General features: G+C 40.8%; 3 protein-coding genes and 1 long non-coding RNA gene across 5 annotated transcripts; 1 reads left to right on the top strand and 3 right to left on the bottom strand.

The window, feature by feature from the left end:
• Positions 1-4,770: 4,770 nt before the first annotated feature.
• Positions 4,771-8,725, bottom strand: LOC109140965 (CD209 antigen-like protein E). Its single transcript, XM_019269710.2, has 5 exons — positions 8,614-8,725; positions 8,373-8,480; positions 6,997-7,151; positions 6,794-6,897; positions 4,771-6,196 (listed from the first exon to the last, which is right to left on the bottom strand). The coding sequence occupies exons 1-5, from the start codon at positions 8,723-8,725 to the stop codon at positions 6,052-6,054; spliced, it is 624 nt and encodes a 207-aa protein (XP_019125255.1). The 3' UTR covers positions 4,771-6,051.
• Positions 8,726-9,443: 718 nt separating this feature from the next.
• On the bottom strand, positions 9,444-15,727 carry naf1 (nuclear assembly factor 1 homolog (S. cerevisiae)). Its single transcript, XM_019269711.2, has 9 exons — positions 15,604-15,727; positions 14,883-15,139; positions 14,650-14,785; positions 13,966-14,059; positions 13,746-13,828; positions 12,691-12,851; positions 12,476-12,527; positions 11,736-11,820; positions 9,444-11,596 (listed from the first exon to the last, which is right to left on the bottom strand). Exons 2-9 carry the CDS (start codon positions 15,137-15,139, stop codon positions 11,205-11,207), a joined length of 1,260 nt encoding a protein of 419 aa, XP_019125256.2. The 5' UTR covers positions 15,604-15,727; the 3' UTR covers positions 9,444-11,204.
• A 26,390-nt stretch (positions 15,728-42,117) lies between these two features.
• Positions 42,118-104,529, top strand: vegfc (vascular endothelial growth factor c). 2 transcript variants are annotated; one of them, XM_010752811.3, is made up of 7 exons: positions 42,122-42,520; positions 71,575-71,818; positions 75,689-75,879; positions 85,339-85,478; positions 91,563-91,705; positions 99,125-99,443; positions 102,825-104,529. In XM_010752811.3, exons 1-7 carry the CDS (start codon positions 42,302-42,304, stop codon positions 102,931-102,933), a joined length of 1,365 nt encoding a protein of 454 aa, XP_010751113.2. In that variant the 5' UTR covers positions 42,122-42,301; the 3' UTR covers positions 102,934-104,529. The 2 variants fall into 2 exon arrangements, with proteins under 2 accessions (XP_027138125.1, XP_010751113.2); XM_027282324.1 differs by lacking the exons at positions 99,125-99,443; positions 102,825-104,529 and adding an exon at positions 92,249-92,386 and having other exon boundaries at positions 42,118-42,520.
• Positions 104,530-121,825: 17,296 nt separating this feature from the next.
• On the bottom strand, positions 121,826-123,121 carry LOC113746591 (uncharacterized). Its single transcript, XR_003462971.1, has 3 exons — positions 122,793-123,121; positions 122,500-122,706; positions 121,826-121,973 (listed from the first exon to the last, which is right to left on the bottom strand). It is a non-coding gene; the product is annotated as an uncharacterized LOC113746591 (long non-coding RNA).
• Between the last annotated feature and the right edge of the window lie 21,058 nt (positions 123,122-144,179).

Raw genomic sequence — 144,179 nt, 5'->3', positions numbered from 1 at the left:
TTCACTTAACTGAGTGTAAAAGATTAACACCAGTAATTGTAAAGGCTATTAATCAGGCTATTGATTCTACTGTCATGGTTAATTGGGGGACACAATCTTTATATGTAAGTTTGTTGCTGACCTGCTGCTTTTTGATATGACCTCTGAGAGATGGTTGTACCATAGTTCATAATGGAAACTGTCAATAATACCTCTGTTTTCTTTTCTGTCTGAACTAAAAGTACTATACAAAGGTCACGAAACAAGACTAAGCAAAAGAAGTAGTGCTCACATATTTCACCACTGGGCCTTACTGTAACTGTTAGTTACAGACCGAGCTGTTGAGGTTAGCTATAATGAATATGCAAACAATCATGTACAATAAGATGTCTGAAGAACAGCACATTAAACCTAGAGAGGTATTTCTGTATCCAACTTGCTAATATAAATATAGAAACAAGTGTAAGTATATAGAAAAACCTCAGAGTGCATTATCATGATTATACCACAACTCCTGACCAATAAAACAAAACAAAAACAAACATTTTTAGTTTCATCATTGAGAGGTTACCAGAAACACACAAAGAAGCGGCATCATATCTCTTTATCTCTTGATACATCACTTTGGATCAAATTCATAAATCCAACTTAAAGTTTTTAAATTCTGACTTTCAGAACATCATTAATATTTCAGAAATATTAGCTGGGTGAGTAGAATGCATAAAGTGCATAAAGAAATTTCATGCATGGAGAAGTGATAGTGGGTTAGAAGGTGAACAGAATGAGCATTAGTATAACTTATAACATGTATTTTTGTTTTATATTTTTTCATTTCGTTCATTTAATTTTTTATTTATAGGGAAAATAACCATTTTAAATAACATCTCATTTAACTTCTCAGTCATTTGTTAACTTCCAAATTCTAAATACTATTCCTACATTCCTTTCCTTTTCATCATATAGTAAGATTACAGATTAGACATTACACAAGGTTATTCTATTTCATATTTTACTTTATTTTCCTAAACTGAACTGTACCGACCCTCTTACCAAACCCTCTTACTCACTGATGAGCTGCTTTTGTGAGGTTAGTGCTGATCCTCTGAGCTCGCTTCTTCTTGTTGATCTTCTGCATCTCCAGACCACTCTGAGAACCCTGGATAACCTCTCAAAGATCCAGTAATTATAATTTAAAATGAAGGATGACACGAGGAAAGACTCAAGACGAAGGAGTGAAAGAAAGGAGTAGTCCAGAATCTCTGCCTCCACCATCTACAAAATTACAAGAAAAGCTAAACTGAATCTTTGTGCATTGAACTCAGCTCCACGTGCAGCCAGCACAGCACATGCTCAAAGTGACTGACTTAGCTCCGTCTCTTTTCGCCTGCTCCCTCTCTGGCATTCACCCACACAACATTAACCCCTCCTCCCTGGATCATAGACACGCTGAAATTCCTTATGGAATTTTTGATTATGCCCCAAAACAGAAAAACACACCTAAAGAAATATTTCACCCTCATGTGACAACCATCTAGATTAAAAGCACTTTAATGTCTTGTTGCAGTATATAAAACAAACCGGCTAAAGCTGCATCATATGGATTTGCTTTTGAAGGACAGTATAACATGTACAACACACTGACTACACTCTATTTGAATTTATATATAGTAACCTGTATTTAACCTATTTATAAGATTTAATTTCTGTCAGTCAGTCGAGGGAAGCATCCAGGGTTAGTCCTCTTTTACGGGATGGTAGGAATTACTGGGTCACAAGTCACAGCTTCAGAGTCTCCAGTTACAGCAGACCGCTGATTCAGAGGTGGAATGGTCAAGTGTAAGGACACAGTGAGATGGAAGAGGGTCTGGAATGATGTAAGAAGATAGAGCATCACGTAACAAGAAAGAGAAAAGTCACAGAGGAGTAATGTGAGAGGGGATGGAGGGAACATTGCAAATTAGTCAGAATGAGCAATGGTAACAATATAATACAGTCAGCTGCATTTTACCTCAGCTGAGCCAGCCATTACTGTGAGCTCTTCAACCTAAAATCATAGATTTCAAATTTTATTCTGGATCTTACGGCTAATCTTGGTTCCTATCAATACACATGGAGCAGCTTTCTGGATCAACTTCAGAGGTTGAAGAGATGTATTGTAGCAGCCTGATAACAAGAGTTACAATAATCCAGCCTAGAAGTAACAAATGCGTGGATTAATTTTCCTGCATCCACTTGAGACTGGATGCTCATGATTTTTGCAATCTTACGTAGGTGAAAAAAGTTTTTAAAAGTCCTCAAAATTTGTTTTATGTAGATGTTAAAGGACAAATCCTGATCAAAAACAACTCCAAGATTCTTTACAGTGGAGCTCGAGGCCAGGGTGATCCCATCTAAAGTAACTAAGTCTCTAGAAAGATTTTGTCTGAACTTAACATCAGAAAATCATCCAATTTTTTATGTCCTGATGGCATGTTTGAAGTTTAGTTAACTGATTGGTTTCATCAAACTTGATTGATAAATTTGGGTATTATCAATAAAAGTCAGCATATATAGGGAGAAAAGAATCGGTCCAAGCACAGAACCTTGTGGAACGATCCAGAAAGATCCAGTAATCCAGGTAAAACTTCTCTGAGTAGACTGGTTAGGCTAGAATCTAAAAGTCAGGTTGACAACTCCTGTCCTGTGTCTGAAGATAAATTGGTGCCTGGTCAGGACAAGAGGTGATGAATTTTGTCTCTTATAGTTAGAATTTTATGATTAAAGAAGCTCATGAAGTCATTCCTACTGGGATTTAAAGGAATACATGGCTCAATGCAGATGTGGCTCTCAGAGAAACCTGGGGTTGTTCTTATTTTCCTCTATTAAGGCTGCTCTGTCACACAAGATGGATAAGAATGAATAATTGAATAATCGATCAATGATGGGCTGTCAGCCTTACCTCTGAACAACACAGCTGATGGTCTCAAACTATGATAACCCCATGAAGCTGAATGATAGAATTCCAAGAGAGTGTCTTTAAAGCAAAATAATCTAGGATGTAAAACCTATTTTTCTTTGGTTGCACTTGGTTTATATATATATATTTGTAAATGATATGTGATGTAAATCATATTATGTAAATGTAACTGTAAGCTGGCCTGTGTGTCTAGAGGGAATCACAGTGTGACAGGTGCTGACTGATGTGAGTGATGATGCTTCCATTTCTGTCCAGGCAAAAAATGCAAAACCGTGAGCACTATGAAATTCCATCTGTGTCCAGAAGTGTGTGTCAGTGTGTGTCCAATTAGGCGTCCACAGACACAAAATGTCATTTGTCTGTGTAAAAATTAAAAAGCTTAGTGGTTGTTTTAAAAATGGTAATCTTTCATATACAAACACTTGGTTGCACATGGGTCCGGCTCCCTGTGATGTATTGGAAGTAGGTGGTGTTAAGACAGAGGTCCAACAAACTACAAATCTGGCGCAGCATGAGGTTGGTCCTGGTGTGTAGAGTGTTGTCATGTAGTAATCTACGCAAACAGTGAGTGACACCATGATTTCATCTGTGTTCAGTTTCAGTCCTCAAACCTTGTTCACAAAGTCCATGGAGTTGTGGATGTGTGAGGAGTCTTGCCAACCAGTGTTGCCAGGATGGTGGCTACATCCACTAATATCATTTACAGTTTTTGGCTACATCAAGTCTAGCTTTTGGAGACACTCTATGGCCTTCTTGTATCTGCTGGTGGGGTCGCATCTCAGTGATTCATATGTAATGGGGTAATTCAGGAGGGTGGTAACCCTCGTGTGGTAATCAGCCATCATGGACTGTACTGTACTTATATAGCACATACAGTAACAATACATTTTGAGACTGCACATACTTACATTACTTACATACTCACACATACACGCACTCACCTCTTGCACCAATGTAAGGTAGAATACAAATGAAATAAATATTTCCTAATATCATTTACAATTTTCTTTCATGTAAAGCCCACATTTCCATCCTTAATGATATTCATGTATGGTTTCCAGAGACTGACAAAGTCTGCTTGCCCTCAGCAATGTAAGTTAGAGACAGACCGATACAATGCAAGAGTTCCTTAATCCATATCCATATGATTAGAGAGAGAGAGAGAGAGAGAGAGAGAGAGAGAGAGAGAGAGAAGAAGAGATAATACTCAATAGTAACTGAATCATTATGTGTAATGATACTCTATTTAAAGACTGCCCCCCCCCCCCCCTCTCCTCACCATCTGTAAACATCATGCTCATTAATGCATGTTACTAACCAAACTTCCCCGGAGTTTCTGTGCTCTGTCGTCCAGCAGGTTCTCATGGATCGTGGCTGCTGCTGTGGTCCTGCATGACGTCCACTACACATTTATTACTGTCATTATTACTACCATATCTGCTACTGTGGTCATTTTGTCATTCATTGTAATTGTACAGTATGTTTGTGTAGATCTTTCTACTACGTGACATCCATTGCACGTCTGTCCGTCCTGGGAGAGGGATCCCTCCTCTGTGGCTCTCCCTGAGGTTTCTTCCACATTTTTTTTCCCTGTTAAAGGTTTTTTGTGGGCAAGTTTTTCCTCACTCGAACCGAGGGTCTAAGGACAGAGGGTGTCACTCCCTGTACAGATTGTAAAGCCCTCTGAGGCAAATGTACTTTGTGACTTTGGGCTATACAAAAAAATTTTGATTTGATTTGATTTGAGTTTCAAAAACATTCAAATTCCTATACAAATACACATTTTCATCATACATGTTGAAGTCAAGGCAGGGAGTTTTTATTCTTACCTCCCATTTATCATATCACAGTCCCTCAGATTTACATCATGACATATATTGGAAACTCCAGAGAAGAAGTTTAGATAGTAACATGCATTAATGAGACATGTATGTTTACACATGGTGGTGGTGATGGAGAGAGAGAGGGAGAGAGAGAGAGAGAGAAAGAGAGAGAGATAATACTTAATAGTATACTGATTTTTCATTATTGTATTCATACTTTAATTTAAACCCAAACTTTATTTATTTATACCACTTTTATGCAGACATGCAGCCCAAAGTGCTTCACAGAGCAGAATAAAGACAGAGATAGAACATAAAATTACCAAAATAACAAACATAAAAACTGCAATCATAAAACAAATAAATGTTAATTCAATAAAAGTAAATTGAAACCTATAAGGTGAATAAGCACAAATAAAGGTTACAATGACACCACTGACCACAGACCTAAAACTACTGAAGACATCAAGACCATTAACTGTTCACACTGTCATGTATGCATAAAGATGATGAAAATGATAAATGTGTCATTTCCTCTTGTTTCCTCTCCTCTCATAAAGGCATCAGTCATTTCTGTATAATTTTACAATGACCACATCAGGAAGTCCCACTCAGAAAAAACTCACTATCACAATGAAAGAGTGAATTAAATAAAACCTTCTCTTATATGTGATTATTGCGCCACTCTGTGGAACATTTGCGTGGTGGCGCTCAAACAAAATAATTAATAATAATAATAATAATTAATAATAATAAGCCTAATATTTCCTCTGACAGTTTGACAGTTCCTCCTCGTTTGAACAAGCTCATTTTATCTTGACATAAGTCGTGCATGATATCACTTAGTGTGTCAAGGCCCAATAAAATGTTTATTTTAGACCTTGTTACAGAAACCGCTATAAAAAGCATTTTTGTGTGTGTGTGAAATTATTTATTTAAAGTTGAAAAATTAGTTAATTGATTACTGTCTGGCATCAGTAAAAATCCCTCTCTTGTCTCCAGCTCATTCAAAACTCTCACAAACCAACTTTGGCTAAAAGGCCCTTTGGTTCCATTTATGTTTTTCTTTTTTCTTTGTGAAACTTTATAAATGTTAGCTCAGCCATTGGAGGCTATAACATGATGTTAATTATGTATGCAGATTTTGTGAAGCAGACAGTCCCATCATAATGTTGCAGATTTGGATCTGGAGGTCCGTGTCAGGAGTGTCTGCTCAGTGTGGTTCTGACATTCTGTTTTATAGTTACAGCACAACAGGGTAAAGGAGCAGCAAGCAGATCCACACAGGTCAGGCTACAGTAATGCTTTCTCACAGATCCACTGGTTTCTGCTGCTACAATTGAAGTCGTTCAAGCCAATGAAATTTTTCATAGTACGAAGGTCAGCGCAGTCTTCTCCTCCATACGCCCCATCGGGCTGCCCATTGGCCCACTGCAGCCTGCAGACAGAACAAACCACCGGCTGTCAGTGAGAGGGAAACATGAGGGCGAGTGTCATATATTGGTTGTTGTTGACACACTGTGTCATTTCAAGCTGGTGCCCTAGCAGATTTTTTCTCCTTTTTATTTTTATCAGTATTATTTTTTTAAATATAATGTTGTTATGATTATATTTATTAAGCTTGGTTCTACAAGGAGGCAAAATTATGCATTGCAGCTTGACATTTGCATCTTTTGATGCCAAGGTGAAAGCTTTACTGCAAACTTTAAAGGAAACATCTGGATGTTTCAGAGCATCTCAACGTGATCACACAAATCTGGAATATGATTTTCCAACAGGGAGTTACTATCATAACATTCAAATAAAATATGCTGGAAGGCGAAGCTGTCGATTTTCCAGTCTATCTACGTTCCAACCCTCACCTATGGTCATGAGCTTTGGGTAGTGACTGAAAGAATGAGATCAAGGATACAAGCGGCCAAGTGGCTGAAAGTGTGTTACAGCTGCAGAATCCACCAATGAAAACGGACATTAGAAATAAACAACACATTTATTTCTCCAGTATAAAATGTCCATGTCTTTATGAATATCTCACATGTCCTCGTCCAGTGGTGTTCCATCCACCCAGACCCAGGTTCCTTCCTGCTCCCTGTCAGTCATACCAACCCACGCTGCTGCTGTGAATCCAGTGAGGAAGGCCTGTCATAAAGCAACATCCATCACACGTCTGTTTAAATATCCTGTCTGCTGGTATCTTTAAATGTAGGAATGACAGATTTCTTTAAGGATACACAGAACCTGTTCCTGTCTGCTGGTGATGATGACCAGGTCAGCCTCTCTCTGCATGCAGTCCCGCCGGCTGTTGTCCCAGCTCCTCCTCTGTGAGGAAATGTAGTAACAGCTGGAGCCGAACATGATCCAGCCCTCAGGACACACACTTATCTCTGTCTCACCTCGACACAGCAACACAGATTGCATGTCACAATACAGAACATGTAGACAGAATGGTTTCATGATGCAACAAAAAACAGGAAGCTGCATGTGAACACAGAGTACACAGAGCTTTAGAGACTCGTCAGATTCCTGTAGGTAACATATGGGGCTGAGCGCAATCAGACCTGCTGATATTGACCACTTTTTAAAGGGTGTATTTATGTAAGTTAGGAATATATACATACTTTAATAAAACTATAAAAAACATTTTTACGCAATTTCTGGAAAAACCTGACCCAGATAGCATGGCAGCATTGATTCAATGGTGGTCTGCTATCTGGGGACTGGTTTAATTAATATTATTTCAATGTTGGTTCAATGATAACACAGAGATTGATTTAAGTTGAACTAACATTGATTTTATGTCTGTCTAATCTATTTTTCATTATTGAATTAAAATGATTTCAGGGTGCAAACCTGATGAATAATCAATGTTATATTTCAATGTTGTGCATCAATAGTGTTGATTCAGTGTTGACTCGGTTGTTTTATTTTGGCATTTTTGTCCGTTAAATGTCACCATGACACTGTGTCACAGAAGTACACTGTACCAATCTTCACTGGAAGCCTCATTAATTCTTTTAAATTTGGTTATGTACAATGTTAATACTTACTACTCCTGTTCACACTGCTACTGTAGACTGATTTCATTTGTACAAGGCAGCAACAAGTGATTTAGAGATTTACCCCTGTAATACTGTAATATGTTAATATCCCTGGATTACATACCTCTAAATACAGTTAGAATACACTTACAAATACTGCATATTGCCAGTAATAATAAATGACCCTGTTATGCAGATTTTTATGTTTGTTTGTTTTTTAAATTCAGTTTAATCACAACTTTGTGTTTTATTTATAGAGCTCCAAATGGCACTTTCCATACAGAGCAGGAATAGACCGTACTTGTTGTAATATCATTTATAGAGACCCAACAATGTCCACCATGAGCACTTGGCGACAAAGAAAAACTTTTAACTTTTAAGAGGCAGCCTCGAAACCTCGAACAAAATCCGACCGGCTCATGGTGGGTGGCTATCTGCCACAACTGGATACGTCTTTTCAGCTGCTAAATGTTCCAATATGTTCACCAGCTGGTCGCTAACTTTGTGTTTGTGTGCAGTGGGCTGAAAGACGCTAAAGAGCTGCACATGGCTGAAGGTGCTGCAGAGTTAGTCTACCTTTATCAGTGGGCTCAGTCAGAGCAAGTCTCAGAGAGATGTTGAGGATCCCTTGAAGGACACACAGCAGGCCAAAGCTCAGCAGAACCACACTGATGTGTTTTAACTCTGTACACACACACACACACACACATTTCTATTTCAGTTCAGACAATTAGAATGTTGATATCCTAATGTTATCATATACAGCTAAAACACAGCAGCACTTACATAATATCATATGTCCCTGATGATGACTTACTTGGTTTTGGAGTCTCTGTCGGAGCATCCTCGGGTTCAGGTCTGGGGAATTCCTGATACTCAGCAACTTCAAAGTTGATACCAGAGTCACTTGCACGAAAGAACACAGCCATTTTGAAGCCTCCGAAGTGAGAAGGTGTGTTTTATGTCTGATGTTGTGCAGTGCCTCAACGCTGACATGTTTTCCTGTCTGTCTCTGCCCTCCTGTCTTGTGTAGAGGAAGTTCCATACGTCAAACGCTTTATCCTAAACAGACAATATAGATTGATGATGACGAGACAGTTTCACAGTGACCCTCTCCTGTTTTTTAATGCTGTTACCACAACATCTAATATGTGACACATATCGACTGTCTGCATTTTAAATCTGGTTTCACTCTTTTTAACAAAATATTTGTTCAGTGTTTGGTTTGGTTAGGCATCTTTTAAGGTTTTTACAGAATGGTTTCATTCAGGAATACATGCCTTCTGGAAATTCGACCTTCTGGCTTCTGTTTATGGACGTCCATTGATGACTGTATTAAACTAAAATCATTTAGAACGTTTCCCATTTTCAGTTTATTTCTGCAAAATTAAAATGACATTTTTATTTCAGTCCTGAAACACATCTACCTGAAACAATTCAATGAATGTCAACTGAAGAAATGAGGTTAAATCTTCACTGATTTATTTGTTGCTTTGTCTTATGTCAGACTCTGGCGTCACTCGGTGTGATGTTGAGGAAATCTTTTGAAATGAAGTGAGCACAGCAGCAGCTTTACACAACAGTGTGACAAACATGTTGCACAAGAGAAATGTGGCTAAAATACTGTCTATATATAATAAAATAAAATACTGTCTATATAATATTTATTTGAGACACTGGAGAATATGTTGACATTTACAACACATTGTGATACAAAGAAATACAGTAGATGTACAATATCACACGTGTGACAGTGTGCTGGTTTCAGAGCTCAGCCATATTGCTTCTCTATTCTTTACAGACATGACTGTATGAAGGCAACAAGAAGGACCAGAGCATGCTGGGATATATTTAAAAAATGAAGCTTGAGTGTATGCAGTAAGTAGAACTGTAGATAAAGCAGTGTACAGATCATCACAGACAGGTGTGTGTATTATTCAGACATTAAATATTTGTTCTGCTTCGAATGACTTTGTATTCAGTCAGATTAAAGCCACTTGATATTCAACACAACAGGTAAAGAGTTCATTCAATTTAGTACAAAAGTTATATGTTATCTCATGACTCTACAACAGGTAAATCTACATGTAAAATTCATTTGCAGGCAACCATAATGACAGTACATTTTGACATGATCAATATTAGAGAGTAACTTGGACCCAATTCTGCCATCTTTGTGTGTCTGTGACTAATGGGGACGACTGAATTTGGTCCAGTGTTAAATGACATACCATTGTCTTCAGTGGTTAGTTTATGTGACTTTGGTGCTTTTAATTGGTTACATATAACAATAACACAAACAACTAACCAACTTTGTGTTGAGCCCAGTTTTTGTCAATGGAGTTTGGTGGCTTTGAACAGAGCGATCCAGCAGCTGTTCTGGATTAAACAACAGGTCTATCTCTGTAGGCTCCTTTCCAGAATGTCGTCAGGCACTTAGAGCAATCCGAGCCTGTCAGTGGCCAAAACAAACACTATAAAAGGACCTACTGTGTACTTTCTGTTGCAGCCTGGCTTCATTTCTGGTGTCTGCTGCACTCCCACTAAATACTGACACACTTTCAAATGGTTGTGGCACAAAAACATGTCCAGGTTGAAACGACCTAAGTTTACTCTTTAACCCAAAACCAAAAGAACACAAGGAGCACTGAGAGTACGTCCACTGTGTGCGTACTGAGCACCACACTTATACTTGGGGCAGGTTTGCAGGAGACTGAATGATATGTTGCTCTCTGTGTCCAATTAACTCATTTTATTGGACACACTAATGCTAACAGTTGTTATGTTGTCATGTGCTTTGAATACACAGAATTCTGCCTTCAAGTTTTAATCAAAAACACAAGAGGAATTCATCTAGTTTTCTCAAAATATCTTCAACTCGAAGACTTCCTCGTCTCACACACACATCATTTACACAATACCGGTGTGTAGGAAGTACGCTGTTTCCTCGAAATGTTTCTATACATTGGTTTTCTCACACACGTCCAGCTAGCTCATCAAAAAGATGATCAGTCGATTAATAAATAGCAGCCTTCCTTCTCTTGTGTGTCAGTCCATGTGTTTGAACGAGGTGTGGGTCATCTTACAAAGAAGTCTAGGAAGTCTAAGAAAACGGTCACCTTTACTTGGAATATGACAAATAAAAAAGTAGTTCTAGTTAAAAAGTTAAATAGACTACTTTCCTACAGGAGATGTTGAATAGATGTATAACTGTTTGAAAAATAAGAAACTAATATATTTAAAAATAAAAACATCACAGTTGCAGAGTATGTGTTTGGTCCCAGCACATTGCTCCATCAGCTATACTGACTAAATACCTTATTTAATAAATCAATGATCAACAACCTAACACGCAGAGCCAGTGGTTCATACACATGATGATCTGTCTACATACATTAATGCAATGTATCACTGAGGAGGAGGAGGGGGAGGAGGAGGGGGAGGAGGAGGAGGGAAGTCAGAGAAGGGGAGAGAGTTTGGTGGCCAGAGAGGAGAAGAGAAAGACGGATTGAAGAAAGAGGAAGGAGGAGGAGGGTATAGAGGGAAGTTTGGTGGGGGGAAAGGGTGAGGAGGGTAAGGGCAGGGAGGGGGGAGGTACATGGGAGGAAGATGTGTGTGTCTAGGTGGAGGGTGTGTGTGTCTGGGTGGAGTGTGTGCATGTTTGAAAGGAACATGTTTGTTCCTCGGGTTCTGGTGCTTGAATGAAGGCCCTGCATGTCTTGGTGGGAAAGCCCGGACGTCACGCTGCTGCTGCTGCTGCTGCTGTTGCAAGGTGTTCTGGGTAATGTTGGCAGGATTATCTGGAGGGAAAAAAAGAAACAGATTAAACAGAGCAAGAAAAAAATGTAAAGATAGGTGAAAGTGTGTCATATTATAGTGGAATTGTTCAGATGGTAAAACCTTCAAAGCATCCAGACATGTCTCCTGTGATGTGAGTACCTGAAGTGTTGTTGTCTCTCTTCTTCTTGTTTTTCACTTTCCTCTTAGCTTCCTGCTCTTTTTCATCATCACTGTAATCTAAGGCCTTCAGAGAGAAGAGACAAACAAACTGCATTAATTTGGAAACTCTCCATGACAAGTTTAGAAAATGAAATAACCATAATTTCTTCAGATTTACTCATTTTAATCATCAGCCAACTGCAGTTTCCATGAACATTGAATGGTCATAAAATGAAGGCATGTCACCAATTAGCACTAAATCCCACCGTGCACGGCTGCACCACACTGCATTCTGCACAGTGTTTGTGACTCCACCAGAACTGCTGTGGTGCATTTCAGAAGCATCACATATTACACATTCTATTTTGGAGAGACGCTGCAACGAGTTGTGTCAAGCAGCACAGGGCAGATCAAGCTGACAGGAAGTCAGACAAAGAGCCAGCAGAGAATCCTGTTCATTTTCAAAATAAAACACCCCATGCAAACTCCAGACTATAAAAACAGACATGGTAGGGTAAGAGTATTTAACTACGTTGTCTACTTACTCATGATAGAAGATCATAGGCCAAGAAGAAATGACCAAATCTGAGCAAGTTAATAAAGTCTGGGGACAAACCCATTCTGCAGTGCTTCTGGTGAGATATGAAGATGTGTGGAGACGGCTGTGACGTCACGGAGACGTGCCGTTTATTTTATGATACAGTGCTGTTTTAACATGCTACAGCTGTCTGTGTGCTCACCTCCACTGGTGGTTCTTGGTCATTTTTCCAGGATGCATCAGAACCTTTTAAACTGAAGGAAAAGTATTTTCAGTATATTAGTTCAGTTTGGTCAGAAATAAACTTTCATCGTACAAAGGAACTATTCTCAAGCAAATAACATGTGTAGATTTGATAGATTTAGTCTATAATTAATGTGCACTGTGCAGTGTGTGTGTGTGTGTGTGAGTGCTTACAGTTTGAGCTGTTGTGTGAGGATGTATCCTGTGTACTCCTTGATGGCTGGTGCGTAGTAAACTGTCAGTCCCTCCGTCAGCCCCTTGCTGTTTATGTGGTCTGCGGAGTTAAAACGCAAAATATAGAGAGGACTGGTGACCGGGCCGAACACCTCAAACACCTGAAACACATGAAGCACGTGAAACACACAGCATTAACACAGTGGTGGACTACAGAGGGAAATCAAAGAGTTAGAGACACATGATGAGCGTAAAGCTTTTATCATGAGTTCCAGAGTGAAAATGAGTGATGATATTATTACTATTTTTTACTGAAGCAGCAGATGATCTAGGTTCTGTTCGAAGGTTTTCCTCGCTACTGTCACCAAGTGCTTGCTCATGGTGGAATTGTTGGGTCTCTGTAAATAATATTATAAAGAGTACAGACTAGATGGAGAGTCATGAGATAACATATAACTTTTGTACTAAATTGAATGAACTCTTTTCCTGATGAGTGATGTTGATTCTCAGCTGAGGTAAGACATTATTTATAGAAACTTGTTGAGCTGTAGCAGAGTGATGTCACCATAAACAGCTGTGAAATGACAGTAGCACAACACAGTGGTTTTCTCAGTGATGCAGAAAATCACTTGTTCATCTACACACTAAAAGAATGATGAAGGCACAGTGGCAACAGTTCATGTCTGGTTCTGATACACTGCCACATCTATTTCACACACAGATTAGAACATTGATTTGGCTATTGGTATTCATCACAGATCCTTTTCAGTAAATGAAATGAACTCCTCTCGTCACCCTTTCTTCTTATTTGCAGGAACAACATTGATTTTTGCTGTAATATTTTTTTCACTGTACTTCAGAGCTCTCTGTTAAAACAAGCTGTTCCTCTAGACTGAAGCAGGTCACACATGATTGGTCCATTTGAGTGAAATGACGGAGCAAACACCTGCAGTGGTGATACTTGTCATCTCTGTCTGTGGTTTGAGGATTTGTGGAGTTGGCTAACATAGAACACTCGTAGACAGAGGTGAAGACAGACACAGGCCAGCCCCTACCTTGCCCAAAGCCAGCCTATCAGCTCTAAAGATGATGCTCTCATCATTCAGGGGGGGCGTGTCTTTCAGGGACTGGATGACCACTGCAGACACAGAGAGGGGTTAAAGACAGAGCTGACAAAATATTCATTCAAAGACTCGACTGAGATCATTCAGTGATATGCGGTCCTGTAAAAAACACTTAAGTGTGACCTTAACGTCAGCGTGTGAGTAGGTTTACCCAGTTGCTGTATGACGCTGGAGACCGTTCCTACAGGCTGCAGCTCTGCATCTGCTGGTAGCGACAAACACACTTCCTCCACTGCAGGCAACTCCTACAACAAACAAAACGTGCGCTTAGACCTTCAAAATGAGACGTGACCAGCATGTTCCGATCCTTACACAGCATTCATCTTTTTCAAACATAACCAGCTAGATGGGATTTGCTTTGACTTTTAACTCTGCTATACAGCTCTGGCGGATGATTTTCAGTGTAACACAGCAAACAGTAAGAGAAAGCTGCCCCACCAGACAGTGACAGGGTGATGTTATTATGTATCAATCTGCATTACTTCACTGAATGAGTCTGTAGCACAAAGTGTCAGAAAGTACTGAAATCTGCTGTTAGATTCTTACTTGGTAAATGGACACACACACATATAGACACACATTCACACACTGATGGTGGAAGGTACCTCTCAACCGGAGCGATACAGTATTTCCTATCCAAATAGTTACACTGATGCTTGGACTGGACTGGAGGAGGCTGCAGTTGATTAAGCAACCTCTGATTAATTACTACTGTTTGCTCTGATAGTTCTTGATTGAAGTCATGACTTCAGCTTCCACATGGTTCTTGTACACCGGCTGCTTTGAATCCACGAACGCACTGTAAAAACCTTCACGCAAACGATGGCAGACTGACCTCAAGCAGGACTTCGTCTCTGGTTCTGATGGGGGCCGGCTGGCTGAAACCCTCGTCGTCGTCGTCATCTCCGAACACAAGGGGAGAGGGAGAAGAGGAGGAAGAGGAGGATGAGGAAGAAGAGGAAGAGCTGTCGCTGAGGGAGACAATCAGAGTCATTCTCATTATTTATAAGTGAACTGCAATTCCAGGTGTGCAGGGGACCGGCACTTTGCTGTGTGTTTGTGTAATACCTGTCTGAATCCTCTTCATCGTCATCCTCACAGTCTCCGGTCTTACACACAGAGTCCACAGAAAGCGTCTCTCCTGTACACTCTGTCTTTACATCTGCTTCTTCTGGACGTGTTTGTGGATGTGATGACGTGTCCGCACCGTCAGGGGCCACGATCAGATTTTCTAGCTGCGTCGTCAAGGTAACGTCCATCTCCTCTTCCTCCGCCTTGAGTGCTGGTGGTGTCTGTCCATTGTCCTCTGATAGTTTCTCATCCATCTGAAATGTAGACAGTGTCAGTGCAGGCTGATAACACAGCACACAGCCTCAGTCCACCTTTAATGAGCCATTCAACGGCTCCTGGTTTGAACACACTGTGTGCACAGTGACACAAACACAGGGCTGTTACCGCTCAGCTGATCTGAGAACAGGTGAGGAAACGTTCAGCCTCGTTTCACAGACATGATCAACCTTGTTCACTTCAGTTCACCGGCCATGACACAAACACAGTTACACGAACATGTCTGTTATGTCACCACTGCAGTTCATACTTGTTGTCGTTTGTTCAAAATAAATCTTAATTTGAAAAAACACACTAATGTCAGTCGGCAAGCTAACGAGCTAATCAGAGCTAACCGCCTCGAGCTAAAGTTCCGAACAGCCGCGAGCGGCGTCACGAATAACTCCACAAACATCATGTCTGAACGGAAAGGCTGTTTTCACAGATACAGTTAGATTTTTACCTGTTTGTTTGTTTGTTCGTGTCTGCTGGCTTCGTGCTGCGGGAGAACAACCGCACCAAGCTACTAACCAGTAAAGTTTACCGCCGTGACCTAAACTACATCCGGTATCAACATCAAAATAAAACCGCGGTTAAACGATTAAAAACTAACAAACGTTACTATGAGAAGTACACTGAGGGATTAAGCCCGGGAAAATATATGAAAAATACGCGTACTTTTATTTCTCAGCGTGTTAATAAACTTGGTTTAAGTAGAACATCTTAAGAGTATTATCTTATTATTAAGATTATCATTATTATCTTATTAAAACCTTATAAAAGAATCATATGGCGTTATTACGAAATCATGTAGAAGAAATACATTATGAAGTTAATATCTATTGAGGCTTGCATTATGAACTTTCTTTGTGACTGCTGATGTTTGTACGTGCCGTACCAAATTATTCCAACGCTATTCTTCCATTTTATTTTGAAGGTAAAGTCATTGAGTTCCGGTGGTAATGGTTCCTCTCTGTGAGCTTGACGCCGCTAAACCCCCCATGCCTGTTTACAGCACGTGGGGTTATGTTTTTCCGGGTGCGCGCGAGAGTGTTGCGCAGTCTAAATTCTTCGTAGGATTTAAACGAGTATATTAAAAATCATATTCTCATATACAGATCACGATCTTCCCCAAACGTAGGAGGACTCTGCGTCCCCTTCCCCACAGGCTGGAGTTCAGAGACTCGTACATGAAGCGCGTGCTGCTCGGTAACTTTAAAAAACCTTTATTTAGGCCTACACAATGAAACTTCTAACGGGTTTACCGTTCTAACAATGCGCGAGGTAGTGCACATATCACAAAAAGCGTACATACAAAAACGATAAATAAATAAAAAATAAAAAGCAAACAAACTAAAAAACCTTATTACTGTACATGATCCTCTAGTTTCCACAGCTTTAGAGTTGATGCAGAGCTTTAGTGTGTTCAGGACAGCCAGGTTGGATTTCTGGTTTTAATGACATACATTTCACTGACAAACATTTCATCAGCAAAATGATACATATATATTTTAATTTTGAATTTGAGTTGACGATCTCAGTTTATGTTTCAAGAAAGCGCATGCCTTGTAAGGACTGAGGCTTTCCCTCCTCTTTGTCCCTGTGTTTCCTGTTGTTTCCTCCTTTTCTTACGTGTCATTTTTTGTCTAGTCTTGTGGGAGACAAATTCTGGCAATTCTGTAATGTTGTGTTGTTTAGAGAGGTCAGAAACGGGGAGATGGAGGATTTAGAGCACTCAATCCCCCGGACAGTCGGAGGCTGGTGGAGGTTTTCAGGCCAGTTCTCAAATGGGCTGTTGAGAACAACATGTCAAAACTAAGGAGGTGGGGAAGTTGGTGGTGATGGTTGAGTTTTGTGTCTAGGGAGAGACAGTGACTGAAAGGAGTGATTAATGAGTGTATGGCGATCTGTCTGAGAAGGACATCTTAACAACACTGAGGGTGACCGACTTTCTGAAGTCTTGAGATTCAAGTGTCAGAAGAGAGGCAGTGAGGAAGAGTAGATCTTGGAAGTACTTTGTATGGCATACACAAATGTCTCAAATTTGGACCATGAAGCCTGAACCACAAAGGCCTGATTCACACAGTCTCCTCTGAACAGCTGATGTTGACATGTGCCTTCTACATGAACTCTGTGAAGTGTTCAGGCTCTAATCTGAGGCTGATAACTGTAGAAAGTTGCAGAGAGAGAATTGCAGCAGAGGTAAACCATGGCCTTCTTTTTCTGGAGCTGACCTTCATGTCTTGCTCGGTTAGTGAATAATAATAACATGGATGGAGAAATTCCACAAATGAACAGTAATTTAAAGGTGGCTACTTTGAAGAATCGTGTTATTTCATAGTTTTGATGTCTTCAGTGTTAATATTCAATGTAGAATGAATGAGATGTGTGCAAATTTTTGTCTGGTACTGTATATTCAAAGTTTCACTTAATTTAGTAGGTTTTGTAATATGCCCACCAAAGTATTTGACCATAATTTCAATTATATAGACTGCCACAAGATGGCAGTCATGTATAGCCAATAATTCAACATTTTTTCAAGTTCAGTTGTAAACCAGATGCTTTGGAAAATGAATCAACCTGAATACTCTTTCAGCCCTGCTTAACATTTTTCAAAAACAGCTGTCGCCTGTCAGCTGAACTACACATTTTTTGGTTGATCTGAAATTTTTTATATAGCTGTTGAATTTCCACTACAAAGAAGAGTTCTGGTGAAAAGTGGGCAGCCTTGTTTAATACCTCTGTTAACTGTAAAACAAAGTACCCCTTGATAAAGATATATTTACAAAAATATTTATGAAATTAGCCGTGAGATCAAATTGATTAAACTATCACTGAAGAAGAGAAATTAGAAGACTATAAATGAGAATATAAAAAGAACAAGAAGATTCATTGTCATTGAGTTTCTATCTCCTTTCTTAGTGCTTTGATATATTCAGATTAGATGAGTGCCCCTTTAATTTCCTCAGTAATCATTCAGTTTGTTTTGTAGTGTGAGTAATTTATTTTTGTCAGCATCACTAATTGTTGGTTTATCTTTATTTACAGACTTATTTTTCTCGTTAATTTGGCCTCTTCTAGCTGGATGGATTGTTTCAGTTGGATATGCAAAAGTTCTAAATTTCAGAACCCCCCATTTGGAGACTGCAATAGACTGGGATTGAAGTTCTGATGAGCTTTATTTCACCTGTAAGCAAGTAGTACATTTCAGAGTTCAATTAATAAAGCAGTGTTGTACAAGAGGGCTGCTTTCTTTAGCCCCTCACAAATAGATCATCTTGTTGATAGTATTACAGGCTCATTACGGACAACTCTAGACTCTATTGCACCTCTGAAAAAGAAGATAATTAAACAAAGAAGGCTAGCACCATGGTATAGCCAGCAGACTCGTAAATTAAAGCAAGAGGCACGTAAATCTGAACGCAAATGGCGTGCCACTAAACTGGAAGAATTTCATCTAGCCTGGCAAGATAATCTCAAAACATACAGGAAGGCTCTCCGTAATGCCAGAGCAGCCTATTACTCTTCTTTAATTGAGGAGAATAAGAACAACCACAGGTTTCTCTTCAGCACTGTAGCCAGGCTAACAGAGAATCACAGCTCTACTGAACCATCTATTCCTTTAGGTCTAAGTAGCAATGACTTCATGAGCTTCTTTAATGATAAGATTATAACTATTAGAGACAAAATCCATCACCTCTTGCCCTCAACAGACATTGATCTGCATTCTGATACAGCAAGTTTTGAAACAGCTGTAAAACCTGATATGTATTTAGACTGTTTTTCCCCCATCGACCTTCATCAAATAACTTTAATCATTTCTGCAGCTAAGCCGTCATCCTGTCTCTTAGACTCCATCCCAACCAGGTTGCTCAAGGATGTTTTACCTGTAGTTAGTAATTCGTTATTGGATATGATTAATCTGTCTTTATTATCAGGATATGTACCACAGTCCTTTAAGGTAGCTGTAATTAAACCTCTTCTTAAAAAGCCCACTCTAGACCCAGAGGTCTTAGCCAACTACAGACCGATATCAAACCTTCCCTTTCTGTCTAAGATACTTGAGAAAGCTGTAGCTAATCAGCTGTGTGACTTTCTCCATAACAATAGTCTATTTGAGGATTTTCAGTCAGGATTTAGAGTGCATCATAGCACAGAGACCGCATTAGTCAAAGTTACAAATGACCTCCTAATGGCATCAGACAAAGGACTCATCTCTGTACTTGTCCTGTTAGATCTTAGTGCTGCATTTGACACCATTGACCATCAAATTCTTTTACAGAGACTGGAACATCAAATTGGCATCAAAGGAACCGCCCTAAGCTGGTTTAAGTCGTATTTCTTAGATCGATCTCAGTTTGTTCATATTTTTACATTATTTTTACTGTGAATTTATTTCATTAAACTTTGCTGGTAGTAACTGTTTTATAAAAGCAATAAACCACGCTGTACCGTGATTCACAGTTATTTTAGAACACCACCCTTTAGCTGTTTCAAAATCAGAAAAAAGTTATATATGTTGTTATATATACATATATGAGTTATGCATACTGTATTATATTTCTGCCATATTCTGTAAATAGAGCCCCCTAAATCGGACACACTGGGCCTTTATTTATATTAATCATAACCCCAAATTCTTGTTGGTTTTATTGGCATTGTGTTGTTTTTTTAATTTTTTTTATTTTATTCTATTTTTAAAAAAAATATGAAATAGGATTTGTATTATATGCTGTGCCATATACTGTACTTTAAATTAGGAAGGTAGAATTTCACTTCATCAAATATGACCAGTAGGTGGCAGCACAATCCTGTATAATTAATCAATTAATCAGGTTACGTGGAGTGATAAAGGTTTGTATATTTTCATAAAATCCAATTATTTGATGTGAAGCAGTGGGTTTATAGCTGCTTTGGCTCAGATGCCTGAAAAAGGCCAATTTTGTTATTTAGGTGGTTTTGTGTTAAAATGATTGATGTTATTAAATTTGAATGTGTTATTATTCTTCATCACTGAATTTAAATGACCAATAGTTGAACCCTTTTCAAAACACTGTAAAAATCATAAATCATTCCACAAGTCAATGGTGATCAGCTCAGCGGTGAAGACAGGAGTTGAAGGGAAATCAACACTTTATTGATGGATTTGGGATGTGGAGTGTGCGTGTGCATTTCTGTGTGGTTCAGTAAATGTCACAACCCAAGAAATGTGTTCAAATCTTTGTTTTTGTGTGGTTTGACTTTAGAACAGCCAAACTGCGGTTGACTGCTGTTTAAATATCTCAGTTTTCAAAATGTCCTTTCATGACCTGCCCTTGGCTAAATCTCTATCCTCTGTTGTAAAATGTTCAGCATGTGCAAAGAAATGACATTTCTAATCATACTCATTTCTTTTTCTCAACAGCTTAACCTCTAAATCCATTTTCCTGGCTAGTGTCAAAAATGGCAACGAAAACAACCAAACCTTTTTTTCCAGTTTTTCACCTTGCTGCAGGATCAAATCAATATTACAGCATATTAAATCAGCTGATGCTGGCTCCTGAATGGCCATATTGTTACTGAGCTAATCAACTGGCACCAGTTCAGTGCCACTGCTTTGGTTCAAAGCAGGTTTACACATCAAACAACACTTCTCAAGAGCCTCAAAAGAAGGGCCGCTTTGCACCTATCAATGTTGTTTTTGAAAACAATATAACATAAATGGTACAAGTGGCCGATCTTACGTCAGCACTGAGAATAATTGTAAGTGAACTCCAGTAGGATTCATATTTTCATGCTCCACAGGAGCTAAGAAATATGCTACCGTTGTTGGTGTGTGTGACTCACCTTATCAGAATGCTTCAGGAGAATTTTTTTGGTGTGTGCATTCACGTTGATGGGAAGTAGAACCCAAATATGGCTACCCTCTGTATCCTATGATATTTCCTATGATAACATTGTATAAACCAAGCCCTTAACACCGATTCCCATTGTTTCATGAGGCAAAATAGAACGCAGACATCATAGCTGAAAAATTCCTAACGTGCACACACAAAGAAAACCTTGAAAGCTGACTCAAGGGGCAAAAACGACAATGACAAATGACAAGGTTCTATTCTTCTTCTGTGGGGAGCAGGAGATTCAGCCGTGTGGTGCATGACAGGTACACAGCAGCAAGTTGACAGACCTTATCTGTATTTGTGGATATGACTTGACACAAATGAATCAAGCTTAAGAGACCAGGCTCACCAAACTCAGATCTCCTTTAAATGAGGCATGAATGATTCAAGTTACCGTGACTCTCACCTCAAATGTTTTTTTGTCATTCTTGAACTTTTTGTTTAAAGTTATCAACATTTCCTTTTGTCCCATAATTTGGTAATACCTGCAGGCTCAGCTGTCTGTCGTGTTTGCTGCTAATAAGAATATGTTATGCTATGCTATAAGATGGTGATGATGCTAAACATTAAGCACTAACTAAGCATGTTAACATTGTTAGTAATTCAATCTCCATCAATATGCAGGGAAACGTTTCACTGAATTTCTAGAAAAATGTTGATGTTAATTCTCTGGTTTGGCAGGAGAGGAGGACGTGATGGGACAACATAAACAAAACAGAACCACAAACACCAAACTGTTTTGGGATATTTTACTTTCTTTTAAAGATTGTACAGAAATATTGTAATTTAACTATTTATTTTTTGGCCATGTAGAGGACACACATATGACATCAGCAACCCAAAAGTCATGAAGGAGATTTATGGTGTGGGCTGGTGTCAAAACTGCTGTAAAAAAAAGGAAGGACAGATTAAAAGACATTATCATCTTACATAGATCAAACAACTTCAAGTATTTATTGCCTGATGTGATTGATCCCTTATTGTGATGTATATAGTGTCTGTTATTGGCCTATAGTATTCAGTGTTTTTGAACATAGGGGTCTGTCTGTCACTTGGTGTGGACTATCCTTACCACAATGAAAATAAGCACAATAAGAATATGCTGTTTGACCTCTGACAAGCCGTCCTGATGAAGCATCCTGCAGCTGCACAGCTCACAGAGCTGCCCGCATGGCTTTTCACTCCTTTTAATGTCGTGGTGAGGAAATAAAACTATTTTCATCCGGCTTACACAGAGTGGAAACAGCTTTACGTCGGTTTAGTTTGCAGCACGTGGCTCAGCGGTTTGCACTGTCGACTCACAGCAAGAAGGTTCTAGGTTAATTCTCCTGTCAGTACCAAGCAGCAGCCTCTATGGCTGTGAAGTGAAGCCAGCACAGAAGTGCCAAACACTGCAGTTCTTTCAACATCCACTTGAGGCTGAATTAAAATGTCCAACTTCACAGCAGAAATAAACATGTTTACAGCCTGGTACAAAAAACAGTTTTGGTCTCTATAGCTAATTTCCCCGTTTATGACAACTGTACTGAGGGTGGATTTATTTAATTTTTATGGCTGCTTGATTGATAGGTGGGTGCTGTCAAAAGTGACTTGTTTGAGTCATGTCTTTGACCATCTCTGACCATTAGCTGGGAGGTGGTGGAGGCAGCACTGACAAGATGGCAGTGTTGGAGCCACCACATTGACGTCATAGATATGATGTCCATGTTTTCTACACTCCGTGGTCTGTACCTTTGACCACTGGCTTAGAACTGGAGTTGGTCAACAGGTGCTGTACACTGGCTGCACACAGAGTATGGATGATGGTGAAGGAGAGGCTGAGAGGCTGAGAGGCTGAGAGACGGTTTACCGATCAGTGTTCTAACTTTCTAACTATGGTCATGAAATTTGGAATGAAATGTTTGATTCAGGCAGAAATTTCAGCTTAAAAGGAGCCAGCTGGGTTGATTTAAATATAGCACACACCTAAAGTGATTTAGATTTATTTCACATGACTGAAAACATGTCTTGATTTGACATAGAATGCTTTGAACCTGAGCCTGTTTGTGTTTTGACAGTACACAGGAGGAATTGAACTTGCGCCTCTGAGGGGCCACAGCATGTGTTTGCTGGTCATAAAGGCAGCAGGTGTTTTTCTGGCATTTTCCCTCTCTCACACACACATGCACACACACACTCTCTCTCTACCTCTCTCTCTCACACACACACGCACACACAGCAGGTATTGTTTGTCAGAGACTATTCTTCTTTTTAATGGTCCCAATGTCACTCATTGTGTCACACATGACAAACAGAATACATTTACTGCATCTCCACTGTGACACATCCATATGTCAGAGAGAATTCCTCAGATTCTTGGATTCTTTGCCCTGTTGTTGGTGTGTCACTTCCACGTTTCCCCCTGTGAGTGACAAGTTACAGCTGTTTACGAGCTTTAAAGGAAAAAACACTCACTAAAACACCATAAAAGGACGAGAGCAGCACTGCTACAGTTTCACAGTTTCAATACACACTACATCTTTTTTATACTTTAATGTTACAAACAGTCTGCCTCTCTGATTGCTGTTTTAGATTATTCATTTGCACAGTAAAGCTAATAATAGCTATCTCTCTAATTCTCTGCATGTACATGAGAACAGGCAGTCTGTTAAATAAGCTCCATTTAACACAAACAGGCAAAAACACACACATTACATTTTAAATATTTTTTTGCATAAAACATATAAACGGGGCAATAACCACTGAAGTCTTGTTTCCTGTCCATAATATACAGCATGCACAAGCATTACTAGCACAATACATTCATTGTTGGTTTTGGTGTTTTTATGAGATTTGTTGATAAAATCATAAGAATAAGAAATAAATAACTAATTTATATAATAACTCATACTGTCATATTTTGCACTGCATAATGCACCACCTATTTTTAATGGGAGGCAGGTCTGGACTGCAGGCAGGCCAGTCTAGAACCTGCTCCCTTTGACTACAGAGCCATGCTGTTGGAATATGTGCACCATGTGGTCTGACATTGTCTTGATGAAATAAACAAGGCCGTCCCTGGAAAGGACGTTGACTTGGCAGCAGGTGTTATGTCGTTCAGATTAATGGAGCCTTCTCAGGTGTGCAGGTTACCCATCATGCCATGTGCACTAACACACCCCCAGCCTCTTGGACTTTGGATTGTCCATTTCCTCTTTAGCCAAGAGGACATGAAGGCCATGGTTTTAAAATCACTTTGAAATGTAGACTCTGCAGAACAGAACGCTGTTCTGCTTCCCGCCAGTCCAGCTCAGAAGAGCTTGTTCCAGAGTTTCTGGATGTTGTTGATATCTTTGCATGGCAAGTCTGAACTTCTTTTGTAGACAACAGTTTTCTGAAGTGTCAGTAATATCCTCAGTAATATTGTTTATACAGTCATGTGTGTTTTTATTGCAGCATTGCCTGAGGGGTCAAAGGTCACAACATTTAATGTTTTAGACCTTACATGCAGAGATTTCCCTGAATCTTTTCATATTATTCTGGATCATAGATGATGACATTTATACATTTGGGTTGAGAAACATATTTGCAGTTTTCCTTACTTGCGAAAGATTTTTCGAAGACGCCCCTTTCATACTCAGTCATGACATATCACATTACCAATGAACCTCTTAATCTGTGAAAGGTGCCGGTTGGTTTTTGATCATTCCACAGCTTTGAGTCTTTTGTTGTCCTGATGCAAACTTTATTGGAACATGTTAGATCAAATTCATAAAAAAACAAGAGTCTGTCAATAAGAAGAACATTAAACAGCTTGTCTTGTGCTGGATTCAAATTAATATAGGTTGAAAATGATTTACAAACATTCTGTTTTACACAGCACCCCGACTTTCTTAGACACACACACACACACGCACACGCACACACACACACACACACACACAGGCTAACATGCTACATGTCCTGAGTCCCTTTGAGTGCAGGCAGGTAGGTAGGGATGGGAAACGAGAACCGGTTCTTGTTGAGAACCGGTTCCGTGTGTTTCAATTCCATGGAATCGTTTAGCTGTTTATCTAATGATTCTCTTATCGATTCCAGATAGCACGAATTACGTCGCCAGATACTCGATTCCAGCAAGCACGACAAATTACACCACATAACTTACGCAAATTTCACACGTGCAGTGCAATCAGTAGTAAACAATGTCATCTACTCGGTTCAAACACTCCAAAGTTTGGCTGCATTTTAACAAAAAAAATGGCAACAGCTCGACTTGCAATCATTGCAAAGTGGAGATAACAGCGTTGGGAGGGAACATGACGAACATGCAGAAACATTTGCGCACACAACATCCAATATTTTTAAATGAATGTTGTGTTTTTGACACGCTTCGGACTGGAGATGAATCTCAACCTAGCAGCAGCGGCAGCAGCCAGGCTATGACCACCTCTGCCGTTACTACAGAAAGTACGGAAGGTAAATAACACACTGCCTACCATGTTAGCACCATGTGCTTCTTTGTAAAACATGCTATAACAGTTAACATGAAAGGAATGCCTTCTGCATTACATTTAGAAGATGACCATGAAGAGAGAGGCTGGCAGCTGTACTAGTACTCGCTCCAGTTCACTACCTCCTCTAGATGATGCTAATCAAACTGTTTGTTCTCCTTTTTTTCCCAAATGAAGAACTGTGGACTTTGCCGTTTTTCCACCCTGTGCCTGCATGAACACCGGCCATGCGGCGGTGTGCGCCTCTGGGACTCCGGGGCCGTGGCCGACCAAAGCTTGGATCAAGGGCTGACTTTCAATAGATCGCAGCGAGGAAGCTGCTCTGCTAGGTACGACACCCAGAATCAGGTCGTCTGTCTGCAAGTGATTTAGCACCAGGTTCTCCACGAACATGTGGTGCGAGATAGGAGAGGGGAGACCATCTTCCGGCCGCGCCCCAGCCCTGTCACAAACGCTCTACACACCGACCGAGGCCGGTTATCCGGGGCCAAACGCTAGAACTAGTTAGCATGCCGGAGTCTTGTTCGTTATCGGAATTAACCAGACAAATCGCTCCACCAACTAAGAACGGCCATGCACCACCAGCCGAACCTGTGTACACACTCTTACGCACCCTCCCCTGGGTTATACACCATACATATACGCTGGCAGGAGTTATGTGCCCCTGGGGGTTTCGTGCCTCTGGTAGACTAGCTGTGGACTTTGTCGTTTTCCACCCTCTGCTTGCACGCACACCGGCTGTGCGGCGGTGGGCGCCCCTGGGACTCCACCAAGAACGGCCCCACCACCACAACCCATAGAATCATGAAAGAGCTATCAATCTGTCAATCCTTTCCGTGTCCGGGCCGTCTGAGGTTTCCCTATGTTGAGTTAAATTAAGCCGCAGCATGGCTACACTCCTGGTGGTGCCTTCCGTCAATTCCTTTAAGTTTCAGCTCTGAAACCATACAGTACTTTCTTTTTCCGTTCTTGATTAATGAAAACATTCTTGGCAAATGCTTTTGCTTTCGTCCGTCTTGCGTCCAAGAATTTCACCTCTAGCGGCACAATACGAATGCCCCTGGCCATCCCTCATGGGCCCAGTTCAGAGAGAAAACCCACAAAATAGAACCAGAGTCCTATTCCATTATTCCTAGCTGTGGTATTCTCATGTGACCGGGCCTGCTTTAAACCCCTTTGTATTTTTTTCCAAAGTAAACGCTTTGGACCCCGCTGGTCAGCTAAGAGCATCGAGAGGCAGGGGCTGGGACAAACAGTAGCTCGCCTTGTGGCCCGAGATCCAGCTACGAGCTTTTTAACTGCAGCAACTTTAGGATACGCTATTGCTGCTGGAATTACCGCGGCTGCTGGCACCAGACTTGTCCTCCAATTGATCCTCATTAAAGGATTTCCAAGTGTACTCATTCCAATTACAGGGCCTCGAAAGAGTCCTGTATTGTTATTTTTCGTCACTACCTCCCCGAGTCGGGAGTGGGTAATTTGCGCGCCTGCTGCCTTCCTTGGATGTGGTAGCCGTTTCTCAGGCTCCCTCTCCGGAATCGAACCCTGATTCCCCGTTACCCGTGGTCACCATGGTAGGCACAGAAAGTACCATCGAAAGTTGATAGGGCAGACATTCGAATGAGACGTCGCCGCCACGAGGGCCAGCGATCGGCTTGACCTCTCTGCCTGTCTGGGTGTATGGAGGCATGTCTGCACGTCTCTGCATTATTATCATTTCTATTCATTTATTATTGTATTATTTTGCTTTAGGGAAGCAGAAGTTGCGGTCAGCTGCAGAAATGTTTGAAAAATACCTTTAATAACATGATTTTTCATTTTTTGTGCCCCTGGGAGACCGACCTCCCTGTCTGTCTGGATGTCTGTAACAATGATTATTATTACTGCTGCCGGTGCTGCTTCTGCTGCTGTTACTACTGTTACTACTACTACTACTACTACTACTACTTCTACTATTGACTCAACAACTAAGTTAACTTCTTGAAATCAGTCAGTCAGTCAGTCAGTCACTCACTCACTCACTCAAAAAAAAAATTCATTGGATGAACATAATTTTATCTTGCCACCTATATTCCATCTAAAGAAATCATGTTAAGTCAGTCTATCTTGACTGTGTTAGTCTGATTTACGAAAATTAGGCTAAGTTAGTGCAACACAATTCAGTCATGTTTGATGAACTTATATAGCTTTTGTCTGTTATACTAATGTAAATCTTGTTTAGTTGTCTTTTCACTGTTAGTGTAAGCAATATGTTTAATTTAATTACCAAAGATCCACTTACTAACATACATAAAGAACATGCAAAAACATTTACAATTTTTATTTTACATTTGGGTGCAACATAGAACTGACACTGGATCTTTACCATTGTCTTATTGTCTTTGATGCATCTCCACAATATGCCACAGTACAACTTAACTGCTGACTAAAACAGTGTCTTAAATCCTTCCAGGATCAATTAAAGCAATTTTCTTCAAGACTCACGTTGTCCGTATCAAAATCTTTGTAAATAATACTCAACTTTTGGAGCTCAAAGTGCAAGTATGACTGCTCCACTCACAGAAACTGTTTTTTAAAACCTGTATGAATACAACTGCTCCAGCCACAACTGTCCATCTAGTAAAACCAGTCTAGATGTGTTTAAAAACACTGTTCTGTGTCATCTCCATTTTTAACATATGAGACAACAATCTTAATCTCAGTCTATTGTGCAAACTAAATTGTTTGTTGGAATATTTTTCTTCTAATTTTGAACTTTCAAAAACAAAAATCTGCATTGGCAGAGAAGTGGACAAATGTCATGTTTGCATCAGACATCAAGCTTATTCACCCTATAAGCTCGTTTTCAGGAACTGTGCCTTGGATGACAACCTCTGCCCATCCAGCTCAGGTTCAGACAGTATATCAGTCCAAATAACAGAGCACAGGCAATCACAGTGTCCCCCAAACCACTGAGTACCTCCACACCTTCAATCAGGACACCGATGTCCTCTGGATCATCTCCATGGTCTGCCTCCTTCTGTATGATGTACACTCCCATCACAGTTTGCTCCACCGAAGTGTTGGCCTCAGTGTCTGTGTCCTATGGAGTAAAATATGACAATAAATGCATTTGATATGAGTGTCCACACGACAGTGTGGAAATAGACTTAGAATTTAATGAAGAAAATAAGTAAGTACAAATTAAGTCGTACAGTTGGAGATGTGGCCAGATGCGCCGACAGGCAGGTACAGGTGGAGAGCTACAGGTGGAGAGCTACAGGTGGAGAGATGGCCTCCAAGGGTCAGTATGAACCGGGAGCAAGTTCAGTGCTGACTGGCCAAGATTGTCATACTGTTTAGTGTTTTTTTTTTTTTTTTTTTTGTCAACGCAGCTTCTCTCTGTAGTCCAGTAAGTCACACACAAGCAGACATGCTGATCAAATCCATAACGATCTGGCGCACACGTTACTAAGTTGCCAATATAAATATTAAAAACCAAAGAAATTTTTTTTAGTATTTTTGATAGAACAGAGGTTGACTGAAAGATCTGTGCCTTTGTGGTCCTGACAACTGCTGCTGCTGACTGGGCACGAGACTACACAGTTGAGCCCGAGAGGAGGGACCCAGTTTGAAGGTTTTGTTTACAAACTGGAACGAACAAAACTCCACACACACACACACACACACACACACACACACACACACACTCGTTAATTTCCCTCCACCACTCTGTCTAGTGTTCCTGTGTTGATCAGTCAGTGAAGGAAGTTTATGTTAAAGAGCTAATCAGGGATTTGCATGTGTTATGTTAGCAAAATACACAAGCTAATTTCCTGCCATGATAAAGCATTCTCTACATGCTGGCTAACACAAAGTGAGAACTTAGCTGTACATTGTGGTAAAAACATCCTGTGAACAGGTTATAACAAGTTAGAGTGTAAACATTGGAGCATATTGTGTTACATGTCTGACTCTGTGAAAACACACCGCTCCTTACGACGTTTGACCGAGCCAAAGTGAAGCAATTATTTTCATATCAGCTCAAATTCCTCAGACGTCTGTGATTGCACGACCAAAAGCATAGCATTCCAATTAGGGAACACACACAAACACTGACGCACAGAGGGATGAACACACACACACACGCACACACACAGACATACACAGATTAGTTCTCAGTGTACAACCTTGACCCGCTCTTTGTGGGGGGTCCGAGCTATTAGAGTTTGGATGTGCTCTGGATTTGTGTGTGTATGTGCACAATTAATTGCCCAACCAAGAGGTCAACGTTGAGCCAAGGATTTGTTGTTTATGTAACCAAGAGCTGAAGAGATGCAGGCAGAACAAACACGAGCTGAAATTCCTACAGCAACATACTGAAGGCTAGTTCACCGTCATCTGTGATCATCTGACAGATCATTACATTAAATCATAAGAAAGTCAAAGTTTCTTTTATTTTAAAGAACTTCTGTGCTGGCTTCACTTCACAGCCTCAGAGGAAGCTGCTTTGAGTATTGTCTTTTACAAAAGGGAGAAACCAGAATGCACTGAGCTGCACCGGACCACTACACAGTGAAGTACACTAAAATATGTTTCTGAAAAGATATGAGGTAAGACAGAAGTAATGCAGTAACAGAATCTAGATTAATATTTAATCGGCATCAGATTGAGTTTTGTGAGTCATCCCTTTCTTAATCTGACTGTCCTTGGAAGCAAGTGTGTGAAACTGGGACGCCTCTGGGACGCCTCCCTGCGAGGAGAGTTCAAAATGTTGTATTAAAAACAGACTCTGTTACTAATTCCAGCATTTCTATCAGCAAGCTAAAACTCAAAAAATCAAACTAAAAAACAGTTATTCAGAGAGAAACAGATCTGCAGCACTGAAAACACACATACTCTGATCCAAACACACATCAGTCATTAGTCAGGTCATTGACCCGTTTCTGTCTCTCGGTCTAATTAATGGTGTCTAAGTGTCAACCAGCTAACAAAGGAGGCTTATCTTTCCACTTACATGCTTTCCCTCGAGCAGCCACTGTGTGTGTGTGTGTGTGTGTGTGTGTGTGTGTGTGTGTGAGAGAGAGAGAGAGACAGAGAGACAGAGAGAGAGAGAGCATATCATCCTGTCATATCATGTATGTAATAATATAATATCTGCACACTGACTATTCCTATATGTTGTCTTTCAGATGTCAACAGTCTTTACTTCACTAACCTGCTGTACATTTTCCCTCCTCACCACAGATGTATTCTTGTGTTTGTATGGTCACTGGTAGGAAATATCGCCCATACAGGAAATGACTGAGAGAAATGGTCACTGAAATAGCAGCAGGTCAGAGCGCTGCTCACAAACAGTCTGGCTGTGTTCACAGGGTTCAATAGAAGCTTCTGGTGCTTTTATGCACTGGTAAATGCATTTGTAAATGGATTCGATTATGGCAGACTTCGGTGATGGACAGAACTCTTCAGAATTTCATGAAAGGAGAAAGATATTCTTGTGTGGAAGGTGCAGAATCACGTTAAAAGCAACATCCTATCCACCTGTAAATAAACCTACGGGTACTTTACAACAGACAATTATGACCATAAGCAAGCACTTGGTGACAGTAGCAAGGTAAATCGTCCTTATAGACGCAGAAATCAGCTCAGTGGTGGAGCCATCTGCCACAAAGAGTAATTATGCATTTGTATGTCTATGACATCTGCAGAAACTGGACACAATAACATGAACCTCAACAATCTATTATTACTTATATTTCCTTCATAAAGTTCAGAGAAAATAAATAACAAGCAGCTCATGTCACATACAATCCAAACATTATCAGCTGCCATCTCAAAAATGACCAGTGTGAAAATAGCTTGTGAAAATAGCTTTGTAAACATCTCATTGTTAGATGTAATAGTTTGCATTTCATAGGTTTTTGTGATATTGTGTCCTGTATGTTGTACTTTGTGGAATCCTAAAGGACTGTACTATTTGTATTTTTTTTTTTTTTTTTGCAATATTACTCTCTTTACTCTAAGTCATGTGAATACAATTTCACATAACATTTCGTAAAACATAAAAAAATTTTTAAATTTTTTTATATTTGAATGTGTACTGTTATTTTGGACTCAGCACTACACAGGAAAAGCAGGTATGGATGGATGGATGAAAGGATGGATGGATGAATGGATGGATGGATGGATGCATCGATGGATCGATGGATGATGGATGAGTGGATGAATGGATGAATGGATAAATGAATGGATGGATGATGAAAGGATTAATGGATGGATTGATGAAAGGATGAATGGATGGATTGATGAAAGGATGAATGGATGGATGGATGGATGGATAGATGATGGATGGATGAGTGGATGGATGGATGGATGATGAAAGGATGGATGGATGGATTGATGATGGATGGATGGATGGATGGATGGATGGATGGATTGATGATGGATGGATGGATGGATGGATGGATAGATGATGGATGATGAAAGGATGGATGGATGGATTGATGATGGATGAATGGATGAGTGGATGGATGGATGGATTTAGCAATGACTTCTGCACTTGAGCCTTTCAAATCTTTAAACATACAAGTACAACATATATCAGGCTAAGAGTCTTTTCCATTTCCTGCATTTTTCACATAGCTTACACACACACACACACACACACACACACACACACACACACACACACACACAGACCTTTACTAGCATGCCCATTGTTGTTCAGTTCCGGTAGAATAAAAATTCCCACAGTTGGAATGGGTGGCTAAGTACACACAAATATGACAAATATGAATTGTTTTCCTCAGTGCTGTAAAGATCTAATAAACACAGATGGACACCGTCCTCAGCTGTCTCTGTCCTCTGAACCAGCTGTCTGTCAGCAGCACAGCTGACAGCTGCAGAGCTTTAAAAAAATGTCACGAAAATGCAAAGATCCGGAGGTGATGCTCTCATGTCTAATGGATGTGGATTTGATGAAATGAAGACGTATCTGTTCCATGAGTCAGACCAATGACACACAATGAAGTGCTGCTAAAAAGCCTCTCTGTGTGCATTGGCCTTTAGTGTTCTCCTCTGGACACGTGTGTCAGCCCAAATGAAGCATGAGTTGGAATTAGAGAAAACACACGATTGATTCGTTAATTTAGTTCAAATATTCTCAACCGGTGTCCTGCTCCATGTATCCCATGTACAAGTAGACTTTACACGTTACAGGTGCTCACTGTGTCCTCACCTGTGTATTCAGTGCCTGGATGTTTTAGGGGAATAACCCTTCTGAAAAAACAAAAAACAAAAAGAGCTTGACTGAGCTTTGTTATCATTCATGATGTGACTATGTAAATGGTAATTTCTGATTGGATAGCAGGTATTATTTAAAATTGAACAGTAGTTCAATACAATCCAAACAGGGTGCAAAGTATGTTGATCTAAAGGAGACCTGGGGCCTCATGTACAAATACTTGCGTGGATTTCCTACTAAAACTTGGCGTACGCCAGAACCCGGAAACTGTCGTACGCACAAAAATATTCAGATGTATCAAAGTGTGCGTTCGCATGGATCCAAGCACGTTTCTTTTGTACATGCCAATCAACGTGGAATTGAGCGCACGTGCAACTCCTCCCTGTCCACGCCCCATTTACATATGCAAATCTATTTAAATAGGCCCTGGACCTGAGATTCACCTCTTTGTCCGATCAGATAACGCGATGAACAAAGGAAAGAAAATGACTTTCACAGAGTCTGATGCTAAAGATTCTAGTGAATGAAGTGGAGATTTGTTTGGAGGGATAAAATGACAAAAAAAAAAAGCGTGAGTGGGAGTGTGTGTGTGAGGCTGGAAATGCCGTGGGATCTGAGCAGCGCACACACAGGTGTGGACAGTGTGGCGCTGTGGCTGACATTTTACGCCCGCTTTTACTGACAAGATAAGAACACAGGGAGACAATCAGGGGCTTGTTAGAAAGCTCTGCAGCTCTAATTTCACCAGCAGAAATAAAGAAAACCAAAAACATGATATTTGATGCGCACATGCCCAAATATGCACTGGCACACTGGCACGGCTTCTGGTAAGTAAGAGTTTATTCGTTTAATTGTTTCGTATGTAATCCAGCGTTACATACGGGACAATTAAACGAATAGAAGCCACCCATCGCGCACCGTGCCAGTCTCCAGCCTGTCTCAGCAATGCTGTCAGTCATAATGAATGAGTCGTCGGTGACCAGGCCACCTTGCCACGATGTTAGTTAGCGCATTCGCGCATCACATTGATTTGAACATTGATGGAATGAAAATGTTTCCTACTAACATAAAAAAAATCATCCTGTGATGGCGCTTTTATAGCAATGTGTGTGGTCAATAGCTCCGATTACATTAGGGAAACCGGCTCTCGCTGCAAACTGTGCTTTATGTCGGCCTGTTCAACAGCACTGTATGGGAATCTGATGTACCAGGAGACATTCGGATGATTCCGTCCCACACAGCTGGCATGGCTCGGCTCAGGGTTAACTGGCACACTCCTGACCGATCGGCCAGCTCCCGCTGGAATGCCCCTGTTGCCGGGAACCCCAGCGCAGTCAGGCAGCGGCCCGCCGGCCCCCGTTGCGCTCTCGGGCCGGCCGCAGCTCTGCAGTAACTCCAGTAACACTGGCCTTGGTAACCGAAATCGGCTTATGAGCCATTATCATGGTTTGCAAGTAAATCCTTGCGTTCCTAAATCGCTCACGGCGGTCCGTTGCAAGGTCCTCAACAACGCTAACGCTGTCTTTGTCAATATCATTTTCTTAATCACATTGCGCATGCTTTTATATCCACTTATATAATTGCAAACACCTGCGTGTGTTAATAGTTCATAGTGTGCCTCTGATGTGCACATCACTCTAATGACTACTTGTTTTCACTTATTAACGTTTCCCAGCTTCACCTCTAAGTGTCGCCAAAGGAACAATAGCTGTAGAAACGTGCGTACGACAGCTATGAAATTGGCGTGGGGCACGCACATTTCTACGATTGTTTCACGTTTGATACATTTGAACGTGAGCGTGGAAAAGGACGTACGCCCCTTTTTTGTGCGTACGCATGCTTTGTACATGAGGCCCCAGGTCATTCATACAGGGTCCATTAAGTAACTGCTCTGGAACTGTCACAACTTCAGCCCGCCTTTAGTTTTTCATTCACCTGTCTTCTGTTTTTTCCACACTAACTCTCATGTCATTTCCTGTTTCAAAGTCTGAACAGGAACATGTGCAGATGTCCGCCGTGTTCTCCCGAGACTCCTAGAGAACCAGCTGTTCGTGAAGGCGGAGAAATCAAAGTTCCATGCCACTGAGGTGTCATTCCTGGGATACATCATTTCGGTTGGACGTATTCACATGGATCCCACCAAGGTTAAGGCAGTGGTGGATTGGCCGGTTCCCACCACTCGGAAGAAGCTTCAGCAGTTCCTTGGGTTTGCCAATTTCTATTGCAGGTTTATCCGCAACTATAGTTCTGTGGCAGCTCCCCTGACAGCCCTCACCTCCCAGAAGGTAGCCTTCCAATGGTCCCCTACTGCAGAAAGGAGGTTCAATGAGTTAAGTCACGGTTCTCTCACTCCGGTGCTCCCATTCTCATCCTTCCAGATCCAGAACACCAGTTTGTTGTGGAAGTGGATGCATCAGACTCCGGGGTGGGGGCAGTCCTGTCTCAGCGGTCAGCAGAGGACCAAAAGTTACATCCATGTGCCTTTTTCTCCCGCAAGTTGTCCCCAGCAGAAAGAAATTATGACATCGGAAACCGGGAGTTACTGGCCGTCAAGCTGGCTCTCGAGGAGTGGAGGCACTGGTTGGAGGGGGCAAGGCATCCGTTTGTGGTGTGGACAGACCACAAAAACCTGGAGTACATCCGGTCAGCCAAACGGTTGAACTCCCGTCAGGCCAGGTGGGCATTATTCTTTAATCGTTTTGACTTTACCCTGTCCTATCGCCCAGGTACTAGGAACATCAAACCCGATGCCCTGTCCCGTCAGTTCCAGTCCGACACCTGTCCCATACAACCTGAAAGTATCCTCCCCACTAAGGTGGTCATCGGCACTATTACCTGGGATATTGTGGACAAGGTAAAACAGTCCCAGGCCGACCACCCGGCTCCCAGTGCCTGCCCTGATAATTGTCTGTATGTGCCTGTGAATCTCCGCTCTCAGGTCCTCCAGTGGGGACATTCTTCTCGCCTTGCCTGTCACCCGGGGGTTAGGCGCACCCTAGCTCTGCTGAAGCAACGTTTCTGGTGGGCTTCCATGGAAGAGGACACCAAGGAGTTTATCGCTGCTTGCCAGATTTGTGCTCAGCACAAGACTGCTCGCCATGCCCCCCCTGGCCTTCTCCAGCCACTGCCTATTCCTCATCGTCCATGGTCCCACATCTCTCTGGACTTTGTCACTGGACTGCCTCCCTCAGAGGGTAACACCACCATTCTCACTATTGTGGACAGATTTTCGAAGTCTGCTCAGTTTGTTCCATTGCCTAAGTTACCATCTGCCAAAGAAACAGCTGAACTTGTGTTACATCATGTTTTCCGTTTGCACGGCCTCCCCTGTGATATTGTTTCTGACCGGGGGCCACAGTTCACTTCTCGTTTATGGACAGAGTTTTGCCAACTGTTGGGGGCCACGGTCAGCCTATCCTCTGGTTTCCATCCTCAATCCAACGGACAGACTGAACGGATGAACCAGGAAATGGAGACTGCCCTGCGTTGCATTGCGTCCCAGACATCATCCTCCTGGTCCAAACAGCTTCTATGGGTTGAGTATGCTCACAATACGCTTCCAAGCTCAGCCACAGGGCTTTCTCCTTTCCAGTGCTCTCGGGGATATCAACCTCCACTGTTCCCGGAGCAGGAGCGAGAGGCCAGGGTCCCATCGGTCCAGGCATTCATCCAGCGCTGTCGGCGCACCTGGCAGCGGGCCCGTTCTACTCTCCTGCGTTCGTCCAACAGGTACCAGAGAAATGCCAACCGCCACGCGGACTGCTTTCTGGTTTGACCTCTGCTAAGTCATTAAACTCTGTTTCTCCACCCGAACTGTTTCCTGTGTCGTGCTATTGGGTTCTTGCCTGCCGTTTTGTTACTCCTGACAGGAACGTTGGATCATATCAAAGAATTTACATCAGTAGTGACTTGTCATGGAAAAGGAGATGTCAAGGACTTGTCCATGTCGGTTTAAAATGTTCATAGTTCACTCATTGGTTTAAGGCCAGAGACCTTGGATAGATAAAGCTAGGCCAAACTCCTTAGACAGTAGAAAGTTAATTATGTAGAAATTTTAGTTGAAGCAGTAAATCAAAATTTAAAGAAAGTTTCCTTTGAATTATCAAGCTCAGCTTTCATTTCATTTTCACAAATGTTTTCTGCTCGATTGAAAAACGGAATCAAAAGCAAAATTTACAGGAAATACATTTCATTGCCAACTCTTGCTCTGCTGTTGCTTTACTAGTCATTAAAGCTACATTTGTAGCTTTAATGACTAGTAAAGCAACATCAAGGTTACACGCAAAATTATTCATCAGTTACTACAAAGGAAAACAAAGGCTCCTCACACTTTCCAAGTTCTACTTTCACTGATGCTTTTGCCAGAGCGCGTAAGTTCAATGATTTTTCTTTTCAAGTGTTTGTGCATTTCTTGCCAAAAAGGGAGTGGATACAAAAATGAATCCATTCGTTTATATTTCTTTTCCATCTTTAGTAATTTTGGTCTGCCTGTGGGTTATGATGGTATTTGCACCTCCGTAAACAAAGAAGGCATGACTCCTATTATTGAGCCTTTAACATTCAGTTTTGGGAACTAACACCAGACCTTCTGACCCACAAATGGCCAAAGTTATTTTGACAGGTGGTGATCCAGGATCCTTAAGAAATTGCTATGTCGACAAGGAATTAGGAAAAACTCGAGTATGCACAAAAACCATTTCACATTGTTAACCTTACTTTGCTTTAAAATCATATAGATATGACTTTTACTGTAAGGTTTATAAGCAGCCCAGTAACTACATTCTTAATAGAACATGTGTTTTTATTAATGGTCATGAGTCAGTGACAGATGTCTATAATTGTATCGATGGTCTATCCTGTATACTGTGGACCCACTGAGAAACCTAAGACAACCTCTCCCTCTGCAAAGTAAAAGCAGAGCTAATGCAGTAGTGCTGTTTTACTTGACTGGGACATGCCATGATTGTTCACCAGAACACCAGCTGAGGTAATAAGAATGCTTATTAACACCAAGTATGAATGCAAAGACCCATGATCAGATGTTTTCAGACAAAATTTTCAGATACAGTACAGATCTTAACACACAATACAATAACATATATAGTAAGTCATATTGTATCACCAAAAGCAAAATCAAGTCTCAGGTCTTTAAATCTGAGTTCAAGATAATCTAAACTGCATCATTAAGTCTACACTATTAGTCCTATGTGTTTAGTAACATCTATCAGTTGATGGATAATCTCACTATGAGCTGAATATGGAATGGCTGCATGTTAATCACTTAATCACTTGTAGTTATGTCTATATTTCTGATTCCAGTTACTGCTAGCTACACTAATTATTGTTGTCATGGTGATGAGTGATCCCCAAACACTGGGCCTTTTCTGCAATCCTTGGATTGACCCCTGACCTGTGAGGCACAGACCAATCAAAACATTCCAAAACCAATTAGTAATCTCTAGTTGAGGAGCATGGGACACTTAATTAAGGAGCATGGGACACACACATGAGTGTACTTAGATAATTTTTAGGGACATTAAATACATATTACAGCGCCTCCTAGTGGACAAATGACACCAAATTGTATTGGCACACTTTGGGGCGGGTCTCGATGCCTGTGACCGAATTTGGTCTTCGGAGGTCAAAGCGTTGATATGAGCAAACGTCCGGTCTGTCAACAGCGATTGGCTAACATGAAAAGTTGGCATCAACTATCAATGGGGCAACCCACAGTATCTGTGGATATCACAATTTCATTTAAAAAACAAACACTTCAGGAGATATGAGCAAAAACAATAGTTTGCTAAATATAGCGCCCCCTGGATTGGTTAACATGAAAAGTTGGCATCAACTATCAATGGGGCAACCCACAGTATCTGTGGATATCACAATTTCATTTAAAATACAAACACTTCAGGAGGTATGAGCAAAAACAATGTTTAGCTAATTATAGCGCCCCCTAGAGATGAAATGACACCAAATTGTATTGGCACACTTTGGGGCGGGCCTCGATGCCCGTGACCGAATTTGGTCTTCGGAGGACAAATTAACTTAATTTCCTGGAGCTTACCCCAGCCCTAACTATAACCACTACTTACCTAACCCTAACCGCAAATACTGCCTCCAAAATCATCTTTTTCCCAGTTGTGAACACAGCTCAGTTTTTGTCCTCAGTCAACTGGTCTATTGCCCCCCAAATGTAGCACAAACACACATGCACACACTTTTCTGATATTTAGCAGCCATATTGTAATATAAACAAAGACTGCATACAAATGCGCATGTTTTACTTCCCTTAATGCACAAAATATGTACTTTTCTCTGAATGTCTGAATGACCCCAGCTCACTATTGTTTCTGCTAAATTTAATCCAAACTGAAGGGAAAGAGTCCTCCATTCAGGCTGTGCGTGTGTGTGTGTGTGTGTGTGTGTGCCTGTGTCTTGTAATACTTTGGAATGCCGGCCACGCTAAAGCATTTCATATCCCTTAAATATCTTCAGAGTGGCCCCTCACACACACACACACACACACACACACACACACACACACACACACACACACACACACTCATTTCTCAGTATAACAGAGTCTTGGCTAAACTTGGAGATGGAGAATGACCCCCTACATAGTTCAACCTTTCCACTTCACTAGTGTGTGTGTGTGTGTGTGTGTGTGTGTGTGTGTGTGTGTGTGTGTTCGGGCTAATGCCCAAGCTTCAATAACTCTGCCTCTCCATCTCTCTCTGCTCCATGTCTAGTTATTTCAGCTGAACCTGCTCACACTGTGGACTGGGCTCACCTCGACACTTCTACCCATCAAGAAAACGGCACAGAAAAATCTCTGGAAAATCTCTTCTGACCTTGTCTACTGAGAGGAAAATGTAATCAGCTGAAGTAAAGCTCTGAAATAATCACCTCTGACGTTTTCATGAAAACATGTGAGAGATATTTGTGATTTAGGAAAATGTGAAATGGCCTCAAAATGCACATTCAAAAACATCAAGACGTGAACTGATGAAATACAAGCACTGGTATTTATTTAAATTTCACAAAAACAGGACTAAAACATTGTCTGACTTCTTGGAAATAAAGTTTGTGTGTGATGTGTGAGATAAGAACTTTTATTGATTGTTGTAACAGTACTATAAGTACAGGCAGGTATAGATATTAAAGGAAATAAGATCATTTGGGGAATCAGTCTATATAAACAGCAAACAGTGGAGTAATATATGATATGATTAAAGGAACAGTTCAGCTTTTTGAAGAGGAGTTGTATCCACAGTAAGTGTGTTACCTGAACTAGACAGCAGTCAGCATGCTCCCAGATCGGAGAAGAAGACATAAATTCCAGCAAAGCACTGCTGTGGACAGGGTCAGCAGAGACACATGTTCAAACCACATGAAAAAATTCAAACCTAAAAGTGTTGATGTGTATGTTCAGTGCAGCTATCCACAGCCTTCTAAGGCTAATATCAATCATCAATCTTGAGTCTGGGTCTAGAATGAGTCCCCAAGTCACTTTGGATAAAAGCGTATGCTAAATGCAATGTAATGTAATGTTTAAATGTCCAACTTCACAGCAGAAATAAACATGTTTACAGCCTGGTACAAAAAACAGTTTTGGTCTCTGTAGCTAATTTCCCTGTTCATGACAACTGTACTGAGGGTGAATTTATATACAACTCACATGTTCACATTATATTAAGGCTTAAAGCTAGAATGTCAGGTGTCTTGTTTGAGCAACCGGGCTTCATTCAGCTCGCCTCAGCTCCATCCACACCCATGTCTTTGCCCATTTCGGAGGCAAGCTTCACACATTTCTTCAGAAACCTGTGGGTAATGTGACAAGATTACTTTCATGTTTTTATCCAGTCTATGGGTGAACTCACGTCTGTGTTTGAACAATAAGGGCAAACACAGTTATGTACTATCTTAGAAGAGTTAAGTTTGATTCTGCAATTTTCTGACCCAAACAGCCATTCTGCAGCGCGTGCAGCACCCCATGTGAGTGAGTGTCACAAAAAACTTGCAAACGTTTGGTTGTTGATGGTTAGCTTGTTGCTGCAGCAGCACTGAGGGTTTGCCAAAATGCCAAAAGTAACACACTGCAGTGAGTCACCTTTGCATCCTTATACATGTGCTGTATTTAACTCAAATTTGTGTTTGGAGTATTCAGAGGATGATAACCTTTATAATGGCAACTATAAATCGGGTGTGTGAGATGCAGAGGTAGTGAATAAATATCATCTGCAAGTGTTTTTACCACCATGAAACATAGAGGAGGGGGTGTGATGGTGCTTTGCTGGTGACTGTTGGATTAACCAGCATAGCTCCCATAGCATTCTGGGGCATCATGCCATCCCATCCAGTTTGAGCTTGGTGGGACCATGATTTGTTTTTCACCAGGACAACGACCTAAAACACACCTCCAGACTATGTAAGGGATATTTAACCAAGCAGGAGAGTGATGGAGTGCTGCATCACATGACCTGGTCTCCACAATCACCTGATGTAAACCCAGTAGACATGGTTCGGGATGAGTTGGAGTGCAGAGTGAAAGAAAAGCAGCCAACAAGTGCTCAGCATATATCCACTGTTGGAAAATCATTCCAGGTGAAGTCCTCATGAAGGTATAAATACATTGCTATACATAAATGCTATGATAGAACTGAAGTGTCCTGAAAAGACGTGGTTTGTCTGTGGTACTCGTTAAGTTCATAATGGCAGTATCTTATTCATTGACCTTGACTGACCTGCTCGTTTCATCAACTTCATTCCCCTACTCACATGCAGAGCAGCGGATCATTCTAAAGCTAACTACAGTCAAAGAGTATTACTTCCACTGCGGCCTTTCTCAATAAAACTACACAGAGTTTCATCAGGACAAAGCTTTAGCTGATGTCAACATAATGCAGCAGTTCTGCATAAAAGTATATGACATCATTCTGTTACTGAATGAATGCATGCAATGAATGGATGCAAATACTGTGATCTTTGACAAGTCTTGTCTTCCTTATTACTTATTAGAAATATATTTGGAAATAAAAGTAACAAACAGATCAGAGTGAGTGTTTGTCTTAATTAGATTATTACTTGATTATTAGTTTGAACTTCATGACCCCCTGATAATAGCCTATGAAATAATTCATTCATTTGTGATATTTAGATAACAGGACGTGGAATGAAAATGTTGATGTGATGTGATAGGCTCTGGTGCAGTTGTCGTCAGTTGTCGACAGAGGTCAGTAGAAAATATCGATGACGCCACTTTGAAGCTGTTCCTTAAATGTTTTTTTTAAAGAAATGAAGGCCAGTTGAAGCTTTTATTTTGAAGGCAGATCGTCCGTTTTCCTGTCATTTTGCGCCTTTGACGCAACCGGATTTATGTGTTTCCATATGACCAGGCTTTCATTCACACAGCGGGGTCCATACACATGCTGCTGCCGCCGCGGTCCCTCTGCGGAATAAGTACTGGATCCTGACAGAGAGACAAAGGAGAGAGAGAGAGAGAGAGAGAGGAAGAGAGGGAGAGAGAGAGAGAGAGAGAGAGAGAGAGAGAGAGCGCAGATGAAAGAGTGTTATCAGCGGCAGAAGGAGAGGGGAGCGCACACTCAGGAGAGGAGGGGGGTTTCAATCTGTTGGATCATAATCATTGAGAAGTTTCTAAACATGCACCTTCTGGGAATATCTCTGTTATTGGCATATCTGCTCTACACCAACCTCGCCAGCGACTTCAGCCACAGCGACTACTATGATTACTACGAGCAGGAGCAGATGGACGAGCCGGTAAGTTTGAGAAGAAAATAAGCCCAACTTGTGTGACGTGAACCTGGCTGCAGAGGCAGCGAGGCACGCTGTGCGCTGTGATATTTCACCTGATTCTGTCAGCAAGACGCTCCTCGTGCTCACCTGGGTCCGGTATGTGTGTTTAGAGATGGTCGGAACCATGACGTGACCCGCTGAGGACCTGATTATTGTTTCAGTATTGAAGCACTGTGCGACTCTATGTGGGATATTTCATTTCCCCCCAACTCGTGGATGCGTACAGCGTGTGGATCAGTGCACTGCCACAGATCTTGAGATGACCCCACAGTCAAGGTGTCGGTGCAGGAGGTGCAGTGGATTTATCATCCTCTCCTCTCATTACAATGAAGATGAACCATCTGATTTCACCTCCGCTAAACGTGTTTGAGAGATTCTGTGGCTAAATATCGATTACAAACAAACACGGGGTGAATCTAAGGACAGCCAGTAAATGTGTAGTGGAGAGTAAATACACCACCTGCTGAGGGTGGCATACATCCTATGAATTCATATACACATAAATGCATTATACACAGTGAAATGTAGTCATCCAAGTCTGGAGAGAACATTATTGCTGCGATATTTGAAATGAAGCATTTAAAAACATTAACATTACACACATGGACCTGTTCTAAACAGACCATACGCTGTGGATTATTTTAAAATAAAAATATTCAGTGATCATTTATTAAAGGGACACTCAACCTAGTTGTCATGAGAAGTACGACTCATCCTGTTCCATGTTCAGTCAAAAGTGTGCAGTACACACTCAAAGTGTGGGATTGGGGAGAAGTGAGACAAACTCTGTAGTTGCATTATGGGAGTTGTAGGATACAGTATTTTGTGGGCCTTTATTTTCAGAATAAGGCTGACATGGAATATAATATTCATAACTATGTTTTCATGCAGAAATAATCACCTGAAAAAAATAATGTTTTTGTTCTTGTTACTTAAAAATTCACCTCCTAGGGTAGGAGCGGGTCCCCTTTTATGGAGGCCACCATATTGAAACACTGTGTTTGTACAGTAGCCCAGAACAGACAAACTAAATACTGCCTGTAGACACAGCCTTTCAAGTGTTGTTTCTCCTTTACACTAGGAAGTTGAGGGTGATGTGAGGAGATAGCAATGCAGCGATTACGCCACTAGATGCAACTAAATTCTACATACCGGACCGTTAATTCATACAAGAGGCTAATAGCTGGGATTTCTTTTCTGTTTCAGTTTTGACCGTTTTTTTTTTTTTAACATCTCGTGTCCTCAAACGTTATAACAGAGCATTAAGAAGCTGCTGAATTAGCCCTATAATTTGACTAAAGCTACCCAAACAACAGTGTGTAAACGCTATCCTTAGGTTGTTGGGACGTGGGATGAAATTTTAAAATCAGCATGCGGGCCTATATCCATTTGACTTTTGACATATGTCCATATAGCCTGGGAATATAATATAGGAATACAATATGACCAGAAGACTGCCAGAAGTGTACTTTATTTACCCACGTAGCCTGCAAACAAAATGTGCATGTTGTAGCAGATGACTGTCCACAATGAGCTGGGTTCTGCCCGAGGTTTGTGACTCTTGAAGGAAGCTTTTCAATGCTACTGTGGCCAAGTGCTTGCTCATGGTGGGATTGTTGGTCTCTGTAAATAATATTATAAAGAGTACGGTCTAGACATGCTCTGTATGGAAAGTGTCATGAGATAACTTCTGTTATGATTTGGCACTATATATATAAAATTGAAAGGTGAATGTACACTCAGATTATGCAGATAAATTACCCATAATGCCCCGACATAACATAGCATGGCACATGTTTTGGAAAAGTACAGCAACCAAGCCACAAAAGCTGTTCAAACATGGACAGAAAAAAAAGAGTACCACCCACCGCCAAGTGCTTCCACTTTCTGCCTCTTGCTCAGTTTTATCTCATACTACTTTCAAAGTTTTATTCCCCTGGTGTGTGTGTGTGTGTGTGTGTGTGTGTTTGTGTGTGGCTTTGGACGAGCAAAAACAAAAGGCATGTTAGTAACAGTCAGCGCTCCGAATGAGAAGCCAGAGCCAGATCACTTTGATTGTATTTTCCTAACTGATTGCCTAACTGTAATCATCTGTTCTGGTGCACAGGATATCATTAAAGGTTTAGCCTGAGCGTTCTCTGCTGAGCCTCAGGATCTCAGAGGTCATGGACACAGAGAGATACACAAACACTGACTTTGTCTATCTCATTATGAACTAGCCGTTCATTGTTTTTACACACAGAAGGCCGCACTGATATTTAAAGGCTTTTGTTAAACACTTATTATCCAATTGTCAAGTTTTATAATAAGAGTTGGATTGATACACCATTGAAATATACTTTTCTTTAATGTGATGCCAGCACAGCAGATTTGAATTGAGCCGAGCTACCAAAGAAACTGGATGAGAGGAAGGGAAGCATTGAGAGAGAGCAGGGGGGAGGATTAGGAAGGAGTGTTTTCAAATTAGCCAGAGAAAAGAGGCAATGAAGGCAGGTGTCACAGGGGTCAAGTGTGTGTGTGTGTGTGTGAGGGGGGATAAGTGCTAAGCAGTAACATGCAGCCATTTGATCACAGTAGACTCTTAATTGGAATGATGAGTTTTTTCCCTCAGCTCCTGTCCTCCACCTTTAAAGCCCTCGCTGTTATTCTGTGGAATATAACTAACATCTGATACCAAATCATCTCTGCTGTCAGGCGAAAAACCTCATAGCCGTCTAAGCTGTCTAAGGATTAAAAAGAACAGATGTAGGTTTTGACTGATGATGCAGTAGGTAAGAATGATGTTTTGAAATAAGTATTTAATCTGGTTTCCACACTTGAATTTCTTGCTTGTGCTCAAGATGGGTGGGTTTAGTTCAGCTACAGAAAAGGTCTCACACAAAGACAAAGACTGCTTTTTTGATTAACTCTGTAACTAAGCACAGAAACTGACAAATGATATAAGACAGAATATGATTTTTGCATGGCCATTTTATTGCAGCCTAAATATCTTCACTGTGCTATAAATCCAGAGCTTGGGCTGAAGTTTGAAAATGAAAAACAAATGGGGATGTGGAATTAGAAAGAAGTGAGTTTACCGGACCTCAGTAGCCCATTCCTCATCGATGAGTATCTTAAGGCTCCAGTAGATACTACTAGCATAACACACCTGAAACTGCCACAATCCATTACACTCGGAATTCTGAAAAAAAAAACCTCTGACACAGTGCAATGGAACAGTCACTGAAGACAGAAACTGCAGCAAGATCCATGTAGCCCAAGTTTGACGCCTTTAGAGCAATATGATGGCACACTCAGTGAACACTACACAGAAACGTCACATTTTTAATTGATGAAGTGTTTGTTGTGAAACGTGCTAAAACAACTTTGTAGATGCTATTCCATTCAGTTGATTTGTGTTTCCCTTAACAGGGAAATTCTTTTTTTCACTGTTTGTTTTACATGCATTTTAACCCCGAACACACATACTCATAGACATGCAATGTGAGGAGAGATAGTGATGGGCAGCCCCCCTGCAAGCAGTTGGGGGGGTTTGGTGCTTTGCTCAAGGGCACCTCAGCAGTGCCCAGGAGGTGAACTGGCACCTCTCCAGCTACCAGTCCACCTTCCATATTTTTGTCCATGCTGTACTTGAACCGGCCACCCTCCGGTTCCCAAGCCGCTATGGACTGAGCTACTGCCTCCCCGCCCCATATCCATGATCCCCAGAGGATGGTCCCCACTGGGGAAAAATTTCCTATACAAGATTATCTGATGAAGTCCTTATGTTTGGGATGCACTTTAACATAACCATCAAGGCAAATGTAAGCATCAAAAACAGCCTTCCTAACCTTTTGCATTATGAAGGCAATGAATATTACACCCTCTAGGGGCAGCTTGTGGTCATTTACATATGTAAAGTTAAAAGTTTGGAGACAACCTCTCATTCAGGGGTTTTCTTTATTATAATTTTTTTTATTTCTTGCATGGTAAATTAACACTAAAGACATTAAAACTATGAAATTTCAAGAACAGTCTTGAAAACAGGAAAACAAATCATGGTACCACTAAGCTCAAACCAGATGGGATGGCATGTCGTTGCAGAATGCTATGGTAGCGATGCTTATCATAAATTTTGAATAAAGTGTCAACAGTGTCATTACATGCTTCACGGTTGTAGTCACGCACGCAGATGCCACCTGTTCTTCTCTGCATCTCACAGGGTTGGAAACCAAAAATCGCAAATTTGGAGTCATCAGACCAAAAGTACAGAATCCAACTGGTTTAATGTCCATTCAATGTGTTTCTTGCCCCAAGCAGTTCTCCGGAAGAGCAGGTCGTCCACTAATCGGATGATTGGCGGTTTGATCCCCAGCCCCTTCAGTCTGCATGTCAAAGTGTCCTTGGGCAAGATACTGAACTCCAAATTGCCCCCGAAGGCTGTGCCATCAATGTGTGAATTGTTAGCTCCTAAAAACCTTTACTCATTTGACTTACTACATTTGGCTTCTTATGGAGGAAAAATCCCCAGTCACCCTCTCCAATGAACCTTGTTCGGTACCATTTGTCTTCATGACTCTCCTAGTGGGTCTTCTTTATTTTTTCCCTCTCCTCCATGTTTTTATTGGCTTTCCACATCTAACTTTTCTTATGACCTGCAGGGGATCTGCTCCAGAACATGTTTTTACTTCAATGCTTAGGGGTAAGACCTATCAACCTACGGACACCAAATAGTATTTCAACATAACAGGGTTAGGGGGTCACAGTACCACTTTACAGATGCTCCAGCCTTAAGTACCTGATGGAAGGGATTTTACCACACATGGCAATACAGTGAATGCCAAGAAGTTTAGACGAACACAATAAAGTACTTAAATGTTAATTTGGTGGTTGTTATTATTGGCCACTTATGCAGTTCTCAGTGCAGTTTTTTGAGTGTGACGTGGGCCTTTTCCCTCAAGTTTGAATCTCATTCAATTCAGAACAGTATTTTAAAAGTTATAGTAGTTAATAGTTACTTATATTAACACTGTCTTCTAATGACCTTAGCATGCATGATGCCCTTGTCCATGCACCACCTCTGCAACCTATGAGGTGTTCACACTGCTGTACCTTGTACCTGTAGTTGGCAATGTGGACAAAACTACATCTATCCAAACAATAGATTCTAGTTTTAGAATAGACAATATTTATATACAGCATCTGTGTTGTTGTCACCTCTATAAAACATGGTGGCTTCCTCCTTTCTGTCTCTGTTGTATGTTATGGAGAAGGAGGGGGTTGAGGACAGACTTGGTGGTGGAGTGTCTTTAAAATGACTATCAATGTTTTTCATTTATTTTCATGGTCTATTTGCTTTCATTTACGTTCAGGCAACTCAAATCATATGCTAATGGTCTGGAAAAGACTGTGCTTGGTTAAACATTGAAAAACCCAACGGTGACTTGAAGTTGGCAGAACTCAAATCATGACCTTCATGTGTTTTATACACCTTACCATTCACCCCAACCTCTATTTGCCCTGGTAGTAAAAGTTTAATTCACAAACCTGCATTGGATCAAATGTTGCCAGTAAATATAAGCTGCAGCATGTTCCCTCTTTAGCATATTTAGTAAATTCTGATTAATTATACGTGAAGGTAATTCAACAAGCTATACACACGCAGACATACCCTGACACTGACACTTCGACTCATGAAATTGATATGAAATGTGGCAGTAGTGGAAGTGGAAGTATTCACTGGGAGTTGCTTTTCTAGCCACGTGTCGAAATGTGAGTCCATTCATGCTTTAGTTAATGGTTGTTAAAGGAGCTTAGTCTATTATTGAGCCACTGAAGGTTTGACCCAGGATCGACCTAGACTTTCCCTTTTTTCTGGCTGCGTGTTGCATTCTGCATTGAGTCCACAAGTTGTCTTAGTACTACAATGATGCTTTATTTTCCGTGCAAAATAAAACTATATCATGTTGTTGTATTTGTGAAGTCTCTTCTAAACTGAGCTTTTCAACCTTTGCACCATAGCGGTCAAAAAACGTTTGCCCTTTTCGGGTCAAACGACACCTGACATCAACAGTAACTTACTGTCTTTATACCTGTGGCCTGGATAATTACACAGCGCCACGTACTGTACCCACAGGAAAAGACATCATCATTCTGGTCCTTATAACCCTGTATATGGCTCTTACAATGATGGTTTCTGTCTCTTTGACTTAGAAATGCTCAACTATGTTCATGAAGTTAGTCTTTTTCAAGTTTGTCATGGAAATATGATGACAAATGAAAAAGTCTCTGCGCTACTCATTTATTGATCAGTAGTAAGACTTATCTCTATTTCCAAATAGTAGTTTGAGGTGAAAGATAAGATTTACTACTGATCAATAAACCCTCTAGACAGCCATTGGTTTGTCACTTGTGTAATCACTGATGTCTGCAATGAAGGGAAACCAATGGTCTCCAGGATGGTAGAAAAGCATGAATTAATCTATAACACTAAATTGGTTTGTGCTTATGAAACGTGGACATGATTTGCAGTAAATAGGTAAAAACAAACTTTAAAGGAAGTCTTGCAAGTGATGTTATGGAGGGTTACAGATATAGGATGGATTTCCTGCTAAGCTCTTTTTAAAACCATCTCAGTGCTCTTGTATCACTTACAGCCACTTGTTCATGTTTTTGAGATTTTCCATAGAAACAGTGTGAGTCATGTTTCGGGGCTGAATATTTACTTTTGAGTTTTCCCTTGAGGAAATCTTGAAATCTTGAAATCTTGATCTCTGGTCAAGCTAGCATGAAAAACCTTCTTCCAAGGAAAATTCTACTGGTATCTTTGAAATTAAGAGTTGGTTTAAGTGTGATGGTTTCTAGCAGAGCACTGTACCTTGCCAGAAAGTTGCCAAAAGTCATGTGTCTGTAGTTGACCCTGAACTCTGAAATAGATGGATGGATGTGCTGAAATAATCAGTACACAATGACAGCATCTCTCTCTGTCTAAATGTCTCTCTCTCACTGTGACTCCATAACTCTTCCATCATCATGATGAAGATGATTAAGAATAGAACATATCGATGCTCTCATTATCTTTCATCCGGACCTCGTCACCACATAATTGCTCATCTCTCAGTTTCTATTTATTCTCGACTTAACTGCCTCACTCCCTCTCTCCCCATGTCTCTCTCTGTCTGCCCATATTTCACAACCCTCTGGAGTCTGCAGAAGAATGTGGTGTGTAATTAGCAATCATTTTGAAGGAATTTTATGTCATTTCTCTGTGGACAGTCCAGTTAAGTCTCACTGCTTGGCCTGAGTGTTTAAATACGTCATTCTTGTTAACTATAAATATCACTCAAAAAATGTAAAATATTTCTCCAGATTGTAAGATGAGTGTGCTTTAGTTGAGCAGCTGTTTGGTTTCTGTCTGCCTCTCCACTTTGTTCAGTTTTGGTCAGTTGCTCACTGTTTACTGGCTTTAAACACACCTTTTCCAGTAGTAGCAAATAGGGAAAATGATGCACCAATAGTACTGTGATCAAGATAGAATGACAACTAATGCTGTACTTGACAGATTATGACAAATTATGCCTTTAACAAAAAATGTGCTGTGGACATCCAAGGATGCGATGGGGCAGTGACAGGACCTTAATCAGCTGCCCATCAAAGGACCTGAGCACGCGTCCAAGAATGCATCAGTCCAAGCAGCCTTACATGCATACACACATTAATCATGCTTAGTGCAGCACACACACCCGTGAGGGAGAGTGTGAGGGGCTGGTGGTCTGCAGGGAGCACAGCCTTGATGGGATTGTCCCTGTCAAAGTGTGCAAAGAAACTGTTCCTCAGAGCTCATCATAGAAGGAGACATTGTAGTTCAGGGAGGTGTGGGTATTGGTGGGTTTTGTATCCCTGGATGAACTGTAGACCTGAGACTTACCCGATGTCATATGCCTTCAATGGCAATGGTACTTATATAACATCTTTCTAGTCTTCCGACTACTCCGAACACTTTTACACTACATATCTCATTCACCCATTCACATACATTTACACACAGATGGCACAGCCTTCAGGAGCAATTTGGGGTTCAGTATCTTGCCCAAGGACACTTTGAGATGCAGACCGAAGGAGCTGGGGATCGGACCACCGATCATCTGATTAGTGGATGACTCACTCTACCTTTAATGTAATGTTTGGTATAACATCTAACTATATATATATATATATATATATATATATATATTTATATATATTATTATATATGTAGTTATTATCTCACTTATCTCATAAAAGTATGACCAAGAAACCTAGCTGCTGTTTTATGTAGTCTCAATGATATCAAATGTGAGTGAATGACACAAAATCTAATTCAAATTAAAGCTGCAAGCAGCGATGGTCGGGCCCTCGCATATGCGCGCACGTCGAAATGTGCGCCACGTTGAAATGGCCACCGTTTCCCCACAAATTCATCATTTTGATAACTGTTACTCAGAAGTCTATGTGAACACACCTACCAAGTTTGAAGTGATATGGATACAATCCCCTAGGAGTTCGTTCAAACATGACCCCTTCTCAACCAGGCCGAAACACAGAAAATGGAGATTTTCATTCTTAAATATCTTGCTTTATGTTCAATCTTAGCCCATTGCTCCAAGAGAGTTTTTTGTAGGTCCTTGCATGTTCTACAATTGGGCTGAGTTTCGTGACTCTGTGGCCAAAAGTGTGGCGGGGCTGTTCCACTGAAAAATTCAAGGGGGCGCTTAGAGCGCTTTTGCCCCGCCCCCTCATTAATTATGCATCCGAATTGTGCATAATATTGGTGAAATCCAAACACGTCAAGAGAAAACAGCAAAAATGCAATTTTGTTAATTACAGCGCCTCCTGTGGACAAATGACACCAAATTGTATGGCACATTTGGGGCGGGTCTCGATGCCTGTGACCGATTTGGTCTTCGGAGGTCAAAGCGTTGCCGAGATATGAGCAAACGTCGCGTCTGTCAACAGCGATTGGCTAACATGAAAAGTTGGCATCAACTATCAATGGGGCAACCCACGTATCTGTGGATATCACAATTTCATTTAAAAAACAAACACTTCAGGAGATATGAGCAAAAACAATAGTTTGCTAAATAGCGCCCCCTGGATGGGTAACATGAAAAGTTGGCATCAACTATCAATGGGGCAACCCACAGTATCTTGGATATCACAATTTCATTTAAAATACAAACACTTCAGGAGGTATGAGCAAAAAACATGTTTAGCTAATTATAGCGCCCTAGAGATGAATGACACCAAATTGTATTTGGCACACTTTGGGGCGGGCCTCGATGCCCGTGACCGAATTTGGTCTTCGGAGGACAAAGCGTTGCCGAGATATGAGCAAACGTCCTGTCTGGTGGCGTTGCCGCCAACAGCGATTGGCTAAAATGAAAAGTTGGCATCAAATATCATAGGGCAACACACAGTGTCTGTGGATATCACAATTTCATTTCAAATACAAACACTTCAGGAGATATGGCAAAAACAATGTTTTGCTAATTATAGCGCCCCCTAGGACGAAATGACACCATATTTGTTTTCTGGACTGGGGACAGCGCCTCGAAGCATGACATCAAATTTGGTTCCGTTTCGCCGAAGCGTTCCTGAGATATGAGCTCACACAAATCGGCGCCTTCGCCACTGATTTTTTCTTTCAAACAGCCCCGCCCACAGTTTTGGACTATAGACCTTTTTTGTAGGTCCTGCCATGTTGTTCAAAGTGGCTGAGTTTCATAATTCTGTGTCCAAAACTGTGCTGTTTGAACAAAAAAATTCAAGGGGGCGCTATAGAGCGCTATTGCTCCGCCCCCTCATTAATTATGCCGCCGAATTGTGCATAATATTGGTCTTAACAAGCCCAAGAAGTTTCGACAAGCTGTGACAAAGTATTGATAGCCGCACACTTTTGCCCGGAAATCAGCTAAAAAGTCAATGGAGTCTTGTTTTTTTGTGAAAAAAACGGCAGCGTCCACTTTGACGCACCGTCACGGTCACGCCCTCTGATAAAAAGTTGTGATTTTGATAACTTTTCATTGTCGAGGCCTTGAGAACACACACGCCAAGTTTCAAGTACATCGGATGAAATCCCTAGGAGGAGTTCGTTCAAATGCGAACCCTGGAAATGAGGCAAAAACTCAAAGTCCAAAATTGACAAAAATTGGACGCCGTACGGTTCACTGTAGCCCGGGGCACCAAGAGACTTTTTTGTGCGTCTGGGCATGTTACATACTCCCACCAAGTTTCGTACACGTGGGCGAAACCGTGGCGAGGGGCACCACCAAAAACGTACACTTAGGTGGCGCTGTGGAGGCATATGCGTACGTCCATGTGTGAGACCCCCAAAATACGTAATTTTACACCTGACATCGGGGGGATATGGGCTGTGGAAAATGCGATTTACTCTTAAACGTTGTTCAGCGTTCGAAATACAATAGGGCCTCGCTGTGCTCGGGCCCTAATAATTCTGAAATCATATTGAGTCCACCAAACCATATCACTTCCCTTCAGAGTGGTCTTGGTTGCTTGTCTACTCATTTTTCTGCAGACATTATTTACTGCTTACTGTAACTTCCTCCTCCGCCTTAACCAGAAGTCGCTCTTTGCCCCCCTTTGAATCTGCACTGTTCTGCAGTGTGTATCTATAAGGCATGGTGCTACCTAATTTCCTGATGGTACACATACTTTTTCTGTAACAATACACAGATGTCCCATTTAGATGGGATTTTTCTCTTTGTGCAGACTGTGATTATATAATATTGTGTATCTGTTCATTGCTCATACGTGTATGTGTGATTCTTCTCCTAACCCAGTAACAATTAGAGCCAGAATTTCCTACTGTTTTTACTATTATTATTTGTTTATTTGCCTTCCTCCATCTTTTCCATTTCTGTTTCAGAAGCTTTCACACTGCTGTGCTATACACCTCACGTCAGTCATCTTTTGTTTAATCTTTATTTCAAAGCTGACAAAACTTTTCATCTTTTTTTCATCCATATCTGTCTTCCTTCCTTCTAAACCAAAAATAACCAGTGAAACACAGCACCTAATTTGTTATTTATTGGGAAACAGTGATGGTAATAGTTTTGACTGAGATAAAGGAAACGCAGGAGGCTAAAGGAAGATGGTGAAGCCTCAGTAATTATATCTGCCAACAAAAACAGCAAATACTCTAGGATGGATCATATGTTAGTCAGAAAATAAAAACTTCCCCTTCTTCCCACCCTCCCTCCCTCCATCCCTCCCTCAACATACTGTACAAACAGTCATTGCTGACTTGAACCTATAACCCTATAACCCAGCCTTGCTGTCCCACTCAACTAGACTGTACATCATCTTCTATATGTTTATCCATGCTGGACAGCTGGTAATGAAAGATGATTGGTACTGTAGCAGGTCTCCAGATCCCCAGTCTAGTCCTATGGTCCTATGGCAGCATAACTAAGGGATGACCTGAGCCAGCCCTAACTATAAGCTTTATCAAAAAGGAAAGTCTTAAGTCTATTCTTAAAAATGTTGACCATGTCTGCCTCCTGAACCCAGAATGGTAGTTTGTTCCACAGAAGAGGAGCCTGATAGCTGAAAGCTCTGGCTCCCAATCTACTTTTGGAGACTATAGGAACCACAAGGAACCCAGCGTCCTGAGAGCGCAGTGTTCTAGAGGGGTAATAAGGTATTATGAGCTCTTTTAGATATGATGGTGCCTGACCATGAAGAGCTTTGTAAGTAAGGAGAAGAATTTTAAATTCTATTCTAGATTTAATAGGTAGCCAATGCAAGGAAGCCAAAATGGGAGAGATGTGATCTCTGATCTTGGTTCCTGTCAGAACACGTGCAGCAGCGTTCTGAATTAACTGTAAAGTCCTAAGAGACTTATTGGAGCAGCCTGATACCAAAGAGTTACAATAGTCCAGCCTTGAAGTAACAAATGTGTGGACTAGTTTTTCTGCATCCACTTGGGACATGATGCATCTGATTTTAGCGATGTTACTGAAGTGGAAGAATGCAGTCCTCGAAATTTGTTTTATGTGGACGTTAAAGGACAAATCCTGATCAAAAACAACTCCAAGATTCTTTACAGTGGAGCTGGAGGCCAGGGTGATCCCATCTAAAGTAACTAAGTCTCTAGAAAGAGAGTAGTTTATCTATTTTCTTGCTATGTACATCATTGTAAGAGACATGTTGATTTATCAGACGATAAAATAGAGAGAAATAAAAACATCTGGGAGGCTGGGCCTGTACAAGCTCCTTTCCAAATGCCCACACAGTCTGTGTATGAGCATGTTGTGTTTCTGCTGCAGCAGGTTAACAGTATGAGGACAAAAATAGACCAATCAGATCACTGATCAAACAGTCATCTGTCCTACAGGATCCTGACAAAAGTCCTCCTGAGTTTATGTGACCAGTAATATGGACCAGTAGCTGTTTCAATGTTTTTTATGTGCAGCACATTCTCACAACAGTTTTTTCATCAAGTACTCACTTTAATATTAAAGACAGTCCCACTGAGAGACCTGAGAGACAGGCGATAACCTGCTGCATGAGCCAGTTATTATCCAGTGGTAGGGTTAGTTTTAGTGAAGCAGTAACCAAAGACAGACAGAGACCACAGAACAGAAGAGTTTTCAGAGGGGTAAAGTTTCCTGTGTACATTTCTGTAGGCCAGGTTTCTTTTGGTCCAATTTAAGGCACTAAATTTAGCCACTTCCAATTGAACTTAAATTGCATTTTCTTTGGTCTGCTGCAGCATTTATGTTTTCTCCAGGGCTATATTGGTAAATACAGACACAGGTGACACAAGACAAAAGTTTATGTATGGATCCAGTTTGATACAGCCAATCAAATCTTGCATTAGCAGTAATAAGAGCATAGGCAGAGAAGGCAGTCAAAGTTAGCCACAGACACTGAACAACCCACAGATTTCCTGTGTAAGAAGTAGAAATAAAAATTCCTCAAAGATTATATTGAGTCTTCTGTGAATGCACCAAAGAGACAACATTTACATGCGTTGTCTTTATATTTTTTACCCTTAAAATATCTGTATGATTCAGTCCTCTGGAGCTCATTTTGGCTGACTAGTATTAATACAGGGCTCTTTCACTCTTGGTGCTCTTTGAACTCAAACGATGTGAGGGCTCATTCAGTGTGTTTTGACATCTGTTGTTGTTAACCGGTTGGTGTTGGACCCTCAAAAGAGTGACCTGAAGACCTCACCAGTTGACACACTGTGTTTTAGGCAGTGTGGGCCTGAATGGGATGTTGGGGTAGCTGTGAATGGGAGTGAATGAAGGGTGACAGAGTGTCAATGAGGATAGAATGCATAATGAAGGGAGACTGTCACAGCTGAGGGGCCAAGATGCTACTAAAAAATGTAGTTTAGCAATTTGTTCAACTGAAAACAACACTGTCTAGCTCTGTGAACCCCTTCTTCTATTTATATATGTGCCATTTTCAATTCAATTTAATTTTTATAGCGTCAGATCATAGAGAGAGAAAACAGATTAAAAATGATTTCACTAGCAAGGACCACAACATCAACAAGATATGTTTAAATGATTTATCAACAAAACGAAAGCTTGAACTCCTTTAGTCTGTTGTTGTGTTGTGGGGAAGCTTCAGTGGGGATTCTGCCATCTCACCTGGAGGGCCCCCTCTCAGAACCCTTTGGAAAGAAGTAAGTAGAGGGAATAATAGGAAAAAGAAGTGGGTGGGTAGGAGAGAAAGAATATGAAAGGGTTTAGGAGGGTATTTATAGGATTGTCAGAAGCGGCACGGTTGAGGTGTGGTCCTGCTCCTGAAACTCTGCTAAAAAGTTCATTAGTGAGGACCACAGCATCAAGAATATACATACATACATTATCTGTAACTACTTATCCTCACTAGGGTCGCAGGGAGGCTGGAGCCTATCCCAGCTGACATTGGGCGAGAGGCAGGATACACCCTGAACAACTTGCCAGTTCATCACAGGACACATAGAGACAAACAACCATTCACACCTACAGACAATTTAGAGTCACAAATTAATATGTTAAGGTTCATGTCTTTGGACTGTGGAAGGAAGCCAGCGTACGAACCAGTTCAAACCAGGAACCTTCTTGCTGTGAGGCAACAGTGCTAACCACCACTCTCAACAAGATACATTTAAATGATTTTTTAACCAAATGAAAGATAGTGAGTGAAGTATGAACTCTTGTGCCTACCGTATGTACGATCTGTTGCTGCATTGTGGGGAAGCTTTGGTGGACAGCCATTGCACCTGGGCACGATGGACCCCCAAAAGCCTCCAGTTACTTAAGATAAGATGGAGTGGATCTGATAATTTGATGTCTGGACGAATGCAGCTGTGATCCACTTGGGAACAAGCATCCATGATTTATAATACAGTACTTGTTTGGGGAGGCAAAGAGCTGACAGCTAGGAGAAGATATACTGGACAAGGAGAGTACATGTAGAAGAGTAATTTGTCCGGGCTCAGATGGAGCATCCCGAAATGATTCAGTACTGGTTAGAATTTGAAGTAAAGACGAATCTAAGCTGACCAGATTTATGGTTTTAGTATAGTGACATTTTAAGTTCTATGATGTTGGCTGAAAAATAAGACGAGTCAGAAATAAAGGTGTAACAAAGTGGGTCAAAGTAAACTGTGAACCAATGCATTTGGATTGACCGAGGAAACCAAAAGTAAATGGATAAGAATCTGTTCAAGCAACTTGGGAGTTGTATCCAGCACATAATGTGGACATACAGTAAGTCTGCAGCAAAGATTTTGAGCTGGCTCTTGCATGCAGATGTACTCTGGGAAGTGAAGTGAACTGAGGAACGTTCAGTGGATAGATCTGATGTCAGGCCTGGGATACCGGTTAGGAGTATGGAGAAGAAGCTAACGCCGCTAAAGCTAAGTTGACTGTGTATATTTTGAGAGTCACAGTTACAGATCAAGATGATGTACTGGTCGTGGAAACAGCAGTTGTTGATGATAGAGTTCTAGGATCAGGCAATCAGAAGTATTAGGACAGGATTTTATAGGTTGAACGGTAGTTGAGTATGGAGGAACCAGTATTGGATGGATTGGTTTTACAGCCCATAAGAATGTGTGGTTTCAGCAGTTAGAGATAATGGATGGATGATTTATATCAAGATACTATGTCTACAGTTACTGTTACTGTCTACAGGACTGTTGTATAGCATGCTGATCTTTCTTCCCATGTTTCCCGTGTACCTCTTTACTGACAGGCAAGATAACAAAAATAAAATAAAAATATACAAAATAATAAATATATTAAATAAAAAATCTGAAATGCTGAAATATTACCAAGCAGGGCCTCACTGGTCACCATGGTAATAGTGGCACATGCAGATGCAGCGGCCAGTATCTCCATCTAACATAGTCAAAGTTAATGTGGAGTGTTTCCCAGATGTTGAATCTTTAATGGTAAGATTTCATCCAGATCATCTTCTCTGAGAATTTATTTTGCTTTTTGTTTGTCCAGCATCACAGAGAACCTGCCATCATCATCTCATCTCCAAGAAAGCTCAGCTGTGCTCTTAAAAAAACATAAGAAGACAAAATTCTTGAATTTTTACAGAAGAGTAATAGAAAGCATCCTGACTGGAAACATTACAAAGTGGCGTGGGTTGTGCACAGCCCAGGACTGGACTCAGAACATTATAGGTACATGTCTACAAAGCTTCAATGATATCTGTGAGGAGAGGTGTCTATGCAGAGCCTAAAGCATATTAAATACCAGACAATACAGGCCGGGGTCAGCCAGTCCACCCCGCTGCCATCTGGCAAGCAATACAGAAGTATCCACTGCCATAGCACCAGACTACAGAGCAGCTTCTTCCTCAGGCTGACAGACTCCTCAGTCCATCCTCCACGCGAGTATAATCACACAACAAGAGCATAGAGCTTTAGAAAAGTGATCATGTTGGTCAGCGTGAATCACTCCAAAGTTCAAATAAATCTGGTTTGAGGCTTCAGCAGTCTTTCAGTCTCAGTCTTTCAGTCTGTCTTCAGTACACAATTGTGCTTCTTCTTTTCGTTTTGGGGTTAGGACATAATGCTGCATTCATAGTTGGATCTGTAAACTACAAAAAATGAATTTCATACTAAAATGACTCATGACTTCAGTTGAATTTAAAGGTGTCTGCTTCATTTGTCCAAATAATGAACCCTCATTAGCTTTGGCTAAACTTAGGATGCGTTTTTGTACTGAACAGTGAATGTGAAGTTCATCCCTCATCTCCCATCCAGTCAAATAATGCACGCTGTCAGTTTATTGTTAGTTTATTTACTTATGAATCGCTCAGAGCTTCTGGATCTTCTTCTCTTTGCCTGGAAGAGGAAACAAGATGCTAGTTTCTTCTTCATTTCCCTCTGCATGTCTGTTTGTGTTGCCAACTCTTCCAACAAACTCCAATGAAAGTAGCTAGCACTGGTTTCAAAAGTAGCTAAAATGTGCTGTATGATGTCATTTGCAAATCATATGTCATATGCAAATGTACAAATAATACCATAACACTCATTTGTATAAATTCACCTACAAAAAACATGTTCAAATGGAAGGAAAAGATCAAAGAAACTATTTACATATTTAGGAACATTTTAATCTCGGGAAAAGTCTCACCTCACTTATGCCTGATTACCACGCAAGAGAAAGAGAGACCCTCACTGCACTGTCCACAGAAGGTGTAGCGGCAGTAGCTCAGTCCATAGAGACTTGGCCTGGGAATTGGAGGGTGACTGCAAGTCAAGTATTATCCAGTATTAAGTCCAGTATTATCCAAATTATGGAAGGTGGACTGGTGAGTGTAGGGGTGCCAGTTCACCTTCTGGGCATTGCAGAGGTGCCCTTGAGCAAGGCACCGGACCCCCCAACTGCTGTCAGGGTGCCGCTCACTCCACCATCTCTCTCCACATTTGCATGTCTATGAGCCCTTTGTGTATGTGTGTGTGTGTGTGGTTGTATATTGGGTAAAAATGCATGTAAACAACTTTAGTGAAAACAATTATTTCCACTTTAGGGATCAACAAAATATCTATTCTATTTTATTTTTTCCACCTCATCCAGTAGCACAGCGACAGGTGTTTTGCCTGACATGCTTTGCCATCATTTTCAGTAGAATACTTAGAGCCCATGGTGGCGTTTTGTAGCAGTTTGTGTGTTAGCTTTCAGAGTGTAGTAGAATCCCTGCACGCATATGTGAACCTTTATTTACACTCTTCCTTCTTATTCACATAATTAAAAGTCATTATTTGGTGCTACAGAGACTGTAAATTGTTGTGATCTGATCATCTGTCTAATGTCTTTAACTCTCAGTTGTCTCTCTGGTTGTTTTTTAAACTACACCTTGCTCCCTGACATGTCATACATTGGCATTATGTATTGGCATACATTTTTTTTCTATTTCTGTAAGGAGTTGCAGATGTTTCTCTCTCTTTGTGTGTGTGTGTGTGTGTGTGTGTGTGTGTGTGTGTGAACAGCTGGTTTAACACTCACATTCTGCAACGCAAAAATAGTTTGAATCAATAGGCATTTAAAAATGAAACATGATTAAAACTGACAGCGTTACCATGGCACACTGTAAATGTGTGTAAATGTGTGTGTGTGTGTGTGTGTGTGTGTGTGTGTGTATCTACTGTAAGCCTCTATACTTTGGCGGCAGTAGCTCAGTCCATAGTGGCTTGGGAACCGGAGGGTGGCCGGTTCAAGTCCAGCATGGTAAAAATATGGAAGGTGGACTGGTAGCTGGAGAGGTGCCAGTAGACAGTGAATAATAGTCAGTGAGTAAGCGCTGGCCTCGATAAAGCCGGTCAATCAATGGCAGCCCCCCTCACCACTCACTGCTGCACAACCCTGCCTTAGTGTGGGACTGACTTTTAGTGGTTGGTGAGAGCTTGGTGAAATAAAAGGCTGAAAGACAGACACCGAGCTGGGCTGACTGCTGCTGGACTAGTCAGTGATATTAGCTGCTGCTGGGTCTGGTGCTGGGGACCTGGTTGATGTTTGGCTGTTAGCAAAGTAGGATGGTGGTATGGGAATGGTCAGATCAATAATCATCAATGGATCAAATACATTTCTTAGGAATCCAGCCATCAGCTTTCTTGTTATGTGAAGGAGGAGACATTTCCAGCTTCCATAATCACTTCAGACCGATGGCTTGTGTCCATGTGAGTCACCAACTGTTTACTGTTGTCAGACATTTTGGGTCTGAAGCTGTTTCATGCTGTAAACACTTCATGCAGCAGTGAATGACATCAGCGTTTGTTGATGTTCAACATAGCATGCTGTGGTTACACATTTACAGAGTAAACTGTGTGTGTGTGTTTGTGTGTCAGGGCAGACACACGATCAAACACTTGACTGTTAAACAAACACATAGCCGTGATGAGTTTTTAATCTTCACAACATACATACACACACACACACACACACACACACATACACACACACACACACACACACACACACACACACACACACACACACACACACACAGAAAGATAAGGAAAACACAAACTACTGACTCTTGGTGAGACCACCAGGCGAGTGGTTTGTTTGGCAAAGAAAAGCAGTGGTTACAGACTTCATGCTTTTACAGCACAAACACACCCTACACACACACACTGCTGGAGAATGTTAATATTTCTGAAAGTATCAGGGGCCCCATGTACAAAGCTTGGGTACACACAAAAAAGTGTCGTACGTCCTTTTCCACGCTCACATTCAGATGTATCAAACGTGAAATGATCGTAGAAATGTGCGTGCCCCACGCCAACTTCATGGCTGGCATACGCACGTTTCTACAGCTATTGTTCCTTTGGCGACACTTACAGGTAACGCTGGGAAACTGTTAATAATGTGAAAACAAGTAGTCATCAGAGTGATGTGCACATCAGAGACACACTTATGAACATTTAACATACCCACGTGTTTGCAATTATATGGGTGGATATAAAAGCATGAGTAATGTGATGAAGAAAATGGTATTAACAATGTTAGTTAATGTTAGTGTTGTTAGAGGACCTTGCAAATGGTGCCATCCGAAATGAGCGATTTAAGGAACGCAAGGATTTACTTGCAAACAATGATAATTGGCTCATAAGCCGATTTTGGTTACCAAGGCCAGTGTTACTGGAGTTGTGCGCAGAGCTGTGGCTGGCCCTAATGTAATCGGAGCCATCACAGGATAGATTTGTTTATGTAAGTAGGAAACATTTTCATTCCATCAATGTTCAAATCATATGTGATGCGCAAATGCAGCTAACTAACATTGTGGCAAGGTGGCCTGGTTCAACGCATGCCTCATTCATTATGACTAACAGCATGGTTGGGAGCAAGCTGGAGGCTGGCACGGTGCGCGATGGGTGGCTTCTATTCGTTTAATTGTCCCATATGTAACGCTGGTTTACATACGGGACAATTAAACGAATAAACTTTACTTACCCACCAATGCACATTTGGGCATGTGCGCATTCAAATGTCATGTTTTTGGTTTTCTTTATTTTCTGCTGGTGAAATTAGAGCTGCAGAGCTTTCTAACAAGCCCCTGTTTGTCTCCCTGTGTTCAGTATTCTTGTCAGTAAAAGCGGGCGCAAAACGTCAGCCGTGGCGCCACACCTGTCCACACCTGTGTGTGCGCTGCTCGGATCCCACGGCATTTACAGCCTCACACACACGCTCCCACTCACTCAAAGAGGTGAATCTCAGGTCCGGGGCCTATTTAAATAGATTTGCATATGTAAATGGGGGTGTGGACAGGGAGGAGTTGCATCTGCGCTCAATTCCACGTTGATTGGGATGTACAAAAGAAACGTGCTTGGATCCATGCGTACGCACACTTTGATACATATTTTTGCGCGTACAGTAACAGTTTCTGGGTTTTGGCGTACGCCGAGTTTCACGTGAAAATCCACGCAAGTATTCATACATGAGGCCCTTGATGTATGAATGAGTAAAGTAAGCATTAATGTCTGAACTGAGCTGAATATTCAGTAGCAAAATTAAGTTTCTACGTTGTAAAATGTGGAAGTTAAATGAACAAATATCCAGGTGTGGAATTAAAAAAACATTTAAGAATTCCATTTGAGAAAAAAACTAAACTATAAATGCCGCTTATTGGTAGAACTGTGTGAAATATTACATACTTTTTTTTGCACTTGTGGTGCCCCCTAGTGACAGAATATTCTTGATGTGTATGGAGGTTTATGACGGCTTCATTTTGATTGATGAGCGTTTATGTAAAATTGAATTTAACAGCTCAGGTTTAAAAATGATTTCAAGGTAATTCACAGTACTTTTTACAGAACTACGTTTGATTATCACTATTGAATACTGAATGCTTGAATGTTTTTGAACATATTTTTTATAGTCTGTTTGTAATGTCTGTTTGTAGTGCAGCGGTTTATATATTTAACCACCAGTTAAGGGGCCTATTAGCTAACTGTTTGTGAGTTACTGTCTGTGTCTTTAGGACAAGCCAGTGCATAATATAATATGTATTATGCCCCCCCAAATCTTTCACACTGTGCCTTTAAGGAGGACGTTGGACTACCTTTCTGTGCTGTGTTTGTGTGCTGTGACAGCTCTTTTCCACGTGTGCTGAGTGTTTCACCATCTGTTCAGGGTTCTCCTCGAGCAATGTTTCACTGGCTCTGCTTCCTCGTTGGAAAATGGTGTTTGTGGTAGTTGTCAATTTTGTTACAAAGAAATTCTCATTTTTTAAGAAATGTTCTTTATATGCTGCCAGTCCAGGTGGGGTCCACGATCAGAATCTAATTAACAGATGAGTGAGACAATGTCAGCTTCTTTCCTCCATTACACAAAATTGTAATAAGGTCTAACCATTTTTGAAATTCTTGTTGTAAGCTGGTGAAAAGTAGCTATAGATGTAAATATATGGTAAATGATTTGTAGAACACTGTAGAATGATCAAATGCAAAGATATGTAGAAGGTGTCTGCAGGACTTATTAGGTTTTGAGTCCATTTAGACTTTAATGTGTGTCTGAATATTTATTATCTTCAATGTCTTCAGTTCAATTGTGTTTACATATCACCAAATCATAGCGGAAGTTATCTAATGACACTTTTCATATAGAGCAGCTTTGGTTGTGGTCTTTATGATATTAGTTACAGAGACTCAACAATACAGATTGTAAACTTGCACTAATGTAAATTTTACACAGCTAGACAGTTCAGCAGAGAGACAAAACTGTGGGGATGTAAATCCTGGATCTTTTCCCAGATCCTTACAGACAAAGCTCAGATAAACTTCATACATCGATCACCAGACAGGCTGGATGAGTGTCAGCTGCTGACATTACGCAGTGCGTAGTAATGTCCTTCTCTGGTTTCAAGCTTTGGTCTCATAATCCCAAATATCACCTGAGCTGTCTGACTTGTGCAGCTGTCTTACTTTTTATCTGGCACGTGTTCACATTTGTATCAAGCCTGTTGCTGTCTAGTTTTCCCATGTCTCAGGGTGCTTTTCTCATTTTCTCTTTTCCCATTTTGTTGGATTTCATCAAACTGCCTCAGAGTTTGCATGTATGGTTTGGTGTCAGTTGAGAAACATGGATATGTCCAAGGTCACTGTGGTGCCTCTGGCTGTTGTCACCTTCCACTAATCCAAAAATTAGTGAAGCCTGGTTGCTCAAACAAAAAACCTGTAATGGCAAACACATGTCAGTCAAAGCGTTCACATCCTTAATCCTCAGTACAGTTGTCATGAACAGAGGAAGTAGCTATAGAGACCAAAACAGTTTTTTGTACCAGGCTGTAAACATGTTTATTTCTGCTGTGACGTTGGACATTTGAACATGGGGACTTATGGAGACTGACTCATTTCTGGAGCCAGACTCAAGTGGATGAGAAGAGGAACTGCAGCTTTTAACACTTCACAGCCATGGAGGTTAAGTGTACGGTGTAGACTATACACCAAAACTGCTGCTGCAAATTTAACCCTTTGTTAGAATACACAAGTGTGTGTGATGTTTTGTTTGTGTTTATGTGTGCGTGCTGGCAAGAATGCTGTAAGCACAGTACAAAAGAGACCTGCAATATGATGTATCACAATTCATTGTCAGGCAAAATAATGGATTATTGGAAGATAATGACATCATAGATTTTTCTTACAAGGAGGAGCTAACCATTCATACACATTCACACACTGATGGCACAGCCTTCAGGAACAATTTGGGGTTCATCTTGCCCAAGGACACTTCGACATGCAGACTGGAGGGGGTCGAACTAGGGATCGAACCGCTGATCTTATTTAAAAAAAAAACGCTGTATTGATATCATATTAATAATACACATACTATAATATGCTCCACTGGTCCATATATGATCCACCTCACTTTGTGGTTTGCACTATAATTTGTATATTTGTACATTAGAGTAAAAAAACAAACACAAACACAAAGTTTAAGATGAAGTTGACTCATAGCATTTTATTATTTATTTAAAACGTCGAAAAATTTTGCAGTTAGACTGAAGATCCAAATTGTTCAGAATGTTTTTTTCTCCTTTATGCTTCTCTTTTTCTTGGTACTGCCTCCTTAAATACACGATGACTGTATCTGTCTACATATGTATGTTCTAGTCAAATGTTGATCAGATCATAGCGGTTTTGAAAAAGCTCTTTGGTCACTGCTGAAATACCAAACGGCTGTAACATAATATAATAGAAATAAATGTTGTGAATTGTTTTCTGTGATGGATGACTGAGAGGCTCTTGAAGGCAGATTTTCATGGTTTACTGAACTGAACTACGAATGACTGCCTCTACATTTGGACATGGATCATAAAACTTTCACCATGTCTTGCAAAACGGCACCAATTTAACACATGCACAGTTTGAAGTCAAAAGGCAAAAGCATGTAAAAGCATCCATAGGGTGGCTTTAATAAGCTGCCAAACATATCCAAATATTCTGTCTTAGAAGTGTTGTTGGTCCAAAACAGTTTCAAACGTATAAACCTTGAAACATCCAGGAAACATGAGCGGCAGGAAGGACTGAAATGGTGAATTTGGTCACTCCTGTCAGCTGACAGCAAGGTCCTATTTCAAGCTGCTGTATTCTCAATTGTTTGTTTCAGCTTCTTTGAGCTGATGTGACGGAAGAGAAACAGTTTTTTCCCACGTGAAGGGACCGTGTGTGTGTGTGTGTGTGTGTGTGTGTGTGTGTGTGTGAGAAAACACCAGTCCAAGAAGACAAGCAGGAACGCACAGAATCAGAGGAAAGACACACACATGAAGAGACAGAGGAAACCCAGACAAGACATATACATGTATCTGCTCACAGAAGCAAAAGACAAAACATGCATATGCATGTAGAAACACATGAATAAACACATTGTTTCTAATAGGAAACACAGTGTTGTGTGTGTTATCTCTGCAGCGGCTGTAAACAGACTAACACAGGCAGTAAAACACAATGGGCTGCTTCACTCTGTCTGTTTGACTGGCCTCTAAGACAAAGGCCAGTCAGCCGGTGTGTGTGCGTGTGCGCCCTTGCTCGCAGTCATATTGTTCATGTCAGTGTGGATGTTGGCATATATCTAATAGAACTGAAGGACAGGAAGTGAGATAACATTCACATAAATAGCCATACATCTGCCAAAAAGAGAAGAACTCGATGAATTGTGAGCCAAGTCTAAACACTGGAGAGTAACGCAGCTTGTAAACGTCCTGTGTGACATAATGACTCATTCAGTCATTTACACAGACTCTCTAAGTGAACAGTAAATATGCATTTTATAAATGGTTGTGGTCAAATTAACTGAATTAAAATATCTCAACATTTGATCAAACTCAGGACAAACATTGAATTTCTTCTTCTTCTTGGGTCTTTAATTTTTGTTGGGTTCAGTACAATATTGCCTCAATGATGCAGATATAATTAATTAATATTTATTTTTTTATAATTCGAAAAATGTAGAGTGATGGCACTGAAATGACCTCAGAGAGACAAGTCACAGTTTGGTGGATGTAGATGTGCTGAAAAGGTGTCAGCTCTGTGGAGTGTACGGCTGATTTATATGGATCTTCTGCAGTTTTGGAATGTACCTATTTTCCAGGTATGATGACATTAAGCATGTATAGTATTGAGATTTTGCTGAACATGTGCACACCTCCATAGAAAGCCACTTTACTTACAGTATAATATTCATATCTCAATAATGAGAAAGAAAGGTGCATATGCTTTATATATGAAAATGGATTGATGTGTCTGTCTGGCAGATGACAGGAATAGATGATAGATTATAGAAGGTGAGGTGATCAGTCAGGTGACTGGGCAGATGGAGGCCACACCAAGCAACACACACAACAGAGAGAGACAGAAACAAAAGGGAATAAAACAGGGGGGAACACTGGAAACACTAGGAGGCAGACAGCCTCATCATACCAGCCTGTTGCCAAGTTAAGTCTAATTATTCACGATCTGACTGAAATGTCGAAGGAGGAGGAGGAAATGGCTAGTCATGGTCGACTGCAAGTCTATTGCTGGTTACATCTTTGTGCTATTCAAAGGAGTACTTTCATGGGTACAACAGCAGGGGGCCCAACACCTTATGGTGTCTTTATTCATATGATAAATCAAAGTCGTATGGTATTGTGATTAAAGGCTGCATTGATGGATTTAGTTGCCACATAATGGGGATGTAGTTCCAAACCACTAACAGGTTACTAAGGTTATCACCAACCAGTACATAAGCACAGTGACACAATTCATTTAAATATTATTTTTATTTATTTGTCACATATAATCATGAAAGAACAATTACAATGAAATGTATTTCACTGGGTCCTACTATTCTTAATCATGTGAAAGTGGTAATAGTGGCTGCTGGCTGACCCAGGTATGGAAAATTGCAAGGCATGTTCCTGCGTTGAAATCATTCTGACAGTTATGCAGGAGAAAGAAGATTCATTTATGGGTGCAGTACAGCAATGCATCATGGTTCAGTTGAATTGAAGGAAGGGAAGGGATCAAAGCTGTCAGGTTGGAATTGAAAATTCCACCTTCATGAGCCCAGACACCAACAAATCAGAGCCAGTGCAGAACCTCAAAAAGCTTTTCCTCCTAGTTCACCGGTGCTAGGCCTCCCCTGCTTCCTACAACGTCCCTTACCGAAGTTTAATATCTCTACTACTTTTTTTGGCATTGGTTTGAAGGCAGTACCCCTGACTTGAGATGCTTTGTAATCTCCTCTAGCAGTCAATGACAAACAGTTTTTTTTGGCAATAATTCCTTGTGCGGTGTTTCATCCAAGACTCCTGGCACTCTCTTCCCCCGAGCGTTTAAAGCAAGCACACATGCATTTATCGACAACACAAGACATAGCAGCCAGCTAATAATACTTACTAGTCCAACAGGAAAAAATGCCTGTCTGAAATGCCTGCTGTACCACTGTAAACACCAACACTCCCCCGGTGCTCTGACCTCACAGTCCAAGCAGCCTGGCTAACAAACTGAGATAACATTAGCTAACAGCAGCTACAGTTTACTTCACTGTTCATCAGGAAACTCATAAATAAATCCTAAATAAAGTAAATGAACCAACTTTGGTTAGAACTGATGCTGCTGCTGACTATAAAACATTTTCTGTTGTTCTTCCCCTACTGGTATATTCTAACATGTCACTTAAGTGTTCATCCTCTATAAGTGCATGAATGTCACAGGAACGCCACAGCAGTATCAGCTCTCCTCTCACCTCAGGCACTCTGCTCCCCAGGACAGGGGAGTGTGTGTCCGATGGAGTCAAATAAAATTATGAACTGTCAAGTAATCTTATTTCGGTGATTCCTGTTTAATACAACAGAAGAACAAGTCATCTTATGACACTTTCTGTATAGATGAGGTCTAGACTCTAACGTATATAAGAGACGCAGCATCAATAATAAATCCTTGTTCCACAGAAGAAGAGCTTGATAGCTGAAAGCTCTGGCTTAGTAAGGTACTACGAACTCTTTAAGATATGATGGTGCCTGATCATGAAGAGCTTTGTAAGTAAGGAGAAGAATTTTAAATTCTATTCTAGATTTAATAGGTAGCCAATGCAAGGAAGCCAAAATGGGAGAGATGTGATCTCTGATCTTGGTTCCTGTCAGAACACGTGCAGCAGCATTCTGAATTAACTGCAAAGTCCTAAGAGACTTATTGGAGCAGCCTGATAACAAAGAGTTACAATAGTCCAGCCTTGAAGTAACAAATGCGTGGACTAGTTTTTCTGCATCCGCTTGAGACACGATGCGTCTGATTTTGGCGATGTACACATAGGTGAAAAGGTAAAAAAAGAGTAACTTTAGATAAAAACTTTCAGAGGGGGGGTGGTTGGTAGCGTAGTGGGTTAAGCGGCCGCCTCGTGTGTGGAGGCTATAGTCCTCGCCGCAGCCGGCCCCAGCTCAAATCCCGCATCGGACGGCCATTTACTGCATGTCACTCCCCCTCTCTCTGCCCCCTGCCTCCTGTCTATCTTCAGCTGTACTATCATTAAAGGCATAAAAGGCCAAAAAAAAAATCTTAAAAAAAAAAAAAAAAAAACTTTCAGAGGTGTTTGTGTCCAATCTTCTGTAGGCACACACATTTTTGGGACATTTTGGGACTATCAAAGACAGTGACATTATTTTAACAAACGCTTGTGTAACAGTGAGTGTGAGTGCTGTTACCTTCCTCAGTCTCCAGGCTGTGGTCTGAAAGCACAGGGGAGACTATAGCTGCAGAGCTGGCGATGTAACTAACCTGTGCATCACTGAACTCAGCTTTGTTTCGTATCTTGTTGATTTAAGCCAAAAAACAACCAGCTTTTTCTCATCTCCACATATAAATAATTTATCACACTTATCACAGTTAGAGAGTCAGAATGCCTGTTTTGGTTACTTAAATTGCCCAGTTCTTTAACTCAAAAAATGACCAGAATGTCACGTTTCAAACTGTTTACTGAACAAACTGTGAACAATCATTGCTGGTAATGTGTCAATAATGAATGTCTATATGCATGTATGTCTATAGTGTTTAGAGAATGTAACTTATTAACACTGAAGTGGTGGTAATCTATAAGTGGTAATCTATTGAGCTGACCATCTAGGGGGAACAGTTAGCATTCACATATAAACACATATGTAGTATATTCATGTGTTGGTAATTCACCTAAGCAGAGTACTATCAGCAACCATCAGGGGAACAAAGCTCCATCACACTTGTTATGGAATTTTCTATCCTTAGGTTACACAAGGTCATGTGTGGGCCTTGAGGTCCTCAGCAGTATTAGTTGTTTGGCTTTGGTTGAGAACAGTAGGTGCCAGTCTATCTCCACACTGTGGTGACCAGGGTCACAGAGACCTAGCTTGCTGTTGACGTTCCAATCTGCATAAACAGACATCTGTGTCTCCAGACTAGAATATGCTGACAATAACACCTCCATGGGTAAAGACATTCTTTTTGACTAATTCTGGGCGTATGGTATTTGTGGTGTTATCTTGGGGTTTAAAGTCGATCCACCAGCATGAGTTGGGCAGAATGTGAGACCGACTCAGGCACTTCTGATGAACTTTGAAAGTGTCTCTAATTCTCCTTGATCAAGCGTCAATAAATAATACAGCATAAGACATCAGAGGCTCCTGAACACTTTCTAAACTCCTGACCTCACCATTGACCTTTGACTTCAGCATTTTTTCCACAACACTGAATGTCTTGAAGCAGTGCACACTGTAATCCTCTCTCCCCCGCAGTTCTGACACGTTTCTGGCAGGAAGAAATCACAGTGTTGGCTGTCGGTTTTATGTGTGTAGCCTCGGTGATCAACAGCGAATCACAGTATTAACTGTGAAATGAACACACTCCTGATGGTTCAGGTGCTCCACTAACATTCCCCCAGGCTTTTCATGATGTCATGAAATTACATCAAAGCGTTCAACAACAGGAAACACTCGTACATTATTGCTGTTGATCACCACTCTGGTCTTCCACTCGGCAGCACTAAGAGAACATCAGTGACAGAGAGTTATGAGATATTAATATTTTCCAGCCTTTTTCAAAATTTGAACTGGTGACACACAATTGAACAAAACACCCAGTGCCCAGAGTTCATGTGAAATGTGTAAAATACTTGAAAAAAATGAAATCATTCATGAAAAGGTGCCACATGTGTGCATGACTGTCATGAAGTTTATTTGATAGTAATAAATTAACATTTTAATAAGTCATCTTTATTTCTTTACAGTTATTCTGTTCTTTTGTTTGGAATGATTGTGGCTTCTTTAGGACTTGGATGGATTTTGAACGTGTTTATGTTAACTTCAGACTTGACCTGGGACTTGGTCGGAGACTCAGGACTTGTCAGTCTTCATTTCAGGCTTGATGTGGGACTTGTCGCAGTTGTTAGGGCTGTCGCCCCACAGTAAGAATGTTCTTGGTTCGAACCTCGCCTGGGGCCTTTCTGTGTGGAGTGTGCATGTTCTCACCTTGTCTATGTAGGTTCTCGCTGGGTACTCCGGCTTCCTCCCACGGTCCAAAGACATGACCTTAACAGGTTCATTGGTCACTCTAAATTGTCTGTAGGTGTGAATGTGAGTGTGAATGGTTGTTTGTCTCTATGTGCCCTGTGATGAACTGGCGACTTGTCTTGCCTCTTGCCCAAAGTCAGCTGGGATAGGCTCCAGCCCCACCATGACCCATGATGGATATTTGGATGGATGGAGTGGGATAAAACCCACAGCTGTTCCAGATGTCTTTAGTTGCTCCAACACACCACTGCTATTTTGTTTTTCAGTAGAAACACTTGAGTTTAAGACAGATCAATGTAATATACATTTACTGTTTGTTGTAACCTTGACTTAAGTCTGACTTGGGATTTCATAGGCATGATGGAAACTACTGTACAGTCTTTGCTCATGTGCTGAGCAAAGACTTTGTGATTTGTTTGTTGTTTCTCAGGCACATGGGTCACAGTGCATTGATAATAAACAGCAGTATTCTCAGTGAAGCTGTCTTTTTTGTCTTTCAGGACTCTTCACCAAAGCCAGACATGGAGCAGAAATTGCGTTCAGCCTCCAGTGTTGATGAACTGATGAGTCTCATCTATCCTTCATACTGGGCTGCTCTGAAATGCAGATCAAAACTTTCTGCTGCTGCAGCCTCCTCATCCTCCAAGCCCTCTCAGCAGGCTCAGCCTCGCAGACTGAGGCCACTGGCTGATACAGAAGAGCCAACATTTGCTGCTGCCTACCTCAACTTGGATGTCCTGAAAAGTATGTTTGCACATTCAGTTTTGTGTGATTATTATTATGTTTTCCAGACTTGCTGAAAGACAAAGTGAATCATCGTGGAAAACTCCTTCTGGGCTGTTCTTGTCTTTCTGATGGCCCTTCAGAGAATTAATGAAGAGTGGTCTTTAACATGTTAAAGTTTGCTTTGTTCTCCCAGGCTATAATGACAGTTGAGGTGAAATTTGCTTTTAGCAGCTGCAACTTTTTTTCCTCAAACTCAGAAAACCATGTGTATCACATTATCTTGTTAGTGTGTGTGTGTGTGTGTGTGTGTGTGTGTGTGTGTGTGTGTCAGACTGATTTGTAAAATATGGATGCAGTTATCTCGGATAATCAGTGCTCCTGTTTTGAAATAAAAGAAGTAAATACTCACAGTATGTGATGTTTGAATACCATACTTAACATCTGCATCTATTGTCCATCAAGCATAATCTTTACGGCCTTGTTACAAAGAATTTACCCGTTTCCTGCCATTTGATTAACCCTGAGCCATGTTTAGTTATAAATTATAACTCACTTAATTAAAGAAATAAAGATGTTTCTCTTTCCCTTCATGTGATAGGTCCATCAAATCAAATCAAAACAAATCACATTTTTTTTGTATAGCCCAAAGTCACAAAATACATTTGCCTCAGAGGGCTTTACAATCTGTACAGAAAGACCCACAGAGGAGGGATCCCTCTCCCAGGACAGAGAGAGAGGGGTGGGAGGGGGAGTCCCCCAGCAGTCTAGTCCTATGGCAGCATAACTAAGGGATGACCTGAGCCAGCACTAACTATAAGCTTTATCAAAAAGGAAAGTCTTGTCTACTCTTCAAAGTGTTGACCGTGTCTGCCTCCCAAACCCAGAATGGTAGTTTGTTCCACAGAAGAGGAGCCTGATAGCTGAAAGCTCTGGCTCCCAATCTACCTTTGGAGACTATAGGAACCACAAGGAACCCAGCGTCCTGAGAGCGCAGTGTTCTAGAGGGGTAGTAAGGTACTATGAGCTCTTTTAGATATGATGGAGGCTGACCATGAAGAGCTTTGAATTTTAAATTCTTTTCTAGATCAAAGAGATGTGATCTCTGATCTTGGTTCCTGTCAGAACACGTGCAGCAGCATTCTGAATTAACTGCAGAGTCCTAAGAGACTTTTTGGCGCAGGCTGATAACAAAGAGTTACAATAGTCCAGCCTTGAAGTAACAAATGCGTAGACTCGTTTTTCTGCATCCGCTTGAGACATGATGTGTCTGATTTTGGCGATGTTACGTAAGTGGAAAAATGCAGTCTTCGAAATGTGTTTTATGTGGACGTTAAAGGACAAATCCTGATCAAAAACAATTCCAAGATTTTTTACAGTGGAGCTGGAGGCCAAGGTGATCCCATCTAAAGTAACTAAGTCTCTAGAAAGAGAGTTTCTGAGGTGTTTGGGTCCAATTACAAGAACTTCATTTTTGTCTGAATTTGATATCAGAAAATTGTAGGTCACCCAACTTTTTGTATCATTAAGGCTTGCTTGGAGTTTAGTTAACTGATTGGTTTCATCAGGTTTGAACGATAAATTTAATTGGGTGTCATCGGCATAACAATAAAAATTAATGGAGTAACAATGTTCCTAGAGGAAGCATATATAAACTGAATAGAAGTGGTCCTAGTACAGAACCTTGTGGGACTCCATGACAAACTTTGGTCTGCATGGAGGATTCATCATTGACGTGAACAAACTGAGATCGATCTAAGAAATACGACTTAAACCAGCTTAGGGTGGTTCCTTTGATGCCAATTTGATGTTCCAGCCTCTGTAAAAGAATTTGATGGTCAATGGTGTCCAATGCAGCACTAAGATCTAACAGGACAAGTACAGAGATGAGTCCTTTGTCTGATGCCATTAGGAGGTCATTTGTAACTTTGACTAATGCGGTCTCTGTGCTATGATGCACTCTAAATTCTGACTGGAAATCCTCAAATAGACTATTGTTATGGAGAAAGTCACACAGCTGATTAGCTACAGCTTTCTCAAGTATCTTAGACAGAAAGGGAAGGTTTGATATCGGTCTGTAGTTGGCTAAGACCTCTGGGTCTAGAGTGAGTTTTTAAGAAGAGGTTTAATTACAGCTACCTTAAAGGACTGTGGTACATATCCTGATAATAAAGACAGATTAATCGTATCCAATAAAGAATGGCTAACTAGAGATAAAACATCCTTGAGCAGCCTGGTTGGGATGGGGTCTAAGAGACAGGTTGATGGCTTAGCTGCAGAAATTATTGAAGTTATTTGATGAAGGTCGATGGGAGAAAAACAAATGCATATCAGGTTTTACAGCTGTTTCCAAACTTGCTGTATCAGAATGCAGATCAATGCCTGTTGAGGGCAAGAGGTGATGGATTTTGTCTCTAATAGTTATAATCTTATCATTAAAGAAGCTCATGAAGTCATTGCTATTTAGACCTAAAGGAATAGATGGTTCAGTAGAGCTGTGGTGCTCTGTTAGCCTGGCTACAGTGCTGAAGAGAAACCTGGGGTTGTTCTTATTCTCCTCTATTAATGAAGAGTAATAGGCTGCTCTGGCATTACGGAGAGCCATCCTGTATGTTTTGAGATTATCTTGCCAGACTAGATGAAATTCTTCCAGTTTAGTGGTACGCCATTTGCGTTCAGATTTACGCGTCTCTTGCTTTAATTTACGAGTCTGCTGGCTATACCATGGTGCTAACCTTCTTTGTTTAATTATCTTCTTTTTCAGAGGTGCAATAGAGTCTAGAGTTGTCCGTAATGAGCCTGTAGTACTATCAACAAGATGATCTATTTGTGAGGGGCTAAAGGAAGCAGACAAGTCCTTTGCTGCGTCCGTGATATCCTACACAGTCAACACAGTTCTCCAGCTCCATGTATGATGATATCCTACACAGTCAACACAGTTCTCCAGCTCCATGTATGAAGAGCAGTTAACATTCATGATGAGCAAACGCAACCACTGACATGACATTTAACACATTTACAAGAAGCTGTATGAAGGCTGCTTAAATAAAAGCCTTTTGAATTTCTTAGTAAGTGTTCATGAATAAGTAATTAAAACTTTAATTGAGTTCAACTAACTGTCACTGTTTAAACCTGTGTGAAGCTTTTGTTTCTACGTTTCTCTACATTTATTGACACTCATATGGTTTGGGGGGGTTAACAGATCTGAAGTGAGGGATGGTTTTTAAGGTTAATAAATCCTGAATTGCACACTTCCACATAAGAGGGGATGAAGCAAAGGGCTGAATATAACACAGCGCTGTGCACTCTTCATCTTAGTACATGGTGCACACACTCTGACAGAGGCTATAGCTACAGTGAAAACAATATCAGTGCCTCGGTCATGCACCTATAAACTGTCAGCTATGTTTTTTGCAGCGCCCCCATGTAGGAATCTGTAGGAATGAGAACTACATGTTAATACAGTGTGAATAAAAATAACGTGGAAACACAATGTGTTAGCATTTTAACATAAATAGCAAATATTTACAGCCACAAAGAGATATATACAATGTTTCAGATGATCAACTGAATGCATGGATATGATTCAGTAAGATAAAAAGCATGACTGTTTGAAGCTTTGTTTTATAGAACTTTGGGGTGTCATTTATGTGAAAAGTATGGTAAGTAATAAAAAAAAAAGGTCTGGGCACAAAGAATATGATATGAGTTGTCTATTATGTCTATTATGTTATGACCGATCACAGTGGCTCCATCATGGCTGACAGTTTGATAATGATATGACCCAAGTCATACACTGAAATGATGAAATCTGAAACGTTTGTAACATACAAATGTATATATCATATACTGTATGTGTGTCCTCCTGTTGTATGGCTGTGGTGTTTGCAGGTATAGAGTCAGAGTGGAGGAAGACTCAGTGCATGCCCAGGGAAGTGTGTGTCGACGTGGGCAGGGAGTTCGGGGCTCCCACCAACATCTTCTATAAACCACCATGTGTGTCCGTCTACAGATGTGGAGGATGCTGCCACTCTGAAGACAAACAATGCAGGAATATCTCCACTGGTTACCTCAGCAAAACTGTAAGCACATTCTTTTTTCTTCTACTGTTCTTATTATGTGTTCAAATATGGATCTATGTACATAACACCCATACAGGATAAGGATTACAACTGAAACTAACACAAGGTGCCCTCTAGAAGTTAAAATCAGCCCCTGAACTGAATATGACTTTGTGAGGTTCTCCTCTGGCTGCTTGTCCTTCAGTCTACTTCAACACAGAGGCTCACTTGCATGGTTTCTCTAGCTAACCTGCTTACTTAAGGTCATATAAGCACAGCACACTGAGGTGGGTGGAACAGAAACATCTCAGCTGTATGCAGAGTGTTCACATGTATCAGCAGACACAGGAGCTCTGGAGTACCACAGAGTGTGTCTACTGGTCTCCAGAGTCCAATTGTGGTTAAAGAGAAGGAGTTACTAGCATGCAGGGCTTTTTAATTGGCCTGTTATGTGGTCTGACTGGAGGAATACTGTGTGTATTTGTGTGTGTGGTCAGATTGAGTTTTACAGCTTGTTTTCTCTCTCAGTTAGGGGCTCTTCCTGAGGTTGCCCTGTTTAGTGTGGGACTGTAAATCATTGCTGAAAAATGATTGGACTGAGCTTGTTTAAATTGGCCCTGAAAGTTGCTTTATGTGTCACTGTAAAATAATAAATCAATTATAAGTTAATTTTGAGATTTTAATACTGTGTCCATATAACAAATAGACCATTACTGAGAACATTTCACTCAGATTTAATGATAATCTGCTGGACTGCTTCAGCACGAAGCAAGCTAACCTAGTTTAATGAAATCTAAGATGGTACTGCTCTTGACAGACAAACAAAAGATGATAAATTTGCCGTGGACATTTGTGGTCGGCAGCAGATAATTCCTTTTGTCTTTGGGGACCCCTGACATGTCATTCAGCCCCACCATGATGCAGAAGTTTACACCTGTACACGACAAAAGACAAAATGGAACTTTCCGATTAAAATGTACTCAACTCATTTATCCTCCACACTGGATGAACTTAAAAGCACATGAACTGCCATATAGTGTGTGTGTGTGTGTGTGTGTGTGTGTGTGTGTGTGTGTGTGTGTATGTTTAAATAAAAACATGTATTTTTGGTCATGGTAACCAAGGTCCTAGTTTAGTGTAGCTGGGGCAGATGGGAATGTTAATGCAGTGTGCAGAGATCACATGCATAATATATTAGTTAGTTAGTTAGTTAGTTAGTTAGTTAGTTAGTTAGTTAGTTTTGTATAAAAATGAAGGCCTTCTCATGTTTTCTTTGTTATAACATATGTTTTCTATTCTGTATTTCCAAATTATAGAACATGAAGGCACCTATGTATTTCATTACCTCCGTCCTGTTAGAGAGACATCTAGAGTGGCCAGGAATAGTTAAAAAGGAAGCATTATGTGGTCCACATGGTGAATGTGCGGTAATGTTTGGAACCCATCCAAATAACTAAGTGATTCTACTGACTGTAATGAAAGACGTATGCTGATTAGATGGGGTTTTTTTTCAGACAGGCGCATGTGACTTACTGAATCAAATACTGGTGACAAAAGAAGTGAGTGCACACTGAAAGCAGAAGCAAAGTGTAAGAGAGGCTGTCTAGTCAAAGTGTTGTTGGCTTGACTCCCAGTTAAAATGCTTTTGCGTCGGGTCATCTTACTCATGTAAACACAAGAAGAAATGCAACTTATCATTATCCTGATAAAAACAGATTTGGATGGAGGCTCTCTGGATGGATAGAAGATTTGAACACAGTGTGTAATGAAAAATCATGTTTTTAGAATAGACATGAAATCCAAAGGTTGTTTTGATACATTTCTGCCATGAGAACAATATGAAGCTGTGGACACGTGGACTTGGATTCTGCTTGGATTAACTGTCCGCACTGTGTACACACATATGAAAGAAATGAATGGAATTTGTCTTCTTTTGGGAGCAATGAGCAAGCAGCTGAGAGACCTGCCATCCATGCCACAAACAAAGATTTTCTTCATCATTTAATACCGCTGTTATGAAAACTGTCACTAGAACATGAAGCTCCTACAGAAGCTCACGAAGTCTTAAAAACTTTGTTTGGTGCTGATGTCATGGATGAGATGCAGTGTTTATTCCGGTGTACAGTAAGTGCTGCTTCTTGCTGTTGACCCGGAGCAGTGTTTCACAAAATCTCCGATGTTGTAGATGTTAGAGAACATGTGTTCTGTAAACATTGTGAAGAAGGTCACCCAGTATGACGTCTTCCTGCAGCTGGACGAGGAGCAGAGCACAAAACATTACAAAATGAGGAAATGATGACATTACAGAGAATCCTTTCAAACACAGCTTTGCACATGAAGAAGACTTATTACACAGTGTGTGTTTGTGTGAGAATGTAATTGCACCACACTTGCACCAACCTGCACACAGCAATGTGATGTCATGGACTGATGGAGATGAAGCACAGACATCATTCCTGCTGCCATATTTAATAGCAGCTGAATGACATTATTGGTGCTGTCACACATACTTAACTGATTAAATTTGGACTTGATCAAAAAAAAAAAAAAAAAGCATATCAAAGAAAAAGAGGTGAAACACATCTTAAAGTGTTTGTGGTTTCTCAGCCACCAAAATAAAGCCACAAAACTGTGTATGCTGTGTGCTTGTTTCTACATCTACCGGCCACTTTATTAGGTGCAACCCAATCCAATGTGACTCAATACGACAACTCTGCCATGAATTCTACTTTTAGAAAGCTTATTATGTTTCAGTGTTTGTTGACACTGTCAGAGAGTTCATAATTCTACATTATTTTAATTAGTGAGGTTATAGTGGGTGTAATATTTTGGCCCTCTCGTGTATGTAAATAGGGAGACCAAACCATTAAAAAACACCTCTCAATATAATGCAGTCCAGTTTAACACTACTGCAAAATACAACCTAAACAGTAAACATTATAGTTAAACAGATACCTCTCTGACAGCATCAACAAAAACTGAGACATTATCAGCTTTATAAAAGTAGAATTCATGGCAGAGTTGTTGTGTTGGATCACATTGGGTTGTACAAGTGTACATTATGAAGTGGCTGGTCAGTGAATGTTTGTGTCTGGTTTTGGTCTCTATAGCTAATTTCCCCGTTCATGACAACTGTACTGAGGGTGAATTTATATACAACTCACCTGTTCAAATGATATTAAGGCTTAATGTATTGCAGAATTAACAGTGTGGATGCTTTGACTGATAGGTGGGCGCTGTTACAGGTAGCTTGTTTGAGCAACCAGGCTTCATTCAGTCGGTCTCAGCTCCATCCATGCTCCACCTCTTCGCCCATTTTTTCAGTAGTTGTGAGCCGCCGACCGCACTGAACTTCACAACAGCTCTTCTGGAAACCTGTGGGTGACGTCATTAATATGTTGCCATGTTTTATACTGTCTACTGATGTTCAAACACACCAAAAAAATTTGACCTTGCATCTGATAAAAATGACGTTGTGACTTTAAATGACATGCAGTCAGTCTAAATACAGACTCTTTGTATTCTCGAGATCTTTACATACTTCTCAATCACCAATCAGCTGCACCATGAAGCAGAGGGTAAATTCGTTCAGCTCGTTGGCTCATTTCCATGGAGCTGTTGTTAATGGACTGGCTGATGCTGATAGTGCATTGTTTCAGCTCAGCTGCTTTCTTCATTTCCTATAAGTGTTAACTTGATGAACTGGCAGTGGCAGTCTGGCCTGATAGCCCTTTTGTTAGATGATCTGTTAAAGCTGATTTCAATCAGAGCAGGAAGTGTACTGCGGCCTGAATATGGCCGTGTGTTTGGCTACATATGTGCGTTCGTAGACCAAATGTGCAAATGCATTTTTGTGTGTATTTGTGTGTTTTTGCATGAGCGTTTGTGTAAAGTAAAGGGGAGAAGGCAAAAAAACAAAAAAGAGCCTTAATGCTAATGCTAATGTGAACCATTGGTGTAAATTCTATATCGGGCCTCTTTTCGCTTATTGTATCATATGTTAGGGTAAATAGGCCCACTGACTATTAGACCTACAAGTTTCATGTGACCACTAGAAAACAATGTGTAGAGTAGTGTGACTAACGTGTTAACTGTGTTTCATAGTTTTGTCTTTTGACTGTGTGGATGGAGAGAGATGGTGTTTCACTGAACATCGAAACAACAGTGTTTAAACCAAGAAACTTTATGAAGCACGCCACCCGTGAGGTGTGAAGTCAGGAGGAGGAGTGCGTGAGGAGGCCGAGGCTGAAGATGAGAAGCTTTCTCCTGGCAGCGGGAGCTGTGGGTGCTGAGCTACAGACGTTTTGAGGTTTCACAAGACATTCTTTCGCTCTACTAGTTTTTCCTAACTGCTGTTATTGGCTGCAGTATCAGACCTCTGGCCAGAGTTTGGAAATTTACATAGGCTACATGGTAAATCATTCAAATTATGGCAGACTAGATAGACAATTTACAGTTCAAATGAATTCTAATGGCTTTTTGAAAGTGATTGCAAATAACTTAAAAACTCAAAATAGACGTCTGGAAAGGTGAAGAGTCAAATGTGGCTCGTTCTAACAGCATTTTGTGGTTGGTTTCGTCATCCCTGAAGTTTCACTGTGCTGATTTGCTTTGGCAGAGCCTTGAAGCAGCTGGCAGGAGTTAAGAGCTTTCGACACTTAGCAGGTAATAGAAGTTGTGCTAAACTGTGTATTTTACTGTTTGACGGACTGTAAGTGTCTTTAAGCAGCTGTCTGGTGGTTCTCGAAACCTGTGCTCATGGTGTTCACTCTGCAGATGTTTGTGTTCAACTTTCTCTTCACCATGCTGGTTTATTCCCTCTCTCACTATTCTGTATTGCACATAATGTCTTATAGTTTTGTTCTTGTTTGCTGTGTTTAACAGCTTGCGTATGCTATATCAGGGATATGCTTCTTTTCTCTACAGTAGATTGTATAAAGTTTAGAGCGTAGATCACTGAAGTGAAAATCACCATTTATAATTAGGCTTTGTCCTTTCAGGATGTGTAGCACGTTTTGAAATTAGCTCAGCTAGATTAGGCTTTAGTTAGTTCATAGATAGGCCACCAGCGCTTTGCCACTATTGTCTTTGGCGGATTCCTTGTTAAATTTTTATTTTATTAGCAGTATTGTTTAATAAGTACTTTTACTTTTACGTGCCCGTCCATCGAGTACATTGAATCTCAGGGTTCCCCCACCTGCCAAATCCCATTTAACCCCTGAGCTTTAACAGAAAAAACCATGCTTGGAACATTCTGCGCCCACACACAGACACACATGCACGCACACATACACAGACACACACTGGCATTTACCATATAATCTGCATATTCTAGCCACTCAAATATATATTTAATTTATGATATTACAGTTGCTATTTCTGACTTGAACCGTTTTCTCAGATAACACTACATGAAGCCTTCTGAACACTCCCAAACTTTTTCCCACCACTGAACTATGACACTTGACCTTTTTTGTTTAACTTTCTATTTGATATTTTTTACATTCCCATTCTGTGTAATTTAGTAATTTATTTTGGGGGTATTTTGATTCTCCAGATGAATGCTGTTGGTGTGTTAAATGAACATACAGACTCTCAGGATAAGCATAATGCTTTATGTTCACTCTTCTTAGTGCCCTGAGGTCTGAGAGAATAGAAAGGTTACCAGATCAAACTCTCATTTGTTTTTTTGGTATTTGGGGATCTTGGACATGAGTAACTGTTACTGTTTTTGTTTGTGTATGTAGAAAAGTCCAAAAATGTAATCAGTGATGTGTCTGTAGAGTCCGCCCTGTTTATTTAGAATTTATTTAAATCTCCACTCAGTCACAGTTACACTGAAAATAACAACATCTCCATCAGAATGTTGTTGATTTTCATTCTGGTCAGCATTCAACATGATCTCCCCCATGAAACTGATTGGCAAACCTAGCACTCTGGGCTTGAGTACCAGACTCTGCAACGTGATATTGGACTTCCCCTCAAACAGACCCCAGACAGTTCAGATTGGCAGTAACACCTCCTCCACTCCACAGGATTGTGTGCTCAGCCAGAGAGAAGACAGAGAGCTGATGTATGGACTTAATTCTCTTATTTTGCACTGTTGCAGTGGTCAATTTAATTTTTGATCAGATTTGTATGAATAACCTCTCTGTTTACTTTAAGAAAAATAATTTAGGGGGTCAGGAGACAGACATAGCCTCTATAGAGTTTAGAGTGAGTGGGTAACTGATGTATTGGAAGCACAGAGACGCATACTTGGAAATGACACAATACACTTACCGTAAATCATGATAAACCATAAATCAACATCATGCTTAACATCAATTCAGTTCAATTTTATTAATGTAGCACAAGGTCCTAACAGAGATTATCTCATGACACAGAGCAGGTCTAGACTGTACTGTATATATTATTTAGAGACTCAACAGTTCTCGTCATGAGCAAACACTTGTCGACGGTGGCAAGGACAAACTTCCTTTAAGAGGCAGAAACATCAAGTCAAACCCAGCTCATGGTCGGCCAACTGCCACAAAACATCAGCAAAAGCATAGAGCTGATCACTGTTTTTAGGGAAAAGGAGGCAAAGACACACACCCCTGTTGACAACAGTGGAGCTGAGGTGGAGCCTGGGAATCAGGAACACAACCTGTCATGGCCAACTCATATCTCCAATAAAGCTCAGGAACAGCTGTAGTCTTAAGAAGTTTTTGTGAACATTAACGGTGGGGCAATAGAACACATCCTGACTGGAAACATTACAATGACATTATATGATTTGTGCCCATCTAGGGCAGGAGGGCTCAGAAGCAGCCAACTAAGACCACCCAGAACATCATTGGTACCCATCTACTACTAGCTAATATATATTAGCTACAACTGATATTTCATGGTGCATTCTGTGTTGTAAAATGACAATAAATTATCCTTGATGCTTTGACTATACAGATAAAATGTATATGAAGTGAATGCATGATACATTTGAGTTTTTGTTGGTGCCTTCAATCAATATTTCAAGTTCAGTCGCAGCCCAATATCAGGTTTTATTTTACAGCAGTGCATTCAAATGTATTCAGCAAATACAACACTAAACTAAAAGAGGTGCCATGATGGCGACTTGTAGGTTTAGTAATCAACCCTTTACCCTTGTGTCATGCAGTATGCTATCATTTTGTTGCTGCAACATACTGTCTCCACAAGGATCATATGTTTCATAATATCCCCACAAGCTTCAGTTTCTCAATCCTTTCTCAAAGTTTGTCTGGGGATTTGCTTTTTCGTTAAAAGATACTTGAGTAGTATGGAGGTCTCGGTTATAGTCAGCAACAAGAAGCCAAGAAGAACAATTTTACAAGCCAAAACATCACCACGAATTTAAGAAATCTGTGCAGGTGAACTTTTCACCCCAGTGGTGGTCTCAGTGATCTCACAGCTCTCTTCATGTGTATGTGTTCTGTAACCTTGGTGAGCACTTACCAGGTCAAAAAGACTGAGGTCAGCTTTAATGATATCCCAATTAGGATAAGAGGGAGAGAAACAGTTTAAACTATTTAGGGTTCTTGAATAGGAGTCATTGAGCCTAATTAGTTTCTATTGATGCTGTTCAAGTGATTGAATGAATGGAGTGGCTCTCACGGTTTCTGTTCTATTCTGTACAACAGACTTGTGTAAGTATCTCCAGCAGTACCACGTGAAAACTAAAGCTCAGCTCCTTGTTACTCTTATTGTTCTTCAAGTGGCAATCCTTCACATTCTCGCTTATTGTTTTCAGTCTCAAATGTGCTTCCCACTGATTAAAGCTCCACGTTGAACTCCAAGTTAAGGGGCCCTTGCTGAAGGGTCCTTGTAAAAGAGTGTGTGAAATAGCGGCTTTTGTAAATTTTGTGAGATTTTGGGCTGTATAACAATTTGACTTGACTTATTCATCAGGCCTGAAAAAAAACCACAATGGGTTGAGTGTTCCTCTGTCTACTGGATGTGTATTAAGCAATTTGACAAAAAAAATATCATATCAGCTTGTGGCTGTGTACATATATACAGTATGTCAGCTTGATTTGATGTTTTCTCAATTAGTAAGTAGTAGTAGTAGTAGTTTTAAACCAGCCAGCCAGAGTAGCTGATGTGTGGGTTGTTACCATAAACTGCATTTAACAGACTCTGTGACATAAATCTTAGCTTTCTAAAGAGTTGTTGTAAAGCTCAGTGTGGTGGCACTGGTCGTCACCATCTTGGCAGTCCTGACTCCACAAGCTCCCAGATAATCAAAAAATGGGCAAAGAGATGGAGCATGGGTGGAGCTGAAGCACGCTGAATGCAGGCCACCCTCCTGTTAATCAAAGCAGTGTTTTTTGTACCAGGCTGTAAACATGTTTCTTTCTGCTGTTGGACATTTTAACATAGGGACTTATGAAGTTTGACTCATTGTGGAACCAGCCACAAGTAGCCATTTGAGAAAATGCATTGGCTTCATTTCAGAGCCACTGAGTGGCCCGGTGCAAATTACTCAACCATTTCAAATTAAGCATTGAGCCATTGGATCATGTATGGTTGAATAGCTGAGTGCGGGTATTTGAGAGCAGAGCAGAAATAATTTTGTCTTCACTTGTACAAACCGATCATTGCTGTGACGAGAAAGAACTCTTCAACTGACCAAATGACTGATCTGGGTCTCACTGTGTTGCATTGGGGCCGATCACCTTCCACGTAAATGCATACTGAGTCTAAAGTCTGGTGAGGTAGAATAGAGGTCTTTCTGCAACAGTTGAAATGAGATACTACCACAGTGGAGCTAAAGGGATTGCACAAGTCATCAAGTTTTATTTTGATGGTAAAAATAAGCAGCCAGTCTCATAGCACTTGGCAACAATGTCCAGTAGTTCTGTACTGCAGCTGTCATCAGAAACTACTTGTGTTGATTCTGTGACATTTCTTTTTCTCCAGTGGACAGTTCAGTGCATATATTTGGGTGGATAATGGATATTTAAAAAAACAAAAAAACAACAATTCACACTGTGGAGTCCAGTAACACCATGAAGCTAGTTTTAAAAAAGAGGAAATCTTCCTGAGAAGAATGTGGGGTCTAGAGACAAATTCACATTTTGCTTGTCAGCTTCATTTTTGTTACACATTCGTCAACCAGCAGACACATCTATATGGACAGAATAGTGAAGTTTGGTTCAGATTATTACAGATTATTGTCTGATTTACTACAGTGGGACAGATTATTGTTGGAGCTTTGTGCAACCATGTCGAGCCCTCAAAGACAACACTTTCTTCAGTTTGGCACTATACACATTATTGTAACATGAAAACACATTAGCTTATAACTAAAGGCAAAATAATCACCACGTGTTGTGTTATTTATAACTGCCACTGCACTCTTTTGTGTATGTGTGCTGCTCGTCTTCCACACAGTGCACTTCACTATGTTTTTTGCACATCGTCTTGATTCACCTCTTCTCTCTTTTGCTCTTTCTGCAGCTGTTTGAGATCACAGTACCGATCACCCAAGGCACCAAGCCGGTGACAATCAGTGTGGCCAACCACACCCAGTGCAGCTGTCTGTCCAAACTGGACGTCTACAAACAAGTTCATAGCATCATCAGGAGAGCCCTGCCTGAGTAAGCACTCATACTCATCACTCACACACAACCACCCACACACACACACACACACACACCCACACACACCTGCAGACAGTCCTGTCGGCTTTGTCTCCTCAGAGCTTAGTTCCCATTGGTAATACACACAAACACACACAGTGAGTTGGAGTCTATTGTTACAGATGTTGCTTCCTCTGCTGTGTGTGTAACTTCAGGAAACACACACACTCAGATTATCTCTTGATTAACATCACAGTGTCGTGAAATGTGTTCCTGTGTGCATATGTACATGAAGCATGCTGTGATTTATGACCTCTCTGTAATGCTCTCTGACAGTCAGAATCTCACGAGGAAGTGGTTCCTGATGTTTTCTTTGGTCCGTGTTCTTTGAAATCAGAAAGATCTTTAATCATTTACCAAAAACGGATTAAAGCAGACAGCTCAGATACCTTTAATATAAACATGCATATTTAGAACGAGTGTTGCTTTCAAATATATTACATTTGGCTTCGATGTTTTAGTCCATTAATTAAAAAATAAGTCTAGCTGTCATTACAGCTGGCCTCACATCACTCTCAGTGGTTGGCCTCTGCTCATGTCTGCTGGATAGAATCTGTAGGTGTAACTCAGGAGTGGAGAGTGTCTAGTGATGAAGTCCTTCTGCCTTCATTGACCTTTAAACTTCAACATATACTAGGGAAGGTAGCAGCTGAGTGGCTTAGATGTGTTTGGCTAGCAGCCGTGGAGGAGAGACTGATCAGTACAATCTACACTTATCCTGAAATCTAGGAAATGAAGGAAAAGCTCTGGCTCAGAGTTCTTGTCTTTTTCTTTTCTATTCTTGGTTAATGTGGGCAGGAAAACTGCTTTTAGGTGCACTGATAGTAGTAGATAAAGCGACACTCCTACACCACCGGTTGCCGGAACACCTGATCCTGTCTGAATGCTGGCCAATAATACCTTGAGTGGCTGTATGAGGCCGGCTCCAGAACCTAAGTAACTTCATGTATGTTTAGAATTTGAAAATCTCTGAAATAGCTTGAAAGCAGCACATAGATGTTCAACAGATTTCTATCATCACAATAATTTAAAAGATGCATAATTACATCGCCATTCAATACAGTGGCTCTAAATAGTTCAAACTCAAGTACCATCCAAATATTACAGTATTACATTATTGCATTTAGCAGTACACTGAATCAATGACAAAGCTCCAGCAGGCTCTCAATGCCCAGGGTCAGTTCTCAGCCCCCTTGAGTCTAACACAAATCCTATAACCAGCCTCCAGCATGCTCCAGTGGACCCAGCCAGCTCTCTAAGCCTGACCCAAAGCCCCTAACACCGGCTCTCTAGCCCTGAGACAGCCTCTAGCGAGCTCCAGCGGGAGCACTCTGCTCTCTGCTGTGTGCGCGGGCCGCTGACATCCCTCCAGCAGAGAAGAAGGGGGACATAAACAACATCAGCATAGTTTAGATAAATCTCTGTACTAAGCAGGACATTTACAATGTAAAAATAAACTCAGTGCTGTCTGGTGAGCAAATATGTAAGCACTGTTTCTAAATAACTTCAAACATACTGAAGTCTTTAATAAGCTCATCTCGATATACGAGTTGATATACACAGTATATTCTTATAGTTTAACATGGAGGAAATCACTGTACCTTTAGAAAGAGAAGAATCTCCACAGTTTTTTCAGCCTCGTTCCTTTTTCAGATCAGGTGAATGAGCATTATGATGAATAGTGTGTGTGTGTGTGTGTGTGTGTGTGTGTGTGTGTGTGTGTGTGTGTGTGTCTGGATGAGGTGCATTACTGGGAAGTAATGACCTGTTCAATATGGAATGTGCGCTTATGTACTGTATGTGCCATAAATCTAAACCAAAGAAAAGATGAAGAATCAATGAAGGCTGTTAAGATGTCAGCTCATTAAACATTATTACCGTTTGTTTCTCCTCAAAGTTTGTCTGCTTCACTTTTTCTACTACACTCAGAAACACAATCACTGATGTTAATAGGCTCTGATACCATGTGAGTGTGTGGGTCACACACTCACATGGCAGTGGTGTTAAACACAATATGTCAGATTATGGCTGGAAAAGAAAATGCATTGTAGAGATTTTCACACCTACAAATCATCAAACATGTAAGAACACACACACACACACACACACACACACACACACACGCCCAAGCATGAAGCACACGTATGTTTCACATTAGATGAAGTGAGAGAAACACAGCAGCCCTTTCCCCAAATATCTCTTTGTCCTGTTCACTCCATCTTTTTCTTTCACTTTTCCTCTCAGCCCCCAGTCAGTGTGTGTGTCTGTGTGTCTGTCCGTGCCACTGCAGCTCTAATTGAAACCATACTGTGTCTCTTTTCATCGCCAGACTCTTTCACAGCTTCAAACAATTTGTCTGTCTGCGAACACACCTCCTGCTGTCTGTCTCCGAGTCCCAGTCAACGGTTCCCTAAACGTTGTATTTCAGCCAGAACATTTTCATTGCATTATAATTGACTGTGTGTGTGCTTGTGTGTGTGTGTGCTTGTGTGTGTGTGTGTGTGTGCGTGTGTGTGTGTATTTATATGCATTTTCAGACAAAGTATGATTTGCTTGGCAGTTTGTGGAAATCCAAACAAGGTGTCTGGTTTCCGGAGTAATTTTAACATCAGACTGGAGTTTGTTTTCATTAAGATTGATAAAAAGAATTTTTGGATATTAATTAAGAACAGCAATATATCGACTTAAGAGACCTAGGACGTAACAGTGTAGAAAGGTGTAGAAAGTCTTTTGTGTTATTTTACAGCAGCTGTGGCTGTACAGAGCTGTATGAAAATGATTTGGGGGATATTCAAGGGTTATGGTAGGGGGTCTTTTTAACTTTATGATTTATTGTGCGAAGATAAATCAGATGAATTGTCTTTTGTTTGCACCACAGATAATAAAGATGCTCTTTGGCCATATGCAGAGAGAACATGATTCTATCTTTAGCCATATTAGGGCTCAACCTTATTTAGAGATGATGCTGTGTTCCATCATCATAAGTGAAGAAGGAATGATTACTAAAGCTATGATGAAACCACCAACTACTACGGTACTGAGAATCTGTCTTTAGGGACCGTGAATATCGGAGGGATCTTTGAATCATCACATAGAGAGGCACTCACGTTCACAATGTGAATGACACATCAGCTGATCTGTCACGCTGCTCATTTCCTGCTGAATGACTAAAGTTGACCTGTCGGAAATATGTGGTGATTATCATCTATTGCATTTTTTGTGTGTGTGTGTGTGTGTGTGTGTGTGTGAGTGAGAGTGTGTGTAGCAGGCACTCACACATTTTTGGATCATTAATAATTCCTCACAACAAGTGCAAAGTGGAACGTTGCTGTCTTCGATTGCCTTTATTTCAAAATCCATCTAATGAGTTATTTCCTGTTATTTTGATTCATGCTAGGCAATTAGTGCTGACCAGTCACCTACATTAACTCTTTACTAACCTATTGCAGTAAATACTACAGCAACAGGCATGTTCATGTATTTTAACCCTAACCCTAACCCTAACCCTCTCTGTGTCTGAACCTCTCACCAAACAGAATGTTGATCTTTGGCACATTTTAAAATGCTCACTGACATTTTTTAAATAAAAAATATTTTTCAATACAATAGCCTACATTGTCTCCACCTGACAGGTACAGTCTGGTGATTAAGGTTGTGTTAAGGCAGCGAAAGTGACGTGGTTCAGGGTAGAGTATGATGCTAATTGCAGGTGTACTTTTGGGCCTCACTTCAGTGTTGCCTTTGTAACATCAGTTACACTTGTTTTTGAATTTTCGTCATCTATAGTCTTCGATATTTTTTGGGTTTGTTCAGTCATATCTATATATCTATGGCAGAGACAGTATGATGTTTCACAAATAAGTGAGTCTGATGAGCTTTAATAAATGTTCTCTGAGTGGGTTTTAGACTGCCCCTGTGTGCTTGTTAAAAGGTTTGACATGAAGTTTGTGCACTATGATTGGATGAATAACGTCCTGTGCCATTTGTTAAAAAAAAAATCACTCCGACTCATCAAAGTTATGAAAATGAACATACATGTACCAAATATCATGGAAATACATCAAATATTTATCATGATATTTCAGCCTGAACCAAAGTGGACTGAACAACTGACCACCGAACACATCAGACCACTGACATGGAAAAAAATGGATAGCTATATAGCTTTATCATATTTAAGGTCCGTTACATAAATAAACTAAATAATAATAAATGGATAGATAGATAGATAGATTAGTACCAAAGGAGTTAGATTAGTAGACTGGTTAGACTAGAACAAGGCAAATAGTAAAAACTGATAGTGTAGCAGATATCGTGGAGCCTAAAGAAGAAAAAAAAGAAAAAAGAAGCAGAAAGAATTTAATCAAAATCAAAAACTCAAAATAATTTAACCAATAAGATCATGTGGGGTGAACTTTGTATAAAGGTGCTATATAAATGAAGCCATTTACCATTCCTCATTTGTAAAGCTGGTAGGTAGGTGAGTAAATGTTTCTGGTTCATAGTGACATGAAGCAATAGAAACCCCAGAGATAGAGAGAGATATTTTTCTCATCCAAAATAATAAAATAATCTCCTCTCCCTCCTGCTCATCGGACTGAAGCCGACCCAAGAAATCTTACTTTGATCAAGGAGTTTATTCATTTGCAATCTTTGAACTGGCTTATCATAGGCAGTGGTTAAAGATGTTAACATCCATACACATACAGATCTGAGGAATCCCATTTCTTGAACCAGTTAGTACCCAGTTTCTGTCTGAGGCAAAACAAAACAAAAAAATAAATAAAAAAATGATGATGCCTTCTCTGGCTGGTGGATACTGGAGTTTACTGTTATTTAGACTGGATTTGTATGAGAAACAAGGACAATTTGGATCTATGCTGCCACATTTATCTGTAATTAATCTGGAACTCAACACTGGCTCGAAATCAGTGTTTTTCTGCTAGTTTGTAGATAAGTAGTGTCAGGTAGTACATATCAGTTAAATCTGTGAAAAACAAACACTGATTCAACAGTAACAACAGTAAGGCAATAGAACATAGTTCAACTTATACCATTTTTTTTACCGACAGTAAAAAAGATTCCCCAAGAAGATCTTGTAAACCTCAATCTACAACAATTAACATGTTATTGGCTAATTATGTTCAAATTTGGTGTTGATACTTAGTTTGAATGGCAGTGCTAGTGACACTTTACATGGAGACGTTAGATTGTGATAATGTTATTCATAACAATGTTTAATGTATCAACTTACAAGTTAATGTCAGTGTTGTTGTTCACAACTGATTTATACTGCCCTCCAGTGGCCAAAAAATCGGTCATTGCAAGTTTCATCTGATTGACAATTTGGCACAAGACGAAGATACAAAAGGTTCAAACTAGTTTTTAAAAATGCATGTTTCTATCTGCAGAAATGCTGGTCATTGTAGTGGACTGAGGCTGCAGAGGGCAGCTCCTAGTGTTTGATAGTAAGAGACTATGCCAATACCAATACCAGACGAGATGCTTCAGCAAAAGCAAAAACAGTTGTTAGATTTCCCTGGACAAAGAGTGACATAATAAAAAGAAACAGTAACCCCTGTGAAACATTTAGGTCTCTCAGGATATGCCACATAAATCTGCTCGGTGTCACCCTACTACCTACACCAGGGGCCAGATGTGTAAATGATGTGTACATGCATACTCCTCCCACACATGAACTGGGATTTATAAAAGACAAAACGGGTCAGCCTTTTCTGGACAACAGATTGTTTCTTTACACATGATGTGTCACTCTGTATGCAGTTGAACGTCTTGTCAACAAAGCTCAATGAGTTCAGGTGCTGCATGGATGCTGGTCGCACATGTAGCTCTATACTGGAAGTGCAACTATGGCTGCTTGCTTCAGTCATTTGTCACTATTCTGCTATTTGTGGATCTGGTGGATGTGAAACTGATAAATTACAGTGTAATTGATGGATGTATGATTTTCCAGAAACAAAACCGCCTGAGGTGTTAAGTCTCCTGTGTCTATTTTCAAATCTTTCTCTCTCTCTGTTGTAGGTGTCCAATAGCAAACAGAACATGTCCTCATGGTCAGACTTGGAGCAGCAGGCACTGTCGGTGTGTCAGCCTGACCGCCAATATGCACCACAACCCCCCTCCTCCACCACTGCCCCCTCAAAAGCCCTCCCAACAGCATCTTGGTGAGTGTTTGCACATGGGCACACAGACTGATTTATATTCTATGGTAATTTTTTCAGATAACATTGTAGAGAAAATGATTTGCTATTTTTTTCTGCTCAAGCTTTTAAAAAAATAGGAAAGAGGAAGAAAATCAACAGTTAGAGCTGCTGATAGGCATACAGAAGGTCTGACAGCCAACAAAGTAAAGACAGTACTTATATAACACCTTTCTAGTCTTCCGACCACTCAAAGCACTTTACAGGACATATCTCATTCACACACCGATGGTAGCCTTCAGGAGCAATTTGGGGTTCAGCATCTTGCCCAAGGACACTTTGACATGCAGACTGGAGGGGATTGAACCATGGATTGAACCGCAGATCGTCTGATTAGTGGATGACTGCTCTACCTCTGAGCCACAGCCACCCAGTGTAGACTGCTGTATATTGGAAGCTGTTAGACCTTCTGTAGCATCCTTCCTCAACATCATTGTAGCATGTATTTGACAGCTTTATTCATGTAACAGTGTCTTTTCAGTTAAGCAGCATTCTCTAAATTCGCAGTTGTCGTCACTCCACGATGCAGGTCCACAGCTACATAAAATGACCTAAAAAAATAAAATGACCTAATTGTTTTGTTTTTTTCATGGTATTTTAGAGGTTTTTATTTCCTGATAAGCAAGAAACGGTTGGTGATGATGACTCAAAATCAGTATGCAGGACTCGTGGGCGAATACTAATTTTACATCCCATGAAACACTTTCTGGTTTGTGATGTCACCAGAGTGTTTCTGAGGGTGTTGTATTACAGCCATGGACTCTGCTGTAAGCAGGATGTTTCTTTCCGTCCTGTAAATCTTTCCTTCTTATTTCTGTCACAGTTCTGGGATCACGCCACATTGGCAGCAGAGTTAGACTGGCCTGGTGGATTTAGCTACTAGATACATGGTATCAAGGCACTCTGTGTATTGGCCTATAAGTATTTAAATACTACAAACTTATTCCAGTACTGATATATAGTTTTGCATTGATTGTGCTATCCAATGAGCAAATGACAGCTTGTGTAGTTAAAAGTTTGGTGAGACCAGCTTGGAACGATTGTACAAGCCAACCTAAGCAGACGGGTCAGATTCGAAAATGTTCTGAAGCAGATCAACCCATAAAATGCAGTCCAAATAAACACAGTAGCTGGTAATAAACCTGACTGATCAGTGTGGCTTGTTGCTGCATGATGACTGTTGGTGCTGATGGTGTCCCTAAGGCCTGCACTGAGCACACACATACCAAAGACTGAGACAAACACACACTGTTAGTAAAGCCGCTTCCTCTATGGTCCACCTTGACAGGAGAATGTTCATGAGTTCACTTAGGGCTATTTATGACTGCGACGTCTTTGTTAAGAGTGTGTATGCGTGTTTGTTTGTGTGTTCCTCAGTGTGTGTGTGTTTGGCTATGATAACACTCTGGTCTCAGTGTAAACAAATGAGAAACAGAAGAATGTGGAGACCCCAGACCAGTAGATTCCACAGATAGAAAAACACACTTACACTAGAATATTACAAAACAAATGATTTGTGAAAGATGGCAGGAAATATTTTGTAGTGTTGAATTTCATTTTTGAAACACATTTAGAAACAAAAGCGTCTGAGTGGGTAAAAATAGCATGGCTGTGAAGAAATTATGTCTTTCTCAAAAAGCATGTGAGTCATTTGAAATTAGCTGTACAAATTCACACTCCCCAGAGGAAGATGAACTTTGAAGGTTACTGTACATGTCTATCCACTGTCCCCAACCTCTGAAGCCGTGGTTCCCAAACCTTTTAACCCACTGTACCCCTTTTAAGGCTTGTTTTAATGTTGTGAAACCTCAAGCTTATACAGATGGGTGACACATTTAAAGGAAAGCCAACATAAAGTGTCTTAGTGTGATGTTGGGGCCTCCAGAACAGCTTTGACACACCTTGGCATTGATTCTACAAGTCTCTGAACTCTACTGGAGGGATGAACACCATCCACACCGTGTTTTGATGATGGTGGTGGAAAGCACCGTCTGACATGTCGGTCCAAAATCTCCCATAAGTGTTGCGATATGGTGATTGTTAAGTCCAGGTCAAATGATTTACATTATTTTCATATTCAACAAACCATTCAGTGACCTGTTGTCCTCTCTTGACCACTTCCGTTAGGGTTGAAGTGCTCCATCACATTTAAATTTAGTCATTTAGCAGATGCTTTTATCCAAAGCGACTTACAGAGGATAAAGGTGATCTCCCAGAACAGCTTTGTATTGATATGCAGGGACCCTCCTTTGCTATATCTTTGAAACAAATGTATTTTATCATTTAATATTACAGGTAGCTTACCACCAATCATTCTTTTTATTTTTTATTTTATGAACAAATATAGGTCTTGTTTTTTTTTATCCATGTCACACACCTGCATTCAGTGTACATAATATTTGAACATGAGGTTAAGTTCAGCTCAACGTCCATCACTAGTGAGAAGCTAGCTGTTCTAACTGTGCTATTCTAGTCTAACATTAGCTAGGTCAAGAAATAAAATTCAAAATACAACATTATCTTACTATCAAGAAAAGACTCTCTATCTGTATGTATTTTATTCAAATAAATAGTCAGTTAAGTTGTTAAGTTAAGTTGACAGTAGAGAAATCCTTGTATAACATGTTGTGTCATTGGTTGTGGCATAACTGGTATGGTATGGTTCACATCTGTTGAATTTAATATGTTAAAACAAACAACAAAAATTTAAATTGTAAAATTTAAATGTAATATACAATATCGTTCAAATAACATAACATCAAATTGATCAGAAATACATTTTAGACATTGTAAATAGTGTAAATGCCTTCCTCAAAGCACCCCATAGTTGCAACACACAATTTGGGACCCACCCAACACTTTTCCTTCCACTCTTTTTTTCCACAAGTTTACTTGTTTTTGTGTGTTAGGCATATAAAGAAATCATGCACATTTGCATACATTTTCTCAGTTGGAAGATGCTGTGCAGTATATCCAGGACAGTCTTATTCAATCTGCCGTGTCGTCCTAAAAGGAATACCAGGCTTCACAACACAAACACTTCTCATGTCACCCCTCAAAGATTAGGACAAAAAAATAAAGTTTGGCAAGTAGGTTTGACAAATCATGGCATTAGTCCAATAGGACAGACAGTAATATGTAATATATACACTGTAAAATATTACACACACATAGCTCTGTGTGGAAGCACTCCCCAAAAACATGTGTTGATATGTCTGAGAAGGTTAAAATGACCTTGACATACAGAGTGAGCATGACAGGATGGTGTTTAAATAGGCAGTACAAATGAAGATGGATGATCATTTTGTGAAAGCCAAGTTCAGCCAGAAAGTGAATACAGACTGTGGGAGATATTGTAAGAAATTAAAAACTTTGACATCCAACAGTTCATACATGGAACTGGGTCATCTGTGTAGGCCAGAGGGACTACCTCCTCCTCATCTGAATGTCAGTGAGAGCTACAGTAACATTTTCAGTGTCTGCTTTTGCACTGGAGTTCTCTGATCTCTCTGTACCGTGTAATTCATACCATGATGCAGCTCACCATGATACCAAGATCACAAACACTCTCACATACCGATGGCATGGCCATGAGGACCAACTCCTCCCAAACCATCTCAGCAGGGCCGGTCCTAGCTATGGGCAATGTGGGCGGCCGCCCAGGGCGCATTCTCCGTGGGGGGCGCACGAACGCCCGAAAAAGCAAAAAACCTCGGTAATTTTCGAATCCGCTCATTAAGTTAGCGGAGCGGGCGCCCCGGGAGCGGGGTGTTGACAAGGCAGAGGGGGGCGTCGGACAGACCGATGGGGCGCACGGCGCATCCAGGGGCGCACGGGCGGCCGTTAGGGCGCACGAGAAAATGTTCGCCTCGGGGGGGGGTTCGCCCAGGGCGCAAATGTGGCCAGGACCGGCGCTGCATCTCAGTTGGGTTTAGCTCGGAAGCAGCACTCCATCACTATCTATCTTGGTCACATATGTCAGTGCAGAATGCTGTGGTGTTCTGGTGGCCTGTCCCTTGAATTTTGAATAAATCACAAACATATCAGCATCAAACACCTCGACACCATCACTACTCCTCCATGCTTGACAGTGGGAACCACACATGCAGATACCATCCTTCCTCGTCTCTGCGTCTCACAAAGACACTGCAATTGGATCCATTATTTGTGTTTCTTGGCTCATGCAGTTCTGTTTTTGTTGTTGTGGTTTCTCTGCAGAAATGTGGCCATGGAGGTATGATTCACACAGTCCCCTCTAAACAATTGTTGTTTGGATGTGTTTGCTACTTGAACTTTTTGAAGAATTTATGTAAACTCTGATCTGAGGTGCCATTAATTGGCGATTAACAAAGCTGATGTGAAAACCTCAACAGCAACATGTCCATTCAAGGCACTATAGGAGACCTAAAGACATCCGAGGAAGCAGCCATCTAGTCCCCCATCCAGCCAGTTTTGATATAGTTTGGTTCAAAAGAATTCCTAACTATAAAGCTTGGTAGGGTAAAGGTTTTTCTGTTTTCCATCAGGAAACATGGCCTCCATATAATGTCCAGGGCCCAGTATTTCAAAATTTGTAATCTGGATTAGAATAATCCGGATAATGAAATCCTCCTTTTCTCAGTCATGGATCAAGGTGATCCTGCTGACTTTATCTGAGTATTTCAAAACACTGGGAGGGTGGATTTTCAAATCCCGTCTCTTCGCCTCCTGATCGAAACATGGCAGACTACCTCAGGAAAGGAGCAGCTGGGAGCACGACTTCACATCAAAAGTGTAAGTTTACCGTCGTCTAATGTGTAGTGGATTAAAGACCATATGAACACCAACCAACATATCATGCAAGCTAACTTCTTGAATTGTCACCTAATTAAAACCAGGCCGTAGAGATCTCTGATTGAGCCGCGGCCGTGCTAAAGGTAGCTAACTCGGCTCCATTGACTTGTGTGTTAAGCAGCCTGCAGGCTAGCGAGGTAGCGAGGTAAAGGGAACTAATCAGACCTACATCATACCTTAACTCTTTAAACTAACACCAACCTGTTCAGACTGTATTAGCGTTACGTCATAGGCTCCATGTGTACAGACCAGGCTGCTGCAGTACTGTTACACGGTACGAGTATTAAGTATACGGTTCATTCAGCAGTGTCAGAATGGTGGTGATGATGTCATGTTTTTGTGTACATAAACAAAGATATACTCATACACCTTCTCTGTCTTCTGCTTTCAGAGTCCACTCACAGCAATGGACCGCTCAGCTATTAAGGACAACCACTGGAAATCTTTGGAAACGCTTTAATTGTATTGATACATTCAAGGTTTTAAAGTTATTGGATTTTGAATAAAGTGCTTGAAACTGCTTGAAATTGTAATTGCATTTCTTTCATGGTATATAGCTTGGTCAGTGGCACAATTAGAAACATTTAATCTGATTTCTGCCTTATATAGAAGGCTCTCACTGAACATAATTATGGTCATTTATAGCAAATTAGCATCTGATTTGATGAAGTCAAATAATCAGTTTGTACACAAACAATGAAATGCATTGATGCATGTTTCAAAATCACATTCAAGCTATTTAAATGCATTGATGCATGTTTCAAAATCACATTCAAGCTATTTCTAAACATTTTTAAATTGCATTTTTAAGCTTCTGACTGAAGTCAAATTTATCTGAATGAATGAAAAAGTGAAAGTGCTTCAATGTGCAGCTTGAGTAACAATATCTAGGAGAAGTGGAGCTGTTTGTATGTGTGTTTGCAGAAAACTGACCTTTGCCAGTGGCTGTTAGTCACTCAAAAACAAGACTCTCACCTAACCCACAATGCATCAGTTTCATGTGATCCTGCAAAATTATAGCCTTGTTTACGGCATTATTTTAGATTGTGATTGTCCAAACCATTCTATCAATATAATATGCCATTCAGATCTTTTAATATCACTATAATCCACAAACTATCATACCCACATTTAACATTTATGTGAATTTTTAACTTTAAACCAGCCTTTACAAATTCTTCTTGGGAAGGTCTGTGGATTACACGTCACATTGTGTTCCCTAAATCAGGAATTTGTGCCTTCTTCAGTACTTATATATTTTTTATCTCCTTTATTTCCTTGAAATAATAACTGAACAATTAAACAGTCTGTTCCCGCAGATAAAGTATTTGCTCCTTTTAAATAAATAAATAATAATAATTAATTATAATTGTCTCCATCAATAACATAATGTGTTCCCTCAAAGAATCAATCAAAACTTCTCCGAATGATGCAAAAAATTTGAATCCTTGAATTGTGTCACTTTGTTCCTACATTGTAGTAGTAGTAGGAGGAGGAGGAAGAGGAGGAGGAGAAGCAACTAGACTTTGGGCACATCTTAAAGTTATTGTCTTGAGGGTAGGTCTCAAGATCAGATGCTATGATAGTACAATATAATAATTATCTTTGACATGTGAATCATTTTTAGGCTAAATAAAGTTCCTCTGAGGCTTGTTACACTGATTTAGGTTGCTAAAGTCTGAGTAAACACATGCTGCTACGCTGGAGTAGACACAGCTTGCATTTAGTCTGCAGTAAACTGTCTGTGTTATGTGTTTGTTAATCTGTGTGTGGAACAGTGTGAACATACATTTGCCAGACCTTCTGTTGCTCTCTCTCTCTCTCTCTCTCTCTCTCTCTCGCTCTCTCTCTCTCTCTCTCTCGCTCTACCTCCTCTTGTTTTTCTCAGCTAAAAGATGATTTGCCAGTATTGAAAGAGAACCATCTGTGTTATCCCTGAGGAAAGAAAGAACAACCACTAGTCCATTTCAGGAATGTCTCAATCTCATAGTTTATCAGTGTCGTCAAACGACTGTCACGCACACAGTTTATTGGTAGTTCTGTTTTCAATAATAGATAACATTTACAGCAATGTTTTGATTAGGTTAGTATGTGTTTTCTTAGAATGGAACATGGGTAACCTCTGTATTTCACTTAACAGGCTTAGTACAACAGACTCTACTGAATATATACTGCAAATGTGATTGTTGATTAAAACCTGTTCAGCTCAACTCCCTCATCTAGAATTCTCTTTCTGAAAATTCCGTATTACAAAATATTCCGGGTATCAAACATTCTGTGTGACCAAACATTCTATTGATTACTATCAACTTATAAAAATAACTTATTGCAAAAAAGTAATTTGTTCAAATCAAAATGTTGTTCCCCCTGCTGTGTGCATTCTATCTCAATTTACAGAAGTTCACGACACAGAAGTCCTGGATTTGAGGACATTTTTATAGATGCTGTGGAACTGTGATCTATAAAGTGAAAAGAGTTGATAACACTAGTGCTGTACACTCTGCAGTCATTTAAGACAAACCTCTCCTGTGTGTCTTTTGATCTCTACAGACATATTATCAGCAGATGTGTGTGGCCCAGATAAGGAGCTGGACATGGAAACCTGTCAGTGTGTGTGTCGGGATCAAACTCAAGACTGTGGCCCTAACCGACACCTGGACCTTAACACCTGCCAGTGCATTTGCAACATCCCGCCTGTTCTGTCCTGTCCACTGAACTACATCTTCAATAAGGAGACCTGTCAGTGCATGTGCAGCAAGACGTGTCCAAGGCACCAGCCCCTCAATAAAACAAAGTGTTCATGCGAGTGTAATGAGTCGCCCAATAAGTGCTTCCTCAAAGGAAGGAGGTTTCATCAAGCCACATGCAGGTAAGGAGTGATGGAGGGGGTTCCACCATTTAATCATATTTACTGATTAAAAATGTCACATTTAGTGGGACAGTATACACATACTTTTCTGTCAAACCCGAAGTCTAGCTGAACGACTGGACAAACGCTTCCTCTATCATGCACAGTAAAGACAGAGACAGTATACTGAATGATAGACACACAGGTGAATAGTGTTGTTGCCAGGCAGCTGCCAAATGTAATTTATAATTTGCTTTAAGCTTTAAGTAAACTAGTCTAAATCTTCACTCGATGTTTGCCAGAATTTCCAAATGGTTTTCTCTGCCGTTTCATTCCTCAAAGTGAAAAAAAAGTAATATTGTTGGTTAAATTACCGCTGAAGAGAGACATTTTTCACATTGGACCTTGTGAGATAGGGAAGTGTATTTCTTGGCGGACGTAGGGAGTAGGGAGTGGAGGGATTTAGAAATTACTGCATCATAAAAGCATTGATCATAATGCCAGAAGATCATGACTACAAGAGCAATGCAAGAGTGAAGTATATAGTGTGAACATGTTGATCACCAGCCATTGTGGCTGGTAAGTTTCTGAAGTTACCAGCCTAATATTTCATTACTCATTAACACATACTATTCAGGGTCTAATTTGACCCATTTTTTCTACATAAAAATAAAATGAAAACATTAAAACTTTTCTTTTTAGCTAGAAATTTGACGATTTATCTTAATGTGACCCTGAATATACAAAAATAGAAATATTTTACAACGTTCTAAACATGTTTTAGTGCAGATAATGCACAGCAGCGGGTTCCCATAGAAACCACGCGTCCTGCAAAATAGATGGTAAAGTGCCTCAGTTTTTTTTAAATACACACCAAAATGAATTTTCACCCACATTTGGCAGGTTGGCAGGTGTTAATTTAGAGCCCTGATCCATCCATCCATCCATCCATCCATCCATCCATCCATCCATCCATCCATCCATCCATCCATCCATCTTTTTTCTAACCCAGCATCTAATGCTAGGGTAAGAGAAAGAGGCGGGGCCCATTATCTCTGTAATAAGATTTAAGGATTAATATAGTCTAGAATATGCCTATGGTGTGGTCACGATAAATTTAATGGGAATATTATAGCACAAGGTTTTTTCAAGGTCATACAGAGAATATTTACAACTACAGTTTTCCTATACAGTGATGGTTTCCTTTTCTACACTGCTGTATTTCTAACATTATATTGTCATGTGATATTTAAAGCCAATGTGTTGGCATAGAATTATTAACTAATTTATGCACCAGTTTGTTACATTAATAAGACAAATTAGTATAGTTTCTATATTAGTGTTACTATGGCAAAGCATTTGGCTGCTCTTATGTTTCAGCAGTTGCATCATCTTGGAGCCCCCGCTCTAACACACACTGTGATCAGTGTTCTGGCTGAACACACAATAATGCGTTTAGCCAGAGGAAAGCACTGCTCCGACAGTGGTAGGTGGTTATTGGGTTATTGCAGTGAACCTGGTGTGTAATACAAGACCACAATGTGCTAATGACTTCTCGGAGCTGTCACTTAACCATTTCCTCTCCCTGCACAGGAGGAAACACACACACATACACACACATCCATCTATCCCGTCTAGTATTGACCTTTCGTGACCTTGTTAGAGGGTGATTTATGAGTATAACATAGCAATAGGAATCTAGTGTCTGGGATCTGGCACTCGTGTGTATGTGACTGTGAAAATGTGTGTTTGAAAGAATGTGTGTGTGTGTCTATTTGAACTCTTCTATGTATTTCATCATGGGTTCATAGGTCTCTTTAAGTAACCATGACTAAATATTCTGTCATCCACTAAGTGACACCCTGTGCAGCCAGAAATGCAGTAGCAATTTCACGCCAGTCCCAGAATCTTTGTTGTTTTAATGAAGTGCGTTTGTGCTACATAAAAGAAGATTCCATCCTTCCAACACCTCATGTGTTTTTGGAATTATATGGATTCACTCCTCATGTTATCATTTGAAGGTTGGATTGTCAGGCCTTGACTCTGGCCTGAGGTTAATCAGATATGAGCCTTTGAAGGCCAAAACTAATGTTATCACTTTCTCATGATGCCCAATAACAGTAAGTAGTAGTCAGTTCCCCTGGTTTCAGCGTGGGCTGTAAATCACATAGAAGTTCTGAAGGCTGTAGTTTTTATTTCTATGAAATCTAAACCTTTGTTGTAATCTTTGACCTTTAGAAAACATTATAAAATAGTTACTGTTTGTCTTTGCATGGCAAACTGAAAACCTGCAGCATCTTGGGAAACAGTGGACCACGTTGAGCTTCCATGGATGTAGACTATGAGTGAGCAAATTCGAATACAATAAGTAATTTTTAGTTTTCATTTACACAGATCTGAAGAGTACTATGGAATCAGGTGTTACAATGTCTCTCCAATGAATGTCCAAACGAATGCCATCATGTGAGATGGAAAATGGCCTTCATTCTTAACTAACACTAGCTATAATTTATGATGGGAATGTAAAGAAAAAGGCTAGCATCACAAACCACCACAATTCATTGATAGGCCTTCAATTAGTCCAGGCCTAGTGGTCTGAAGGCAGAAGCTCTTCCTGAGCCGCTCAATTCCGGTCTGGTGTATCTGGAACCTTCTTTCTGATCATAGCAGGGAGAAAAGTTGGTTAGAGGTTGGAATCATTAAAGGCAGTGTCCTTTAGTGCCACCTTAAGGTTACCATTTGTGGTTTTGGTGAAATGTCTTTGCTATGCTACTAACTAATAATGGATTTCTAAGAAATTTAGTACAAATATTCATGTTCCCCCTCAGAATGAATTTGATGTACACCGTAGACTTTTTATCTCGAATCGTTAGTAATATCAGCTCAACTAAACCTTGCTGTACACATTCATGCTCTCCAGAGGATAATCCCTTTCTATTTTTGACATTGCAGAGGCTTTCCTGTAGTAGGACCAATTTGATGGTCAGTGTTCCATTATTGAAAGATTTTCAATCATTTAGCAACTTTAGTCTAATGCCAAGAAATGCCCTGAGTGCAATCATCCTCCCAGGGGCATAAATCCTTAACAATTTTTTTATTCCTTCAGCACCACCCTTAGTACATACTTCACATTGTTGTCCCACTTCTGCTTTCTCAACAAGGTCAAAATTGAAAACCCTTCAAAATAGTCTCTTATATGTAAAAATAGCGATTATTATATTGCTGAAAGCTGTAAGCCCATGCCAACTAAGTTAAAAATCCTCGCTCACCACTATACCATTTAATACAATAAGTCCTTTTTATTCACAGTCCTGCCAAACCAATACATTGTTTTGATTCACCTGACATTGCGCTGTTGTGTTAGTTTTGAAGGTAAATCCTGTTTTTCATCTTTCTTTGCAGTTGTCTCAGGCCTCCCTGTGAGGTAAGGAGGCGAAGGTGTGAACCAGGATTCTCCTTCAGTGAGGAAGTGTGTCGCTGTGTACCATCCCACTGGAGACGGCTCGACTAACCACTGAATAATCACGTGCTAACAAGATGCTAATGAACAGATAACAAACTTAACAAGTAGAATTTATCATCCATCCCCCGTAGACCTGCTGCTCATGAGTATCCCCATCGGCTGCAGCAGCAGCTAAGTGTGCGGACCCTGATGAACGTGGGAAAACCTTAGTGATTGGAGTGCAGATATGGGAAACTCTGGTGATTTTAAGATGGGACATGCACTGATTGGACTATGAAGACGTTTTATGGGAGAGTGGCTTATTAGAGCCCAGAAACAGAAGGAAGGACTGAAAGAGAGAGAGGGAGAGAGAGAGAGACAGAGAGAGACAGAGAGAGAGAGAGAGAGAGTCCACATTCAACATTTTAAAATATTGTCTAAATAATTTGTTTTAAAATATTTTGTATTAATTATGTCTCGTATTCTTCTGTCAGATATTGATTATATAATTTATTAAATGTTATTTTTAAACCTCTGTTTATTGCAATTTCAATCTTTTTCTATGAAAATACACTGTGATCAATTTTTTTTTATATCATGTATAGTATATGTGTAAAATAAAGTATACTGGACATTGTATGCTGTAAACTCTGTTCTGGTGCATGTTATATTGTGGTAGAATCTCACGGTAAATGCCAAAGGTAAAACTGTGTGATGACTCCATTGTGTACTTTTAGAAACACTCAGGGTCTTCTTTTGTTCAGTTCATCCATATTTATGAAACTCATCATGAATAGTTTTTATACGTGAGAGATGAAAATAGAAAAATATTAAAGACAACTTAAATTAAAAATTGATAGCTGTGGCATGATGAGACCACTGATGGTATAAAGACAGGAGAACATTTGCATGGTGTCATCAACAGGTTTTTGAAGAGCCACTTTGAAGCTTAGAATATCTGGCTCTGGCTGCCGCCATGTTGACAGTCCTGCTTCTTCCACCTCCCCTCTAATCTAAAAATCGGCAAAAACCTGGATTATTGGCAGACCTGGGACTGACCGAATGACGCCTGTGCGCTCAAACAAGCCATCTGTACCAGGCTGTAACATGTTTATTTCTGCTGTGAATTTGGACATTTCAATATGGGCACTTATGGAAACGTTATGTAGCCAGCTTCAAGTGGCCATTTGAAGAAATGCAGTTTTTGGTAGTTCCACATGGGCTTTACTTCACAGCCACAGAGGTTACCGCTTAGATGAGATTCATCATCTCACCTCCAGTATCATCCCCCACCCCACTCCCCAAGTTTTAATGATAAGTATTACTTTCTTGTTATGTCATTTCCTGTGCCACAAGACAACAATTCAATGATAGATAGTCAGAAATAATGGTGCACTGTTATATGTTACATGTTTGTCACTCTGAAGAAGAACTGACAGCAGTTTGTAACCACACTTTGGTGTTCTTTCTTTTCACTTCCATGTTCTTGATCTGTATGCTAAAGTCAACTTGATGTAATATGATCATGTCAACAGGGTATTCTAATGAGATGTCCATAGTGATCACTACTTGTATCTAAGAGACACTGTTTTGGATTTGGAATAAATATTTTACATCAGGTTATTCTTTAGAATGAAGAAATCCATCCTCTACAGCAGCAGGTTTTTAATTTTAAGCAACCCTAAATTCACAGATTTTCTGGACTGTGTTACTTTACTCTGGGTCGGGTGAAGTGTGTAATATACTATGTATATATAAGTCACACACCACCAACTGTTTGACTGATTTTGGTGAAACCGGATCATATTTTATGGAGAAAATGTTTTCTGGTTTTCCCTCTGATGTCTGTCTCCGGCTGCTCCGCCTCAACTCTCTGTGATTTACAGAGTTTATGATGGACAGTGAGATAAACTGCTGACAACTGTAGCTGCTGTTAGCTAATGTTAGCTCAGTTTGTTAGCCAGACTGCCCGGACTGTGCGGTCACTGCAGAATTCCCACATTCAGAGGATCCTGGACTGTTGAGTCATAAAGACATGTTATCAAAAAACTAACCATATTATTGTTTCCTCCTCATTTCCTTCCTGGACATTCTCCAGCAATGAGTCGTCCTCCCTGCGGCTACCCAGACGGCAGAGTACAAATGAAGGTTAACGTCATGCAAATATGAAAACATCCATCAGCCTTTAAATTGAACTAAGATGTTTTCAGCCTTCAGATGTTTCTTTATTGAGCAGGATGAAGAACCCAGCAGTTAAACCTGATAAATCCACTGAATGTCAGACCCTGTCAGCTGGGTTTGATGCAAGTCAGCCCACAAAAAAAGGACAAAAAAGGCAATGAAATAAAGGGAGTAATGCTTAAAATAAGCAAGATAAGCCAAGCTTTTTTTAAAACAAGTAAAAATATCTACCTCAAAGAACCCACAGTCATCTTCACACTGCGGCCAGACTAAAAATAAGTTATTTCGTCTTGATACAAAAAGTACATAGGGCCATCCAGCAGGTTTGAACCTGAACATTCCTCCTATGAGGCAACAGTGCTAAGTGTGCTAATAGTGTGTAGTATTTGGTGTCATCTAGAAAAGGTGTTACTGATTGCAAACCCCTCACCCCACCCTCTCTTTCTTAGTGTGAAGGACAAACTATGGTGACCACCAAATGTTTGTCTCTTCTGGGCTGCTGTAGAGGTTCAACATGGTGTCTGTAAATATAAAAGGTTTAAAGGGTTTCAGGTGATTATACACTGATGAAAATATTGTTAGAAATATTTTCAAGGTAAAAATATTTTTAATTAAAGTGTAACTGCACATCCAGATTCTGCTGAAAGTAAGAAGAATGGACAGTGTAAATTGTTCTGAACCTCAGAATTTGGCTTTGGCTGCTGCCATCTGTAACGGCACCTACCTGTCAATCCAAGCAGCCATGCTGTAATTCTGCATAACTTTAAGGCTTAATATCATTTGAGCAGGTGAGTTCTATAAAAATTCACCCTCAGTACAGTTCCAATGTCTGATTTCATGTCATGACATATATTATGGCTAAATTCCACCAGGCTAGTTAATGTATGAAACCCCAGCAGCAGCCCATGTTAATCTGCACAGAACAGCTCGAGCTGACAGGAAGTCAGACAGTTAAATGGCATAGAGAATGCAGTCAATTCTCATGGTAGAAGCACATAAACCAAGAAAAACACGACATAATCTGAACAAGTTAGCAAAGTCTGATGGGCTTCTTCTTCTTAAATGCTCCCAGTGGGGTGTAAAGTCACATAGAGGACGTACTAAAACAGCATTGCAGCCGCAACGTGCCAGTGGAGCTCCACTGTTAGACTCCATGTTAGCGTTGGCCTTGCAAGGTTGAGGGTGATTTAAAAGGATTTAAAAGCATGTCAAGTGACCAGTTCATCAAGAAATTTAATGAGATGGAAATACATATTTTCTTTTTGTAATACATTGATGATTCAGCAGTCCTATCCAGACACTGCATATGAGAAGAACAAAGGATGTAAAAACAAAATTAAGAACTATAAGAATTAAGAATTGGTGAACTTAACTTATAATAGTAATACATCTTACATCTGATGACATCTTACACAATGCACAAATCGGATTTAAAAATTGCGTTGGTCCCTTGTTAGGAATATTATTCAACATTATGAAATGATAATGTAACAGCATGGATAAAGGACACAAATCATCATCACTCAAACTCATTATGTTTCATTATGTAGGTTTTACAGAAGCCACCAATTATCGCCTGCACTCTCTCTGACTCACTCACACTCACACATACACACACACACACACACACACACACACACACACACACACACAGCTATGGACTGCCTTCAGAGACAGATCAGTCAAGCATGCCAATCATTCACTGTGTGTTCACATTCTTGCTCCAAGTGCAGCAGTGCAGAGGTTAGTGTGTGTGTGTGTGTGTGTGTGTGTGAGTGTGTGTGTGCGTATCCAGAGGCTGAGATACTTTATAATCCACTCCAGATGTAGAATGTTAGTTGTTGAGCCACTATCACCTCTAACCTCTTTGTGTGTGTGTGTGTGTGTGTGTGTGTGTGTGTGTGTGTGTTTTAATGTATCTTTGTCTTTGTCTGTATTGTTGTGTCTCACCAGCAAACAGGTCCATTAAATGAACTCCATAGAGCATCATTTATTTAAGCCAGTGCTCAGTTTTGTCTTAACTCAGACACCATTTGTAATCTCCTTGAACCTGACCAAATTTAGCCGTGTCTCTCTACAGGGAGCTAACTAGCTCAGCACTTGAAGACCAGGACCAAAACAGCTCTGGTCAATTATCTTGGGAAACCTGAAGTTCCATAGCTTGGAAAGACTACAGTACCAGGATGTGCTACAGTAAATGAAGTGGCATCAGATTAAGTTAGATGCCACAAGTGTACGACTTCCCCATCCAGGAACACTGACTCTCCAGCCAAAATATGGTGCTCACTTTCAGGGCCATACCTGCACCTCGTGCATTGTTGTCAAGTGCACAGCCCAAGTGATTGACAGATGTTTTAACGGCGATGTCATTTCCCTTAAAATGTATTTTGAAATCCTGAGCTTTGACTAATCTGGGCTCTGGAGATCAGAAGTGATTGTTTTCCCAAGGGGCACATAGTGTTTGTTATCAGAGAGATACACTGATGTCAGGCTGCTGTTTCCAATAAGCCTTTCCTGGAGCTGAGCATAATTTATCAAATATCAGTTTGATTGTATGTTAAAGTTTATCCACTCCTGAAGTGTCTGCCCACATCCCAGTACAATGTCAAAACATGAAAACAAAACAAATGATGTCATGGCCCTCCAACCAAATAAACCAAAATGATCAATTATCATAAGTCCTCAGCGGTCAGTTTGCCTAAACTATACACATGCAAACATGTATACCCCACATGGTGTGTATCTTAGCAAAAGGCTTTGGTTTTATTTGCCCAGGGTAGAGGGTTTTTTTGCCTCCACAGTACAATGGGGATAAATGATTTTTTGTTGGTGCTCCCCAGAGCACAGTGTTGGGCCACACATGAATCTTGAACATGTACTGTACAAATAAAACCAGAACCACTATCTGCAAAGCTACATAACACTCAGCGTGATTTTGTAATTTTAAAGGGGGGCAATGTGCTAATTTTGGGGGGACCAATTTCAGCCTATAAGATGTCATAAAAGATCTAATGACCTGTTGTTATGTCCATGCCTCACTCTGTTTACATCCTAGAAAGAGGCCACAAGAGAGAGAGGAGGTGAGGAGTCAGCTTAATGAAGCTTAATCAAACATGGCGCCAACCATGGTTGACGTGTTCGCTCTGCTCTCCTGACACGTTTATTTTTGTTATTGTGTATCTCAATAAGATACAGCAGGGAAGAACTTCTGGCACTTTAAGTTATATTTCATTTTTATATTTAATATTTAATATTCTAACCTAATTCTATTTTTCTATATTTGTGTTGTGCATTTTATTGTTATTTGCTGTTGTGTTAAGGGACAAAGTAAAAATTTCATTGCTGCATGAACCATGTGTTTTTACTGTGCATATGATAATACATCTCTTGAATCATAAAGAACCATCATCAACGTATCCAAACCATGTTTTCTTTTTCTTTAATGTGAGTAAATGGAGAGAGGTTTGTATGTTCAGGACTGGTTAACATGCACAGGATGTATGAAGGTCAGAAAACAGTCTGTAGCTTTTTAAAAGAGAAAGTAACTCTGACATTGTGCTGGTGCATTGTCTTATATTAACATTTACATTTAGTCATTTAGCTGATGCTTTTATCCAAAGAGACTTATAAGAAGGGAAGCAATCAAGGTACAGTGTTGGTTGTAGGAGAGCAGGAGTTTTTTAAGGGAAAAGAGAGACGTCCATGATCTGGTAGGAACTGGAGAGAGGGGGCACTCCAATAAGTTTCTTAGGACTGATTCAGAATGCTGCTGCACGTGTTCTGACAGGAACCAAGATCAGATTCTGGCTTCCTTGCACTGGCTACCTGTTAAATAGAATAGAATTTAAAATTCTTCTCCTTACTTACAAAGCTCTTCATGGTCAGGCACCATCATATCTAAAAGAACTCATAGTACTGTACTACCCCTCTAGAACACTGCGCTCACTCTCTGCCCTGTCGTGGTAGATATCCGTCCACCATGATCCGGCTTCTGTTCGAGCTTTCCGTCTTCTAAAGGAGGTTTCTTCTTGCTACTGTCACCAAGTGCTTACTTATGGTGGGAATTGTTGTGTCTATAAATAATGTTATAAAGAATATGGAGTCATGAAATAATTTCTCTTATGACCATATAAATTGAATTCAATTGAATTGTTTAAAATCAGGATCAGTCATTTTCTTCCTATATGAGTCACCAGAAAACATTGTCCAATTTTCCTGAATTAAGTTAGTAGTTGTGGTAACATGTTTATCAAAAGGTTTCCCCACTGGAGTGTTGTTCAGCTCAGTTGGTAGAGCAGCCGCCCCATGTACGAAGGCTCAGTCCTTGCTGCAGTGGCCCAGGGTTCGAATCCGACCTGTGGCTCTTTCCTGCATGTCATTCCCCATCTCTCTCTCCCCACATTCCTGTCAGTGAATATGGAGATGGACTGACGTCAGGGTTTCAGAACTCTTTTGTTAGTCCAAACTAACAGATACAAAACATTTCTATTCTACCATCTCTTAAGTACACTCTGTGAGGACCAGGTGATGGTCAGGTCCCTTGTTTATTTAATATTTTTGTTCCTATTTGAAATGACTATGATCATTTTCCCCTGTTTTATACGTCAAGTTGCTTTTTTATTTTTGTTTTAGTCGCCAGGAAGTAAAGGTGGGATATAAACACACCTCAAGTCCTTCCATAACAGGGAAGGAAAGTAACAGAGCTACCCAGATCTGCTGATGAGAAGATAAGATGTTGGCACACACGACATGTAATTGTGTGTGTGTGTGTGTGTGTGTGTGTGTGTGTGTGTGTGAGAGAGAGAGAGAGAGAGAGAGAGAGAGAGAGAGAGAGAGATGTGACGATAGAGCTCAGTGGCACAGAAAGCAGTTCACACCATATATTACTGTAAAGTCCAATATTAACAATCCCACTCCCTTCCTGCCATTCAAACCCTTTTTGACTTATGACCTGTGTGTGTGCATGTGTGTGCGAGTGTGTGTCTATGTGAGAGGTAGACAGAGTGAGAGAGAGAGAGAGAGAGAGAGAGAGAGAGAGAGAGAGAATGTGAGCATATAGGAGGGAAATGGGCGTACTGGGTGTGTTAGCTGCTCAGATAACACAATAGAACGTGTGTTTGAGAGTACATAATGTGCTTGCTGCATTAGAATGTGGATGAATGTTCACAGCTACAGTTATTATTAAATTATAAGTGGTTTGATTGGCTTTAATTGTTTAAGCTCACAGTAAAATTAATCCTCCATACAGTATCTGACTTCAGAATAATAAACTGCAGAATGTATTCATAAAAATTGAATCTGAAATCAAACTGTGAAAAATGCAGCACTTTTTTTTAGTGAGCTAACATAGATGTGGTGCTGAAAACAGACAAGCTAATTCCATTAAATTTGTTTCTACACAGTAAATATGATAAAGATTCAATACAAATTCATTTGACAACTGTGCTTACGTTTGCCTCTGGCAGACAGACGGCTCTTAATAAGTTCCATAAGTCAGACATTGGCATTAAAATCAGAACAGGCAGCCACTTAGAGTGAATTACTGCCAGCAGCAGGGATGACGACATCAGCTGGTGGGTTTGTCTATCTAACACTTTAGTGCAGAGCAACATATTTCAATTCTGGATCTTATTCCCATAAATGTGACCAGTCTCTTCATGCTAACCTTGCATGCACCATCTGATTAAGGGAACTGCAGACACAGGCAGCTAAGGCACACTTGGGTAAGCTTCCTCCAGCTTTTACTTTACTTGGCTGGAAGTTAACATGGAAATGTTTAGCTATTGTTGCTACTTTTAAAGAAATCTACTTCGTAGATCACTTGCAAACTAACTACCTAAACTCTAGGTGGGTGTTTTTGTTATTGCATTCTGTTGGACTCAACAACACTGGATAATCACAAACAGCTGTGCACGCCACATTTTGCTTTGCTTTTCTACATGTGATACAATTTAAATCTGCATTTATCAATACTTTTATTTCAACAATGAATTCAACAAAGCCACTCAGGACAAAATCAGCTTTATGCTGTCAGTGAATACTGACACACTGGACTGTACACTGCCTACACTACTTAAACTGTTGTTCGCATAACAGAATGTTGTTGTGATCGACCACTGAAATCATTTCACGTTCATTTTGCATTAATGCATGTTATGAACTTAGCTTCTTTTCTGGTGTTTTAGTGCTTTCTTGCAGGTTCTTAAGTGACTTGGTCAACTGAACTGGTCCTGCTTGAAGCTCACTTCAAACACTAATTACTAATAATTATTATTATATTATACTTATTAGTCATGTTTTGATTATAGTTTTAGTTGTAGTTATCATAATTGCTGACACCTCTCTCTCTCTCTCTCTCTCTCTCTCTCTCTCTCTGTCTCTCTCTCTCTCTCTCTCTAAACTCAACCAGTCATGGTAGATGGTCCACCAATGAGCTTGGTTCTGCTCCAAGTTTCCGCCACTGTCACCAAGTGCTTGCTCATTGTGGGAATTGTTGAGTCTCTGTAAATATTATAGAGTATAGTCTAGACCTGCGCTATATGGTAAGTGTCATCAGATAATTTATAATTTGCCACTATATAAATAAAATTGACCTAAACTGAATTATATTACAAACTTTAAGTCAAGTTGTTTGGTAGCTGCCTGGTCTCAGGCATATCCACCGCTCTGCACACTCTATAGCCTGATTTTAAATGGATATTAGTTTTAGTCTTCTTTTAATAAAAGTCTGAACAAAGAATTGGGCTCAGCATACTGTATGACTGTATTAATATGATGATGATGTATTAATAAGCTGCTTATAGCACCTGAAATATCCCATTAGTGTGGCTCCCACTGATTGTCTTGTGATGGTCAGTACTGGACAGGAAAAAATGAATGATTATGCATAAAATCTTCACGTCACGCACACACACACACACACACACACACACACACACACACACACACACACACAGGTTAGAGGTTAGAGTGGCTCAACATTATACATCTGGATTTAACTCATAAGTGTGTGTCTCCTGTGGGTCAATAATATTCAATCTGTCTAATAGCTGTGAATAATTGTGAATGAAAGCAGCATATTAAAAACATCTGTTTGGACAAAGTCTGTGTGTGTGTGTGTGATTGCTGCTTGTTAGTCTATTCCATAAAATCATTTAAACAGGCAGCCTAACAGTCTCATGCACTCTAGGCAGACTGCATGACACGCAGATACTAGAGTAAGTGGTAATATGCGATTATGAAACAAACAGCCACATGATGAGGACGAAAACTAAATATTTAGTTTGCTGTTTAAACTATGCTGTACACCACATTCCTGTGGGTCATTCTAGTCTTAAATTGGGACCAATTTTATGCTAAAAAGAGATAAATAACCAGGACTTGACAATTGAGCTTTTTTTTTCCATTTGTATGTCAGATACTAAGTCTGAGTCTTAGTCTTAACCGTTTAGCTGACGCTTTTATCCAAAGCAACTTACAGAGAAGGGAAACAATCAAGGTACAGTGTGATAAGAAAGTGTTAGTGCAACAGTAAGTGCTGTGACAATTCTTAAAGGGGTAGATGTATCATGTCCAGTTGTTGGCAGCATTGTAGAGGAGGTCCTCTCTGAAGAGCTGGAGGTCTTCAGGAGGTTTTTTTAGGTAGAGAGGGATGCCTCTGATCTAATAGGAACTGGTGGTGCGTTCCACCAACAGGGAACAACAAATGAGACGAGTTTGGACTGCCTTGAACAAACAGGTGGCCAGGCTTCATTCACTAGGGGAGCACAACGGTTGTGAGGTAGCATATGCCTGTATAAGGGCGTTTAAGTAGGTAGGTGCAGTACTGGAGACTACTTTTTAGGCAAGCATTAGAGATTTGAATTTAATGTGGGCTGCTACAGGTATCTAGTGGAGCTCCATGAGCAGTGTGGTAACATGACCTTTTGGGTTGGTTGTAGACCAGGCGCGCTGCCGCGTTCTGAATCATCTGAAGGGGTTTCACTGTGCAGGCTGGGAGGCCCGTCAGGAAGGTGTTACAGTAATCTAGTCTGGAGATGACCACAGCTTGTGTCAGGAGTTGGGTAGCATGTTGAGTCAGGTAAGGTCTGATTTTTCTGATGTTGTAATGTAATGCATGGTGGCATGACCAGGCAACTGAGGCAATGTGATAAGTATAGGTTACTTGGTCTTTAATCATAACCCCTAGGTTTCTTGCAACCTCAACCTGAGCAGCAACTGCAATAGGTTTCTGGCACTTCATTGATTCATTCATGACAACTCTACTGAGGGTTAATTTATAATAGAGCTCACCTGTTCAAATTAAATTTATTTAGATTTAAGAGTGTGATGGATTGACAGGTGGGCGCTGTCTTATTCAGTCCACCTCAGCTCCACCTGGAGTGGTCGGAGAAGTGGAAGGAGGAGATCAGAAAGGTAAGTGGGGGTAAAGTCATACAGTGCCTTATACAGTATGTAATCTGGAGGATCTTGTAACTGATTCTGAATTATAGGAAAGCCACTAGAGATGCAAGAACAGGGTAAATGTGGACAGACGGAATTCTGGTTATTAGCCCAGCAGCTGCACTTTGAACCAACTGTAAACAAGTTAGAACAGCTTGACTGAGACCCATGTAGAGAGAATACAGTAATTTTAACAAGACAAGAAACATCTGATTTTTGATGTATTTCTTAACACAAGAAAACAGACTGGACAAGCTTTGTAACATGAAGGTGAAAGGTCATATATTGGTCAAAGGCGATAACATTCTTTGCTGTATGTTTGCCATTTAGGTGGAATGGTCTGATAAAACTGGTCAACTACAGTGAGATAATTATCAGACCCAACAGACCTTTTTCACAGCAGCTAGTTTGACATGAAACAGTAGGGTCAAGAAGATGTTTCCAATGATACTGATTAAGTTTCTCTTCCATTTCTTTCAGCAGTACCCTGACTCTGTTTGACCTGAGTGGAACTGAACCTTAATTAGTATCAGTGGCAATACCTGTGTTTACCTACTATTCCTATGTCAAAATGGCTTCTTGGAAAAATGTCTGTTGAAGTTCTATTTTGTCAGTTTTGAAGTGGAGAAAATGTTACACGTCTGGTGTGGTTACTGTGGACCAAGTATGGATTCAGAGGCAGAATGGGGGTGAAAGTGGGTGTTTATTGTGCAGCAGAAAAATGGCAAAAAGGCTGGGCTGGCTTGGTCAGAGGCGGTGGAGAGCTGCAGGTGGTGTGTGGCTCAATTGGCAGGCTTGGCAGAGTTCCTGGAGGAAAAGCAGACAAAAATACAGTCAGTACCAGTACTGGCAGAATGCTAGGCACTGAAGGAAACCATAAACTAGTTCGGGCCTGTAGTATACCACATACTAACGATGAACGGTATAATCTGGCACAGAACAAAGGAACTGGGAGTTCTTGAGTAGTTGGTGATGACATGATGGTTTGCAGCTGAGCAGAGTCCTAGGAGCAGAAGACCACACCTCCGAACCACACCCACCTGACAGACAGGGAAAAAACAAAATAAAGACACAGAGGGAGGGAGGAGGCAGAGGAGAATGAAGCCATGGCAGCCTGGACCATGACAGTACCCCCTCCTCAACGGGCGCCTCCTGGTGTCCTACCAGGCTTATTAGGGAACTTCTGGTAGAAGTCCTTAAGGAGATCTCGGTCCAAAATCAGAGGACTGGTGGAAACGGGCTTGAGCAGAGATACGTGGAAAGTAGAGTTGCACGATACCCACGGTATACACGGTACCCCGCGGTGCCAAATCATAACCGTCGCTACTATACTAGAAATTTTACACGACGGTACTACTGTGGATTACTATACTACCGGTGCCAGTCTCCGCTACATAGCGGCCGCCTCCTCCCGGCTTCTCACTGCATGCTACTCCTTTGTAAACAAACCAACATGGCAACTACTGCAACCGAACTACACAGCTGCTGAATGATTGGCTGTTTGCCTGTTACTGGTGACGTCCAGGGATATGATAGGCTGTTCCTGCACGCTGGGTCCGCCCGTCTGTTAGCTGATTGGCAGAACGAACTCCATGAAGACAGCTCCGCTTCGATAGAAACTCGCTTCAAAACAAACAAGCTAAAGTTCTGTCTCGCCCAGACACGAGACAACACACTCACCGTGGCAGAAGCACCGTGCCCGAGCAGCGAGTCTGCCGTGGCGTCTTCGTCAGTGGCAACACTAATTTTGCTTAAAAAACAAACGTCGTTGTTTCAAACTAACTTGTACAAATACATTGCAGTTTATAAAAAAAATAAAAATAATAAAAAAAGGCTGCAGTATCGCGATACTTTGTCTGGTATAGTATCGTGGTTACTCATTTTGGTATCGTGACAACTCTAGTGGAAAGTAGGATGGACATTCAAAGCCAAGGGGAGCTTGAGCCGGACAACAGATGGGTTAATGACTCTCAATCTCATATGGTCCTATGTATCTGGGAGCCAACTTATGTGAGTCAACCTGGAGGGGGGGGTTACGTGAGGAGACCCAAACCTTCTGACCAGGCTGATAGACAGGGGCTGGAACACGGCGACGATTGGCCAGCTGTTGATTCCGGGCAGCAGAGCAGAGGAGAGTGGCATGGACAGCCTTCCATATGCGGCGACATCGCTGCAGATGAGCTTGGACTGACGGTACTGCCACCTCATCCTCCTGGACTGGAAAAAGGGGAGGTTGAAAACCAAGTGAAGCCATGAACGGAGACATGCCTGTCGCTGAACTGATCAAAGAGTTATGGGCGTATTCTATCCATGGGAGGTGGGTGCTCCATGTGCCAGGGTGATGTGCAGTGACGCAACGTAGAGCTGACACCAGGTCCTGATTGGCCCGCTCTGTTTGGCCAGTAGTTTGTGGATGGTAGCCGGAAGACAAGCTGGCAGAAGCTCCCAGAGCATGACAGAAAGCCCCCCACACCTGCGAAGCAAACTGAGGTCCTCTGTCAGAAACTATGTCTTTGGGAATGCCATGGAGACGAAACACATGCTGTACGAGAAGATTGGCCATTTGTAGAGCAGAGGGCAGTTTAGGTAACGGGATAAAGTGAACTGCTTTGGAAAAGCGGTCAACGATGGTGAGTATGGTGGTGTTACCTTCAGACAATGGCAGACCTGTGACAAAATCCACTGCTATATGGGACCAGGGACGAGACGGGATCGGAAGCGGGCGTAGGAGGCAAGTGGGTGGTTGGTGAGACGGCTTGCTGCGGGCACACACGTTACATGCAGACACAAAAGCCTGGTTATCTTGACTGATGCTGGGCCACCAGAATCTTTGCTTAATGAATGCAAGAGTGCGATGAATACCTGGATGGCAAGACCTGAGTGTGTGCTGAATTGGGAACAAAAAGGCGGTTAGGTGGGCCGTTACCTGGATCTGTGCACTGAGCTTCTCGGACCACCCTCTCAATGTCCCAATGAGCAGCAGCAATCACACAGTTAGGAGGAAGGGTCATATCCGGGTTCATCGTGGTTGTATCTAAGGCAAAAATTTGTGATAGGGCATCAGGTTTAACATTTCTGGAACCAGGCCGGTATGTAAGAGTGAACTTAAACCTTCCTAGGAACAAAGCCCAACAGGCTTGGCGTGAGTTCAGTCTCCTGGCAGAATGAAGGTAGGACAGATTTTTGTGATCTGTCCACACTATGAATGGGTGTTGGGCTCCCTCCAGCCAGTGCCTCCACTCCTGAAGGGCTAGCACTACCGCTAGCAGCTCTCAATTGCCTACATCATAGTTTCTCTCTGCTGGGGAAAGGCTATGGGAAAAGAAGGCACAGGGATGCAGTTTGTTGTCCTTGGGGGAAAACTGAGAAAGAACAGCCCGAACTCCAACATCAGAGGCATCCACCTCCACTATAAATTGGAGCTGAGGGTCTGGGTGCATGAAAACAGGGGCAGTGGTGAACAGATGTTTCAGTCGGGTGAATGCAGTTTCTGCCTCAGGAGTCCAGGAGAAGGTTGATGCGAGTTGAGTGAGAGGTGCTGCCACTCTGCTGTAATTTAATATGAAGCGTCTGTAAAAGTTGGCAAAGCCGAGGAAGCGCTGCAGCTGCTTTTGGGTTGTGGGAGTTGGCCTATCAGTTACTGCTTGGATCTTAGCTGGATCTGCCTTCATTTGCCCCTGTTCAATAATGAAGCCTAGGAAACTGACTGAGGCAACATGAAATTTACACTTCTCTGCCTTGACGAAAAGTTTGTTTTCCAACAGTCTCTTGAGGACCAGGCGGACATGCTGGGTGTGTTCCTTGAGGTTGTGGGAGAAAATCAAGATGTCATCCAAGTAAACAAAAATGAACTTATTGAGCATGTCTCTCAGAACATCATTGACGAGGGCTTGAAATACTGCTGGGGCATTAGTAAGCCCAAAAGGCATGACCAGGTACTCGAAATGGCCGAGGGGGGTATTGAAGGCTATTTTCCACTCATCTCCTTCCTTTATCCTGATCAGGTGGTATGCATTACGGAGGTCCAGCTTGGTGAAGATAGTGGCTTGGTGTAGTGGTTCAAAGGCAGAGTCAATGAGGGGTAAGGGATATTTATTTTTGATGGTTATGTCGTTAAGACCACGAAAATCAATGCAAGGACGCAGTGACTTATCCTTCTTCCCCATAAAGAAAAACCCAGCCCCGACGGGTGAAGAAGATGGACGAATGAGGCCTGAGGCAAGTGAGTCATGGATGTACTTCTCCATCGCCTCTCTTTCTGGACATGATAAGTTATAAAGACGGCTAGAGGGTAGTGGGGCCCCCGGGAGCAGATTTATAGCGCAGTCATATGGTCTATGTGGTGGGAGAGAGTGGGCCCTGTCTTTACTGAAAACCTCACCCAAGTCATGATAATCAATGGGCACCAGGGATAAATCTGGAGGTTCTGGAAGGGGAGCACGACAAGGAGGCAGGGCCGAACAAAGACAGAGTGACAAAAGATGCTCCAGTTTACTATTTCATTACGTGACAGATCAATGTGAGGGTTGTGCAGTTTCAACCAGGGGAGGCCAAGAACTATAGGAGCATTGGATGAAGGCAAGATAAAGAATTTTATGGTTTCCGACAAGATTAATGTTACTGGGACTGTGCGGTGAGTGACGTGAGCAAGTAGACTACCATCTACGGCATCAACTGTCTCAGGGGGATGAATGGGCTCTATGGGGATGCCAGCTTGTGACACAAAGGAGGAGTCTATGAAATTGTCATCTGAACCACAGTCAACTAAAGAAATGATGGGGAATGACTCACCATTGTGGATCAGAGTGGACTGAAGTTGAACCCGTGGATTAGAGGTCGCTTTAGAAGTAGTGGTGTGGCTCATCAGGGACCTCTGTGTTACTGATGAGCCGTCTTTTGGCCATCCAGTGCAGTGGGCTAGGAAGTGATCAGCAGCTCCACAATAAAAACAAAGCTTGGATACTCGGCGGTGCTGCCGCTCTACAGGGTCAAGGTAAAGACGTCCAAGTTGCATTGGCTCATCTCCAGGGGGTGGTGACACTGGCTTGGCCTGGCTTCTTTCAGGGCTGGGAGTTACTGGGGAGTGCAGTGTCCTGAAAGGGGACTGACGAGATGTTCTCTCCCTGCGCCACTCTCTAAGGCGGTTATCTAAGCAAATGGCAAGGGAGATAAGTGATTCTAAATCTTCTGTCTCATCCCGAGCAGCTAACTCATCCTTCACATAATCACTCAATCCATGGAAAAAGGCTCCCTGCAAAGAGGTTTGATCCCACCCACTCTCAGCAGCCAAAACCCGAAAATCCAGTGCATACTGAGCAACTGATAAAGAGCCCTGTCGCAAGGAAAATAGGCGCTGTCCTGCTTCTTTTCCCTGAACGGGGTGATCAAAAATTTGTTTCATTTCTAGAACAAACTGAGTATGAGTTACAGATCGGTGAGTTGCTGTTCCATGCTGCTGTTGCCCACTCGGAAGTTTTACCTGTCAACAACCCCATAATAAAAGAAATGCGTGACTTATCAGTAGCATAAGTTGAGGGCTGTTGCTCAAAAACTAAAGGCACATTTTAACAGAAACGCCCCACAAACTCCTAGATCTCCCAAGTAAGATTGGGGTATGGGGATGAAGGGCTCTCGGGAAGTCACACTGGAAGCATGTGGAGCTTCAGCAAGAGACTGCGCATGAGGGGAAGGTGGAGTAGCAGGCGAGGGGGAGGCAGCAGTAGAAGTAAACAGAGAGGATACCTGGGACAAGTTTGTTCCAAGCTGAGTGACATGGGTTGTGAGTCCACGTAGGGTGTCCATAACCTCCTGCAGGGTTTGTTTGTGTCGTCCAATTAGTTGTGCTTGGGAAGTCAGAGCTTGCCGGATGGTATCAGAATCCAATTGGTCCATACAGGCCAGATTATTCTGTTACATGGTCTGGTGTGGTTACTGTGGACCAAGTATGGATTCAGAGGCTGAATGGGGGTGAAGGTGGGTATTTATTGTGCAGCAGAAAAATGGCAAAAAGGCTGGGCTGGCTTGGTCAGAGGCGGTGGAGAGCTGCAGGTGGTATGTGGCTGAGGTGGCAGGCTTGGCAGAGTTCCTGGAGGAAAAGCAGACAAAAATACAGTCAGTACCAGTACTGGCAGAATGCTAGGCACTGAAGGAAACCATAAACTAGTTCGGGCCTGTAGTATACCACATACTAGCGATGAACGGTATAATCTGGCACAGAACAAAGGAACTGGGAGTTCTTGAGTAGTTGGTGATGACACGATGGTTTGCAGCTGAGCAGAGTCCTCGGAGCAGAAGACCACCAAACCACCTCCAAACCACACCCACCTGACAGACAGGGAAAAAACAAAATAAAGACACAGAGGGAGGGAGGAGGCAGAGGAGAATGAAGTCATGGCAGCCTGGACCATGACAGAAAATGAAGAGATGGTGACTCTGTCTCTGTCTGGTGGGGGCTAAACAACCATGAAGAGAAAGTTAGTTTCAAGTTATTGGGTTTTGCAGAGAAAGAGGTTTGTGTTTCATCAGTGTAACAGTCATATGGCATACGTTGAAAGTGGGTAAACAAATAGTCCAGAGGGAGCATGTACAATGAGAATAGACATGAACCAAGAACTGACCCGAGTGACACCACGCAACAGTGAAGGCAGTTTAAACGCAACCTATCAAGTAAATTGGCATGGTATCAAAGGCAGCAGTATGACTGGGTAGAATAATAGAATATTCATGTTGGTCTGCATGCAGAAGAATGTAATTTTTTGCAGATTGTGATTTAAAAAAAAAAGGGTAGCTCAGAGATTGGGAATGCCAGGCATGAGAGCTGTGGGATTCTTGGAATGGGAATGCAGGCAGATGATGCAAAAGTAAAGAGGCTTCATATGAGCAGAGATGTATAGTAACGAAGTGGAACTACTTAAGTACTGTACTTAAGTACTAAAATGCAGTATCTGTACTTTTTTGGAGCATTATTTTTTCCCCCAACTTCTACTTTTACTGCACTACATATTTTTGATGAATTTAATACTTTTACTCCGATACATTTTTCATGTGCTGAATCGTTACTCGTTACTACTGTAGCATCCAGCCGGACACGTGATGAATGACAAGGCGATATTGAACAAACTGCATTTATTGCTGAACGGTTTGGTTCCAGGACTCGTGACTGTCGGCTGTAACCACGCCAAAAAAACAACATAACAGACCCGGTCTCAGACATCAACCTCGCTCGTGCGCCGTACGTCATACACCTGACTCACCCAGGTGCGCTCTCTCACCTGCTCCCCCGCCCCATCGCTCTGCATTCATTCAGACGCATTCACAGACCATGGGAAATCACAGAACTCTACCATGAACATTGTAACACTGTAACAGTATAGAAGGTGTGCCTTAATAAATATTTGAAATAACAACAGTACTTGTACTTTTACTTTCAGTATTTGAGTAGCAATTTTTTTACATACTTCTACTTGCAATACTTAAGTACAAAACATTTTAAATACTTAAGTACTTTTACTTAAGTATGGTGTTTAATGAACACTTCAACTTCTACTCAAGTCAGTTTTTCGATATAGCACTTGTACTTCTACTCCACTCCTTTACTCCAGTACTTTATACATCTCTGCATATGAGCATGCAGAGTAGACAAACTGAGTAGAACTGTGATCCAGAGAGAACTGGCAGTCTGTCTATTGTTGAGAGGGGACTGCTGGATAGCAGACAGGTGTGTTGATTGCTCTCTCTACATACTTGCACATCAGCAGAGCCAGAGTGAGAAAAGAAGACCAGACACAACTACTACTGTATTGGCAGAGCTCGACTGAAGGGAACACTCCACAGGTCTTGGCCAGGTCTCATTTAGGAATAGAAAACGGTTATGGGATATAATTTGTCCTTCGATACCGGTGCTCCCTCACTCTTTCCCTCTTTTTTTCTTGGTGTCATTGTTTTCCAGCACTGACTGTGAACCAGGTACAGACCAGGTTTAGAAGGTTTATTGGCAAATACGATTTACATGCAAGGAATTTGTTTTTGTCTCATTGGTGCATAACAAACATTGTCTATGTGGAGCAACGTGGAGAAAAAGGGGGAAGTTATCCAACAACGCAACCTGTGGAATTGCACCGGAGGAAATACACTCAGCCCTATATCTGGGCTACTAGAAGGTCACACAGATTCGTTGCACCAATTTATAAAGAGGACGTGAGACGGACTTCCAAAAATACCAATTTTTTATTTACTAGCTAGAAGAGTTACAAGAAGCAGATATCTCACAACCTGAGTGTTAGTTGTACCCCAATAAAAAAAAAAAAAAAAAAAAAAAAAAAAAAAAAACAGGAACAGAGCTACGGCTTAGTGAGGTGGGCAGTCAAACTACTCAAATCACACAAACCCACTACAAACCGAATCACCATGTGCCACAGCAAAGTTAAGGGATGTGAAATGGGGACCTCCAGCAGGGAAGTTTGCCACACACTGCACCAGCTCCTGTCCTGAAAGAAAAAACAAAATTATGCAGAGGGACACTCAAGCTTGGTGCTATACAAATAAAGTTAAAACAGAAGGTCTAGGCTAAAACACGCAACACTCACAGCAAAAGAAGGGAATAATACAAATGTAAATACAAATAAAATACAAATATTTAAAGAAAAAATATTTAAAGAAAATTTACTTAAAAAAAAAAAAAAAAGCTAAGACAAACCAACTCAACACCAAAATTCAACTGTGGGTGGAGGCCAGACCTAATAATAGCCCCATCTATTAACACCCCACTAGCTAAATAAACTAAATGAGAACAGAAAATTTGTAACCAAATAAAGAAATAATCAAAACGATATATCGTTAACACCAAAAGAGAAATAAGTCAACTTAGAAACAAACAAAAAAATGTTTTAAACAGCTGGCCTACAAGGAGCAAACCAGATGAGCAACAAAATAATTAATAAAACCAAATAAGCAGCAAAATGAATATTTAACCCAAACACCTAAAACAACAAAAAAACAATTAGTCAAACCAACAGGAGTTGTAGTGAGGCTGAAAACCACCAGGAGCCCGAAAGGACTGCGAGAAAGACGGCGTGTAGAAGACGGAGCGTCCGCATCAGGCTGGAGGCTGCAAACAGTTTACGCTTGGATAGCCGCTGTGGCGCACGTCACTGAGCTGCGCAGTGCGGCCTCACACGGAGCGCAGAAGAAGAAATGGAGGAACCGCTGTGGCTTCAACAGCTACAGCAGGACAGAGAGCAGAGAGCAAACAGCTTTTAGCATAAGGCGACTACAGCCAACAGAGTTTAATAAAAGAGCACGCTTACCCGAACGAAGAGCGCTTGAGCGCCCCAGTACCAGTCACAGTCTGCGGTGACAGAGCGCGGACACCACACTCCACACTTTCACGACACTGCACCCAATCAGCGCGGCCAACGATACTGAAAATAGCTAAATCACCGCAGCTGTCACACCATGATGTGCCATAAGATTGCACAAGCGGCGCCCATGCTTACCTCAAAAATGAGCACACACGAAGCACGCCAAGCACATCAAGGAACCGGAGCACGCAACAGAGACAAAGTGCGCCCGAGGGGAGCGCAGTAATTGACAGGTGGCACCAATGCGCAATCAAGCACCGGTGATGCTGACTGATTGTGGGTGGGGCAACACTCGACCTGCCACATCTAGAAATATAAAAAAAATATAAGAAAATCAAGTATTAAAAGTATAAAAAGAGGGGAGTGACTCAAAGAGTTTGTGTCTGGGGTGGGAGGGATCAGCCACAATCTTTCCTGCACGCCTCAGAGTCCTGGAGGCGTGCAGGTCCTGGAGAGATGGAAGATTGCAGCCAATCACCAGCAGACCGAATAAACGCAGTCTGCCCTTGTCCTTGGCAGTGGCAACAGTGTACCAGATGGTGATGGAGGAGGTGAGGATGGACTCAATGATGGAGGTGTAGAAGTGCACCATCATTGTCTTTGGAAGGTTGAATTTCTTCAGCTGTCACAGGAAGTATTAATCTGATTAATCTGTCTTTATTATCAGGATATGTACCACAGTCCTTTAAAGTAGCTGTAATTAAACCTCTTCTTAAAAACTCACTCTAGACCCAGAGGTCTTAGCCAACTACAGACCGATATCAAACCTTCCCTTTCTGTCTAAGATACTTGAGAAAGCTGTAGCTAATCAGCTGTGTGACTTTCTCCATAACAATAGTCTATTTGAGGATTTTCAGTCAGGATTTAGAGTGCATCATAGCACAGAGACCGCATTAGTCAAAGTTACAAATGACCTCCTAATGGCATCAGACAAAGGACTCATCTCTGTACTTGTCCTGTTAGATCTTAGTGCTGCATTTGACACCATTGACCATCAAATTCTTTTACAGAGACTGGAACATCAAATTGGCATCAAAGGAACCGCTCTAAGCTGGTTTAAATATTTCTTAGATCGACCTCAGTTTGTTCACGTCAATGATGAATCCTCCATGCAGACCAAAGTTTGTCATGGAGTCCCACAAGGTTCTGTACTAGGACCACCTCTATTCAGTTTATATATGCTTCCTCTAGGGAACATTATTACTCCATTAAATTTCATTGTTATGCCGATGACACCCAATTATATTTATTGATCAAGTCTGATGAAACCAATCAGTTAACTAAACTCCAAGCATGCCTTAATGATACAAAAAGTTGGATGACCTACAATTTTGATGTTAAATTCAGACAAAAATGAAGTTCTTGTAATTGGACCCAAACACCTCAGAAACTCTCTTTCTAGAGACTTAGTTACTTTAGATGGGATCACCCTGGCCTCCAGCTCCACTGTAAAGAATCTTGGAGTTGTTTTTGATCAGGATTTGTCCTTTAACGTCCACATAAAACAAATTTCGAGGACTGCATTCTTCCACTTACGTAACATCGCTAAAATCAGACGCATTGTCTCTCAAGCGGATGCAGAAAAACTAGTCCACACATTTGTTACTTCTAGGCTGGACTATTGTAACTCTTTTTTTTTTCAATTATTTTTTTATTTGTTTTTAACATTTTATACACATACAAAACCCAACAAAGGAACATGAGGGCAAGGTGAAGACAGAAAGCAAACAAAATCAGCAAATTGGACACAACAAAACAAAATGAAATCAAGACATAAGTAAAATAAAATAAAATAGAATAGAATAGAAATAAATAATAATAATAATTTAGAAAGCAGCAATAATGTCCATGGTCACAGTTCAAATGTCTCTTATGTATGGAATCCTAGCATGTCCTACTCGGCAAATGTCAGAGGTCCATAAACGGTTCCCATATTTTCAGAAAGGCATCCCCCTTATCTTTGAGGGTGTAAGTACGTTGCTCCAGTCTTAAGGTGTCGTTCAAGATTTGTTTAAACAAGTCGAATGTTGGTGGTCTTTGCTGATTCCACTTGAGTAGGATGCATTTCTTCGCTATATAGGATATTATACTGATCCTCTTCGTATGTGTGGGGTCCAGTGTTATGTCCAGTTCCGTACCAAAGAGGTAGCGTGTTGGTGAGCTGTCCAGTGGTGTTCCCACCACCGTAACAGTAAGGTCATGTACAGCCTTCCAGAAATGCCTTAATTTTCCACATTCCCAGAAAACATGCATTATTGACCCCACACAAGTTTTACAGCGATGACACCTAGAGGATGAATTGGGAAACATCTTACTTAAACGCAGTGGAGTAAGGTATATCCTGTGCATAAATTTATAGTTCTGTTCAATTATTTTGTTACATGACAGTGAAGTAAAGACATTCCTACAGATAGCGTCCCATTGGTCCTCACTAAAGTCACACCCCAAATCTCTTTGCCAGATATTCTTAAGCGAGGTCAAGGAGGAACTGTGATGGTCTAACAAAGCCTTGTAAATTACAGAGATTTTCCCTTTCAGTGACGTGGAGTTAGTCAGAATCTCCTCTAGACTTGTCGGCCCCAACAGAAGTCGTCCCTCCCCTTTCAGGGTGTTAATTAGATGGCGAATTTGTAAATGCTTATAGAAGTCCTGCTTTGGAATGTCAAATTCTGATCTTATGTCTGCAAAGGATTTAAGTGTTCCTTTTGTAAACAACTGCCGGAACTGGTGTAAACCCTTCTCTTTCCACTTCGCAAGCAAACATTCCCCAATTGATGGCGGTAAATCAGGGTTGGAAGATAAAGGAGCAAGCCCAGAAATTTTGTCTGAGGTACCACAGAACTTCTTAACATCCTGCCAAGCCCGAAGTGTGTTGTAGACTACATATGTCCCTGTTACCTGATGTAGAGCATTTATATTGTTAATGTACGGTAGCGAGGCTATGGGGATTGGGAAACAGAGTTCTTCTTCTATGTCAATCCAGTGGGCAGTGTTTCGTTTTTGCGGCCAGCTAATCAGGTCTTTTGTCTGTGCGGCCCAATAGTACATCTGTAAATCTGGCAATCCCAGCCCCCCTTTCTCTCTAGACTTGGTCAAAGTTTTGAAGGCTATTCTAGGTGAAGAGTTCTTCCAGATGAAAGAGGTGAGCACCTTGTTTATGGATTTAAAGAACCCATTATCTAGATAGCAGGGCAGGGACTGAAATAAGTATCCAAGACGTGGCAACACGTTCATTTTAATTACATTAATGCGTCCAAGAAACGAAATGGGGAGCATTTTCCAGTGTTCTAATTCTTCCTTAATCTTTCTAAGTAATGGGATGTAATTTGTGTTGTACAGATCTTTAAGTTTCGAGGACACACTGACCCCTAGATACTTAAAGCCGTCTTGAGACCAGGTGAATGGCGAGATGGTCTTAAGTTTATCGGAGATAGGTGAATTCATTAGTAAGGCGTTGGATTTTGTCAGGTTGATTTTATAACCCGAAATTCTTCCAAATTCAGCAATTAATTCTAATACCGCTGGAATTGACCTCTCTGGGCTGGTTAAGTATAAAATTACGTCATCGGCATATAATGAAATTTTGTTCTCAGTTTTCCCAATGTTAATACCGTTGATTCCTTCATTAGCCCGTATGGCCTCGGCGAGTGGTTCTATCGCTAGGTTAAACAAAAATGGGGACAACGGGCATCCCTGTCGACAGCCTCTGGACAAGCTGAATGTATCAGTGAGGGCGCCATTTATACATATTTGAGCCTGCGGATTATTGTACATAGCTCTTATCCATCCGATGCACTTTTCACCAAAATTGAACTTTTCCAAAGCGGCAAACAGATACGACCACTCGACCCTATCGAACGCTTTTTCTGCATCCAGCGATAGTAGCAGAGCTGCTTTGTTGTGTAGGGTCGAGTGGTCAATTATATTCAATAGCCGACGGACGTTATCTGATGCATAGCGTGCTTTGACGAAGCCGGATTGGTCAGGGTTAATTATCTGGGGCAGTAAGCCCTCCAATCTACGAGCAATTAACTTTGATATTATCTTAAAGTCGACCTGAAGCAGCGAAATTGGACGGAATGAGGCACATTCAGTAGCATCTTTATCCTTCTTATGTATTAATGATGTTATCGCCATCTTCATAGAGTCAGGAAGGATTCCCTTTTCAAAGAAGTCTGTGAGCATGGGCATGAAAAGTGGCATTATTTGTGGCCAGAAAGCCTTGTAGAATTCCACAGAATACCCGTCCAGACCCGGAGTTTTTCCGGAAGGCATAGACTTAATTGCTTGCAGAACCTCATCTGGAGTGAATGGGGCACTCAGTCTTTCCTTATCAATGTCTGAGATAGAGGGTAACGACACCTTTTCCAAGAACGTATGGATATCCGTATCTACGGGGTTTTCCGATGTGTAAAGCTGTGTATAAAAGTCGAGAAATGAAGATTTTATTGAATGTATATCATATTTCAATTGGCCTGACGCGTTCCGTATGCATTTTATTGTACTATCCGCACGTTCTTTTTTAAGTTGATAAGCTAGAAGTCTGCTGGGTTTATTACCATATTCATGAAATTGTTGCCTAGTGAAGAACATAAGTTTTTTAATGTGCTCAGTTTGAATGAGATTGAGAGTAGTTCTGACCGCGTTTAGTTTTTTCAGATTTTCCTCTGAAGGGAATTGTTTATGAGTTTGTTCGATATTAATTAGCTCCTTTTTAAGTTGTTCTGTATGTTTGAGAATAGATTTCTTCTTTGCCGATGTGTAGGATATCAGCTGACCCCTGATTACTGCTTTAGCTGCGTCCCACATCACTGCTGGGGTAACAGGAGAGGCTGCATTGTCCTGTCTGTAATGTTCCAACCATTGCCTAATGTTGTTACAGGCTTCAATATCTGTGAGGAGTGAGGAGTTGAATCTCCAACGTTTAGTTTGGTGTGTTTGTTGCGGGAGGGATAGCTGGAGATAGACTGGTGAGTGATCGGATATAAGAATGGGCCCTATTTTACAAGATATTACAGATGAAAGATGTTCCTGCGGCATGAAAAATAAGTCTAATCGAGAATATGATTTGTATCTAGCCGAATAGAAGGTGTAGTCTTTCAATGCAGGATTAAGTTCCCTCCAGACGTCGACAAGACCTACATCAGTCGAGGCCAACCTCAAGGTCCTAGACGCTTTGGGATTAGACAGGTGAGGTCCTGTCCAGGTTACTATCCATACAGCAATTGAAATCCCCAGAAACTATTCCAAAGTCCGTATTGTATTGATTAAATAAGGTGATGATATCCATCATAAATGTGGGGCAATCTTCATTAGGTGCATATATGTTAAGCAGTGTTATTTCTTGTCCATATAGCGTCCCCTTGATTAGCACATGCCTACCCTCACAGTCAATATGTTGTTCCTTAAATATGAAGGGCAAGTGTTTGTGAATGAGTATTGCTGTTCCTCTTTTATTACTAGTGAAGCTGGAGAAGTAGACCTGCCCGACCCAGTCTCTTTTTAGCTTTTTGTGTTCTTCGTTGGACAGGTGAGTTTCCTGTAGGAAGGCAATAGCTGCTTTTTCCCTTTTCAAAAATGTAAGAACTCTTTTCCGCTTAATTGGGTGGCCGAGGCCTCTGACATTAAACGTTATTATGTTAAGCTTGTCAGACATACTGTGGCTTGCATGCTATATTGAGTATGTATGACCATGGTGTATGAAAAACAAAACAGATAAAAAGAAATTAACAGACTAATAAAAGAAAAAAAGACAAAGGTAGAGTATAGGGGGCCCCCCTCTACCCCCCCCCTCCCTCCCACCCCGTGAACTTAGCCCAGTCCCCAACTGACAAGGCAACCCCATCAAAACAAACAATACCCGTAACATGTCCGACAGACAGCCACTAATCATCAACTACGCACAGTTCGTTTAGAAAGACTGTCTCTGTGCAGAACAGGCACCAAAGGAAAAGTGGGCTCGGCTTTCCTGGTAAGTGTTTCACTCTACAAAACCTAGGTGTGCAGGTAAAAGGAAAAGAATAAAGTAGAAAAATAAATAAACAATAAAAAGCATGGCAAAGTGGGCCTCACTTAAACAAGTGCTGACTGATGTTAAATTATATTTACCAAGAGGGTCAACTTAAATCATGCCCCACCTTCACTACTTATAAACATATCCAAAGCAAAGTGACAGTCAGACATATGTTCATTGAAAGATAAAATGTTTCCATATCAGTTCAGTTATGACCGATACCTGCCAGTCATTGTTCATGTCTCACATTATTGTAGAACAGATTAACTTGTGTAGAAGCCGAGCCTGAGAAAGTTTATGCACAGAGGTTGTTGCACTCACCACTCTCCTTTAATAGAAAAAACAATCCGAACCTGGCCATATGCGTCTCAACCGGCCGTAATTTTGCGGTGGAAATCCACAGCGTCTTGAGGGGAGGAAAACAGATGAATCTTTCCGTTGTGCAACACCCTCAGTTTGCACGGCTGGAGATGAAATCCTCTGAAGTTTCCCATATCGACGAATAGCTTCTTAGCTCCGTTGAACTCCCGTCTCTGGCGCATCGTTTCGGCTGAGAGATCCTGGGCAAACCCGAGTTTTGATCCGTCGTGTGTGATGTCCCGGTGTCTCGTGGAGCGCAAGACGAACTCTCTGTCTTGAAAGCTGAGAAAACGGATGAGGACGGCTCTGTCGCGGTAAAGCGATGCTGGAGCCAGAGTGCGGTGGGCTCTTTCCAGTTTAAACTCTCTGTCGGGTCCGGTGTCCAGCCACTGGGGCAGCATGTCATGTATGAAGTCCAGGAGAGGACGCTTACCCTCGGCTCCCTCTTTAAGACCGAACAGCCGGATGTTTTTCCGTCTCCCACGATTCTCCAAATCCACTGTCTTCTCTTCCAGGTAAGCAAGCCGCTTTGCCGCCGCCGCCAGTGCGGTCTCCGTCTTGTCTAGCATTTCCTCCGTAGCGGCTATACGGCCTCCGCCTCTTAGACACGAGGTAACGGCTAATGAAAAACGTATCGAACTTCACCCAGGTTGTTCTCCAGCACTGAAATGGAGTTTGCCAGGTCTCCCAGTCGGTTATTAATTCCGTCCAGCTTTGAACCGAACTCAGAGCGGAGTGATTTTAGCTCCTTTAGCACGTCGGCTACATTAGCCATGTCGTTAGCTTCAGCGGCGTTGACCGGCGGAGTTTTCTTTGCGCTTCGTGAGCCTGTCGTGCGAGCTCTTAAGAAAATGTCGCACTCCTTTGCTGCTGATGGTTTTTGCATAGTCCGTCTGAGGTAGTTGGTCAGGTTCAAGTTAAGTCATGGTGGTTTTTGTGCGAAGTTGTGAAGAGCCTTCACGCTATGCTGCCATCTTGCTCGGGCTCTCTAGCGCCCCCGACTATTGTAACTCTTTGTTATCAGGCTGCTCTAATAAGTCTCTTAGGACTTTGCAGTTAATTCAGAATGCTGCTGCACGTGTTCTGACAGGAACCAAGATCAGAGATCACATCTCTCCCATTTTGGCTTCCTTGCATTGGCTACCTATTAAATCTAGAATAGAATTTAAAATTCTTCTCCTTACTTACAAAGCTCTTCATGGTCAGGCACCATCATATCTAAAAGAGCTCATAGTACCTTACTACCCCTCTAGAACACTGCGCTCTCAGGATGCTGGGTTCCTTGTGGTTCCTATAGTCTCCAAAAGTAGATTGGGAGCCAAAGCTTTTTTGTGGGCAAGTTTTTCCTCACTCGAACCGAGGGTCTAAGGACAGAGGGTGTCACTCCCTGTACAGATTGTAAAGCCCTCTGAGGCAAATGTACTTTGTGACTTTGGGCTATACAAATAAAATTGATTTGAAGTACATCCTCTGCTGGGCTTTCTTGATGAGGGAGCTGATGTTCAGCTCCAACTTGAGATCCTGGGAGATGATAGTCTTCAGGAAGCGGAAAGACAGCTGTGGAGGCACAGATGGTGATGGGGACAGGCATGAAGAAGCTGGTTCATGAAATAAACAAAGCCGGAACACAACAGGTAACATTCAGTTTATGAACTTCACCTGGACTGCCACCACCCTGTTGTGTTTCTCCAAAAGTTTAATCTGGCTCAACTTCTCCACTGCTCATTGATAGGACTGAAATATAATCTTGCCTTGTTATGAAAGATATGGAACTAAAACCTACTTCGGCTACATCTTCATGTGTTTTAAATTTATTCCTTTTTTGCTCCCAAGTTCGTTTCTCACTGCAGCCATAAAGAAATGGTTTAATTTACTTAAATAAATGCATAAATAAACAGTAAATTTTATAAGCATTCATGTTCATTATGGCTATAGGTTGGATTTTCATGTACTGTGTGTCACCATTTTTTATTTGGGCCCTGCTAACAGTTGTCTTAATGTCAAGGCCAACACACAACTGTTGCAGCTGAGCAACAAGAGTAGCTGCATCTCAGCAACACATTAATGTAATGGAATACACACATGCTGCAGACTGCAGCGTATTATTCAGTGTGTTCAGATGGTCTTCCATGTTTCCATGTTTGTGATTGGTCATATGATGCAAATACTGCCCCTTTTATGTAAAAGCTCTCATAGCCTGGGGTGCCAAGTTGATATCACAATCAGGTGACCATTTAGTAAGATTACAATTGTAAATAGTGAATTGTTTACAACTTTATATATATACTGTATGTATATAACACAATAAAATGCATCATCATACAGTATGTATGTAGTAGTAGTATATATGTATTTGTGATGCTAACCTGCAGCAAAAGCCTAAAACATAACCACTGTATTACAGCTGCAACAAAGTTAAGGAAGGTTATACAAGTGTGTTTTCTCATTATGAGTTTAAGTGAAGGTCAGTATGTTGTGTTTCTAGCTCTGTATACATCTGAAACCTCTCCACCATCTGACCTTGCACTTACCCTGAACATACCTGTTAGATGGGATACCTATAATCCAAAATGTGTTTTTTATGTAGCATATTTGAAGCACTGTGTGTGTGTGTGTGTGTGTGTGTGTGTGTGTGTGTTAGTTAAAGAGAGACAGAAACAGAGAAGCAGGCAGAGTTACCACTCCTCTCCTCTGGTTATGAAAACACAGCTACCGCCAGCACTGGCAGACACTTGGTCTAGCTAATATTAAATCCCTGAAAACACACATTATTCTATATAAGGTTGTTCATTCTGACTTCTAAACATGGAAATGAAACAGTCAATCACACGGGACATAAAATATTTAATGAACATGAAGCTTTATTTATGGCAGATCACCTCTCACATCGTTGGGATAATGTTTTCAGTGGGATCTGCTGGAGTCCAGGGGGATGTCCAGGTTCAGGGAGGTTGTCGTATCAAATATTTGACATCTTGATTCACTTTATTAAAGTGCTGTGTGCATAGTCGAGCCTCACAGCTCTCAGCAAAGTAAGGAATTCTATGCATAAGCACACATGTAGAATCACACAATGTAGAAACACATTACTTATACATACTCATACTCTATATATACTACTATATTTACTATGAATAGATGAATAGAGGTCTAACAACATGTCTCAAGAAAAGGCGTCTGCTAAGAAGCTTATAGCTGTCTTAGATGAGCGCAGAAACAGAATCTATATCATAACCCGGCTCTGAGGCCATGACAAAATTTAAGAATTTAAGAAGGATAGGAACCAAGTCACAGTCGACACTGCAGGGGAGCTCAAGACAACATGTGTGCCACCACGTTGTCGGCCTCCTTTACATAACAGACATCGAGGCAGTATAAAAATAGCAAGAAAGGTAATAGAAAGGTCAGCAGATTGTGATCAGTATAGACAACTACTAGGCGTGCTACTGCCACCAACATGCATACTAAAATGTTTCAAGGATAGAATTAACTCCAACGCCTCTTCTTCCATAACTGAGTAGTTCGGTTGAAATGAATTAGAGAAAAAGCTAACAGGCTTGTCAATCTCCAGCTTCCAAGAGGACAGATGCTGCTGGCATTCACAAAGTCACAAAGTAAACTGTCTGTCAAAGTGCGGGGCAGGGGAGTGTCTTGACCTGATCAAATGCTTTTTGACAGACAGGACCAGAAGAACTTTGCCTTTCCCTTCAACAAATCCGTGAAGGGTGCCACAACTGTTAAGTAGTTCCTACAAAAATTTCTCTAATAGCCAACAAGACAAAGCTCCTTTTTTGTTGATGGGACTGGATACTGCTCAACAACCTGAATTTTTGCACTGACAGGACATACCTGATCCCGTCCAGCCACAGAAGTGATCCCCAACATCCTTCCTTTGCCTCTATGTTATGCAGCAAACAGCCCTTCCCCTTGTCCATGGTCCTCTTGCTCTTCCTCGTCAACAAGAGGAGCACAGGTGGTGCGGCCTTTTTGCAACAATTACTCAAGCAATGAGTTCTGTTTAAATCACAACTCCTATGCCTCAGGACCTGCCATGGAATACATGTGACACTGTGCTTCTCTTGCTCAAATTTCACTAACACCAAAAAATTAACTCTTCTGGTCTCTGGTTTTGATGTCAATGTTCTGCGACTGTTCAACTACTGTCAGGGGGTGCTGAAAACTCTTGTTTTCAAGAACTCAATGTGTGGTTTATACAGCGAAAATAACCCGGCCTAGGTGCTTCAAACTATGGTGATCAGGACATTCCTCAGGTACTTGCTGCAAACCAGTGCTGCTTTTTATACTGTGGACCACCATATATTGTTTGGCAGGCTTAGGCAGTGGGTGGATATCTCTGGATCAGCTTTGGAATGGTTCATCTTGTATCTCTCAGACATGACCTTCTCATTTACACTTCATAATTAGGCCTCATCAACTGAATCTCTGCTTTTGGTGTGTTCCCCAAGGTTCTGTTCTGGGCCCACTACTGTTTGAACTATACATGCTTCCTTTCAGACAGTTAATAAAGTATTTCCTACCAATGTTGTACAGATGATGAACATGTTTTAAAACTGTTCTACTAAACTGTTTCACCTCTTACCTTTTACTGTGTACAGCATAGTACAGACAGATAATGTTTCCAAGGCAATGGAAAGCCTGGAAGTCTGGATGGAAGTGGCTATTTACCTTCCTATGTGAAAGACTTCATAATCTAGGTGTTTCTTTGGGCCTGGCTATGAGTCTTGACAACATGTAAATTGTTTGTTTTGCTTCTGTTTCTACCAGCTGGGCAACTAAGTGCTAAACTTAGGCCCATTGTGTTCATAGCTGAGATAGAGGTGATTATAGATACAGTTATTTTCTTGTGTCCTCATAACTGCAATTTTCTTTTCACCTGTCTTGGCAAGAAACCTAAACTCTTTACAAATAGTCTAAATGCTGCTCTCATGGAACACCAATCAAACAAACAACCAGGTGAGTTCACTGTTCACCTGGTCTGTGCTTGTAAAATAAATGGTAAATGGACTGTACTTATATATCACCTTTCTAGTCTTCCGACCACTCAAAGCACTTTAACACTACATATCTTATTCACCCATTCACACACATTCATACACTGATGGCATTGGCTGCCATACAAGGAGCCAACTGCCCATCAGTTTGAGGAGCTAACCATCCATACACATTCACACACCGATGGCACAGCCTTCAGGAGCAATTTGGGGTTCAGTATCTTGCCCAAGATACTTCGACATGCAGACTGGAGGACCCGGGGATCTTAATGTAATACCAGATTACGTCACTCTCTCTCATTTCTCTATATCATTCTTGACTGCACTGGAGTGATAGAGCAAGGGGGGATTCTACTAGTTCATCGGTTAGTATAATGATATAACTTTGGCACTTTTAATAAAATATTAAAATTGACAAAATACACAAATGTGTTATTAAGTAAGTATGGACACTTTTCACAACCCTTGTTGACACTTTTAAAAGCAGACCCATTTTATTTATTGTGTTTCATTCTATTTATTTTATTGCTCTGTGTCTTATGTCAGCTCATGTTATGATTATTTGTGTATGAAGTCTCTTCTTGGAAGATCCTTCAAAAGTTATTAACATTATTATGTGCCTAACCTCACTGGATGAGTGAGAGAGGGAGAGACAAAGATGCACAGCAGCAATAATAATAATGATAGCTACAATTATAATTATAATTATATTAGAAATATGACATAACATTAACAATGATGGTAAAAATATCAACAGTCTTTGTAGAGGCCGTCAAGCAGGACCACAGCATCTAGGTGATCTAGGTGTAGCCATGATTCACGAGAACCTGCAAGAAGAAAAAGCAGAAAAACTTATGGCAAGAAGTTAAGTTAGTAACATGGATGCCCACAGATGAAGGGAGAATAAGTGCAGTGCATTGTGGGAAGTCCCCCAGCAGTCTGGGCCTACAGTGACATGACTAAGGAATGGTTCAGGACTCAGCTGAGACAACGAGAACTGGGAGCTGCTTCCACAGGAGAGGAGCTTGACTCCCAGTCTAGTATAGAAATATAGAAGACTATAAAAACCACGACTACCAGTTTCTATCCCTCAAACAGTGTTAGGGCTTAGGTTAGGTTAGACTGTAGTCACACATACAGATACAAAGGTGGCCATTTACATGCTCTGCTCGGCTCTGACTGGAAAGAATGTGTGAACAGCCTGCAAGGCTTCACAGAGATAGATGGTTGGGCTTAGAGTTTGATCTCTGCTCTGGTTTAGATAAACTGTTGGTTTGTTTGCAGCCTCTCTGTTCCTCTGATCAGTCATGTTTCTTGCTCTGTCACACTTCTGTTGAAATTATGTCACTTTGTTCATCTTGACTGTGTCTGAAAAGCTCCAAGGTCTTGATATTTCCTTAATAGTTCCAGATTAGACATACTGCACTATGGCCAAGAAGCTGTATTGGAGCTTAGACTGCTTAGCAACAAGACTGTAGCTCCAGGAGACAAAGATTGAATCGCTTGAAGCACAAAGTGCTTCCAGACACTTTAATGTTAGAATCGTTACTCATGCAAAACTGTGGCCAACAGATTCTGACTGGAATGTAAAGGCCTTCTCTGATGAACCAGTGAGCTGGTAAATAGTCAAATGTCAAAGAACCATAGTGTGAAATTACCAATATTTATCTGCAGACATTATTTATTTGACTTGTGTGCCTTGAATGTTCAATCTACAAAAGAAATCTGAAGAAAGTTTCTCTCTCTGCCAAATGCTAAATACCAACACATGCTATCAGAGGTGCAACAGTGGTAATGGTCCAAGCTTAAGTGTTTTTTTAAAGATGATGTTGAACACCTGTGGCCTCGAGCTGTACCATTACTAATGAATGCGACAACAGATCCTTTAGTTGAATACAGATAAATGCTGCCATCTTGTGGTCATTGGAAAAATTACAACAGCAGGACAAAGTAAGGGAGATCTCTACAAACAAATAATCTCAACTGCTGCTCTCTATATTATTATTATTAATTCATGTATATATTCATTTATACTCAAACTTGTTCTCCCAACTCATTTTGCCCAGAGTCCCGAAAACCAACCAATATTGGTATGCCTGGAATTTACCCTTGTTTCAGGATCAGCTGTGGTTGTGGATATGCACCGTAAAATCAACCTGAAATAATAAAGGCATTAAAACTATATTTTGACTTTGACTAAGACGAGAACTCACCTCAGGGCAGTTACCACTTCAGTTTCTGCTGTGCTTTAAAGGTTTATATTATCAAAATCAATAATGAAATTAAATTTCCACAGAGTGATTGCCACACTGAAAAGGGTCAGTTACCTGCTCTGCCCAGTTGCTAATCCATTGCTTGACTTGGAATGTTTTGTCAAAAACATTCTACTATTCTTAATCCCACTTACTGAAAAACTGTTCTGCTTTGCTGTCAGTGACACAAAGAAATTTTGGAGAATTTTACCACCCACACCAGCCTGCCAAGACTGACTGATCTGACTAACAGCTTGTAGATTAAGACCATTGTGTGGCACGTCTAACCCTCATCATTAACCTCTTCTACGCTAGATTGATGAAAGTTAATACGCTGTAGGAGGGCCCGGTTTTCTGGGACTGTATTGCTGTTAAGCAGCAGGTGGTATGCATTCACTTCTGGCCCAGCATTCACTTCTGTGGCTAATACTTTTTCATCTGACCTGCTGGGTTAATTAGCAACTGCAAATCATATTTTTGGTGTTTGTTTTAAGCTATGGGGAGTATGTGCCACAAGAGAGGGGTTTACTGAAGCAGCTAAATTCATATAATGTTGGCTACATTGGCAGTCACACAGAGGCACTGAAGTAACTGCCAAATGCTTTCCTAGAAAGGTCTAAACAGCATGTGCTCCAAGTCTGCTCTTCCTCTATATTACATCAAGCAGAGCCCTGACAACAGGGTCATCCCAAATGCTTCACATCTGAATAGGTTGCTGTGTGTTTTGCTGAGGGACGATTTACAGTGATGGGACGTATAACTGAAATGGATGGTCAGGTCAGAGAACGCTGATATTTAATCACCTCCACAGCATTGAAAAAAAGGGTAAAACCTCCATCAGATGTTGCTGCCATCAGCTCAAAGTGGAAGCAAAACATTGCATTTAGTCTAACCTGTGCAGCCAAGAGATCTTATTTTGTACTTGCACTAGAGTATCTGTGTAGCTGTTTTTCTACAGCTAGCTATGACTTTGAGTTAAGACCAGTGGAAAGAAAGTGAATATCAGGACGATGCTGTGGAATCTGTTTGAGGAGGAGGTTCAGATAATGACAACTCTTTTTCCTTTCAAAGTTCACCCCACACTGGCTCATGCACGTGCGAGTGAACTAATACTACTGTGTCCCTGATGCATATGTATACAGTTATTTTGGACACACATCAGCCATATAAAACTAAAATAGCATAGCAGAGGTACTGGTAAAACAAGGTGTTGATATATCCAGAGTAATTGATTACCACTAAGCCTACAGCCTATAGCTGTACCAGCTACTAACAGGCCATCACATACACTGAATGTGTAGTTGTTTTCAACAAACCATAAGGATGCTGGCACTGTTGCCAACTTGGCGACTTTCTCACTAGTTTAACCAACTTTTCAGAACCTCTCAGCAACTTTATTTATATAAAGTGACTAGCAACAAATTTAGCGACCATCAGGTGGGAAATATATTCAAATATTATATTGCTATTCATTCTCATGCATGCTTGCACGGCTCTTCTGCCAACAGCACAGGGGTCTCTCCCTCTCCTCCATCATCACAGGCAGCAGCAGGTGAGCTTTGTGGGGCAGAGATCCTCCTTTCTCACTCTGGATCTCTGTATGAAGATGTCAGTATGTAAATGTGCTGTTTGAATATTTGAAATAGTTTATTTCACCTTCTCCTTTTCAATTCATTGTGATTATTGTGATAAAGATTCCTTTTAATGGCTTAAAGTAATCTATCACTTACTACAACCACAAAGCTATATGGAAATGAATTGATTCAATCAATATGCATATGCATATGAGTGTGGCATCATCTGGTGACTTTTAGTGACCTCTGGACCAGGTGCTAGCTACTTTTATTGGGAAAAGAAGTTAACAAATAAACACAGGCAGAAACCAACACACTTCACTCTTGCCTGTCTGTAAAAACATTATACTTAAATGATACTTGTTAGAAAGTCCTTGAGTACTACTTGAGTATGTATCTGAGTATGTTAATTAACATGACCTTTGACAAACCTTAAGTATACTGAGGTACACCAGTGAAAATCATGATTCTATTATATCACCAGTGTGTTAAATATACTTAAAAGGCCTACGAGTTCAATTGATAGTAGTGTTAATTGTATTTTGAACACATTGACTGTTATCGTGCTCATTACTATTATAATAGTATGATTATGTATTATTTCAGATGAATGTATTTGCATTAATAAAACATTTGTGTTTAAGTTCTATCACAATGAAAAAGACATATTTATTGGCAATAATGAAATAAAAAGATGATTATAAATTGTATAATACAGCTGTGTAGAACAAACACAGGTTATGTCCAGAAGAAACGACATTAACAACATGAGGGGAACTGTCATCAACATGCCGACTGTCTGAGGACATCAGAGAATGAGCGTGAGGATGGTGACAAGGTGTCTGACAGGAGAGTCTGCAGAGAAGAACCGCTGCATCATTTTCACCTATTATTCCATTCAGCGATCCACAGGCTCCGGTGTGAACAGGTGAGAGGCCATCTGGACGATGATGGCTGGTGTGGACAGATTTTAAGGAAGTTAGGCCAGGAAAAGCAGCCTGTTGTGGAGAAAATGCTGAAGTCAAAGGTCAATGGTGAGGTCAGGAGTTCAGAAAGTGTTCAGGAGCCTCTGATGTCTTATGCTGTATTATTTATTGACGCTTGATCAAGGAGAATTAGGGACACTCTCAAAGTACCATCAGAAGTGCCTGAGTCGGTCTCACATTCTGCCCAACTCATGCTGGTGGATAGACTTTAAACCCCAAGATAACACCACAAATACCATACGCCCAGAATTAGTCAAAGAGAATGTTGTTTTTTATTCATGGAGGTGTTATTGTCAGCATATTCTAATCTGTAGACACAGATGTCTGTTTATGCAGATTTGTCGCAGACGTCAACGGACAGCTATCTATTATGTCTAGGAAGGCAGCAATAGGTCTCTGTGACCCTGTTGTGTTGAGATAGACTGGCACCTACTGTTCTCAACCAAAGCCAAACAACTAATACTGCTGAGGACCTCAAGGCCCACACATGACCTTGTGTAACCTAAGGATAGAAGATTCCATAACACAGCCTGCAAGAAGAAGTGCTCGGGTCAGTACACTTCTGGACAGAACCAAATGCTTTGATTGGTTCTGACAAACTAATAATTGTGACAATCAAAAATGAAAAGTTCAGTTGAGAAAACTTGCTGGTGAGAAGCTAACGTTTTAAAGCACTTTATTAAAGTGACGTGTCCTGATAATATGATAAACATGCAAATCACGTAAACATATATGTACACTAAAGTACTGTAAGTATTTAAAATAAAGTACATGTATTTAAAGTGAACTAAAGTTCTAACTTAGAATAAATATTTTTTCCAGCTTAAAATGACCTTAAAGTACACCTTTTATAAAATATACTTATATATATATACTTCTTTAGAAAAAATCAATAACACATAATAAGTGTGTGTTACAAAGGACCTGGAAGATAATAATAATGAAAAATAATTATTCTTTCCATAAATGCACTGAATTACCACTAAGTATTTTAAAATTAATATACTTTTTTCAAGTACACTTATCTACAATTAACAATCCACTTGCATTTAAGTACAGTTTTCATAAGTACATGAAGTATCACTTTATGTACTGCAGAACTTGTGTTTTTATTTTCAGTCCATTGAAGTTGGACTTCATGACATCGATTAGATATTCCACTTTTAAATAGTACAATTCAGCACAAAAAAGAAATGTATACTGTAATAATGATAATTATTAATTAATAATAATAATTCAGAAACATGAAAGCATGCTATGGACTGTATGATAACTGTACAGTGAACAGTAAATAAAGAAAATAGAAATAATGATGATCATACTGGATTGTTATCATCATTGAGGTTCAGTGATGGAGACATTAAACTTACACAAATAAAAATGAAAATAATAATGAATCAAAGTGATTACTTAACCCTTGCGTTTAAGTATTGGATGTTGTGTTCAAACATGTATCAATGCAGTAAACCTGAGTTATAGCAAAGTTCCTGTTCACTCAGGGCCTGTTTGAGATTCAGCGCTGAGCAGTTGTCTGGAGTGGTTTTAAAGCAGCAGTGGAGACGGGCTCGTGGATCGATCTGTCTGTCTGGGTTTGTGTAAAACCAGGGAAGCGAGTCGTGTTTTCCTGCTTCCTCAACATTCCCATCCCAGAAGTTTTTGATTGATCCAGAGTGCTGTCGGATCGGAAGCTCAGTGTGCAGATGGGAATGAGAGGCACCTCGTCACGGACTGTCAATCACAACCACCACCCACACACACACACACACACACACACACACACACACACTGAGCAGCTTACACACTTCATAGACTTGCCTATTCCCTACGGGAGAATAACCACAAGAATATTTAGTTCCCCCACATTACCAACCACCCACAGACACACTTCTGTGCACACACGCACACACACACACACACACACACACACACAGAGGAAAGCTCAGTCATCTGGCCTCTTTTATCCCCACCCTCCTTGCCTCTCTCGTTTCTCATGTGGTAAATCTTTGAGATTTTTGACAGGAACACAAGTAGTTTTTCTTTATTTTTTTCTGGTTTCATCACCGTCCTCCTGATCACGCTTTGAAAACATGACAGCACGCTGATGTAAGACGTCTCCAGCTAACCAAACAGTGATAGAAAAGCTGCGACCATATCTGAAACTAAAAAAAGAAAGAAAAGAAGACACATCTGACAGGCATTTTAAATTCAGACCTCTTTGGCAGTGGATGGAGCTCAGACAGTTCAAAAGTAAATAGTATTATCAGGTTGTCACAGTCAGGAGGTAATTAATTATGAATGCTGTTGAAATTAATTAATTGAAAATGAGAACTTTGAATTTCTTCAAAGTCTATTTCTTTTAATTATCATGAACATACAACACCATTCCACCATATTTCTGCACTACACTTCTGGCAAAGGTACCAAGACATCCATCATCAGATCCACATATTTAACTACTGGTCTGAAATGTATTTGTGTTGATTCAAAAATCAAAAATTACACCAGCTCATCTACATATAACCACTGATTGAATAGCATTTGATCTAGTTCATGTTCATTTCATGTGGTGACAGTGTTACTTTGTAATACAGTCAGTAAACACGCAGAAACTTTTTAGCCATATTTTTTCTGTGGTTTTAACACAGATGTCAAAGCCTGCATTTTAACCTTACACATACACTGTTTGTTCCCAAATGTTCTTTCAGCTCACTGTAGATATTTTGGGGTTCAGTGGAGTTCACAGCTTAGCCTAAAAAATTCAGCAGTAAGCTGTGTAAGAAGTGTTATGATTTTGGGAGCACTATAACAAATTTGGAAAAAAAAGAGAGAAAAATTCAGCTTTCCTGAAGCTGTTGCATGTCACCTGGTCTTCCTTATGGAACCTTTGGCTTTCATTCTTAAAGTCTACATTTTGCACATGATGGTCTCAAACCACAATATAGCACAGAACTGAAGGCTTAACAAAAGGAGAGAATCCGCGGGGAAGTGTGGTTAGTTTATACATAGATAATAAGAGCATGACAGAGAGGAGTAAATGTGACAGCAGAGATTACAGCTACACTTATGACTTAATGCTTCAGTGTGTCACATTTAGAGGGCTCTTTACAGAATATGGCACAAATGTAATATAATATTCATCACTATGTTCTCATTAATGCATAATCACCTGCAAAATAAGAATGATGTTTTTGTTTTCTTAGATTGAGCCTTTAATACAGTGTGCCATGTTGAACCATCATGTCTGTCTCTGCAGCAGCAAATGAAGCAGTGACTGGAGATAGGGCATTTTGCATTTTTTTTCCATGTTTTGTGGCCACCACGCTTCAAACAAGAGATGCAATTACGACCTTAAAGTTTTTTCACGAGACATGTAATTTTATTTTATTTTATTTTTGTTCTCACAAAGGAATTATTGTTACAGTATATTGTATTAAAACCACACAATGTTTTTATGACACTGTTAGTTTACTTTTTTAAATCTAATCCAACCCGTAATCCTGTGTTTGTATTAAAGACACCCTAATCAGTGATGACAGGACTTATAGACATGTAAATGTGGAGAGATGGTGGAGTGCCACATAGTGGTATCCTGGGAGCAGTTAGGGGATCGGTGCCGTGCTCAAGAGCACCTCAGCAGCTAAGTCCCCATGGACTGCCATATATATACCATATGATATTTTTGTATGTTTTGTTAATCCATAAATGATTAATAGTGGAAAGGTTTCAGTTCTGAAATATTGTGCTTTGTGTAAACCGGATTTTCAGTAACTGACTGTAGTGTTGTATCTTCCTGGTTTTATCATTTATCCATATTTTCCCAGCAGCACTTCAAGATCCTTCTAGATCAACAGTGAAATCTCATCAACTGATATTAGTGTTGAGTCCACAGACTTCAGTGATCGCAGTGATGCTGCTGACCTCACACTGACAGGAAAGAAGGGAAGCATAGCCTCGCCTCGCCTTGCCTCTTCTCTCATTCCTTCTCAGTGTCCTCTTCCCTTCTTCACTACTGCCTTTTCATTTCCTCTCATCTTCCTTTCTCTACTGCTCACCCTGACTCTCTCATTTCCTTTTATCTGCTCTCCTCCTCTCTCTCTCTCTCGTACCTATCAGCAGCTTTTTTTCTCTATATATACAGTGTATCAGTTTCAAGGGCATGACTCACCTGACTCATGGTGGACAGACACACAATTTGTTGAATTGAGAGAGAGACAAAGATGCAGCAACAATAATAATACAACTAGAATTATCATGGAAGTGTGACGAAACCTCATAATCCCTTCCTGTCAACTATGTAGTTCCTCTATCATGAACTTTGACCCCAGTTTGGTTTGACATTAAAATACATAGTTTTGGATCATAATTCATACCTTGTGTGTTACCTTGTTAGTCTACTAAATAAAAACTCATTAACACCAAGCTTAATCCATGTATCTAAGAAGAACCTGGTGTCACTTGATGAGAGTTGTCACTAATTCCTCTAGAAACAGCCTTGTGATGGGGAAGAACACAAGTGCTCTAAAATTCAATCTCAAACACCCAAAATTCATTGAACGTGGTCAAAATAAATGGTATATGGAGCTACCATACCATGGAACCATTCATGTTATTTTGGTGAAATTAGATGAAAGAATGCCAGACATTATGAGGGCTAATAGTATTAATAATGATGACGATAATAATATCAATCACATATCAATAATATCAATGGCATTGGATGTCAACAGGACTACAGCAGCAGGCTTGATCAATCCCAGATCGAGCCACGATCCACGAGAACCTACAAGACGAGAAAGCATAAGACCTCCAGGGAAGAAGCTAGGCTAATAACATGTACAGATGGAGAGGAAAAGAAGGAGAGAAGAAGTGTAGAAGAGGAGAGATCAGCGCGTCATTAGAAATCCTGACTTTAGTTTGTTATTCAAGTCAAGTTTTAAAAATACTGCATACTAAAGTTCCTCTATTAGACACTAATGATGAGTTTGTGATGCAGATTTTCTGTCAAATATCCTGAGCTGACTCATGCATTATGCACAATGCATCACATGAATCAAACCAATGATTTGCCTGAGCCTGGTCACGAGTCTAAGCCTGACACCAGCACATGAAAACAAACAGGAGCAGGCCTCCCACTCT

This window comes from Larimichthys crocea, chromosome X (genome assembly GCF_000972845.2).
Source record: "Larimichthys crocea isolate SSNF chromosome X, L_crocea_2.0, whole genome shotgun sequence".
In the NCBI taxonomy this organism is placed as follows: Eukaryota; Metazoa; Chordata; class Actinopteri; family Sciaenidae; genus Larimichthys; species Larimichthys crocea.
The sequence above is the reverse complement of the archived record's forward strand: the minus strand, read 5'-3'. Positions and strand labels throughout refer to the sequence as shown.

Bases quoted from the DNA above. Each gene is read 5' to 3' on its own strand.
- LOC109140965 (XM_019269710.2), bottom strand. From the start codon at position 8,725: ATGGCTGTGTTCTTTCGTGCAAGTGACTCTGGTATCAACTTTGAAGTT. The intron at 7,152-8,372 runs GTAGACTAACTC...TGCTGTGTCGAG, and splicing joins GACTGAGCCCACTGATAAAG to GTGAGACAGAGATAAGTGTG. The intron at 6,898-6,996 runs GTTCTGTGTATC...GCTTTATGACAG, and splicing joins TCACCAGCAGACAGGAACAG to GCCTTCCTCACTGGATTCAC.
- naf1 (XM_019269711.2), bottom strand. From the start codon at position 15,139: ATGGATGAGAAACTATCAGAGGACAATGGACAGACACCACCAGCACTC. The intron at 14,786-14,882 runs GTATTACACAAA...TGTCTCCCTCAG, and splicing joins GATGAAGAGGATTCAGACAG to CGACAGCTCTTCCTCTTCTT. The intron at 11,597-11,735 runs GTACTCACATCA...TTTTCCCTCCAG, and splicing joins GAGAGACAACAACACTTCAG to ATAATCCTGCCAACATTACC.
- vegfc (XM_010752811.3), top strand. From the start codon at position 42,302: ATGAAAGAGTGTTATCAGCGGCAGAAGGAGAGGGGAGCGCACACTCAG. The intron at 85,479-91,562 runs GTAAGCACTCAT...TCTCTGTTGTAG, and splicing joins ATCAGGAGAGCCCTGCCTGA to GTGTCCAATAGCAAACAGAA. The intron at 91,706-99,124 runs GTGAGTGTTTGC...TGATCTCTACAG, and splicing joins GCCCTCCCAACAGCATCTTG to ACATATTATCAGCAGATGTG.